The 133976-nt window shown below is 36.8% G+C and overlaps 1 protein-coding gene and 1 non-coding gene across 3 annotated transcripts; one reads left to right on the forward strand and one right to left on the reverse strand.

The window, feature by feature from the left end:
* Positions 1-11329: 11329 nt before the first annotated feature.
* On the reverse strand, positions 11330-95695 carry MOXD1 (monooxygenase DBH like 1). Of its 2 annotated transcripts, XR_012075015.1 has the most exons (13): positions 95283-95695; positions 70795-70941; positions 68983-69150; positions 68764-68847; positions 32563-32742; positions 32177-32279; positions 30528-30694; positions 29253-29444; positions 27647-27706; positions 22708-22850; positions 13496-13664; positions 12794-13019; positions 11330-11470 (listed from the first exon to the last, which is right to left on the reverse strand). XR_012075015.1 is itself a non-coding variant. In XM_015235760.3 (12 exons), exons 1-12 carry the CDS (start codon positions 95544-95546, stop codon positions 12852-12854), a joined length of 1845 nt encoding a protein of 614 aa, XP_015091246.2. In that variant the 5' UTR covers positions 95547-95695; the 3' UTR covers positions 11740-12851. The 2 variants fall into 2 exon arrangements, 1 of the variants encoding a protein (XP_015091246.2); XM_015235760.3 differs by lacking the exon at positions 11330-11470 and having other exon boundaries at positions 11740-13019.
* Positions 95696-104781: 9086 nt separating this feature from the next.
* On the forward strand, positions 104782-104985 carry LOC116281693 (small nucleolar RNA SNORA23). The gene has a single exon (XR_004191149.1). It is a non-coding gene; the product is annotated as a small nucleolar RNA SNORA23 (small nucleolar RNA).
* The last annotated feature ends 28991 nt before the right edge of the window (positions 104986-133976 follow it).

Raw genomic sequence — 133976 nt, forward strand, 5'->3', positions numbered from 1 at the left:
TGTTTTTAAGGTACAAAAGACAAGAGACTGTGAAGGAAACACTGGATTCAAAACCAGTACTTTATAACAAATGTCTTTTAAAAGGCTGTATTAAAATGAACGTTTTTGTCATTCTTACGTAATGCTAGTAGAAAGTGTGAGATCTGTTAGGTTTGCACTGCGGATATCTAGGCACTTCCTCAAAGTCCCACCCACCCTTTTGACAATAGTTGAATCCTTAAATTCTTACATTGGATTCCTTCCAGAGAAATTGACCGCTCTCACTGCAGAGTGACAGATCCACCACAAGAGGGCACTGTGCTTTTAATTCAACCTAAAAGAACCTAAAATTTGAAACAGCACGCGTCCTGGCTTAACTGAGAAGTTTCCAGCTGTTGCAAAAGAAACGTTGCATGTGTCTTTTGTATTTGGAAGGAGATGAAAGAGAGAAGCCATTATTAGCTCAATAGTTCCAAAGGGAAGGAAACACACGGAATGAGAACTATTGGTTTGTCATCACGTCTAGTCATTTTTCGTTCAGGCCGCGAGATGGCAGCACCTCTTCCTCCATCATAGCTGTGCTGCCCACCCTGAGCCAGTTTCTTTTTTAACACTGGGGTGACAATCAGCACTGTCATTCTGAAGGAAAAAAAAAAAAAAAAGAATATTTCTTGTAAATGGAAGCTTTATTAAGAAACAAGAAAGTTTTTTTTATCTACTTATGAAAATTTGCTATTTTTCAAGAATGTGTTTCTGTTAAAGATGATCAAATGTTAGAATAATGAAATGGAGAGTTGTTTTCACTTTCAGGGATGTTCACAGGTCCAGAGCAGAGGCTGGCATGATATAGGTCATGCTGGGTTTCACATGGTCTCTGGTTTCCAGTCCTAGGTTAAAACTCTCTCAATGAAACTGACAGAAATACTTCTTTTAAACAACCAATAACAATTCATCCATGAAAAAGGTAAATTCTTTTTTGAGGAAAGTGATTTCATTGTTCAGTATTACAATTAGGTTTTCAATTCTTCTGCGTGTAGCTGGATACTTTTCTAGCTGGAATGCTTGCCTCCGCTTTGCCTTTTGACTCACCATAAGCCTGAGGCACTTCTGGGCTCTACTGCAGCTTCTGGGACTGTGACTTCTCTTTGTCCCATTGGGGTGATGTCCTCTGCTCTTTAGGAAGAGGAAGGAGGAGAGCAGCACGAGGGGGAGGGGTTCAAGTAAGAAGTACAGGCGATGATACAACAGTAAGAATATTGATGAACATTTTTGAGAAGCCACTCTATTGCTTCAGTTAACCAATTGTGAGTGTTCTCGACCCATCCCTGAGATTATACTTCTGTAGGGGTGACATGGGGACTGAGACAGGGGATCTTTATTTTTACAAAATTCCCCAGGTGATTTCTGACACACATCCAGGTTTTAGAATCACTGACAAGGAAACTATAACAAAGAAAAAGACCAAATGAGAGCTAATAAGAACTTGAGGTAAACTCGTAACAGTGAGGATGGCAGAAAGCATTCAAGGGTCTGCAAGACAAAGGGGCAGACAAGACTGTGAGGGTTGAAGAAATGGGTGAAATCTATGATAAGTTCAAATTCCAGTTTAGGTGAATGAGAGGACTGTGCTGCCATTTCACAGAAAAGGAAATAGATAAGAACATACACTTTTTGGAGCAAGATGAGTTCTTTATGGGAAATAAAAACCTTGAAATTTGAAATAAAAATATATAATTAAGTATGTCATAATATATTGTATGTAAATTATTATATCTGTATAATATATAGATAATATTTGTAATATAACTCTAGTTGTATAATATAAATATATGTATATAATTATATTCATGTTGCTATGACTAGTCCAATATGTTTGAAGCCAGGAATTATGATACAAACAATGGTGAACCCTAGGGAGAAGAGAACCCTAATAGGCACCAGCATTTAAGCCTGAAAAGTGATAAATCACATAAATACATTTTGTAACTCCTGCCCAGCACTTCTTTAATTAAAATAAAATTTTTTAGTTGAGTCTTGTGTTCTCCAATTTGGCCAGAGACTCTTCATTCCAAATTTTCTTATGGAATAAGAAAGTATTCTTTCAAGTATAATGCTTATTTATATTACCTCCTTGGCCACCATAGTTGCGGAATTTGCCTCTTCAAATTCAAGGACAATGTAGGGTTTAAGAGTCCGGGAAAGAACAAAGGAAGAATTGTAACTCATAGCTAAGGAAAGACAGCATGAAGGAGACAGAAAGAGACCATCACGTTAAATGCAGCAGAGAAGTTAGATGACACTGCTCTCAGAAGCAACCTGGCTTTTCATCTGGTACTTTATGAGAAAAGGCATTTATTCAACAGATGGTTATTGAGCATTTTCCCTGTACCTGGTAGTATGTTAGGAACAAGTGAGACGACAGTAATCAAGATAGTTATAATTCTTGTCTTCATGGAATCTATAGGCCAGAGAACGCAGAAAAATATACAGGGAATATAGGGTAATAAACCCTCTGAAAAGGGGGGCACATTATGCTACAGGGTAATAGATGGGGAGTGGCTAATCCAGATGTGGGGGATGAGGAGAGTCAGGAAAATTGCCTGGAGGAAAGAAGGGGCACCTACTGCTGGTCTCTTCTGTCTGGATATCTGGCTTCCCATGGCTTGAACCAATCTGACTTGGATTTTGGCTTTTTGCTCTTCTTTGGCTCTGCACTCTCTCCTGATCTTAGTGTCCCCTTTTAAACTTGGCCCCATGAAATGGGTGGAAATTTCCCATTCCCACCCCACTGACCAGGTAGAGAAGCCTTTCTTTTCCCCTATGGGAAAAGTAAGAACTCAGGCAGAAACCAAGTCATTTCAGATATCCACCCATAATAAGATTTGTTGACTTATAAGCTTGTCGATTTTATGAGCATTTATCTAGGCTGCTGTCTATTGGTATCCAAGAAAAACATCAGTCTCCCTGAGTTGAAGAGACAGAACTTGGATTACAGGAAGGTCAAGGATGCTAAAGTTCACAGGAAGAATATGAGAGAGGAGAGAGATGTGGGGAGAGAAAAATCCAGGAATCTGCAGAGGTCCCTGTTAAGTGTTCATTTGACTACTAATTAACTCCTGCTGAGGCCAGGGGAGAAAAACAACTGAAAGGACAGAAGGAACAGTGCCTGGAAGTCATACAAGGCTGGGAATAATGCTAGAGCCTGTTCCCAATAGCTGGAGTGGAAAACTCATCACTCATGGGGCATGCGTTCCAATACTAAGCGAGCTCTTGCTTCAGCAGTGGGAAAAAATTAACCCTAGACTAAATGCTGCTCTGTTTCCACCAACAAAGCTTAAAAGCAAGATCTGGGGATTAAATTGTTTCCAAGTAATTTAAGAGTGATCCATAACAACTTCAAGAATATTTATAGTCATACAAAAATATCCACAACAAGGTAAATTTCAAAGTAGCTGGCATTCAATTAAAAAAGTCACTTACAAAAAAGTCTTGCAAAAAAGCAGGAAAATACAGTCCATAATGAGGGAAAAAATGGTCAATCAGTTAAAACATATCTAGAGATATGAAGGTGATGAAATTAGTAGACATGAAAATTATTAGTTATTATAACTGTAGTCCATACGTTCAGGAACTAGAGAAAAGACTGGGCATGAGTAGAGACATGGGAAATAGAAAAAAGATTCAGTTCAAATTTCCAGAGATGAAAACAATATCTTTGATGAAAAATACACTGAGTGGTGGCAACAGTGTCCAAAGACATTGCTGAAAAGACACAGCAATAGAAATTATCCTAAATTAAACACAGCATTAAAAAAAAAAAAAAGACTGCACTGAAAAAATAAGTAAATAAATCACCAATTACTATGGGACAACTTCAAGAGGCCAAATATACAAATAACTGGAATTCCTAAAGGAGGAGGTTCTGAGAAAGAAAAAGTATTTGAAGAAATAATAGTCAAAAATTTTTTTCCAAATATAACTATAACCCTCAGATCCAAGAACTTCAACAAACCCCAAGCAGAAGAAACAAGAAGAAAATTACATTAAGGCATATAATCAAATTGCTCAAAACTAGTGAAACATAGAAAGCGGTCAGAGAAAAAAGACCCAGAACATACAGAATAATAAAGACAATGACAGCAGCATATTTTCATCAGAACCAATTGATATAAAAAAGTAACATCTTTATGAAGCACTCAAAGAAAAGCTGTCAGCCTAGAATTCTTCACCCAGCAAGAGTATCTTTCAGATAGCAGGCAAAATAAAGATTTTTTCAGATCCACTGTTTAAAACAAAAGTAACATGTATCACGGAGTTTATATGACAACAATAGCAAAAAGATCTAAAGAGGAGACATGAGAATATACTGTTAGAAGGTTTGCATACTATATGTGAAGTAGGGAGATAGCACTTGAAGGCAGAATGTGGTAAGTCAAAAATGTGTACTCTAAACCCTTCAGCAACACTAAAGTACCACAACTAAGAGTTGTAGCTAGCCAACAAAATGGAGCTGTACGTAACACTCAATCCAAAATAAGGCAGAAAAAGAGGGAAAACGGAACAGAGAACAGGTGGAAAAAATAAAAAAACAACAAGACTGTAGATTTGAACCTAACCATATCAATAATCATATTAAATGTAAGCGGGCTAGATATCCCAGTTAAAACACAGAAATGACCAGATTGGATAAAATACCGAGATCCAACCCTATGCTGCCCTGAAGAAACTCACTTTAAAATACAAAGCTGCACGTCAATTAGAATAATGGACAAATATATATCAAGCCAGCACTAACCAACATTGACTAAATATGTGAAAATTACTTAGCTATGAACAGGTGTCAGCCTTTTGACTAAATTTATTTATGTGAAAAGCAGTATCTAGGGGTAGGGGGCATATGAGAAATCTCTATATCTTCCTCTCAATGTTGTTATAAACACAAAACCGCTTTTTAAAAAATAAGGTTTAAAACAACCAATATCTACAAAATTGTTTAGGTGTCTTCTGTCAGGCACCCTGTTATGTGTTTGCTGCACATTATCTAACTGATGCTTCATTTGTTTCATAACTGTAGGAGAAATGGAAAGATTTACTCTGTAGCATTTACTAATGGAAATCAAGTGTTTAATGGGAGAGCAGACTTCAGCAGCAGTATATGTGTTGTTGCTATCCAGACATCGTCAAGAGGAAATATTATTTTGCCCCAGGACACCCTGACAGTCTTTAAAATAATGATTAAGTTGGCAATGGCCTTTGAATAAGAAAGGCTATTTCTCCAGAAGCTGAGGACGTCTGACCTTTGGAACTCCCGTCAACTGAGTGATGGGAGCAGCCCCGAAGGCGCTGAGCGGCCCTCGCAGCCGCAGATGAGCTGAGTGACCAAGGTAGCACAAGTGACCTCGGCTGAATAAAGGGCACCAGCAAGCCCTGCCCTCGGTGTAACAGCAGCTGCCCCGACGCTGCGGCAGAGCGCACGCTCCTGAAGACGTTTCCTAATCGCATCCTGAAATGAAACCTCCTCACACCCTGCACTTTTCCAAGGACAGATCACAATTCTAATACAGGATTTATTTGTGTTATTGTTTCCAACAAACACATAGTGAATTATTTTCATTATTTAAACATTTTTTTCATTTATACTTTCTATTTTTGAGTAGTTTAAGATGCACAAGAAGTTGAAATATTAGTACAGATAATCTGTGTCCCATTCATCTGGCCTCCGCCAGTGATCTTATGTAATCAGAGTACATTGTCAAAAGCAATAAATCAACATTGGTAAAACACAGCTAACTAAACAACGCACAGTGTTTAGCTTTCCCCCAAATTTATATGTACTCTTTTATTTGAAAGAAAGAGGTACATGGTTCTATGAAATCCCATCATCTGCACACATTTTTGTAACTATCACTATCAGGAGACAGAACTATTCCATCATCACGAAGAAATTTCCTCATTTTTACCCCTATGTTGTCAAATCCTACACCCAGCTCTAGTTTCCAACAGCCACTGGTCTGTCCTCCATCACTATAATTGTGTCATTTTGATACCATATAAATGGAATCATACACTAAGTAATCTTTTGAAATTGTCTTTTTCACTCGGCATAATGACTCTGAGACCTGTTCAAGTCCTTGTATCAACAATTCATTCCCTGTTACTGCAGAAAGGTATTTCATAAGTTGCATGTACTCAGTTTGTTTTTCCATTCACCCACTTAAGAATATTTGGGTTGTCTCCAGTTTTTAGCTGTGATAAATAAAGCTGCTATAAACATTCATGTCAGGCTTTGTGTGAACATGAGGTTTCCTCTCTGTAGTAAAAATACCGAGGAATGTGATGGCTGAGTTGTAGGCTAAATGAATGCTTCACTTTATAAGAAACTGCAAACTTTGATCAAAGTGGCTGTACTGCTTTTATTCCTATCGGCAATATGTAAGAAATTGATACATTTTTGTTTCAGATCCTCATTGGCATTCTTTCAGTATTTTAAATTTTAGCCATTCTAATATATGTGTAGCGATATCTGTGTGATTATTGTTCATGGTGTTGTTTTCCCTTTAGGCTGTCAATTTTGCAAAAGCAGGAAATCTGTTTTGTTTCTGGTCTGGCAAAGTTTGGTGCTCAAGAAATATGTGCTGTCTAGCTGAGGGTCTGCAAGACAGAACAAAGACAGGAAGAGAGAAACGGGAAGTGGAAGGGAGGCGGGGGAGAGAACAAGGAAGGCAGGCAGAGGAAAGATGAGGAATCTGTAAGGCATCAGTGTCTGCTTAAACTCCAGGCTGTTCTGTCTGCAAGAGCGGGCTGCTGGAGCCTCCAGGAAGGAAGGGGGTGGGGAGGGAGAAGAGGAGGAGGAGAAGAAGAAGACACTAACGAACTTATCTACAAAACAGAAACAGATTCACAGACATGAAAACAAACTTGTGGCTACCAGAGGGGAAGGGGGTGGAAAGAGATAAACTGGGAGTACAAGACTTGCAGATACCAACTACTATATATAAAATAGATAAACAAGTTTCTTCTGTATAACACAGGGAACGATATTCAGTATCTCATAGTAACCTATAATGAAAAAGAATATGAAAACTAATATATGTTTATATATATATGACTCAAACACTATGCTGTACACAAGAAATTGACACATTGTAAACTGACTACATTTCAAAAAAAAAAGAAACAAATGAGGATTTTGATGATGTATTACTCCTTCTACTCTTTGGGAAGATCACACCTACCACTAAAAGGGAGAAGGAATACCTCTTACCTTTGACCCTTCACCCCATAACCTTGTTCTTGATTAATAAAGTCATTTCTACTCGCAGAAGACTGAAAGAACATGTAGTTGTTGTATGTGGGGGCCCATGTGAAACTTGACATTAGACTTTTCCTCTTATTAAACCCCGGGCTCCTATTTCACACAGAAATAAGTATCATGCTACTTTTGGCGATGACAGGAGAGAATGCATTAAAGAAAATTATCTTCACAAATCTTGGTTGTGTGGCTTATGCACACATACAGTGCTAACTACAGAAACTGGAGACAAGCTTGCCTTAGACTCTTTCCCATTAACTTTCGCAGGCACTCGTGTTCATTCTTTCACCTGAACACTCCGCCCGGTTCATCTCTGCCAACCCTGTTACCTCACCACATTCCACTAAATTCCTTCTCTCTTAGGAAGGAATAATATTTAATATATTAACTTTCCAATTACCAAGAAATAATCATATTTTTAAAATTTTAGGCAGCAGCCAGTAAGGCAGAGTTATCCATTCTATAAACTTCTGAATTAATGAGATGCCGATCACCAGAACCCTTTTTGTCTGTTTATAACGCAAGCCCCTCCCACAAGACGTGGCCTTAAGCTAGTCTTATAGTCCTGGTTACTGTGTTTTTCTACCAACCATAAGATATCCCATAAAAGAACTTTATATGAAAAAGTTTGATTTACTTAGTCTGACATTACATGCTTTAAATCACTTTGGGTACAAAACAAATTCAGAATTTTTGGAGTTTTCAATACTAAACATACTTAGCCTACTGGAAATTAACAACCTACTTAAAAAAATTTTAAAGCGTAATTAGACCCTAATTATTTCAGAATTATTTAACTAATACCTATAATGAAATTACTACAGGCAAATCACTGTGCTGAACTCTATAGGGGTTACAGAGGAAAATGATGAAAACTGTTCACTTAAACCGCATTGGACAGTCTAATGGACACGAATTTTTTAATACTTTTATTGTGGTATGATTCCTGCACAGTAAACCACATATTTCAGATGTACGATTTGATGAATTTTGACAGAGGTATACACCAGTGAAACCACCACCACGATCAAGATAGCTAACATTTCCATCACTCCTCAAGGGGTGCAAATTTTGAACTCCCAGTTTATCCTTTCCCACCATTTTTAATCCCTGGTAACCATAAGTTTGTTCCTTACGTCTGTGAGTCCGTTTCTGTTTTGTAGATAAGTTCATTTGTGTCCTTTTTTTAGATTCCACATATAAGTGATATTATACGGTATTTTTCTTTCTCTTTCTGACTTACTTCACTTAGTATGATAATCTCTGGGTCCACCCATGTTGCTGCAAATAGCAGTATTTTATTCTTCTTATGGCTGAGTAGCATTCCACTGAATATATATACCACATCTTCTTTATCCAGTCATCTGTCGATGGACATTTGGGTTATTTCCATGTCTTGCTGTTGTAAATAGTGCTGTGGTGAATATTGAGGTGCATGTGTCTTTTCAAATTATATTTTATTCCAGATAAATGCCTAGGAGTGGGATTGCTGGATCATATGGTAAGTCTATTTTTAGTTTTTTGAGAAACCTAATGGACATGAATTTTAAAATGACTATTTAAAGAGGATTTTAAAAATTTTAATATTTTATTCTACCTTCTTCTTTGTACTTGGGTTAACTTTAAATCAGTCTGTATTCATTGTAATGAAGGCAAAGATTTCATGTCAATTCTTTACATCAGAATAAGCACTAAATGCTACTATGACCCGGAGACTAAGCATTGTGTAACAATTCCAAGTAAAAGTGTTTTTCTGTAGATACACAATATTAGCCACAGCGCACAAACCGAGCTCTCCTTGAAGGGCTCTCTGCCCACTCACCCCACCCCTTATGCTCTTGTAAGCAGAGTACACACAAGTATAATTCATATATTAGATGGAGTTGAATGGATCCAATATTATGAAAAATAATGTTCTTGTTGGAGATGCAGGCATACCTTACTTAAAAGAAGCTTTTTTAAACTATTAAATTTAAATAAATTCATCTGTAGATAATACAGAAAATAAGTTAATCATCCTAAAAATATCACTAACACTAACAATTGTACATAATATACATGTCAAATATGATAAGTAAGGATGTCTTCTATAGGTGAAAAAAAACTAAGCCCTCTGGCTATCAGAGTTGATGCTGTATTAGCTATGCACAGAGGGATCAAAAGTAAGAGAGTTGTTTAAAGTCATACCCACAATCTGTTTTTCTTCTGAATTTTAACTTGAGTTTTCTTGCTCATCAATGTATTTCAAGTCTGTAGCAGGGTGTCTGGCACAAGGGTGAATGATGGATGAAAAGTTAAAATTGTTTAAAGGCTGTACGTGGACTTTCTGCAGAACGCATATTTACAACCATATTCAATTAAGCAAAGGACAGACTGCAGGAAATCTCTGTGAATCATAAAACTAGAAGATTTTAAAAGAATATAAAAGAAAATTTCTCTAGCTCATTAGCAATCACAAAAGTGACAGAAGGGAACGGGCAACCCCAGGAGTAGACTTAGTTAGCATATTTGCTCAGTTCTCCTAGTGCACTGCCCATACATGGCTCCTGGCTGGGGGGAGTGAAACCGTAGTTTACTCCAAACACTGTGATTTTATAATTTGAAGACTATGGAGTTTTAAAGAACAGAGTGCTTCATATGAGTACTAAATGGCCTGTGAAAAACAACATCATTCTTGGATTCGCATAAATAAATACTTTCACAGACATTTACTAGAAGCTATACACCAAAAGGTTAACAGTGTAATAGGATCAACAGATCTGGGGAGGTTTTTTTTTGAAGTTACCATATTTTAAAAGTTTTCTTTGATGAATAGGCATTACTACACACTCGATTTATAATCAGGGTGAAAAACACAAAATAAATGATACATATTTTTTAATGCTTTCCAACTCTAAAGCCTCTCATTTTTGTTTTGGGATCTTTCCTAAATCCCTGGATTTTTCAAGTCCTTTGTTCTGGACCTCAAAACTGTCAAACTGCCAGTCATCCCCACCCTCTCCCATGGGCCTCTAAGGAGTAATCACAATCCAACCTTCTCTTTGCCCTCTTCCCCAAAATGGTAGGACCATTGTCTATGGGAGATAACCTGCTGGCTCACTTTACTGTAGGTGAATCTTTCATTATTTTATTTGATTTCATCTGCATTTGTAACTTTTTATTCTGAAGTATTTCAAAATTTTAAAAAGCTGCAAGAATACTATTTAAAAAAAAAACTCCTATATCCTTCACCCATAGTCCTCAATTGTCATCATTTTACTATATTTGAATTATCCTCTCTCTGCAGACAGCAGTGTTTATCATACTGAAAAACTGGAAATGGCCTCTAAGTCCAATAGTAAGAGTTCAGTTAAGCATATTGTACAGTGCAGTTATATCCTGCTTCCATTTATCCTCATTTGTCACTCATCATTGGACTCTGAAGCCATTAGGATAAAGTTCAAAGCTCTTAATAAGTCTGCCCCGTTGACTGCATCCCTCAGCACTGCTAGGATTCCCTTGATTCTGCCTGAGATGACTTCAGAGAAAAAGATCACCCAAGGTACCCTCAACCTCAAATGGCCCTGATGAGTTTTGGTTTCATCATGTATGTCTCTCCCACCCTCCCTACACAGAGGCTCGAACTAGGGACCATCGTACATGAAGACTCTGTTCTCCCCTGGGTCCTTCCTGATAGCTTAGGAAACAGGTGATGGACTCGATACAGGGCAGCAATAAAAAGCTTAGGCTGTTCAGGAAGCTCTGCTCAATATAAAAGCAAACTAACTTAGAATATAATCAGAATCCTACTGAATATTCAACAGATAAACCTCCTTAACTTCAAAACCAGGGTCAATGCCTCAAAATTATATATATTCATGAGAATTCCTATGAGAAGAAGGATGTCAGCTTAATTCTTAGCAACATCAACAGGAAAAATAGGTTCCCTGGGCTCCAAAAATGCGAGCCTCCAAAAGCCATGTATGCTTTTTAAGCCGGTATGTTCACCTTCTTTACCAAGAACAATGAAAACAAATATAATATTACACAATTTCCAAAGGAAATCATTTTACTTTGATGGCTCAGATTCAGAAATTCTGAAGCAAAAATAAACATGAAATTTCAAATAGAGAGTATTTGAGATGATCATATTTCTTGTACAAATATTTGGATGGGAAATCATAGAATCTGATGTAGCACCTATGAAATAAAAAGAAGTCAAGTCAGTGATAAAATATTCCTCATAAATATTATGAACATTTCATTAGATGGACAAATTCTAAGAACCAAGAAGGCAAAACTCCAAAACACAGTATTTATTTAAGACAATACAGTTTGTGTTGAAGACATGTTTTGCTGGGCAGAAAGGGCTTAAAAATGGAAGAGAAAAATTGCAACGTTCTGAATTGATTTGACTGGCAACATCAGTATTGAACTGCTTGCTTCTCTCAAGGAGTATACAAGGTACCACACAGAAATTTAATTTTATTTAGTTTATTAATATGATCCAAACAGGATTTAGCTTAAGAAATGAGCAAAAGACACAAAACAAGATTTGGCTGATCTATACAAAGGGAAACAAAAAAGGTGACAAGATTTTCAAGTGGTGACAATTTTCTTATAGAAAGTTAGTTTATTAACTAATATAAAAATAAATCTACAATAGCAACTGTGACTCAAATTGAGCCAGTATGCAGCACGTGTTACATGCCACGTGGTCAGGGAGGTACCTCACACCCTCCTCAGCTGGTTCACACTATCTGCCCTTTGACCTGGACTCTCATAAAAGACCCCTCACAGCACAGCATCTGCAGCCAGCTACATTTTCTCCTCAGCCTACCATCAGTTAGGTACCATGCCCGTGATTCCCATAGCCTTTCTTTTTAGACAGTGTCAGAGCTCAAGGAAAAAACTCACCTGGCCAGTGCTGAGCAGGGAAGGAAAAAAGAAAAGTACTCTGAGATGGGGTCAGGATAGTTTGGGAGGACCAAGAGACTCAGGAAACAAAGAACGGGCATCATCAGAAAGCGCTGAGGTCAGGGTCCCACAGGTAATTCACAGAAAAGGACAGAACCGGAAAAACGCCGTGAGATGGGAGGGCCCGCCGTTAGACTGGGGAAATCACACCCAGAGAGCAAAAAAGAGGAAGCAAACTGGATGGAGAGTACCTCCTTTTACATCTTTAAGATGAAAACATTTTTAAAGAGGAATATAGAAACCAAGTCAAACATTTTAAAAAATAAAACAGCAACCATGAGTATTTCAATAAAATAAAACACAGAAGGAAATAATTCTTGTACTTTCACTTGACTTGTCCAAATTTTTTTTTTAAAGGTTAAGTCAGGCCAGTTTTGCTTTATTTGGCGATGGATACATTTTATCAGACATTTCTGAGCAAAAGACGAGAAGCCAACGGACATCCCTCAAAGAGCCTGAGAAGGACGGGGAGGGGAGGCAGGGGACGTAGAAAGGAAGGCCTCCACCCCCTTCACGCTCACCCCTCACGCCCAAAGTGTCTCTAACCTGCACATTCAGCGTCAGGTTCAGATCACAGAAAACGTGGTCCCCGAGCACAACAGGATTACGGCCACGAGCGGGAGCTGCTTAGCGCCCCGCCCAGGACCGAGGACCACAGAAGCAGCTTGAGAGAGACACTTCCGTGCAAAGAAGAGGAAGATGCTGCACACACCACAGGCTCCGCTTTATAGGGTCTTTCTATATCTGGAGGTAAGGCTGTCATCCCTTGAATCTGAAAAGCAAAGAGCAGAGGACGCCACTGAGGGGCTGATTTAAAAGCAGGGCTGTGGCCAAACCTGCTCAGCCCCTGTTCTTCTGCAGGGATGAAGGGCTGGGGCGAGGGTGGGGGGATGGTCGCTGAAGTCGCCCAGTGCCGGGGAGTCGGCACCTCAGGGATTTCCGGACACGCCTCTGGGGAAAAAGAGATACAAAACGAGCCCTGTCGGTTTTTGAAGCCCTCATCCCATCTTGTTCCTCCTTCACTCCAACTTTAGCTTTAGAATAAATTTCCTTCTTCAGAAAGAGTGATATCGGGAGTTTGCGGTCAACCTAAGTAATCACGGAACAAATAAATGATCAGCCACATCAAAAGATAACTGGACCGTTGGATTTATGGATATTTGTCTGTTTCTTGGATTTTATCTATTGTGAATTCGGGTAAGATGTAACATCTGGTTTCCCCAGAGATTAAAACCAAGTATGGCTTACCGACCACTCTGCGTTGTCTGTCTTTGAACATCTCACGTTCACCGGTAGGCTGAGGACAAGCTTATTGAAGGCAAGACCTTCCTTCTTAGTCCATTTAAACTTATTCATTGCATCCATGAAAGAAAGGTTTTTATACTGCTTGGGGCTTTTGATAATGAAAGGCCAGGTCCTGAATTTTAAAATAAATAACCATAATTAGTCAAATTTAGAACAAAAGCATTTTTATATGTTTCCGTTACTTTTCAACAGTCTAAAATGGACTTCATATTTGTGCGTTTCTACACAGGTAGTTAATCTAATGCAGGTCACTGATGAGCTCAGCAGCAGTTGCCAGAAGAAATGCAGATAAAATAAGAAATTAAAAAAAAAATCTTTGGTTTAGTATCAGATGGGTATTACTTTTAGCCAAATACTTTTGACTTAGAAAGCTTTCCCAGAGCCTCACACTTCCTCACAAATTTGTTTTGGCTCTATTAACAATACAGCTGGTAAGCATTCAGTTCTGAAGGGTATAAGGCTGATGAAACGTGTAGGTTCTGAAAAGTTACTGAACGAAGATGGAAGTTTCAGTGTCATTACCCTTGAAAAGCCTGACCCCTGCTGGCTGCCCTGTTTGGCTGCCCTGTTTTCAGTCACCTAAGTGACAAAAAATAATAAAAGATTAGAAACTGAGTCGGTGTTTTTAAAATATCACTAAGAAAAAAACATTGTGCAGACAATAAGCTCTGCTTCCACTTGCTGGTCTAAAAAAACCATCCGTGACATGTCCAAGGAAGAAGGACGAAGTCGCAGAAGAATGACTTGACCTGCTTGAAGTGATACACTTCAGGTAACATCTCTCATTAAATATAAATTTTCTATTATTAATTCCTTAAAAAAGGAAAAGTGTTTAAGTGTCAGCATATCTCACATGTTTACACGAACAACTCCATGGACCCTCCAGGAGATTGTCATGGGTCACCAGTAGGAATTTGAGTCCCTTAACACCCCAAGGGGAGTTCCAGCAATTTCCAGTAATGAGCAGCGGCTATTAACCTCCAGCTGAAGAATCTACATTTTTAATATTTGATCTTCACAATTTCTTCATTTATTTATGTCATAACTCTCTCTCTCAACATATAATCTACTCAGGCATGTTGAATATTATCTTTGTAATTAAGTTAAACCTCCTTCATTAATCTTTTAGAGTAATGACAAATTTTTAATGTCTAAAACAAAATCATTTCCTCCATATTCTAATAAGTGAGACAATGAATAATACAATAGATAATATATGAAAAGTCTTCATTCCTAACCTTATTTTTTCCTTTAATTAAGGTCAATTTATCTTTGTTGAGTTTGAAGTGCACTATTTTGTACAGAGACCTTAAAGTTAAGTACCATAAAGACAGAGCAATCACCATCACACTACATTATACATATCTAGCAATGACCTAAAACCTATAGCATTGTTAAATTGCTGTAGCGTTTGAAGACTTGTAGAGAACAATCCAATTCAGAATTAGTCTAAAATAAAAACCTACATACAGTAAAAATGTGTATAAAGTGAAAACTTGATTTGAAAGGGGTCCATTATATTTATATTCAATGTCTTTTTAAATAAACTAAAAGCTATAGCTAGGTTTCACTCAAATGACTTTAAGTCAAATATTAAAAATAAAATTTACTTTTCAGAGAGATAAGGTGTTTTTCTTTAAAAAAAAAAAAAAAAAAGAAAATCAACTTCATAACCAGGGAAATGCTGGGGGAAAATCATCAGCCAGTAATCACCTCAAACACCACAAGGGGGCACTAGAATCTTTGCTAAAGTATTGTGAACTAAATCCCCTGAATTTTCTGCAGCCTTGCTGGTAAGAGTGAATAGTGTATCATATATAAATATGAGTATACATATACACATACATATATATGAAATAAAAAGCTTAACTGCTGGAGCAAATTAACAAGCTAGAATCATTTTGAAATTTCACAGCATAAAGTGACAGAAGAGATAAAAACACATTTGTTTACTTACTATAAATATGTGGGAAAGGATACAGAAAAGGACAAATCCCATGAACCATATATTGGAGTCAGCATGACAGGCTGGGTGAGTGGAGGTGTGGTCACCAATGTCCCTGACGTGGCGTCTATGGCTCATTTTTAATGCTTCCTTTCCCTTCCTACTAAATTAGTTCAGGGTCCTGCTCTTTATAGAGCACCACACTAACACATTTCCTAACCTTTCCAGCCCATCCTATACCACACTTCCAGATAACCACTGGAGAAAAGAGAAAAAAAGACAGAATGAGGAGAAATCTGGAAAAAGTAAATGTTTATCTTGAGTATTACTCGTAAAAGACTAAGCATTAAATCTTGAAACAGGTAGCCTTGAAGTAGCATGTTCTTCTGCTATCACGGAGACTGGGACTTAGAGATATTAGAATGTTCTAGACATTACAGGTTACATTTCTGCTCATCTGGGCAGTGTCCAGATGTGTCCCAGATACACATATAAATAAAAAGGTGTTATTCATAGATCACTGTAGTTGATAAGAATAAATCATTAATTTACTAGAATTTAATATTAATGAGTAATTTTCCTTTGTAAGTTTAATTGACAAGTTGATTTTAAAATATATGAGAAAATGGAATAAACTTAGATTATCCAAAATAATTTGGGGAAAAGAAAAAAATGATGAAGTTTGGGGACTTACTCTTATTTTAAGATGTACTATAAAACTGTAATAATAATTGAGCATGGTATTATATTAAGGCTAATCAGGTACCACAATGAAACAGAACTTAAGAGTCCAGAAATTGTCAATATATGGTGAAATGATTTTCAACAAACATTCCAGGGTAATTAAATAGGAAAATGGTAGTTTTTTTCATCAAATGGTTCTCTTACAACTTGATATCCGTGTGAAATACAATGGACTTCAGCATATACAATGCAAAAAATAAATTATTTAAAATGGATCATCAACCTAAAGCTTAAACTATAAAGTTTGTAGGGGAAAAAAAAACAGGAGAAAATCTTCACAACCTTGGGAGGCAAAATTTTCTTACACAGGAGATCAAAAGCACAAAACAAACCAAAAATGATAAAAAGGACTTCAAAAAATATAGTTAAAAAACTAAAATCAGGCCACAGACTGGGAAAAAAATTATTTGCAAACATGTATCTGACAGATGATTTATATCCAAAGTATAAAGAACTCTTAAAGATTATGAGGAACTCTTACAACTCAATAACAAAAAAAGTAACCCAATTAAATGGACAAAATTGAAACAATTAAAAAGGAACATATATAAATAACTAATAAGTGGGTGAAAAGAGGCTCAGCACCATTTGTCACAAGGGAAATGGAAACTAAAACTGCAATAAGATGCCCCTTCATACACATTAACATAGATTAAAATTTAAAATACTGAAAATACAAAGCTTTGGGAAGAATGTTAAGCCATAGGAGCCCTTATACATTACTGATGAGAATGTAAAAAGACATCATTTTGGAGAACATTCTGAGAGTCTCATGCAGTAAACATAAACTTAGTATACAGTCCAGGGATTCCATCTCTAAGTATTAACCCAGAAATTGAAAACATATGTCCAAACAAAGATGAACACAATCATGTTAATGGCAGCCTTCTTCATAACAGCCACAGGACTGGAAACAATCTGAATGTTTTCCAACTGGAGAACTGATAAATGAATTTGTATATATCCACACATGGGGAATACTACTCAGCAATGAAAAGGAATGAATTGCATACACACACACACACATATATATACACACATAAATACATATACAGTTATATGTATATATGAATGTCCATAAATATTCATCAGTATAGATGAATCTCAGAAACATTTTGAATTAAAGAAGCCAAGCACAAAAGAGTATATACTATATGATCCTACTTTTATAAAATCTAGAAAAGATCAAACTAATAGCAGACATAAGGCAGATTCATAGTTTCTTGGGCTTTGTGTGGGAGGTGGGATGATCTCCAGAGGTGTGAGAGGACTTTTGATGGTGGTGAAAACACTCCATCTCATCTGTGATATGGTTACACAGGGGAACACGTCTGAGAAAATTTTCTAACAGTATACCAAACATAGGGGTATTTTATTGTTCGTAAGTTCTGTCTCAAGCAATTTGACTTTAAAAAAATAAATAACAAACAGTTAAAAATACCAGCAAACCGACCAAAAAGATACAACATAAATTTTACCAATCAAATGGTTAAAGGAGACCAGGATATCTGACTTAACAAGGAACGATTCCTACTCTTCCTGACACTCTCTGAGCACATGAATATCTGAAGTACCTGGGAAAGCTGTAGCTCCCTGTTAAAAGCAAAGACTTGAGAGCTGTAACAGACCTGACGGCATAATATAAGGCCTGGGACATTCTTCTAACGAAAGGTATTCAGCCCCCCACAAACTAGAAAACATCCTCTAATAGATTTTTAATAAAATCTGAGGAGGGAATAACTAATGTGTTGTGAGATAGAGTTTACAGTCCCACCTCTATGCATACAGCCCTTTACCTTCAAAATATAGAAAAGTAAGTGCATAAGACATATCACCCAAATCTCAAACTGTGCTGTGGAGAGAAAGCAAGCTATGGCCAGGTTTGCTTAGAAGGCAGTCCAAAATTCATTTGTATTTTACCAGAGCAAGGATAAGTTTCAGAACTGACTCAGCATAAGCAAGAAATGATGTAATCACCATGCAAACTTAGGAAGAAAGGAAATTATACCATGTTTCATGTAAAGAGACAGAAAACACTGACTCTAGAAGAAGATCTAAACCAATTATACCAGAGAGAATTCTCACCAGTGTTTCATGCGATACAGTTATTTAATAGGAACGTGAATTCAATTGAACAAGGGCTCAAATGCAAGATGATAAAACAACCGAACAATATGAAAGGGGAGATAGCAAACCAAAGGAAATAAATTTAAGACAAAACAAAGTCAGCACTTAATTAAGGGAGAAAAAGTAAGAAGTAGAAAAGCACTTCTGAAAAATTATAAGAAAAAGTTTGCTTGAGAAAAATCTGAAATAGATTAGAAAAAAAACTGTAGATATAAGATAAAATTTCCTTGAAATGAAAAAAGAAGTGAATATACATACTGAAAGAGCACTCCTGTGTTTCAGGAAAATTTGATTCATATGCTCAATATTAAAATATGTAGAATTTAACGTCTGAATTCTACAGGTAGAGGAAGAATTTTCCCATTCATCCAAAGACATTGCTGAACTGGGGGAACAGCTATAACCCCAAAATATTATACCCAGCCAAATGCTGTCCACATTTAAATGCAGAAATTTTTAAACATTAAAAAAACACAGGGCATAAGGCATCTGGAAGCCCTTCTTGATCAAGCAACTTTAGGACAAAATCCTGATAAATCAAATTCAAACAACTCAGAAATGCTAAAATCATATAAAGATTAAAGAATATCATTAAATCTATTTAGAAATAAAAGTTGCATTAGATATTGTGAGAATTATGCTTCAGAGTTAAATGTAAAAACCAAAAATCTCAAAAATTATAATATAAATGATAAATATTTGGAGGTACAATAAAGGAGGATGGGAGAAAATGTGAAAGTATGAATGTCCTCATGTTTTACCATCTAAAATTGAAACATGGCATTAAAGAAGTGAGTGCAATGTGTTCATAACTTTTTTGATCTATTTTGTCAACATTTGAGAGCCCCTTTACACAATATTATTTCTTCTGGTTAAAAATAACAGCAACATTTATTTAAATTTCAACAATTATTCAATTTTAATTTAGTTTCTTTTCTTCTGATAAATTAAAACAAAATTAAACTGCAATACTTTTGCTTATAACAGTGCATAAAGTATAACCTTTATATCACTAATCTGTTCATCTTTACGTGAATACCTCCATAGAGAGATGTCTGTAATGACATTTCAATTAACGTTAGTGTTGTTTGTTTCTAACAGAATTTGAGGTGATTGCCTTTGTCTTTTTTTGAGACCCTTTCCTGCATTATCTAAACTCTTTATAAAAAGCCTGTGTAATTTTTATACCTTATCAACCTAATGTGATTTTTCCTGCAAAGAAAAATAGAAACACTTCTTTTGATTCTTTTTAAGAAAGAACAAATAAGGCAGGAACTTCCCATCACGTAAACCTGACTGGAACTGTGGGGACAGTGGTGAACTGTGGTGCAGCGGAGAATACAAAATTATCCTAACTCATTATCTATTCTGTTATCTGATCTTTGGGAGCTTTTTTGCTTTTCCTTGAGCCTTGCCAGATCTGTAGGAGGCAGAGAAAACCTGCACCCCCACAACAGACAAATCCTGGGACAGGATGTACTGGCCTCTCTTTTCCCACCAATGCATCCTTTCATCCTAGAATTGCTACAGAATGTTTAAAATTAAACCAAGCACCTAACGAATCATTATATTAAAAGTAAAAATATGAGATTCTAGGTCCTATGTTATATGATATTCCTATTTAGTATTGTACCAAATTAGTATCAAACCAAATAAGCAATATTCTTATAAGCAAAACAGAAAAAAAAAAAGCACCCAAATCATTTCTCTCTTTCTGATCATTTAGCCAGTTCCTTGTTGGTTTGGCCTTTAACAATATTTATGTCAGTGTGATGGTGAACTAGACTTGAAAGGCTGATTTAAAGTCCAAACATGGATTTTATAACAGAGGCTCTTTTTCACCCATCTTTTTGAAGAGTAAATATATTTAACCATGTAGTTAAATGGTTTTATGTGGGCAATGACATCTCAAAACTGGCCTTGTTCTGGGAAGCAATTCTCCCTGTCTTTCTAAGTGATGAAAAACCCAACTTCAGTATTTCCTGGAGGAGACCAAACGGGTGGACACTGACAGAGCTCTCGGGACACAGGAGCTGAGCATTTCCAGAGGGTTCACACAAGCTGAACACAAAAGAAAATAGTTGGACCATGGAACATTCATCTTGTAAATACAAAACTTTGAATGTTCATTTGTTTTCAACATTCTCTCAAGCATTCTCTTGATTATGAAAAGTTTCCAGTCAATGTCTTAAAAATATTCTAAAGGTAAAAAAAGGCTACTTATGTCTTAGAAATAATATCTTAAAAACAAGACTACATCCTAGTGTTTTTGGAATGACATTTTATGGGCTGTTTTGATTTTCATTGATATTTTCTTTCTTCATTTGCAATACAGTAATTGATCTCTGTTTCCATTTCCTCCTCTATAACTGGGACTGCAAATACTGCTCTATCTGTTGGACTTATGTGGCAAAAAAACTAAATGAAATCATGTATGTGAAAATGCTTTGTAAACTACAACCTAATTTACGCCAGTGTTTTATTTGTATCTTAATAGACACAGACTTCTGGTCTGGTGGTCATTGGGTAGGAACTCAGTAGAATATATCTATGAATAGTGTTTCATTTAAAAAGAAGAGTGTTTTTAGTTCCTAATTTATAATCCCTATAAAATTTTGGAACAAAAAAGTAGACCATAATTATATTCTCCTTCAGATCTGCATTTAACCACATCCTCAATAGGTGTCTTTTTTAACCTCTCCTTAAATACACCTCCTCAAAAATTTATGTGTATATTTTTGCCTAGTTACATCAGTCACTTTCATTTTGAAAAATTCTAATCATTAGAAAATTCTTCCTTATGTTAAAATAAAATCTACGCTCCAAAATTTCCATCAGCCACCCTAATTCTTCTTTGTGGTATTACTAAAAATGGATAAAATCCTTCTTTCCTACATCAAACTTAATATATGCAAAAGAGAATTTTTAATTTCTTCTTCAAACATGTTTCCCGCACCATTCACACATCATTTTCCCTTTACTTTTCTCTCCCTCACTGGCTCTTCTCTCTGCAGAGTCCACTCGTATATCTTTCCATGGCTGACTCCCCATCACTTAGGTCTCTGCTCAAACATCACCTCCTGCTATGGACTGAATATTTGTGTCTCCCTCGCCCAGATTCATATGTTGAAATCCTAATGCCCAAGGTGGCGTTATTAGGAAGTGGGGATTTTGGGGGGCTCTGCTCTTGTAAATAGGTAAGTGCCCTTATAGAAGCAGCTTGAGAAAACTCCCTGGACCCTCTGCCACATGAGGTCACTGTGACAAGATGGCTATCTATGAGGAAGTAGGTCTTCACCAGACCCTCAATCTGCCAATACCTTGGTCTTGGACTTCCCAGCCTCCAGAACTGTGAGGCAAATCTGTTGTTTATAAGCCACCCTGTCTATGGAAGTTACAGCAGGCGGCATGGGTTAAGACGCCTCCCCATAGAAGCTTTCACCACCCTATTGACAACAGCTACACACTTCCTTCACTGTCTCGATTATGTTCATAACATCTACTAATATCTGAAATTTTATATTTATATTGTTTGCTTTTTAACTGCCCCCCCAACTCTAGCATACAGTCTTGAGGAACGCAAGAATAATTTTATCTTGTTGATTATTTTACCTTCAGTCATTTCTGTGATATGCAATTGTACAGAAAGAGTTCACACAGCAGGCCTGATACAGCCATCCTTAGGAACACCTGCTTAGAAGAGTAACTCTGGCTGGCAGAGGCAACTTAAGTGGGCAACAATTTCCTCCACTGACATAAAACTTTCTCTAAACACTAGGAGTAATTTACTGCACCTAGTTGTTCTGTATAAGCGATGTAGTTTATGTTGAACACTGCTTTCCTTCTGGGAGTCTTGAATTTTGGTACTTGCTAAGCAGAGGGCAGCCCCCAATAAAAACTCCGGGCACTGAGTCTCTAATGAGTCTCTCCAGTTGCCAACACTTCATACATGTTGTCACAATCTGATGCTGGTGGGATTAAGCACATTCTTTGTGACTCCACTGGGAGATGTCTCTTGGAAGCTTGCTCCTGGTTTCCTGTGGATTTTGCCACAAGTGCCTTTTCCTCTTGTTCAGTTTTCTTTCTATTATTTCACTGTCATAAATATTAGTCATGAGTCCAACTATATGCTGAATCCTCTAGGCCTTCCTAGAAAACCACTGAACCTGAGAGTAGTCTTGGGGGCCCTGGACATAGCAAGCAGAAAGCTTACTTGGTCTCCCCAGTTGAAAATAATCAAATAGAAGAGCACATAAAGGAATTCCGCAACATGGTGATGAATCTAGTATGAAAATAAAGCTCAGCCTTACCCCTACCATGAAATCCATTTACCACTTACGTGACTGGCCTGTAGATCTCCTTAACACCAATGAACTGAAGCTGTTCCATAATGTCTGGAATACTTGCACATCGAGTAAGATTAATTCTTGGGTAATAAAGAAGGTATGAGAGACACATTTCATTCCTGGTGCTTAATCCTCCCTGAAAATGGAGATATTTTATTTAGAACAGTGTATGTTCCACCAACTCTGACATACAGCACATGAGCTACAAATGGTGTATACTTTCTTCAGATACTGAAAGGTAATAGATCTTAAGGCTGAAAAATAATCACCTAAATGACAATTTGGTTTTTAAAAATATAGTGGCGCTTATAAAAGTTAATAAAATTATTTCTATTTCTTTAAAAGTTGCCTTTCTTAAATAACCTAATAATCTCCTCAAAGTTCTATATGTATGATGTAAACTTCTCACCACAGTGAACATTTCAGAGGATTAGGGGGATGTTTAGTAACATGATACCAATCAGCCAGTTCAATGGAATCTTTGCCTGATTGCACTGAATTTTCTATAATATTGTTGTCATGTATATAAACATTAGCAGCTGTATACCACGGGGCAGACAGATTTCAAATTTGGAATCTAAGTAGTAAATTATCTACTAAAATTAAAAAAGATCAAAGATCCTCAGAAGAACTAAATCTAGAGTTACTATGACATATATCTACAATGTCCAATTTTCAACCAAAGGTTATTAAATAAGAGAAAAACCAGAAAACTATGATCTGTACTCAGGGAAAAAAAAGTTGTTAGTAGAAATTGATTGTGAGCAGATATAGACGCTGGATTTAGCAAAGACTTAAAAACAGATATACATATGTTTAAAGAGCTAAAGTAAGATGTTCAAATAATTAAAGGTAAATATGTTAAAAATGAGTGAACAAATTAGGAATGACATCAGAGAAAAGAAAACATTAAGCAAGGACTGAATAGAAATTCCAGCATTGAAAGATACTGTAACTAAATTTAAAAATCACAGGATGGGCTCAACAGCAACTTGAAATGACAGAGGAAGAGTGAGTAAACTTGAAGACTGATCAACAGAAATTCTCCAACCCAAAGAATGGAGAGAAAAAAAGACTAAAGAAAGGGAAGACATCTCAGAGGTCTGTAGAACAATATTAAATATTCGAACACACATGTAATTGGAGTTCCAGAATGAGAGGGAAGAGAGAAAAGAGTAGAAAAAAGTTTTTTAAAAAATGGTGGAAATCCTCCCAAATTGAGTGAAAAACATTAACTTACAGACCCAAGAAGAAGCTCAACAAATGCCAAAGATAATTATGAAGAGAGTCATCCCTAGACACATCATAGTCATATTGTTGGAAGCCAAAGACAAAGAGAAAATCTTGAAAGCAGCAAGAGAAAAATGACACATTGTATACAGGGGAACAATAATACAGTGAACAACTGACATTTCATCATAAATGACAGACATAACAAAAAGATATTGGAATTACATATTCAGATGCTCCAAGAAAAAAAAAACTTAACCAAGAATGCTGTACCCAGCAAATCATCTATCCTTGAAAAGTGAAGATGAAAAACTTAGTAGTATCATTCATAGTTATATGTTAGCGTAGTGGCTAGTATGCAATGATTTTACAAACTGTGAAACATAACACCTTGCATTTGCTGTGCAGGGCAGGACTGGGCAAAAGGAGAAGCTGTCTACAAATGAAGCTGCAACTGACACCAAAGTAAATATATTTAATCTACCCTTGAGCCGGGATGGCTCTTTAGAGTTGTACCAAATTGTAGGAAGGGAGTTGGTCTTTTGTATCCTCACATCAATGAGTTATTGGCTGTTGGCTGCTCTACTGGGGAGGGTGTAACTTTAAGTGAGTCATTCCCTGATATGGATAGCAACGCCCAGCAAGAGACACAGATGTGAACATATTACCTAATATTTTCAGTGGCTGAGGTTTAGCTGTATTGGCCCTGAAGAGGGAAGGTATGCAGGCAGAGCACCAAAATATACACTAAAATAATCATTTACTGTGTCTGTAGTAAAATATTTCATGCGAATAAAATTACATACAAGGCATGAGAAAAATAAAGCCAACATCATTGTACTGACCACCCTAATCTGTAATCCCCTTCTCCCTCATGCTAACCAAAGACATGGTTATCTTAATATTTTGTTTACCATTCTATTGCTTTTCATCACACCTTACTTTCAGTTTATTGATGTATGTATCCCTAAACAGTACATTGTTGAATTTTTGTTTGTTCTTGAACTTTAGATACACAACATACTACATATAGTCTGCTGCAAACTTGCTCTTTTCGATCAACATTATGTTCTTCAGATACATTCATATTAATATAGGTGGCTTCAGTTCATCAATTTTCATAACTATATACTATTCATATATCATATGACATATTATAATGTATTTATTTGTTCTCCTTTTGATAAACAGTTGGAGCTATTCCCAATTTTTTGTTCCTGTGGTATTCTATGCTGCTATGAATATTTTATGTTTCTCTCCTGGAACACTTCCTGAAAAAGTAACCTGAAGGTTAAATCTACATAGAAATGGAAATGAGTAGAGCATGTATGAATCTCCAACTTTACTACATAATGTTGTCTTTCCCCAAAGTGATTTTGTAAATTTACATTGAGCAAGTACGAGGGTTCCGGTTTTAATACACTGGAATTGCAACTTTAAATACTGTCAAACTAGTGGATACAAAATAATTCTGGTTTACATTCGCATGACCTTGGTTCAAATGAAACTGAGCATCCTTTCATGTTTATTATCTTTTGGGGCTTTTCTTTCTGTGAAATATTTTTATCTTTTGCTCTTTTTTATTGTATGTTTGTCTTACATTCCTGATTTGTAGAATTTCTTTTATATGCTGGATACTAATGTTTTGTTTATGTATGTCAAATATGTTTTTTCAGTTTAAAACTCATCTTTTCATTTGCTTAACAGTATTTTTTTTAGTAACCAAAAGTGTTAAGGGAGTCAAATTCATCAATCTTCTAATTTATAGTTTGTGCTTTTTATGTTTTAAGAAGTTCTTACCTACCCCAAAGTCATAAAGTTATATTTATATATTTTTCTCCTAACGTTTTTAAGATTTGGTTCTTCACACCTTAATATTTAATCTACCTGAAACTGGAATTTTTTATGTATTATGGGAGATAAAGATGTCATTTTATTTTTGTCATCTGGATACATAATTGTGCCAGTATTCTTTAGTGAAAAGCCCATCCTTTCCCAGTTAGCTGAATACCATGTCTATTCTAAACCAAGTTTGCCTACAGGGGGTTTGTAAGGTCTGTTTCTGGGTTCCCTGTTCTGTTCCACTGTTCTAACTTTGGACCCCAACCACACTATTAATCACCACAGCTTTAAAATACACCTTCATATCTAGTAGCTTATTTCCCATCTGGTTCTTTTTAGTAGTGTCTTGCTTAGACCCTTTGATTTTTTTATGTAGATTTTATAATCAACTTGCTCTGTGTAAAAGCTAAAACTGTAAAATTTTTAGAAAAATTTTGAAAAAAAGAGAAAACCTTTGGCTAGGTGAAAATTTCTTAGTAAGGACACCAAAACCCCAAACCAAAAAATCTCTCTGATTTTTTTTTTTACTGGAATTATATCAAATTTATAAATCAATTTAGAAAGAAGGATTATCTTTCTTTTACTGAGCTTTTCTATCCATAAACACAGTATCTCTTAATTTGTTTAGGTGTTCTTTAATGTCTTGCAATAAAGATTAATAATTTTCTCCATAGAGATCAAACACATCTAATGCTAGGTTTTATTTCTATAGAATTTATAGTCTTAAATTGCATTTTCTTCAGGTAGTTTATTGTATACTAAAAATACAATTAATTTTAGATATTATCAATTTGGGGAAGGCTTTTGATGTGGAAAACCATGATATCTGTGAATAATATGTTTTACTTCTGAGCTTCTCACTTTCTGATCTTTATATCTTATTTTTTCTTTCCTATTACAGTATTGAACAGAAATAGCGATAAAAAATATCCTTGTCTCCTTCCTAATTTTAAAGAAACACTTCTAGTACTTCACTTAGTTTGATATTGGTTATAGATTTTTCACAGCTAATATTTATCTGGTTAAGACAATTCTCTCAAATTCCTGGTTTGCTAAATGTCCTTTACCCCCTCTCATGACTGGCAAATTTTATAAATGCTTTTCCTGCCCCTATTGAGGTAACCGTACATCTTTTTCTTTCAATTTCTTAATGTATAATAGTATTAAAACATTTTCTAATGTAAACCAATTTTACACTCCTTAGCTAAGCCCAAATTGGTCCTAACATTACATTTTTATGTAATGCTGGACTTGGTTTGTCAATACTTCGTTAAAGTTACTTCCATCTGCTGCACGTTGTGGACCTTTCTCATCCTGTCCCTATCAAGTTTGAGTATTAAGATTATGATAACTTCATAAAATGAGTAGGTAGGAGGTGTTTCCCTTTTTCTGCGTTCCATGGAAGAGACTGAGGAAGGCATGAGTGATTTATTTCTTGAATGTTTGGCAGAACTCCCCAGTAAATCTGTTGGGACCAGATTTCTCTTTGGATCAGAAGCCCTAAGGTCATGGAATTCATTCTTCCTTTTGAAGTCTTGATTCATCTAAGTCCAGACTCATGTGCATGGTCATTAGTGACCACCAGTCTTTTATTAGTATTTGGTGAGGAAAAACTAAAAGACTAAGGAGAGCTTTTCACGAAAGAGTCAATAAATCACACTGCAAATATTACCACAGCATCATTAGTTAATCTGATAAAATGCTAAAACAGCTCTGATTTCGCTTTTATGATGTTTCATGTTCAAGACATTCAGAAATTATGCTTCCAAATGGGAATGCTTTTTACTTTTTTCTTCTAAAATCAAAGTTGATTCCTCCCTCTCCACAAATAAATTTTAATAATAATAAAATTCTTCTTACCCAAGTCATCCGGGCTCTATCTTTTGTGTTGTAGCGACACTCAGTAATTAGATTATCTCCCTGAAACATAAAAGTATAAGCTTTCAGATTGGAGTTTCATGCTGTTTTATTTATCTAATACATTTGTAGGCCAACAATTTAATTTGCTACATGAATGGACGCATTAAGTGATTTGATTTACAAGAAGACCTTTCGTCTATTACATTCCAGGATTGCTAGTACAATAAGCAAGTAAACACAAAAATAAGGCTCTCTTTGCTCCAGCCAGTCTCCACCACGTTCTAGCTGCATGGCCTTAGGTAAGGAAATGAATCATCTGGGCACAATGTATTCATCTAAAAAATAATGAGAAAAATAGCACTTATCTTGCACAGCTGTTGTGAGGAGATGAAATGACATTACACACAATTAGTTCTTAGTGCAGATTAAACACTTCATAAATGTTAGCCACAGAGGCTAGTTACTGTGATTATCTCCTCATTTACGTTATTTCTTCAAAGGTCTTTAGTCAGGTCTTTATTTCTTTAAAACAGAATTGTGAAGCAAATTACTAGTAATTTTTTCCTCTGTACTTTCCAACCTCTTAACACATCAGCACCTAAAGGAAATAATTTTTTATGGCTCTCCAGTCAGGTAAATAGCAACTCATGGACCAGAATGAGCACTGGGTAATGGTCACCAGATTTGTCCTCCCTGCCTGGCTATTCAGAGAGCTCAGGGATCCATACTTCAACATATTTATGCCCTGCTCACGGCACACCAGTTGAGGGGCTCTGAGATAACCCAGTATAACTGGCTGGAGAGCCCAAAGACAACACCATAAAATACAGTGTCGCCCTTAAGAATCTTGAGATCACTGTTTCTCAAACTTCATCTTTCTATTCTCAGGATGAATGAGGGAATTTCTGCATGAAGAGAAGATATTGCTGTTATTCTCATTTCATAAATATTGAAGTATCTGATTTTTAAGAAGAGAATAAGAGTAGGAAGTCATATAATTATTGAGCCTGATGATCATGGAATAAAAAATTGGACAAGATGAAGCATCAAAAAAATTTCAGTCCTTCATTATTATAAGGCATAAGATTCTCTTCTGTGTCCTTCTACCATAACGCCAAGTACTGCTGCAAGCTAGATCACACACGATAGTGTAATTAACTATGTCCAAATACCATCATCAAATGAAAGAATTACCTTATATTTATTTTTACTGAAATGAAACCTCCAAAAACTATCCTATGATGAAAGCAAACTTCTGATCTTACCAGAACTGCAACCCAAAGCATTGTTAACTGGGGAATTAAGTGGAAAAAAAAAAAAAAAGAATGATGTTGAGTGCTCAAAACTCAAGTTTTCATTTTCTCTTTAAGTCAACAACTTGAGTTGCCCCTGGGAATAGTAAAAAAAAAAGAAAAAAACGAGTTTCAGTTTTGGAAAACAGATCAAACACATTCCATCTGGGTTGTGCAACAGCCATGGTGGGTGGCTCTGAGGATAAGGATACAAGAAGCGATTCATTTCACCAGGAGAAACCTGGCTCATTCTCAGCAGATAGATGTCTCACGACTTTGGTGACCGTCAGTGAAAAACAACAAAACATTCATACTGGTAAGATTGTTTGCTCTTCCTTTAGATACTGAAACTCCTGGAAATTGAAGTCAAAATTGTCATCATAGGCAAGTAGTCTCATTTCCTCCCCTTTGCGAAAATGACGCAGCCTGATGCCTCTGCCCGCCAGGTGAGCGTGGAGCAGGACAGCAAACACGTGGATGCCACTTGGCTTTTCAGCTTCCAGAGCCTACGGGGGACACACGGGAAGACCTGATCAGCCCACACAAGTGCATGTTCAGACAGTTCACCTTACAACAGACTTGGAGGAGCAACTGAGAAGAAAAGCCAATGCAATTTAAGTGAATGCATGAGCCGCCAGACATTTTGAATTTGGATTTTTCCTGACTTATTCCTAGCAGTGTTATCTTTGTGAAGCAATATTTGCCAGGAAAAAACAAAGGGAATTCATGCTTGCTGAGGACCAACTGGACCACTCTTAAATATTATCTTTCTTTTCCCTTCTTTTAGGAGGGAAGGACGCAGTCAAAGCTCCAGGCAAGAAGATTCCGGTATGTTCATAGCTTGCAAACTGAAACTCTTACAAGGACAATTCATTCCTACTTTTCAAGATACGAAAACTGAAATGGGAAAGTCAAATTAATGAATTGCTCATGATTCCACGTCTAGTAAATGATATGGCAATTTAACTCATGGTCTAAATAACTCAGAAGAGAATAATCTTTCTACTCCACCAGTCTTCCATACTATATACAACCCAATATTCTATTAATTCATGAAGAATATGATCCATGTTGAAATACTTTCATTCAAGAAAAAGGAACTATAAATGGAAGAAGCCATTATTAAAGACTTACATATGGTTTTCTCTTATTCAATATGTATTTTTATATTAGATATTCTTGCTTGTTGGTTAAAGAAGGGAAATAATCTATAAAAGCAGAGGAAAGGAGAAGAAAAATGAAAAGAAATCATGGAAAAAACAAATATGAATAAAAGATAAAGTTAAGAGAGGAAAAGGGACTATACAAACAAAGGCAGAAGTTGTAAAGATGATAAGATGAAGTGTCCAATATGAAACAAACAAAGGAGACAGAATGTAGGAAAGAAAACACCCTGAAAGTTCTTCTTGTTTTCAGATTGCACTCCTGTGACCTTCAAGATTTAAGAAAGCAACAAAGGTCTGGCTAAAATTGTAAATAATTGTTTTACACTATGACAACAACAAAAATTAATGGTAAACAAACATGGAATTTTCCAAACATCGTTTTCTGAGAACATAGATTAATCTGGAAACTTCGAAGCAGCATACCTCTTCCAGGCATTCCAGCGTGCAGTGACCCTCAGACCGGAACTCAGGCAGGCCTGGAGGGATGGTATGGAAGAGGCTCACCCAGAGGCCAGCCTCAATCACCCCAGCATCGTATTTCCTTATATCTGTCGTGTGAAATAACCTCAGTCCAGAATTATCTATTAAGCCTGGAACAAGACCATTTAAACAAGAACAATTAAAAGTGAGTCTGAGTTCCTAAAAAAGAAAACTTTTTTTCCATATTCAGTTGAAATGGGTTCATTAATTTTCCTTAAAAATCTCACAAGAGAAAGGAATACAAGCAAAGGTTAATGGAAGGCAATGCTCAGCTTCACAACGAGGAATTGAAAGATGAGGCACCGTACGGTCTGCAGCCCTTTCTGACTAACATGGCACACCATGGGAGAAATGTTTGTGTGGCCTAGCTGACATATTCCATAATTATTTAACAGAATGGAAATTCTAAAGTCATTCATTGGAATACAGAGGACTTCAACAAAAGTTTATTTTATATTGTTTTGTGATAAAGTCTAGTAACATTTATGTAAAGGTGAAAAGCCCTTGGTCTAAAAACCATCTGCTGATGGAGAAAAGTACTAATGATTAACTTTCTTTATAGTTTATCACCATTCTTTTAATAACTCAACAGTCATTTAATCAACAGACAATTACTAAGAGTCTATTATGTGAACAGCATTGCAGTAGGCACTGTGGGAATGAACAATGAATAAGACACATTTCTTGTTGTGACACAGTTATCATAAGGAAGGAGGGTATGGGCCTCAAACACTTCATAAATCCAGACTATCCACTTTGAGTTAATTGGCTTCTTTCTGCAGTGGTGACTTACCCATATGTGACCACCGAATTGGCCCTTTGGATCAATTAGCATATATGTTGTAATTCTGTATTGTTGTGATTATTTTATTGTTTCTCTTTCCCACTATACTACAGTGTCCACGAGGGTGGGGACAGTATCTGCTTTTCACTCACATTATATTGCTAAGCACAGATCCAGCACATCATTGGTGCTCAGTATTTGTTGAATAATTACACAAATTTGTGTAAAATAATAACTTGAGTTGCTTCTGTTGATAATTGCATATTGTATCTTTGAATTTTTTGGCTTTGGAATATTACCTAAGTAAATTCAGGAACCAAATGTAAATACCCCTCTTCAATTCAGTATCATATTACACAGTGTCATCGCATAAGTGTTTTTGAATATATTTATGGTTTACGTATCACATGACAAAGGCTTAATATTTGCTGTGTGATGAATGGTAGTTTTTCATATATGAATTTAGAAAGATGTTTCATAAGCACAGTGTATTAGGAATTAATTTACATCATAAAGGGAAAAGTCTATTATTCTACCTCCTAGTAAGCAGTATGCAAATGACTTTTGAAAATTAGTGACCACATGTGCCCATCTGCCTGGCTTAGCATTGGTTAGTGACTGCTGTCCCAGTGTAATTATTAACAGTGCCCTCTTCACTCTAAAAAGAAGCCTAATTTGGATGACAAATGTATAGGTAAACTCTAACATTGTATGCTATTTTATTTTAAGTCTAACTCTGTTAAAATCAAGGAAAGAGTTACAAAACTTTTAAGAAATCATAGGCAGAATATATGGAGAACACACTCACCTTCCTTATATGTCGGATTGTCATAATGGACTTCCAGAAGCACATAATGAGGATCTAACGGAGTGCCGAGGGATAATCCAACATGAGGTGGATAGGAAAAACCCTAAACAAGCAAAATTCCATGACACAGTGTCCCATGCAAGTCCCTGAGAGCTGTATTCCACTCAAAAGCTAACCATTCTTAATGATATTTCAACATTCTGCAACTCCATTAATCTATAGATGATCAAATAAGATGGCTTAAGGAAAGAATTATTTCCTAGGGAAAGAAAAATAAGTCATCCTTATCTCAAAAATAATGTATAGAGCTTTACTTATAAGTATCAGAATCGTAGGGTGAAAATGCTCAATTAACTTTGTTACATCTCTGTAGTCACTGGCCCCACCTCTCCACCAATGGCCCAGGCAAAAATGACGGTCTCGCAGGTAAGGAAGGCGTCGGGCATGTTAGGGTGGTAGCACTCGTGGCCGAAGTCCAGAACGCTGTCGCTGAAGTTGCTGCTGCACTGATAGAGCAGGATGTGATGGACCAGACTCTCGTGGCCTCTCTGGATCACAGGCTCAACCTAGACCGGCATAGGGAGAATGTGGTCAACGGAATCACCCTACAGCATGGAACTAGCATATGTGGTTATCACTTTCTCAAAGGAATAATCTTCTCAATTATGTAAAGGTTATGCATTTTAAGCATAATTTGTTCTGGAGATGATGACAATGATGCTGATGGTGCCGAGGACAATGGCAACAGCAAAGATGAGATTACCATTTGCTCCCCCGAGAATCACAGGACTTTACTAATCTGCTGTTTACTTCTTAAACTCACTGTTGTTTCCCTTCCTGTTCTGCATAGCCACTGTTTCAAAACTTGCTTGCTCTCTTCCAAGCTTTACTTTGCCCTGGGGCTTACTCGCTTTCCTTCTTTCACGTAGGAAAAAAAAAAAATCACACAGGCTAAATGCATTCAGTCTCACTCTCTTCCACCTCAAAATGTTATCTTTACCCATCCCTACTGGAGGTGATAGATGATGCATCATTCATCTATATCTACTTACCTACCTATCATCTATCCATATGGTGCTGAGCATAGTATTAGGCACAAAGAAGGGCTCAATAAAGTATATTTTTATTTTGGTGATTAAAATTAAATTATCATAAAAATTTTACCATTAGAATTTGGGAGAGGAAAAATACTGTAGTGATGTGCTCCTGTGCCACTGTTCAAATGAGAAGGAAACCTAGAAACCAGTGAAAATAGAATGAGTGGTGAAGTTGGTCCTAATATTGAAAGTGTGATCCAGGTGATTATGTGATTATGTTCCTTCCACTGTTCCTTCTGTAAGTTCCCTTCCGAACACTTGCTCACTTTGGTCCAGGAACTCAGAATGAGCTAAGCACATCCTAACATCCCAAAGAGCCTTATAATTCGTTCAGATAGGCTACAGGTGTTGCCACTGGTTACAAGGTTCGAACCTTCTGTTCCTCTGACAACGAAGCTCTGGTGTGTCCCTAAATTTCCAAGAGTTTAGCTGTCTTAGTGGGAGGTCATCCACTCTTTGGCTTTTAGCCCTCAGATGCAAACAATGCATTTTAAAAGACCTTGCTTTAAACAGGCATGGAAAAGATAAAGTGTTTTCAGCTATTTTCTCCTAAGTCTTTCCATTTTGATTTTCTATATAGTTTGCCTTTTTTTTCAAAATAGGAAAATCTAAGCAGCCACCGAGGGAAGAGGTAGCTAGTGGGTAGAGGTCTGAATGGGCAGCCAGGGGTTGGAGTTTTTAAATCCAGCTTTCTCTTGTGTTGCATAGTGAGTCATGCCACACCTAACCCACGTGTGCATTTTTAACATCACATTCACAGAAGACAACATCGCACATGGCTCTGTTTGCACTTGTCTCGCCTCTGAAGAATTGTATGCCCTGAAGACACAAACTATTTTCTATTTTGCTTGAAAATGACAGTTATTGTTCAAGCTTGGCTGCATAATACATAACAACTACACAAAAGGGCAGTCTAAGATTTCTGTGAAATTTTAGTTTCCACATCTAGTTTGAGCTTTATTGCGAGACTTTACTAATTTGGGCACCAAAGTACGCCAAGGCGGGCAGGAGACTGCTCTATGCCCACAGTGAACCATTCAGACACATGTGAGATTTTTGCTAATTGCCTTCTAAGTTCAGGGAGAACATACAGGCTGTACTGAGCTCTTCAAGGTAGATCCTGGACAGGAGGCGTCACGCAGCTACAGAAACTAGAGCTCTTCATCCAGGCACAGCAAGAGGGCGTTAAGAGAGGGTGGATGTGGAGTTAAGTGATGCTGGGTAGTGTCTCTCTTAAAGGAGCTTCAAATAAACGTCTTAAAAAAAAAAACTTTAAGAACAAGTGCTTTTTTCTCCTACTTTTTTAGCATTTTTCAAGTATAGTTGATTTACAATGCTGTGTTAGTTTCCAGTATACAGCACAGTGATTCAGTTATACATATATATATATTCTTTTTCATACTCCTTTGCATTTTAGGTTACTACAAGCCATTGAATATAGTTCCCTGTGCTATACAGTAGGACCTTGTTGTTCACCTGTTCTGTACATGGGTTTGTATCTGCCAATTCCAAACTCCCAATTTATTCCTCCCTCCCTTCCACTCCCCCGTAACCAGAAGTTTGTTTTCCAAGTCTGTGAGTCTCCTTCTGTCCTGCAGATAAGTTCGTGTCATTTTTTAAGATTCCACATCTGAGTGATATCACATGACATTTGTCCTTCCCTGTAGGACAAATTTTTTACGTCTAAAGGAAGTGCTAAAATCAATGCCAAGTCGCCAAGCTGACAACGCACTCTAGGTACAATAATAGTAACATCTTTCACTTAGCACCTACTATCTGCCAGCCACTCTTGAGTCATTAGACATCTTTCATTTAATATTTACAACAGTTCTGTAAGGGAAATGTTATTGTCTCCATTTTACAGATGAGACAACTGACACTCAGAGGATTAGACAGCGAGTCCTAAGTACCGTGGCTAGGAGGTGGTAGATGGAGATTTAAAACTAGGCTGGTCTGTCCGGCAAGGTCAGGACTCTTCTGACTGCAACACATTCTCGTAGGAAGATATGTTGGAGACGCACCAATGACCTTGGAAGTTGCTGCCAGTGTGCGGGAGGATGAAAGTTTTCACACAAGGCAAGTTGCCAATGGCTGTCAGCAATGAGGCTGATGACAGCACGGAGCCAATGCCAGGAGGCACTTTTGGAGCCACTACCAAGAATCTCCGTGAAGCACTGCCATCCAGGGAGCAGTGCCAGACAGGGAGTGGTACACCTGGGGAGTCTCCTGCCCTCCTGGCCACCCAGATCATGTGCCCTTGGCCACTGGGGAGAAGAGAGACCCGTGGCCTGTAACTATGCTCTCTCTTAAGGAAGGCAAATACCAAGGTCGCTCCTCAAAACTTAAATGAAGGCTTCAAGGAGAATTAAATTGTAACCCAATCTCCAGACTACAGATTGATAGTACAGCCTAGAAAATGAGGATTTCTGGACAAAAATCCACTCCTAAAATGACATGGAAACTTTCCACATTCAAACCTAGGTACTGACCATAGGAAAATATAAGAAGCTTTGGAAGAAGTGAATCCCTTAGAAAAGTAATTGTTTTTGCTATTGTGAGATGAAAGAGACAAAGTAAGAAAGAGAAGGGCCTGAGAATTTTATAAAGAGATTACAGTAAGAGGACGTAGCTGCGGGAGAAGAAATGGGTTATCAGACTCCTGAAAATAGGTGAATTTCTTGATACAGAATTTTATGATGACCAAGGAGGTTGATTGAGACACTAAGAATGTTCCTGTGGATGGGAATAACCAGTTTAGAGCAGGGCACAAGTTCCAGGGAATGGGAGCACCTTGATTAGAGCAGGACAGGGCCACTGGCTCCCAGTACCCAACATAGAGAAGAATTTCCCACAAAGCTTCCTGGCATGCTCGTGGAGCTGAGTGATGCCAGCGCCCTGCTACCTATCCCCAAATGACAGCCACACGTTCTCTTCTGCTACTATGACCAGCGCCACAAACACTGAAGCAGTCCCAGGGTGCATGGCTTCCCCTCTGTTGTGACATTTTTCTTCACCCCGAGTAAGGCTGAGGAAGAGTCTGGCAAGCACCATCTGAGGAAGGAGAGAGGCGCACAAGGGCTCCATGACCCACACTGCTTGGTGACTGAATGCAAGCATTAATCACTTGACTTTCTTGTGCACTTGGTAACGGTCCACAGGAAAGACCTTCCCTTTTGCATCGCTGCCTTCTTTGAAACAATGGTGGAGTTAATACATTTTTGTATTCAAATATTTCTGAGACAAGTAAGGCTGTAATGAATCTGAGCTATAAGGGGCAGCATTTAAAAAGGATTTCCTATCTTGATTACTACTTCAGAGATGTCACATTATTATCACAATCAAAACAAGAATGCCAAAAGTTGCCTCTATTCAGAAAAATATTAAAATAATAGGAATTGTCAAAGAGGGTCATGGCATTATAAAGTATACAGATATAGATAAGTTGATATTCCTGAGACTGCAATGAACATTTTATTAAATTTTGCTTTAGGTTGACTATCCGGTGGCAAAAGAAATAAATACAAAGAAATATTTTTTTTTTAAATGCCTGTCGTGGGGAAGTGCAGTGGTAGAGCGCATGCTTAGCATGCACAAGTCATGGGTTCGAACCCCAGTACCTCTAGTAAATAAATAAATAAATAATAATAAATAAACCTAATTACCGCCCCCCCCAGAAAAACAAAGCAAAACAAAAATGCCTATGAAAGTGGGTGGCAATGATACACACACCTGATGCCATATCAAACTGTGTTACTGATCACAGTGTTCATGTACAGAGGTTGGATTTATAGATCTAGGCAGATGACAGGTCTGTACGCCCACTTTCATACATAACAGAGGCCGGGCAAGGATGGTCTGGCAGCTGTGGGTTATCTGTTAGCCTGGTGCATAGTAAGGGAACAGCCCAGGAACCAAAACACAGATAAAAAGAGAGGGAGACTTCAACTTGAAGGATGGAGAAGAAAAAAGTCCCCCCACTTAGTTCAAGAAACTGGAACTTTAGGGGTACTCTCGAGAGGACTTAGCATTAAAAAAGAGAAGAAAAAAAAAAGAGCTTCTAAATAAGCATAGCCAAGACCAAGGTGGAAATGAACAGCGACCATAAAACTGAAACTGGACATTGAAAAGCCCCAAATATTTATACTGTTCCTTGTGACTCCATCTTCTCTTACCCTCTTTAACCAGGTCAAAGCACAGTCCCTGCCACACAGACTGCTAGTAACTACTTGCTGAGTGGAAACGAAGTGAATACTACCTTTTCCGTGAAGACAACATCGAGGAGGCTGAGTCATCAAACGCACTGCCTCCGAATTTCCTGATTGTCTCAACTCCAGTGACCCATACTGCACCACACTTCACCATCCCAATCCTCAATCACCCAGGACTGCTCTCCATTTGAAACTCTCTCGCCCTCTTTCCTGCTCTTTAAGTGCCTTCACATCTTTCCAGTCACTCAACCCATCATTTTTCCCCAGGAGGCCACTTGAACCACTTACTCACGAGCCCCTCACAATTGACTCGGATACTTAAAACTGGGTCAATCCCACATCCAGCTCCTTCTGATCCACCACACGGGATACCAAAGATACTTTCACAACGTTCATAAAAGATCTCAAAATTCATGATTTGCACTATTGCCTCCATGCATCAATCTTTCTTTATTTTGCTGTGTGTTCTGTTCCTTGGCTATGGATGGGCATCACATGTTCAGTGCCTGGCATAAGTTCCAGGGGACGGGAGCACTTTGTTCCCATTGAAAACCTTTAAAAATCTATGGATACCTCCTAAGCAGCACTCAGTCAGTGGCTCAATTACTTTAGTAACAATTATTTGGGTAAGAATTCCTATCTACTCTGTAGTTGCAAGAGGGCAGAGCTAGGGAAGAAATTTGATGCAAAGGACACAATATGATTAAAAAGTCTAAAATACCAGCAACCCATTCTATGTATTCAAAAATGTATAAAAATTATGTAAAGTAATAAAATGATCCAAAGAATCTCACTTGGTGTCATCTTAGTCTATTGGACAGAATAAGATGGGGGATAAGACACACACACACAATAAAACCTTCTAAGCATCTCAGAATTCCATAGAACTTTGAATCAAGCCCCTACATCTGAACAAGAAGTAACATCTTAGAGGAAATGTATGCTATCTTTCCGCCACTGAAGGTGGTGGGTCCTTGAGACACCTGTCCCTGCCTGAGGGTCTTCTTTTAGCGACACCTGTTGTGGAACAGATTCAGTTCCAGAAGGACTTCACCAGAAAGCCATTGAGTATTGGCAAACTTAAGAATGCACATGTTTTCACAACTTTTAAATACCAATCACCTCAACAATAGCACTGGCAGAAAGATAGATATATTGCTTAATTCCCCTATTGTGGGTTGAGCAGTGCTCCTCCAAAATGTCCTCCTGGAACCTCAGCATACAACTTTATTTGGAAATAGGGTTTTTGCAGATGTAATTAGTTAAGATGAGTTTACACTGGCTTAGGGTGGGTCCTAAATTCAATGACTCAATGACTAGTGTCTTTACAGAAGAGAGAGGAGGAGATTGTGGCGCACACACACACACACACACAAAGATGGTCATGCGAAGACAGGTAGAGATAGGAATCAAGTTGCCACACCAAGCAGTGCCAGAAACCATCAGAAGCAGAGCGTGCCAAGGAAGCATTCTCCCCTCGAGCCTTCTGAGAAAGCATGTCCCTGTCAACACCTTGATTTTGGACTTCTGGTTGCCAGAGCTCTGAGAGAACAAATTTCTGCTGTTTCAAGGTACCCAACCTGTGGTCATTTACTATGGCAGCTCTAGGAATCTAATACATCCTCTAATCTCAATTTTGTAATCAAAAACGAACAATTTGCAGATTTGTTTATACCCAGGTCATGGTTGTTTCAGTATTTGTGACATAAACTTGTCACGAATATACCTTGTTTCCTCTTATTTGAATATAGTCTGTAGATTAGTTAATAACATTGTATTAAGGTTAATTTCCTGGTTTTGACAATCCAACTAAGGAAATACAGGGTGTTAGCATTTAGGGAACTCTACTATTTTTACAACTCTTCCTGTAAGTCTGAAATTATTTCAAAATACAAAGTGCAAAAAAAAAAACCCTCATTATCTATACTAAATATATGTGTTATCTTGTTTCACTTTTAATTTGTAGAGGGTGAAAAAATGGTAGAAGAAATGCCCCTCTTGACTTGTCTGAGTATACTGCGCTCAGTCAGAAAAACAGGAAGTTATTACAGCTCTTAGGAGCAATTTTCCTATACTTACTCTTCCAAGTCTACCCATTTAAGATGTGGCTTGTTGAAACATGAGTGGAACACAGCTCTCCAAAACCAACTTGTAATTCAATAAATTGAAAATTAAAACAAAAGGAAAGAGGTGATGGGTGGAATCTGTAATGAGCTGGAAATTCTGTAAATCCCCATCACTTTTCTCCCTGCCCATTCTTGTTCCTGGCATCCTGCTTTACATACCTACCCGAGGCACAGGTTGCTGTCCATTAACAGCCGGCAAACCATCTCTGACAAAGGTTATCCAAAGGGCAGCAGGCTCAAAAAGCAATGCTGCCTAAGAGGACATTTCACCAGAAGCAATGTAGGTAGATGATTATGTGGTCACGTGACTGTGGTAGCACAGGGGTATCTGCTCTCCCTTCCCCTTTCTCCCTCTATCTTCACCCTAATGAGGAGAGCTCTTTTAGAATGACAATGCATCCCACTTTTAAAAGGCAACCAAATTAAGGAAAAGAATGCTAATCACTGTCCCACAGGTCAACTATGAGAAAGGTCAGGGTTCAAAGCAAAATCTGACTTGCTGATAGTGTCAAGGGGACACAGCTTGAATGGACTTGGCAGCTAAAGCTCAGGAAGTCATGGTCAATTGGATGAAAATAAATAAAAGAAATGAAGAAAAGGGAAAAACTGAGGGAGAAGAGACTTCTGGGAAATAATTCACCCTCTACTGCAATCCTGAATTCTCATAGGAACAATCGTCTTCATGCATGCCCAGGGACAGATACCCAATCCATCCATCTTTTCTTGGGGTTTTCAAACCATGAAAAAGAACCCATTGCCCTCTAGAAGGTGGAGACTGTAGAAGAAGCCAGCATGTAGTGAGATACAATAAAATCAGCACACAGAAAATTACCAAAGACAAGACCGTCCTGGCAGAGTTTCAATACCTAACTTAAGCTGTTCCTGAAACCAGCTGCATCTCTGCCATTCTGTGCCTTCTTTATTCAGATTTTCCTCTTATTTCATAAGTCAGTACATTCCTTTCTATTTCCTAAGCTAGTTCAGGTTGGGTTTCTGTTACTTGCAACCAACAGTCCTGATTAATAATCACATAAGTAACTATATATCATCAATTCATCAATATGTGTGTGCATTTATGTATGTGCTATCTGAAAATATCTCTTTTTTTCTCTTAGGTAACTGGCCACATGAAATTACTTTGCTTTTGTTTTACTCTTTCATTTTATTTATTATTCTTAATTGGATCTGGATAAGCTAATAAGAAAATTACTTCAATGAAATGCCCTTGAAAGGCAATATTGGGTAAAAAGTCATCCCCTCTAAGATACATAAATGTCTCTCTCCCTTGCTTACTGATTCCTGAAATTCCACACAGACATTTACTATTAAGGCTGTTTTACTTGGTGAATATGGAAGTGCCCTTGAGAGAGGTAAAATATGACCTCCAGTTACTTATTTATGAATGTGAATTAATTATGTACTTTTGCCAAACACTTCAAGAATATTAAAAAAAAAACCCAGAAAATTACCTTTAAGAAGGTTTATAACACAGCATGCTTATTGTACATATTGTTCTTTGAATTTTTAATAGATTATTCATGAACTCTAAGGTAGCTTCTGGTCCTATATTTATATGTTAATTTTTGGTTAACTGAGATATTTAATCAACTAGAGACCAACTAGCTACTCTAAGAAAATTTAAAGTAACACATATATGGTCAGCAAGGAGAGGTGGAAAGACGTGGAGGTCTGGAGACCAAGTTCACCTCCTCACTGTGAAGGTCACCAACCAGCTATGTGACACGACCTTGAGCAAGTCACATCACACTAGCTCTGACTTTCCATCAGGCTCTAAGGCTTTAGTTTATATAGAGACTAGACAAATAAATATAAATATTACATTCATTTAATCCTCAAAACAATCTAATGTGCTTAGGTAGTAGAATTATCACACATTTTATAGAAATGGAAAATAAAATGCATATAAATTAAGAAACTTGCCCAAGTGTCAGAGTCCTGATCTGACCTCTGGTGGCCTGGATTGGGATTCGATTCAGTGTTCCTAGCCACCACACTGATGTACTGGCTTTTTTATTGGCAGGGCAGTAGATGGGATAGTGTGTGTGCTCCACCAAGGTCATTTTAGGTCCCTGTAGCCTTCTCTGTGTACCCATCATCCAGGTTCTGGTGCCTAATTTCTAATTACTTGCACCTGAGACTTTCCTCAGTGGTACCATCTCAGGCTCACTTCGTAAAGAGCAGGAAGTGCCAGAAAATGCACATTCCTCTAGGATAGGTGACAAGCAAAAGTGTATCAATATCCAACCATCTTGTGTCAAATGGGACAACTCAAAACATGCTTTATGTTATCCATGGGTGCCATGGACTGAATATTTGCATCCCCCCCCAAATTCATATATTAAAATCCTAACCTGCAAGGTGATAGTTATTAGAGGTGAGGCTTTGGGGAGGTGATAGGTCATGAGGGTGGATCCTCATGAATGGGATTAGTGCCCTTATAAGAGACCCAGGGAGATGCCTTGCTCCTTCCTTCATGTGAGGTCACAGTGAGAAGATGGCCATCTCTAAGCAAGAGGCTCACACCAGACACCAAAGATGCTGGCACCTTGATGTTGGACTTACCAGCCTCCAGAACTGTGAGAAACAAATTTATAAGCCATCCAGTGTATGGTATTCTGTTAGAGGAGATTCAGCGGGCTAAAATAATGGGATTAGATTAAACCTGGAACTACAAAGCAGTCACATCCTTGCTTGGCTTCTTCCCCTTCCCCAGCCTTACTCTGCTCCCTACTGTTTTCTCCTGGTACTTCCTTAATCAATCCTTTCTACATAAATCCTGGTCTCAGAGGACTGCCCCTGGGAACCCAACCTAAGACAAGAAGCATAATGGAAGAGCATTTTTCAGACCACATTTTCTTGGGTTTGAATCTTACTCCATCACTTTCTTATCTGTTTTTATTTAAATGTATTTGACATATAACATTCTGTGCATTTAAGGTGTACAACATGTTGATGTGATACATTTATATATTGTAATATGATCACATCAAACTTGCTGAAAGACTAGATCTTAATTATTCCCACCACAACGAAGAATTAATAATTTTGTGACTTTCTATCTCTGTTTGCTAGTGGCTTAATGTCTCTATCAGAAAATCAGTGATAATGAGGTTTACTTTTAAGGTCACTTGAGAATCAAATGACTTGCACACATAAAGCAACAGACACCTTGTAAATGCTCAGAAAGTGAGGTATTATTATGAGTTGGATTCCAGGCTTTTTCAAATATTTTTAACATTTAACATAGATAACTAGCAAACTATACAAGTAGTCCACTTACAAATTCCAGTATTTCAAAATCTAATTTTAAGGCTTATATATTACAAATATTCAAGTAGAAAATATTGCCATGGTCAAATGTTTTATTGCAAAATATATAATCATATGAAATACAAATTTAGGTACAACATGTCAATTTACTTAAGATTTGAGTTTCAAATTTGTATGTATAAGACTGAGATGTATATTCTCTACAGAGATTTTTTCCTGAAATACCACCTCCCTCCTTTCTCCAAAAGAAACTTAGCTACATTGACACATATTTTGTGTACAGTTTTGGATATAAACTGTCCTTACCATGTTGCTCTGAAAATCTTTTCTCTCAAAGAGATGGCCTCTATTCATTCATGTATGCATGCACTCAACTAATCAAATAAATTTAAAAAAAAAACACCTATATCTACCCTTCTGTGTGCTCTTTGTTAGGAGCCAAGGGAGGAAACAAAGATGCACTGTACATGAATTTGACAGTCATATGTTTCATATTCTAGAATAGTAGAGAAGCTAAGGCCAGAGAATGATACTTGTTGGTTACCTTCCAGCGTCAATTCCCCCAGAAGACCTTCCTACCAGAATCCTGAATTGCTTAGCTACACCATTGGGCTAAAAATGATTCCTACTGCCCCTGAGTGGCCTAAACCCATTCACGTGACCCCATCCTTGACATGAAGTTAAATTAGTCAAATCACAGGGACTTGTACATCGTGGCTGATGGAAGAGCCATCCTCTCCTTTCCCCAAGATGTGAAAACTAAAGTTTATATGAGGAGTTGAGGCTGCCATTTTCCTACCATTAGGGAAAACAGACGAAAGATCAGGACAACACAATGGTAATGGCCAAGCTCAAAATGAAGCCGCGGCTCTTGAAATGTCATAAATTTCTGGACTAAGGGATTTGCTTGAAATAAACCCAAGCAACACTCAGCTGAAATAAAAATGGGTTTGATGCTGACAGTAATTGTCAATGATGATTATAGTCTTCAGTCACCCTTCATTTGTTTCTTTCCTCTCTTTAGACAATGAAAACTGAGATGACTACTCAAATCTGGATTAAGTTAGACACTTGGTTAAGACTTCGGTCTACTTCTGAAAAAAGCAAATAAAAAGAGCTCCCAAAATAACTAATAGCTGAGTCTCTGGTTCTACAACATATCTGAAAATCTTTTTTTTTTCATGAGAACACTGAATATTTAGAATATGCCAAAGCAGTATGGCTCATCCAGTTTCATATTTCTCATCCTCAAAATATCCTTCAAGCTCCTTTCCAGTCATAGCATTCATCCTAGTCCACACCTCCTGTACATCCTATCTTAATTATACCAGTAGCCACCTGCTTTTCTTCTTGAATGTTTAGGAACTTGCTTTCTGGACCATACTCCATATCCCAGCCAAACAATCTTAACAAGTCAGCACTTTTCACCTTGTTAATCTGAATAATATTTGATGGCTCCACACAACCCAACCTGCATCTGATCAAGTCCACGCTTTTTTCTCTGACATTTAGGGCCCACTTTCATTGGCTGCGTGTTACCCACACAGTCCCATAAGCATGAATTCTCAGCCATAGGAATCACTTCCCTTTATGCACCATGTTTGTTCTTACCTTCTTATTTCATTAGTACTGTCTTCTCCACCTAGTACATTCTCCTTACTCAACTTTGCTTATTAAAATCCTACTTGTTCCTGAAAGCCCATGTTTTGTTTTCCCTGGATGCTTCATCTGATTATTTTGGCTTGCATTTTCCTTGTTTCTCTGAACTTCTTCTGGGAGGCAGTACCATGTGGTAGCTTGAAGCCAAAGATGTGGTTTGGAATCCAACGTCTTGCACTTACCAGCTGTGTGACCTGAGGCAAATTACTTAACCTTACTGAAACTCAGTCTTCTTATTCATGAAATGGAAACACAAATCAACTTTTAATCCATGATAAAAGGTAAAGGAGAATATGTATATAGCACATAATAATTTACAGTAAGCAATTAAAAACTATACTCAGTGCTGTACAACTTAGCAAATCTATCATTTTTTTTAAATTAGATGCACTTATTTCTTACCTGAGTTTTTTCTCCCTACTCGGAGTAGCAACTCATTGTTTACCACTTGTTGACAATTCATTACATGGAACAGACTTCTTCAAAGCCTTTATTATTTCTGTGCATTGCAATTAAGAAAACAGTACATCAAGACTAGATACTGCTAGTTGTTCTTTGGCATGAGATTGCTTACTTACATCCTTATAAGCATGAGCTGTTTTTTAACAATAAACTGATTTTTTTCAGATTAAACCTGTATTTCAGATTCTGGCAATTCATGGAATCCAAACTACATACAGTTTATATAAAGTAGACATGATTTGCTACTTCATACTACAGAAAAATGGTTTACAGAACTTATCCAATTGTGCTGTTGGTCAGTGCGTGCTATTCAGTGCAGCAAAACATTCATCAAAGGTGTGAGTGTATCTGGATTTCTGCCAGTCCTATGCAAGGTAAAGAGACACACATGGACCAACATGTTCTACAGAGGATATAAACTTCAAAATGGGGGGTATCTGATAGGAACATAGTTTCACATCACAGAGTGACAGGGAGACAGAACCTCATGGACACTCCAACTTTATCTTCAGGGACCCATCCTTCTATGGTGGACAAGTGGACCAAAGGTTGACAGAGGGAAACATTATAGAGCTGAGTATTGGAAGCAATACTCATCTGAGCAAAGATAAGTAAACATTAAATTACCACAACAATGAGGAAAGTATTTGCAACATTTATATCAAGCAAAAAGCTAATCCCCTTGAAAATAAAAAAGCTCTGATAAGACAAACAAGCAAAAACTCAATAGTAAAAAAGGGCAGAATTACATGAAAAGTTCACAGCAAAGAGGTACAAGCAGTTACAAACAAAGAAAAAGATGTTAAAAGTCACTCATAATTAAATCAATAAAGATGAAAACATACTCTTTCACCTATCAGACTGGCAACACACTAGAAGTTTAATAGGCAATATCAGAGAGTGTTATGGACTGAATTAACGTATCCCCCCAAATTCATCCACTGATGTCACAATCCCCAAAGTGACTGTATTTGGAGACAGGGCCTTAATGGAAGTAATTAAGGTTAAATGAGGGTATTATACACTAGGGCCCTGATCCAATAGGAATAGCGTCTTTATAAGAAGAGACAAGAGAGTGCTCTCTCTCTCGTTTTCCTCTTTCTCTCTCTGCCATGTAAGGACACAGTGAGAAGCAGTCACAAGCCAAGAGACGAGGCTTCAGAATGAAACCACCCTTGCTGGCACCCTGATCTTGGACCTTCCAGCCTCCAGAACTGTGAGAAATTTCTGTTGTTTAAGCCACCCAATCTATGGTATTTCGTTATGGCAGGCCTAGTAGATGAATACAGAAAGAATGTAACAACATAACACTGGAAATATTTAATGTTATCAATTAAATGATATTAAATTTAGGCAGTGGACTACCCACACAGTCATTAAAGGGTAAGATAGATCTATACATGCTGAAGTGAAACATCTTCCGAGAGACAGTGTTAAATGCAAAAAGCAAGTGTCAAAATTTTTAGTTTGATTCTTACTGAAGTCTAAAAATACAAACAAGGAAAAAATATATGTAAAGAGAGAGGAAAGAAAATATAAACAGAAATAGACATAAAGGTATATGGCTGTATATGTATAGAAAATTTCAGAAAAATAAAAGAAAATATTAATGATGGCTGATGAAACGTGGAACTTGAATGGTAGAAGTTAGAGCTTTTTGCTTTTCACTTTAGGGACTTTTGCATTTGAATTGTTTACAGTGAACAAATATTCATTTTATGATATATTTTCAAAATTCTGTTGTCATCACTTATTTGCTGAATGGCCCCTGACAAGGTAATTAACTTATGAGTCCTCTTTTCCGACCTCACAAGGTGATCATGAGAATCATCTGAGATACTGGAAATCTATGGTATGTACAAACATTCATCAAATGTTAGTTCTCATATTTCCCATCCATAACCTATCTATGACAGTTCCTTGAACAGTACACACATATTGCATTTATGCTATGCTATTATACATATATATGTAATTTATATTTGAATTACATATATATGTTTATTTATATTTATATATATATTTAAATGGAGTCCCCCCAAATCTTCAAACATGTTTATTTCCCTAATCTTGAGTGAGGGCAACATAGTCTATTTCTTCTCATAATTTTTTAATTTAAAATTTATTCAGAGTAATAATTGATCAGGATGGATTTGGGACTAAGTATCCAGAACAACCACTGTTTCTCTGAAAACCGAAGTATAGTCTCTGAATTTGTAGGCCCTTAGAATAAGAGTTGTCTTCCCCAAACCTGCCATCAGGACTTTCCAGCTCACTGGCCGATGTCACTGTGTTGGCTTCACCTCTGAACAGACGCAGTTCCTGCTGGGAGGGTCCCACAAAGATACCCAGGCCTGGCTTTGGTTCTGCATCAGACATTTTCTGTCTCCCTGGATTGTTTTTGCTTTTTGGTTCTTCTTTGAAGTTACAGTTGTTAGTTCGCTTTTGTTGTTGTTGTCGTTGTGTGTGTGTGTGTGTGTGTTAATGGTTTAAAGGCCTAATAATTCCATCCATGAAAGGACAGGACTCAAATACTAACAGATGATCCTTGTGATAAAAAGCCACAGCCCCAAATTAGGGGAAAGGAAAAAAAACTTAGCTTTTCATTTAGTCCAATACAACTTACATAGAAAAATAACAGATTTAATTCTGCATATTTTAAAACTAACTCTTCAAAACTTGTTTTCACATCCTGAAACTTCTAGTACCTGTGTTTATATATTATTTATCATAACAATTTTGGCAGATTTAAATAAACTGTATTATTTTAGCATTTATTCATCATAATTTAAGGATTGTGCTTCCTGGAGAAACTTAATAAATGGGCCATCATTTTTTTCCTCTTCTAGGATTAAGGAAATAATCATTGCATGACATTTTTTATTCCTTTAGGCATAGTTTAAAGATTCGATGTAATTGTAAGCAATACTAATGAGTAACACTGCCTCATGCAGAGTTTTATGCTGGCTTTGATTTAGAGATCTAGAATTCATCACTCTTTAAATTTAAATTAAATCTAAAGTACAGTCTATCTTGTAATGAAAGCAGGAGAAACCGATGTTAAGTGTTTTTCTCTAAGATATAAAATAATGTTGCTTTAGAGCTGGTAATAAATGCAGGTTTCCACATCATAATTCATTTCACTGAATGTTGGCCCTTTCTATGAAGCGTTTACAAGTAGCACAGCAGAACTGTTCAGTTCAGTCCTTAAATTAGATACATAAACCACAGTGCCACACATTCAAAGTTCATTTGCTTCAAGGATAAGAGAGATTTTCTGAACACTGTTTGTAATTCACCATCATTGACATGCCTCTAGATCTGAGTCACTCATCCAACAAACTCATGAAGCACAAACTGCCCAGAACTGAAGTTTTAAGGATGAGCATAGCACAACTGTCCGGGGCTTAAGTTCTAAGGTCAACTAAAAAGATGAGTTCTGTGGGAAACATAAGTGCTATGGCATCAGTAATAGCTGTTTTTTGTATATAAATGTACCAAGCACATTATATATACTATCACATTTAATTTCATTTCATCCTCATACAATCCAGAGACAGGTATTATGCCTTCACTTTACAGACAAGGAAACTGAGACATAGTTAAGTCAACTGAACAAACTCACACAGCTGCTGAGTAGCAAGACTGAATTTGCATGCAGGGCTGCCTGGCTTCAGCCCCCGCTCTCTGGGAGACTAGGCCTGCCTCGCTGTCTTACCCGCACAGGCTGCAATGGGGGTCTGGAGGGGGAGCTATGGTTAGAAAAGGAATTGGAATAAAGCTCAACATAATTTTGTACTTTTAATATTATAGTCCTGCTTCAAAGACTCATTTGATTTTATTTATGGAGTTTGGCCCTCTGGTTGGAAAGGGGATAACAATAATGAAAAAGATGATGGCCTCACAGAATTTGTGATTAGCCATTACCACAAGTAAGAAATACATATAGTCTTTTACATTTCAGGAAAGTTCAACAAATGAACGAATACCAGTGGATGGCTTCTGTAATTCTGTCTCCTCTCTTTATTTCTTTCTTATTCTCTACGTGTTTAAACATGAGGCCTCCATAAAAAGAAGTCCTCCTTTATAGGGCAATTCCATGAAAAGGCGAAAACAACAAACAGGAGTGTCTCACTCCCGCCGTGGCTGAGTTAACACTGGTCTTCTGCGGGTGAGTCCCCACTCTAAGTGGATAACCCCTACTCCACGAAGCCTTTGCTTAGCATATAAACAGCATCACACTGAATTCACCTTTTCAAAGCCCTCAAGTTTCCTGCTGCCTTCCAGCTATTTGAATAAGTATGTCTTCTTCTCTGGATGTAGGTTTCTGGAAAGCAAAGCAAGTGTCTTATCAATCTTTGAGGTTATTTGCTTGCTCTTGATTTTGAAAAGTTTATATATAGAGAAAATAACAGAACATCATTCATATAACAACTACTCAGGATTAATGAACATATTGTCATTTTTACTTTGTTGTTCATCTTTGCCCCTACTAAATCCAGCACATTTCTCTGTTCTCACTCTTCTCTCAGTGGTGACCTGAATGGCAAACTCCAGCATTCAGAGTCTCAGTGAAAACCTCAGGGGTCAGATTAGTCTTAACAGGTCTGACCTTCCTTTTTTCCTAAACACGGCAGCCATCTCCTTTCAATTCAACCTCAAATAACTCTTGCAATCAAAACTTTTTATCAGAGTTTAAATATTCTAAAGTCTGCCATCATAGTAATTACACTAAAAATGGATCTACTTCTGAGAGAAACTTATAAAAAGCCTAGGTTATTTATTCCATATTCTTCTCCATCAGATAAAAGCCACTTTCAATCTAATCTTAATAATTTACAACCTGCATAGGTATTCATATTCAAAGAGAAATGTGCAGTTTCAGAAATGTGGCCCATTCTGACCTCAAACTTCTTCAAGACAACATTTTTTTTCACTTTCATAAAGGTATACTTGACATACACTAAACTGCACATATAGCAGTATAAAATTTGATAAATTTTAACATATGCACACATTCATAAAGCACAACTGAGATAATGAATACACCCATAATCCCCAAGGGTTTCCTCACGCCCTTTGGCAATCTCATTGTCTTGTTTCCTTGCTTCATTGTAATCCCCAGGAAACCACTAAATAGCTTTGTGTCACTAGAGATTATTTGCATTTTCTAGATATTATATCTACTACATTTTGCCTTGCTTCTGTCATTCAGCATAATTATTTATCAGATTAATCCATGTTGTTTTTATCTATCAGTAGTTCATTTTTATTTTTCATTGCTGAGTAGCATTCCATTGTATGGATATATCATAATTTGTTTATCCACTCACCTATTAACAGACATTTGAGTTGTTTCCATTTTTCTAGCTATTACAAATAAAGCTGCTATGAATAGTTATTTATAAGTCTTTGATGGACATATGTTTTTATTACTTGAATACACATCCAGTAGTGGAATAGCTGGACTATATGGCATGTTTTTTAATTATTTGAGAAACCGCCAAATAGTTTTTCAAAGTAGTGATACTATTTTATATCCTAATCAGCAGTGTATTAGAGTTCCAGTTACTTGACATCTTGCCAATCTTTTAAATTTTAGCTATTCATATAGGTGTGTGGTAGTATCCCAGTGTGGTTTTAATGTGAACTTCCTTAATGAGTAATGATGTTGAGCAATCTCTCAAGGCATTGGACATTACACAAAAGCAGAGAGTGATCTCTGAAAAATGAGAAACAAATGAGATCAGGCCTAGCATTTCCTCAGTTTACTGCCTAGAGAGTTTCCAGGCTGTTTCACAGAAAGGGGAAACCCAGGCAAACAAGGTACTCTCTGAGTTGAGGAGACAGAGTTGGGAGTCCAGGGAGGCTAAGTAGGTTACAGTTCACAGAATAAAATATGGAAGAGGAGAGAGACAAACAAAGAGCGAACTGAGGACATCTGCAGAGTACACCTCAAGTATTTTACTGGGTACTGATTCTTTCATGCAGGTAAAGATTACTCTAAAAACATAACCCAAGACCATATAAGAATTACTCTGAAGGATAAGCAGAAACAGTGAAAGAAATATCATAATGCAGAAAATACAGCCTTTTCCCAACAGTGTGAAATCTTATAAACCACAAGGCATTAGGTAAAATACTAAAGAGGGTTTTCCCTTGCAGTGAGTAAAATCAGCATTAAAAAATAAGACCCAAAAGGTCTGATTCCAAGTAACTTAACTATATTCCAGAAGAAATCTCAAGACTATTTATAAGAATACGAACATATCCAGCATTCAGTAAGGTAAATTAAAAATGTCTAGCATCCAACTAAAAATGACTAGTCATACAAAAAAATTAGAAAAACAAAACCCACAATGACAAAACTCAAATCAAACTAACCCAGAAATCATGCAAACAATTGACAAAGACATTATAATGGATATTATAATTGTATTTCAATGTTCTAAAAGATAAAGCAAAGATTGAATATGTTGCTTAGAGACATGGAAGATATTTTTAAATGCTCAAATCTAACTTTTAGAGATTAAAACTATAATACCTGAGATGAGAAACACAGTGCATAGTTTTAAGAGCAGAGTAGACAATGAAGAAGAAAGACTGAGGAACTTAAAGATAGAGCAATAAAACTGTTCAAAACTTTTTAAAAAGAGAGAAAAAAATAGTTTCAGTCATCTATGGAACAACTAGAAGCAGCCTAACATACATATAATTGGAGTCAGCATAAGAGGAGAGTAAAGGAAAAATCCAGAACTAACTTAATGATACCTAATGATAAAAGACTGAATATTTTCCCCCTAAGGTAAAGACCAAACAAGAGTTCACTCTCACCATTTCTACTCATCATTATACTGGAGGTTCTGCACATTGAAATAAAGAAAACATTTTTTGAAAAGAAATAAAAGGCATCAGATCAGTAAGGAGGCAATAAAACTATCTTTACTCTCAAATTATATGATGATCCAGGTAGAAAATCCAACTGAATCTGTAACAGTGCTGTTAGAACCAACAGGTGAATTTAGCACATTTGAGGGATACAAGATCCATATACAAGGACCATATTAGTAACAAAATAACAGAAAATGAAATTTAGAGGTAAATAACATTTAATACCATCAAAAATATTAAATTCAAAAAATAAATCTGACAAAAGTCATGCAAAACTTCTACACTGAAAGCTGAAAACATTGCTTAGAGAAATTAAATAAGAAAATATTCATGATCCTGGATTAGCCAAAAATTTCTTAGTTACAACACCAAAAACAATGCATAGAAGGAGAAACATAGACTAGATTTTACAAAACTTAAGAAATTCTGTTCTTCAGAAACACTCAAGTGAGTGAAGACAGACTGCAGACTAAGATAAAATATTAGCAAATCACAGATGTAATAAACAAAATGTGTCCAAAATATTAAAGAATACTCAAGACTCAAAAAAACAAACATCTGATTTAAAAAAATGGACCAAGATTTGGAGAAGCACTTCACCATAGAAGATAAACAAATGGCAGAAGCACCTGAAAAGATGTTCAACAAGCTCGGTCATTAGGAAATACAAATTAAAACCACAGGGAAATACAACTATTAGAATGGTTAACATTGTAAAAGAATGACTATTTAAAGTGTTGGTGAGGACATGAAACACCTGAAACACTCATACGTTGTTCTGGTAATGTAAAATGGTACAACTACTTTGGAAAACAGTTTAGCAGCTTTTTAAAATGTTAAACATATTGCATACATGTTGCACATGACTCACCATTCCACTCTTAGGTACACATCCAAGAGAAAAGAAAGCATATGCTCACACAAAGACTTGTACACAAATATTCATAGCAGCTTTATTTATAATAACTCCAAAATGGAAACAACACAAATATTCATCAAGTGAATGGAAAACAAATTTGTCTTGTAGAATGGAATGCTACTCAACATTAAAAAGAATGAACTATGAAAATATACAAACAAACAAACAAAAATTTAATCATACTGAGTAAAAGAAAGCAGACCAAAAAAAAAGTACATATACTATGATTCCATTATACAAAATTCTAAAAAGCTAATCTAGTGACCAAAAGCAGATATATATTGCCCAGGAATAGGAGGGGAGGTGGTAGGAGGAAAAGATCACAAGGAGCCATGATGAAATCTGGGGTATATGCTTATTATTTTCAGTGTGATGATGATTTCACAGCTGTACACACAGATCAGAATTCATCAAATAATACACTTTAAATATGTGCAAATTATAATCAGTTATACCTCAGCAAACTTGTTAAAAAATAACACCATGCACTACCACTGTAATCCCTCTAGGATGGCTAAGATGGAAAGCACTGATAATAGCAAGTATTTACAAGAATACAGAGCAACCAGAACTGGTATACACTGTGAAAAACTGTATCTAGATTGAAATTGTTTGCTTGGGGCAAAAGTAATGGTGTGCCAATCCCAAGATCAGGCACCAAATGGCCTTGCAGTTTCTGCTTGCTGGTTTGGAACCTTGCCACACTTCTGGAGAACATGATACTATACAGGAGAGCCCACTTTCCAGCTGAGGACTCCTCGATCAGCCTGTCAAGAGCTGATTCCCAACCATATGAGGGAGCTGAGGCACCATTAAAGAATCACTCACGTAGCCCAAGCTGGTAACAGACCTATGAGTAAGCAAAACAATAAACAGTAGAACCCCCTGACCCCAGCTGATCTGTAAACTATGATAAATGTGTATTTATTTAAAGCCTTTGAATTTTGGGGTGGTTTTGGACACAGCAATAGCTAACTGATACAAACAAATAAAAAAAATTCTGCTGTATATAGACAGTGAAACACTATATCACACAAAGATGAAAATGAACACATGATCTCCGATACCCCACAGCACAGCTGACTCACACATCATGTTGAGCAAAAGAAGGCAGATGCAAAAGAGTGCTCCTGTCTGACTCTAGTTACACAAAGTTCATGTAAATAGTGATTAAAATCAGAGCAGTGGTTATGTCTGGAGCAAAACAGTACCCGGAAGGGGTCTTGAGGGCCACTTCTGGAGGAGTGGTCATGCTCTAATTTCTTGATTATGATAATGCTTCCGTGAGTCAGTTCACCTTATGAAAATCCAGTGAGTCATATACTAGTGTCCATGCACTTTTATGTATGTAATTCAGTAAAAGGATTTTTTAAAAAAGGAATTGGTAAAGAATTGAACAGCAAATTCACTGTAGAGGTAATATAAATAAAAGGAGCATCAGTCTCTCACTGGTGAATCAAAGCAATGATAAATACTAGGTTTCACCCACTGGTCGGCAATAAATTTAAAAGACTGAAATATTCATTACTTGAGAGGGAATGCAGAAATAATGCACATTACTAGTGTGTGAACTTTAGAAAGTAATCTAATGAATATATTAAAATTTGGAATGCATATAACTTTTACTCAGTGCCTTTATGAACCTATCCTACAGAAATGTAACCACTAATACATAAGGATATACTTACAAGAATATTTATGGAAGCATTATTCACAGCAGCAAAGCAATTAAATCACCTTGAGTGTGCACCAACTGGGGATCGTTTCAAAAACTGGTTTATACCTAACAGGAGACTTAAGTAAATATTAAAATGTATGTGTTATTTTATTTTGACCTGCAGTAATAAGGGTGGTAATTTGAAAAAGCAAATTTCAAAGTAATATATATATAGCAATGCTAGTTTTGTTTTTAAAAAGAAGGATTAACTCAAAATCCAATACAATTTTGTAATTTTTTTCTTGAGCATAAGGTTGTAGAAGGATACAAAGAAATCTGTTAATATTGGTTACCTAAGAGAAGTGGAATTTGGAGGAAGGGGGACACCACCTTATTTTTCTACAGACTTCACTATTTTTCTTGTTGTAACAAGTATATATTACATTGAAAATGAAACAAATACATGTTAGAAAATACTTATTTTAAAATTCCTGGCATTTAAATTAAAATAAAAATAAGAGCACCAAGTCACTTAATTAAATGCAGTTTTCAAATCTTATGTCCAATCAGCACAAGTAGACACAGACATCATATAAAACAGACCAAAAAAAAAAAAAAGGAGAAAAATACTAAAGTTCTCTTGAGAAACAGAGCACAGAACGAACTCCTTAATCTTTCAAAGGATGAAGGATAAACTTTTACCAGTTGTGATCTCTTTTCAAGATTGGTAAAGGCCAGTCCAGGAGCACATCATATCACATATGAATTTCATACAATTATTAATTCAAGCTGAAGAAGAATTAAATTCTGCCATAAAATATCTTTTAGCACTTGGACAAGATAGACTTTGAAATAATGTGACCAATCCAAAAATCTGTTGGAAAATTTATTTGCTAAATGAGTGGAAAATATTACTCAGAGTACTGACATTTCCTATTTACCATTAAAAAAAAAAAGAACTTAGTTCTCTAACCTTGTAAATTTAATTCAATTGAGAATCTTATAACTTCTTGCAATGAGAGCTTGCCTTACATAGCAAATGAGATACATTTGGCAGCCTAGTTCTTAAAAGAATTAAGCTTTATCTTAAAAGTGAATATAGAAATAAAAAGAAAGACAGAAGCAATAAACATGGCAAGTTATAAGGAACTAATACCATTTGAAATCCAGCTGGATATAAATAAATATATTTCAACATTTCCTTTTTAATGTCTCAGAAAAGTTAATGAAAGCAAAGTGAGTTTCACAACTGCTCTAAATTACTGGATAATTACATCTAAGTAATTCAGACCTTTTTCAAAAGGCTCTAAAAATTCTTTCATTATAGATTATTAAAAGATGACAGAGTAGGAAGGGATATAAATCTTGGGTATATTTTTTACCTTGAGTTTGTTTTGTATTTCACAGGTTGAAAGGGAGATACAGACAAATAACAGCAATTTGGGATTTATGATCTAAATCACAGTTTCAATTAATTAACTGGATGAGAAGGGCAGTTTTTTTTTCACTAGACTTCATTTTCTGCAACCACGAAATAAAATGTTGACAAAAGCAAACAGAAAGTTTAGCATGTCAGAGTAAAAAATAAGTACAGAGTGACAGTATTTCACATATATCATGCCGTTGTATCAGATGCTTTATAAACATTGTCAAATAATTTTCATCGTAATCTGTGAATAGGTCACACCTTCATTTTGCCAATGAGGAAAGTGACATTCAGAGAAGTTCTGTTTAAGTCACTGAAGATCATATAAGTAGTTAATGGGAGAGCCAGGATTTGAAACAAGTTCCAAGTGACCAGAAAGACAGCACCCTTTATCCTTAATTTCATTAAAGTTAAACAAATTGTGTAAGTTCCCACTGCTGCACCAAGTAAATGACGTTTTATAATGCTAAATCCTCTGTGACTTTAAGAAAGATAGCCAATTTTTCTGAGCCTCAGTTTCTTCAAATTCAACAAGGCATAAGAAGTAAGTAAAAAGCACAGCGCCTGGTACACAGGGAGTAATCGACAAAGACTTGTTTTCTGAAATTCAATATTTTTCAAGCACTTTCAGAGTAGCCTTGAGAAGGCAGGAACTGTTATTGCCATTTTGCATATGGGTATATACTGACAACGAGAGCATAAAAGGCAAGAGAGACATATTCAATAACAGCTCATGGTCTTTATCATCATGATGAAGAACTGTGTTCAGTTTCTATTCAGAAGGACTAATTTTGCATTGAAGTCATGAAGTTTAAATCGGCTCTTATGGAGAAAATAACCAATTTCATTGGTAAAGATAAATTTGGAAAGCCCACAGAAATTTTTAATAATTATGAGAAACATTCATCTCTGGAGGGTGGTTTTAAAGCTATAGTTATTCAAATCTCAAGCAATAAATATATAAACTATCTCTTGAGATCTGTATTAGGACCACAGCTCAATAAAATGAACAGCTTATTGATACAAACCTCTTGTATAAAGAAGCCCACATACATTACATACTTTTAAACTACTGAGTAAAGGTGACTGACGTGGACAATGGGAATGGGCGTCCAATTAACTCAGCAGTCAAGTCACCCTAAGGGGCGAGAGCTCTAGGGAAGACCTCTCACTTCTGCAGGAACTGAATGGCATTTGCTTTCTTCTGAGGAACTGCCTGTAGCTTTTCTTTCAAGAACTACATGGTTATATGCATATGTGTGCAATGAAGAGGTAGCCTTGATTTCTATTTTGGAGCGCCTGATGCCACTTGCCAGAGTTTTACCATGAAGTAAAACTGTAAGTTCATGGCTGGGGCTAAAGCTACACAATGGTGTCATTCAGGATAAAATCAGTGACCCCATTTAGATAGCGGAGGCCACAGTCTACAGCCCCTTTCAACATTTCACACTAGGGACTTTGGTGTGGCTAAGGCATTCTCTAATCAAAAAATGAGGTTACCCTGACAACAAGGGATTCTGCATTCTAATCTGACATAACTAGACGATGGTTTTGAAGTTTAGCCAGCAGCTGCTGGTTGGCTTTAGCACAGGCAGATGCTGGTTGCAGCAGCAAGGATGCCTGGAACATGTGGGACCAGAAGGAGCTTCTACATAGATCAATTTCAGAACTTTAATGTTGAAGCAAGAGGCCTTTTTTCCAGTCCATGAATGCTTTCCTCCACAGACCTGAACAGTCATATTTTGAGGCAAACTGCAAAAGTGCTCATCACTGTTTATTTTTTAAATATCCTTTCATCCTCAGGGCAAAATATACAAACAGGAAAATGATCAGCAATGAACAAGTCACTTAACCTCTCTGGGCTTCAGTTTCCTCATCTGTAAAATAACAATAATAATACTACCTACTTCTTAGGGCTTTTATGAAGGTCGATGACTCACAAAATGTACAGTATTCTCAATAAATACTGCCTTTCGTCTAATTTTATTTTGCCCGTAAGCATATAAACAGAGGGGTAGCACCTCAGTCATCCTCACCACACTTCCCTCCCTCCCTAAGATCTATTCAGTTGTACTTTCCCCCAGTGCGTCTTCCCATAGGGCACGGAACCCAAATCTTCACTGCTCTCCTTTCGTGTTGCCTTTACTGCCTCTACTGTGAGTTTGATGCCAATGTCCACTTGCCGGCTTTGGGGTTTCTCTGTTATCCATGTGTGCAACTCTTCTCCTCATCTAGACTAGAATGTCACTGCAGTGAAAGGCCATGTCTTCTATTGTCTTAAATCTGACAAAAGACATAGTACTGAGCACTGTCCCAAGCAGGCACTCACTAGACATTCAATTCTTCTTTGCAATTTAGGCAACAGTAGGAAGGGATGTTTCCAGCTGATTAAGCATATAGTGTATTAAGTACACAGTTGATTTCTGAAACATGTCACAAACAAAGTGCCTCTCCTGTGTTCTCAGGACTTCCTCACGCCAAGCTAAAGACTGAGAGGCTCTGGGTAGCATTTACATACTTATTAACAGTTCTTTGCATGGTCTGGCCTTTAGTTAATATGAGATTCCACACAGAGCAATTCAGTGAAATTTCAGTGGTGAAAAGATCTCTCTTTGTTGGTAATGGAATGCATTCAAAAGTCAGCAAGGTGGCTTCCATACATAGTTTCTAAAATGGATCCATTACAATATAAACATTAATGTACGGTGTTCACGTCGATGTATATATTTCACTAGAACATAAATCTTTTCCCTTCATGGAAGAAACTATCCCTTTATCTGAATTAGTTCATGTTGAAATTTTATAATGAAAGTCAGCTGTGGTTCCAGGAAACAGCTGGTGTTTTTGCCTCGTCCACTTCCACAAAGAAATGTGCAATGCATCCAGAATAAACTATCTCAAAACCATAAATTGCTTAAATCTTCTTCATGTGAAGACAACTAACAGTGCATTTCAACAGTTGGTGTTTGATGTGTGCTCAATTTTTATAATATTTGTTGAGCAAAATAGTGTTACTATAAAGAATGCACCAATGCTATTTAATATGAAGAGCATTTTACAAGGTGCTATAAACTATAACTTAAATACAGTCTCCTGGGAAATTTTAGTAACTATAAAACAGTGATTCTCAACCACAGAGTTCATGTCATGAATACTTGGGAAACTTTTCCAAATGACAGTAACAACTATCACTAATAAAAGGGCCTGGACTCCATCCATAAAGATTATATTCAGATGATTCTAGTGTGTAACTAGGTTATGAATCAAGAAAAATATAATTATTAAATGAAGCAAAACTCAACCATAACTTTTATTGGATATGTGAGTATAATATTCTTCTTCATAAAATAGATATCTTATTAAACTCTTAGACATAATCTGAATTTTTGATGTGGAAATACATTCATTTTAAATGCACCGAGAGGCTTGATATTTTAAAGAATACAACTGTGTAGCCTTTTATAGCTTGATTAGAATTGTATAAAACTGTTCTTTGATTTATGAGTTTTATAAACTTGACTAGTAAAGAACTCATTTATTTAAACTGAGTTTCTACTACACATATAATTTTTTCTACTAATTACTGAAAGCTCCATTCATAAAAACTATTAAAAAATTACAGTGTTGCATCAAAAAGGAAATAATGGACATCATCCTGTTTTGATAAGTATACAATTTTTTACATTGAAAATAGACATCAAAATAAAATTGGTATGTTATATCCCATGGGAACACACGCACACATGCACGCACATGCACACACACACACACATTACCTTCACTCTTTTTATAATTTTTCAGGATATCTTTTTACTACAATCTATCTTATACATTGTATGAATGTATCAGATGTATCCATTTATTTTATACATTTCCAGTTTTGTCAATTTTAATATTTAACTACAATCATAGAATTTTAAGGGCTAAATATCACTTAGAACCACCGCTCAGTTGTATAGATTTATAGTCTTTGAATTGTGTTATTAACACGAATTCAAGCTCTTGAGAGCATTGTGGTGCAGCCATGCTAATTTTCCACTGACCAGTGGTTACTGCAGGATTAGAACCCATGCTCTGAATCTGGTTCTTAGGCCGCTCTGAGATACCAACATTCCTAGATCTCTCCAACAACATGGCTCTTCTTGTTTCTGGGGTACTTTTCTCTAGGCATTTTGCCATAAATTTAACTTCCAAATGAAAATGTTAATATATTTTTCTCACAAGTCTAGGCCATTACAGTGAAGGGGAATAAAATCGATCATTTTCATTATTTTCACTTAACTCAAAAGAGGATTGTGGCTCAGCTCATAAAGAGGGCTACAGGCTTGCTTCCAGTGATCCTTATGCTCCAAGACATGTCCAATAATATCAGCAGGCTACCTTCTTTCCACTGAAATTATTTCCAGTCCCTTCTCTCCGACACCATCTCTGAGATTTAACATTCTGTGTCCTTTTGTAGCCACGTGCATAATCTTTCGCCTAATCATCCTAACTCAAATCGTTTTTAAATGACTTCCTAAATCACAAATGAAACTTTACATGTCATCTCTTGTTTGTGAGCATTTCTGATCCCCAAGAGTGAAAACAGTAGGCCTCTGTGAAATCAAATGCCATTTGGCCAGGTCTATGTCAGTTCCTAGGATCTTAAAGCTGATATTTCTGGAAGGTTCTGGTGGAATCTGTTTGTGTAGCCCTTGGTCTACACTGATCCTATAGGACACAGAAGTAGCCTGGGTCCTGAGAAGCTTATTCACATTATGTTTTGTTGTACGACATATCACCTAGAAAAATCATAAGGCCTGGGCTAGTAGAATTGTAGAGAGAAAGATCCACTAGTTTTGCTATAAAGATCCGTGTACAATCTTGCCTCTGCTTCACAGAATTTGTGTCATGTTAAGCAAATCATTTATGCATGCCATGCCTCATTTGTTTGTCTGGAAAGTGGTGGTAATTTAACCTACCTGGAAGGAGGCTATGAAAATCTAACAAGATAATGTATTTAAAGTCAAAAAAAATAAGTATTTTACTCACATACTTCCCTGTACATGAGTAAAAGTCATTCATATCTTAATATTACCAACCTTTTTAACCTATTGTACCATCAACATGTAGAATCCAGCATAAATATCTTAGTACTCTTTCAACAGAAGTGCTGTTAATTAAACTATTTACCAATTTTCATGACCGATAATTATCAATAAATGTGCTAATGCTTTCCAATTTTGTCATCCAACCTTTTGGACTATTTTTTAAAAAAAGATGTACTAGATTGGGGATAGAGTTGGGTGGTAGAAGAACAACAAAGAAAATAATTATCTTTTTATGTCTGTTGAAAATTATGTAAGGCCATAGAATGGAAGGCTAATGGGTGATCTAAGAATGTGAAAGAATATTTCCCAGAGGATAGACACCAGCTGGTTTTTATCCTTACTTAGACAAGAACAGGAGGAAATCAGCTTAAATTTCATTTGGTTTAGAATAATGGAAGCAAGCTATGAAATCTAATTCCCAAGGAATCTTTTCGTCAAAATAACATAGAGACTTACTGCCTACTGTGGTTTCAGTGCGGTCCTGACTCTGAAGTATGAGAAAATACTAGATGAATTTATAGTCATCCATCTCTGTAATCCCCACCAAGAGAAAAAAACCAGCAATTACAAGCTGATTATGCAACAGGTGTTTTCACTTGTGTTCATTTCATCTTCACTAGAAGTTATTCTTCCTACTTCATAAGTAAAGATGCAAACTGAGAGCTGGGTTTGCCCAGGGTCACTGAGCTAATGGAAAGCAGGGTTAGAACACAACCCTCACCTCTCTCCAGGGTCCACCCTGTGCGTTGTACCAAACTATAAGCCTTCCTCACCCCGGCACCCTTAATTTCTATCCTTTTTATTAAAGGACATATTCCCAATATTTAGATTTATTTAGTTGTTTATTTACTTAGGTTCATTTTATTTAGATCATTTCCAAGATTTAGAGGTACCTGTAAACGAAAGTCAACTGGGAATTGAGCTAGTACTTACTGAGCTATCTAATATATCCCAACGTGTAAGAACTCCACAGATACTATTTCATTTGGTAATGACAGTTACCATTTGAGACAAGTACCATTATTATCCCCATTTACAGATGGAAACCTAAGCCTCGGAAGATCTGCAAAGAGAATCCAGGACCAAGGGACTAAACAGGAGGACTTTTAACTCCAAGGGAGGCAGTGGGGTCCTAAGCGTTTTCCCCCTGACACGCCCAGGGATAGTGAGAAGCAAGTATCTCAGGAAGTCACACCACAGGGCATCCAAACCCGAGCACAGATTTCACTTTTAGTTTTCAGCAACTCATAGATATTCAGAAGTAAAAAAAAAAAGAGCCAATTGAAATCATCTGGTCCAATCCCTTTATCTTACAGACAAGGAATTTGAGGATCAGGGCGAGGTTAAGTACTTTCTCTAGGGTCAGAAAGCTAATTAGTGACAGAGTTAGCAATAAATCACTTCTATGAAAAGACATGCTTTCAAAGTGAATTCAATTACCTCGTGCTCTCAAGTGGCTTTTAAGAACACCCAAGTTGCTAGGCAGTCTGCAATGCTTCTGTGAAGTCGAGGTAATCCAAGAGGATCTAGAAAGAACTTGGTAACACTAAGCAATCTAAGTGAGCAATCTTTAAAATGTGCTAATTTCAGTCAACTCATTATTGTTAGGGACAGAGCTGTTGTCAACTTTCCCTCTTTTCAAAGTTATAGTTTCAGCCACAGTAAGTGTGTATTTTCATCGCTCCTCTGGTAGATAAAAGATACATGATATTTCAGATATACTTGGATATAAGCATAAATTACTTTGGTATTTTGGTCTTTATGAATTTTTGGGTGATGAATTCCCAGAGAAGAGGATCCTTATAATTTTATAGCATGATATTTTCTTCCTAGAAGATCAAAAATCATCCTGTCGTCAATTGGTGATAAAATCCACAGGCACCAGGGGTAATGCATTGGTAGTAAGAATTTAATAACCAAATAGGGTGCAGCAAAGTATTTTAAAGGAATGGAAAGTATTTTTTACATGAAACATACTTTAAAAGTTAATTTCTTTCAACATGCTAAATACATCTATCTAAAGAGCCGAAGTCTGCCATTAGGAAATATGGTTGAATTAAAGATAAAAAGGAAACATCAGGAAATCAAAGAAGTACTACAAAACGGGAATGAAAATGGATGGAAATACAAACAACCGTTCAATCAATAACAAACACCTATTACTCGGCCAGAGATAAAGTGAAACAGAAGGTAAATACAGGATAAAACAGTGAGAACTCAAGTGTGGAGTCTGTGAAAATGCATCCTGCTGACAAACCAAGATGCTATTTCCATCAGGGGAAAAAAATCACATCAATTAAAATATATCCTGAAATATCATTTCAGGGGAAAAAAGGAAGAAGATATACTGACTGAGAAGAGAGAACTCTATTAGTTGTCAAATCATGTAGTTTGGCACTGAGAATTCTCACAATTTACTAAATTTAACCCTGAAGTCTTACACATTTTCAGAAACAGAAACCTTCTAACACACTTGACATTTCAGAATGTGTTAATGCTGAATTTCTCCATTTGACGGTGTCCTTTTACTTAAGAAGAAGAAAGAATGAACACAACAGGGAAACTGGACAGCAATGTTCCTTTAACATAAAATAAACATAAAGTCAAAGGTCTGTGCTATGTGTCTAGCAGAGGAAAATCAATTTTTGAGTGACTATTTCATGGCTATCCAATCCTCTGGCTTCAAGGACATTTCATGGTTATTCAATGTCAATTGTGCTTAGGTTTTCTTATCCCAGGAAACATTTCCCAAATTAAATCGCTCAGATTTATGAACACCACCAATGGAAAAGAACAGCAGTGTCTAATTTCATGGCAAGAAAGATGTTCTGTTTAGTAGCAAGTATAAAGCATAGCACTTCCCTTCCTGTGTCCTTTGCTGAAGAGGAGAATAAAGACAGTGTTTTGTTCCCTCAATGTCACATTTCTTCAGAGCAGAAAGTTCTCAGGTGGCCTCCCTGAGTGAAATGAGTGGCAACCTAGGTTTTATTTGGAACTCTGACTGCCTAGAAAGGGTGTCTGGTTCGGACTCCCTCAGCAACCCAGAAACCTAACAGGATGCTCCACAGATTAGCACTTGCGTATTGCTAGCAATCAACATAATCTTATTTAGTTACTCAATTTAACAAACATTATGTGCCAGGCACTGTTCTAAATACTTTACAAATACTAAACTCCTTTGACTCACTTAATAGTCATAACAACCCTCCTGGTGAGAACTATTACGCCCATTTTTCCAGATGAGGAAACTGAGGAACAGGACAGTAAATAATGGGCCCGTGATCACACGACTAGTAAAAATACCCTTTCTTAAAACTCAGCAATAGTCAACCTTTCAGCATGATGCTCTTCCTTTTCTGGGCCTCCACACAAAATAGTAGTTTTCAATAAAAAGTCATTCAGAAAGCAAAACTGAAAATAAATGGCCAGAGTGGGGAGGGTAGAGCTCAGTGGTAGTGTGGTTAGCATGCATGAGGTCCTGGGTTCAGTCCCCATATAAGTAAGTAAATAAATAAAAACCTAACTACCTCCCCTCGAAAGAAAAGAAAAAGAAAAAAATAAAATGAATGGCCTGACAATAATAGTTGAATTTATGAAGTTTTCTGTGTTAGATTCAGCGCTAAGGGCTAATAAATTTTTTTCAAACATGCTATTTAATCTTCGGTCTAAAAACCCCATCAGGAAAGTATCATTCCCATTTAAATGGTAAAATTGAGATGTAGGTGATTAATAACTTTCCCACAGTTCAGTGACTAATGGAAAGATGGGTTTCAAACCTGGTCCATCAAAGCACAGAGCTCACCTACTGCCTCCCTAACAGAAGTCATCTCCTTTAAGGGGAGAGGACTAAGGATGATGATTCGACCTGAATGTTTTTTTTCTTCTCCTCTTTAACATAATAAGTCATCAACAACTGTGTATTAAATTGATTAAGACACATCAGATTTAAACAGATGAGTTAGGAGTTTATAAATAAGGAGAATCCCCTGACAAAAAAAGCTCCTCCAAAAAAAAAGTGTGTTAAACCAATTGATAACCCCAGCTTCTAGCAGAGTATATCCAATCATTAGTATAAGTTGTGATAATGATATTACTATTGACTAAAGAGAGTGGAAAGAATCATTTTCTCTAAAAAAAAACCAACCCTTTAAATTTGGGGTAAAGTCACATATTTGGCTTTATAAAGCTTGAATAGGGTCATATTAAGTATGAAGAGATAAGCTGGGTAGTGGCTCTCGAGAGGAAATCAAGAGATGATCTCATATGAGGAGTGTAGTTTTAAGATAATTTACCAAGAATTTTCTTTTTAAAAATCTCCATATGTCATCTGATTGTGCATACATTTTCAAGTCATAATTTTAAGCACTTTTTGCAAGCATCAAAATATAAATCAATAAACTGGAACCACAAGTGAATTGAAACCATCAATAATTTATATCATAATCCCATCTTTCCTGCAGATGAAATTATTTATCTTTGTTATTTTACTGTTTTAAAAATGACTTACCTTATTATTTCATACGTTTAATAGTAAATCATTTTTATCATTATATGATTGAAATTTAAATTGAAGTATACTTAATATTTTGAATATTAATCATTTCAATTAAATGTATTCATTGATCAAACCACTGATTTATTTATCTGCTTAGTTTTATAGTTATTAAAACTAGTAAATATTATCAACATTAAAACTTGTAAAGCACAGGGAAATATACGTAAGATCTTATGGTAGCTCACAGAGAAAAAAATGTGACAATGAATATATATATGTTCAAGTATAACTAAAAACTTTTGCTCTACACTGGAATTTGACACAACATTGTAAAATGATTATAAATCAATAAAAAATGTTAAAAAATAAAAATTTCAAAAAAACCCCAAAAAAATCTTCAATTACAAACTTTTGCTTTGAAATAAAGTCCAGAGAACAAAACTGATTAATTGTAATACTACTGTAATCAATATGTTCTTAAAACTCACTGCAAATGACACACAAGATAATACAATACAAAAGCAATGTTATTTTTTCTGAGAAAGCACTTTTAGTTTGTGTCAGAGAAGGACTGAGGCTTTTTGATGCAGTAATTTGTGGGACATAAAATAAGGTAAAGGAGAAGCACCTAGCTCATGGATTTTCAAAACTAAGAGTCTTTGGTTCTATGAAAAGAAGATACACTTTTCTTAAATTATTAGAAATCATCTGTGCTAAGAAAAAGAGACTGGGAAATCAGTTAATTTCTTAAGGTAAAATAGAAATCTATGAATTCTACTTTAGAAATTTATTAAAATTTTATTGTAAACTGGCAAAAGCTGCCAATTGAAACTGTTTTCAAAAGACTATCTCAAAATCTATACAACCTAAATATTTAAAATTTGTTTTCCCAATAGAACTTTCTTTTGTTTTTTTGTTTGTTGTTTTTTGTATATTATCCTATTTGAGTTCATTTGCAAGTTAAATGATTCATAATACTGACTTTTAAAATAGTTTAGATTACCAATGAGCTCAGAAATCTATTCTCTAAGTGGTATTCATAAGTAATAACAGAATTTTAAAGCTAGCCACCAACCCTCTGTCCCACAACAACAAAGTTTGTATAAGCCTTGCCCTCCAACCAGCCACCCCTCCCTCAAATCGCCTCTTATTCAGGGAAAAGAATTTTTGGCTTTTATAGACCTCCAAACGTGGCAAAAAAAAAAAAAGCTTCAAAGCCTTTCAAGTAACAGAGATCCCTCTTGAAACCTAGTGAAGACAGCAGTGTGAACCCCAAAGTGCATAATTCTAGGCACATTCTTAGTTAATAGATACCCACATATCTGAGTATTCCTATCATATGCTTGTGATGGGAAAGCTAGCTAAGAATTCTTAGATGAGGTACTAAGCAAATACCCTACATAGAGGGTCAGAACCTATTCTGCCCTCCCTTAGGTGCAAACAATTGTTTTTATTTCATTCAAATTCTTAGCATTAATAAAAATAAGAATAAAAATGCATTCATGTAAGTGGTTAAGGACTTCACATCTAACCAATTAACTTTTGCTGAAATATGAATCCAGGACCTATTTTGTGAAACATTTGCTTTCATTTCTGAGCCTATATGTTTTACCTTTGACCCTTAAGCCAGGTTCCAGTTAAATTTACTGCAAATGACACACAATAATATATAACACGCAGTGTGTATAAATATAACATTCTCTTTCTGAGAAAGACTTTTCGTTGGTTTTTAGGAAAGGATTCAGTACTGCATTAAGTACCTGAGACTAGAATTGGCATTCCCCTTTCACATGCAAGAAGCAGAACCGAACGTTGCACAGAGGTGAATGACTCATCCACAGTCACACTAATTGTTCCACTAAGTCTTCTGATTGTTAAAATATCCTGCAAGTATTTAAGACTACTTATTAATTCAATAAACATTCCCTCAACCTACTCCTCTTGCCTCTCTAAGTGGTTATGAATCATTTCATAATCAAAAGGCAGATCTGTGCCACTGGACACATATATTAGAAATGAACAAATTTAAATCACTTTGTAGAATGTGCTCAGTGTTTTCATCTCTGCCAACATGCTTTGAGGTTGGTGGGGAAAGTGTGATGACTGATCCCCTTTTACAGATGAGGAAACTGGGGCCTGCAGTGTTACCCCGGAGCCTCTTGCCGGGGTGCACATAAAGAAGTCAACTCGCAATATGAATCTGGCTATTTCCCTCCAGATTTAGAATCTAGAAGTTTGTTCCTTTTCCACATTCACACTGCTTCATTATGCAGTCTGGGGGTGACAAAAATTTGGCAATGTCTGGCCTTCTGAATGTCTGCCCTATTTTTTTTAACTTTATTATTGTTTTTTGTTTGTTTTTGGAGGGGGAGGCAATTAGGTTTATTTATTTATTTTATTATTATTATTTTGATAGAGGTGCTGGGGATTGAACCCAGAATCTTGTGCATGCAAAGCATGCACTCTACCACTGAGCTATACCCTACCCCGCTGTTTGCAATATTTTGCGTGCGCTATTGAATTATATCTTATTCTTTCCAGCGTCTTGGTCACATCTCCTACAATCTCAGTGTAGGTTCTTTGAGAGCATGGATCATAAATGGAGCCTCTGTGGAACTGTCCAGAAATTCCTAGCACAGAGACAAGGACCTGTAATTTTTTTAAAGACTTGGTCATTCACTAACTAGATGCAAAAGTTCCAGGAGACCTATCTATTCCTGGAGGAGGTGGGAGAGAATTAGATATTACAGGTAAATTAGGCTTATTTATTACCTCTGTGTTTTTCAGTTCTGCAGAAATTCACTACAATATTCTTGTTTTCCTATTTTCAGAAAACATGCTGTAACAATTAGTTTTGTGACAATACCCAGTATTTTCAACGAAGCAGATATTCTCAAACTATTGGTGGGGAAGGTAAACTTCCTGGATATAATTTACTGATATGTTAAGTATATTATTTTAAATAGCAATCCCAATTGTTGAAGTGAATAAGAAACAACCAGAGGTGTGCAAATGCATCCCGAAACTTTAACATGTAAAATAAGGAGACAAAACACAAAATACTAGCTAAAGTCCAATTTTCTCACTAAGTTCTGTGACTTTAAGGATAGTGTGTGTGGGTCAGGTCAGCCCCTTCCTCGTTCCCTAGTAACTTTTAAATCACTGAACATCATTTCTATACATTTTTTTTATTATTTTCATTTTAAGAGCAGCAATTTTTCCTCCATTCATACAAATGAAGTTTAGCCTATGAGTGAGTCACATACCTTGATAACATGATGCTTTTCTTGGAGCACAGGAATCTTAAACATTTGGCACCAGTAAGTTGTACCTTTGTTTGGGATGGGGACCTGTCTTAAAAAAAAGGGGGGAAGGGGACAAAAGTCACATTCTCTTGACAGTCTATTAAACACAACAATTTAAGTAAACACTCATACACTTTAAATAAACCACCCCTAGAACCATGTAACTTGAAAAAAACTTACGTCCTGATTTACCAGGTCAAAGTATGGTACGGCTGTAGACAACACATTGGTTTTCTCCGGATTCAATAACCGCAGACTCTTGGTGCCGCGATTGGAGTTGTGGTACTTGGGACCCGCTGCTCCCACGTCTTCGTGGTGGTAGGCCCAGATCACCCTCATCGTGCTCTCCTGGCGATCAGACACGACGAGCACAATTATGTCTCATGAGAGCACTTTCCTTACCACTGATTGCTTTAAAGAATTCCATTTAAAGCAGGAGATAGACACGGAGAAAAGAGAATAATGACATTTGGAGTTCTCAATACAGTCTCTAACATGAATTGTGTAAATCTGACTAAGTCATGAAGAAATAGATGAGTTCCTTTTTGGAAGAAAACTTCTCTCAGCACGCAAGGTTATGTGTTCCAAACAGAATGAAGGACAATGGACTTAGTAGTTATGCTTCCATGCTTAAGACAACAGGAAATCATTGTCATGCTAAAACTCCAAACTAGCAAACCAGTAGTTATCAAGCAACTATGCCTGTGAAGCAGCAGGGATTTGGGAAAATTAAAACCTGTTTTAATGCCATGGAATATTTTAGGGAAAATAAACAAATAGAATGAAAACTGAAATGACTTTCCAGGTCAGGATTTTTATTTTCACAATAAATTTTTCCCAGGCACTATTTCGGTCACAAGCATGGACTTAACAGAAAGTGCAAATACAGCAGGAACTTCTGATTCTGGGTTTGTTTATTATCCTGGACTCTATCTACAGTTATTTTATGACTCCTGGGAATTTCCAAGGGACTGGATATCCCAACTAGGGAAAGTACTGTCGGGTGAAATTGGTTTCCATTTGGCAAATGAGAGATTGCCCAAGGATGGTGGGGCAGTGGGAAGGGTTTGCTCGGGTATAAAGAAATAATTCAGTGCCCCCATACATAAAGATGTCTTTGCCAGATCTTTGTAATAAGAACTTTGAAAATAAATAATAAAGCAAAAGCTATTCATTTTAAAAGCTATATTCCTTCTTAATAAGTCAAATGACTATAATTATTATTCCAATTAAAGTATAATTGCACTGTATATCACATAAAAAGTGATCCATGTCTTTGCATGTTTTTTTCTTCCTCTTTTTACTCTTTATGCTGAATGTTAACCAAAACTGCTTCAGATTTTTACATTCCCATTTTCAAGGCTCTGATTTACCAAATAAAAAAGACAATTTTATTGGTCTACACAAAATGAAATTGACTCAAGACATTCATGGAAACTTTCAAAGTACCAGATGAATTATATATCCTCTAAACACTTAATTTGCATAAGCACAAAGATGTTAATTTTTGCATAATGTCTGACAGTAAGAAATCTTCTATAATATGTCGACAGGCAATTTTCATCAGTCTACTATTCATCTACACTTTAGAAATTTACAAAAATGAGTCAGTTACAAATCAGACAAATTATATCCTAATAGTCAGTATCATAATTCTCTCTTGTGTAATACAATTTCTTCCAACCTTTATCTATTGTCTGTTTTCAAGCTTTACAGAGAAGAAGCTAAAACCTTCTACAGGTAAAATCACACACCCTTTAAACAGCTCTTCAAAATTTTAATTCACACAAAAACTACTTTTCTTGAAATTTATAGTCTTAGATTTTTTTTTTTTGTGGCTACTAAAGAGAAATTCAAAAATGTTCCAGAAAAGACTAGGTGACTTTGTTGTCAAAGGTTAATTTTATATATTTGTTCCTTTTCATTCCATAAAGGGTTTCACAACTGTAAATGTACAATTTGCTCACACATGCCTTCACTAAGACTCCTTACCGTTATACTCTTGTCATTTCCATCACATGTATGCAGTTCTCTGGTAAATTCAATTATTGTGTGTGTACTATTTTCCATGGCATATTCTAGGTGGTAATCTTGCTGAGCATCTTTTTTCAATTCTCTGTTTGCATTTGTAAAATAATCCTGTAGAAAATATGGAAAAGAAAAATGAGGATATCCTAGATTCAAAGTGAAAAGAATTTAGATTAAGAGAAGATATATATATATATATATATATATATATCCTTAAAAAATATATTCTGGATTTATTTATTACAGCATTTTGTATTTATAGTCATTTTTTTAATACTTCCCGAGAATTTCCAGGAGGCTAGAGTATCCCAATGAGGGACAGTTCCCTAGAAAACTGGTCCATATTCGAACTTCTGGCTCCTCGGGAAAAAGCAGTATGGATTTAGAATATCACAGAGCATCAAAAGAGATGGAATGAATGAACATTTGCAATCACTGTGTATTTTCCCCTCATTCCACAAATGAAAAGAAGAACTTCAACACTGTGAAATAGCTTGCTTCAAAATGAAATAACTAGTTAATGGCAAAACAAGGACCATCTGCAGGGTTGGCACTTTTTCTACTGTTATGCCTTGTGGTGCTTCCCTTCTGTACACCTAAAAGCAAGGAGACTCATCCTGAGACTATAGGCTATTTTAGTATGAGCTTTAACGGCATATGTTTATGGAAATGAAATGCAATGGGAAAATATGGAAAGAAATGAAACTAGTTGAATTATAAGGTACTGAAAAACTAGAGATGATTTGTTTTGGTGATTCAGCTATAATTTTTATATAAAATTTGTTCAGTGGTGTCAGATAGCTTCTGGGAGGCAGACAGATGCAATGGAGAGGGCGCAGGCTTTGAAATAAAATGACTAGGATCTGACACCCAGCACCACTCCTAAATGCCTTGAAGAATTGTTGAAGTCAAACTCTGAGTTTTTGTTCTAACATTAATAAAACTGAGATAATACATATTTATTTTATGGATTTTGAAAGATAAATAAATGAAATAGTATATGAAGGAAAAAACTGCCAAACAGGATAAGAGCTCATTCAATGCCAAACTCCTTCCCGCTTTTGCAATTATAGTTTGGTTTTTCCACAGAATATTTCTCTGTGCCTTTTACTATTAGCTTTCCATGTTGAGAATTATAAAAATCACCTTGTTAATTTTCATCACTTATAGAAGACACAAAATTTGCCATAATTATACTGGGTTTTCAGTACATAGTGACATTTTATTTTTCATAAATCATAAAGAGTTGATTTAGAATGTACATGCTGAAACATAATTATAATTACTTTGACTAACACTAAAATTACATTTGAAGAAATGATTGCACACTTGGCAGAAAAAATACAGTATACAAGGAAGAAAACCTTAAATTGTCTATAATTGTCATACTCAAGTGGATGGCATTTGGCATTTTTATTCCTAGCACCTTTTTAAGGTAGTTATCAAGCATGTGTAAATTTGACATCCAGGGTACCTGATCTAGATGTTGTTCAAACCCAGCATCATCGGTGATGCAGAGAGCCTCACTAACCTCTTTCACTCTGGTAACAGCTACACCTGATTGACCACATTCTATGCACCAGTTTAAGCATGTTACATGTATTAACTAATTTAATCTTCATATCAAGTTTCTGAGATAAAACAATTTTCCTATTTCACTGAAGCCCAAAGAGGTTAAGCCTCTCACCCAGGATCACACAGTTGGTAAGTGGAAAAGCCAGTATTGAAACCCCAGACAGTCTGACCTGAGTCTGTGTCTTTCATTGTTCTACATCCCAGTGGTCACTGCTGGAAAAGTATGGGTTAGTTTGCATCTTTCTGTCTACAAAAAAATACCTATATTAAGTTTTTTTCACATAAAATGTTACTTTTTCTCCTGCTAAAGTTGAGGCTTACCCAAAAAGGTATTCTGAGAACCAGCTGTAATGGTGAAAGCAACCCAAATGAAATATTTGTAGGGTCCTGTGATCGTCCCACTTTTGATCACATGGATTTTCAATATGTAAATGAAGTAACAATGCCCGTGGACAACGAGGGATTTAGATTAACTGTGCCTTTACACTAAGCTCACGTTTCATTACATGATTCAAGCAATCACAGTTTTTGCAAACAAAAGGAATACAAAACAAAATGTAATCAGTTCAACGAGTAGAATAATTATCCTAGTCTTGCAAATATGTTTCCAAAACCATTAGTCCTACAAAATATCCAGCTGGCTTGCCAATTTTCCATTCATTCTGTTTCCACTCAACCAAAACCAATTCCTTTCAGCTATTTCACATTTTTCTGGCCTTTCAGATAATTTAACTATGAAAAAAAGGGGAGAAACTTCATTCAGGTATTACTGAAAATCCCTTAAGCTCAACTGCCCTGTGTAAACCACTGAGTGTTCAACATTTAGAAAAGACAGCTGCCAATTCTGTCCAAGTTTTGGACTCCTGGAAAAATGTGATTGTCCAAAAGAAGCTAATATCCTCAACTTTCTTGAGGAAAAACATGAATGAGTTTGAATAAAACTAAAATTGAAATGTGAAGTAGCCTGATACCACTGTAATTCCATTATATTTTTTTCATATTTTCCCACTTTTAGGGCTTATTTAGAGACATATCTTCAGATTTGATCATAGTACATCTTCACCCTCCAAATAGGGTTACTAGTTACATATTTACTTAGCTGGGCCCTTACTAATGCTTGGAAATCCACATGTTAATCTCTTCCTTTCCCCAGGAAACTTCCCAAGACAAATATTCTAAACCTTCTCTTGTAGTGTCTTTGATTTTGGTGTCAGGGTAATACCAACATTTTTCTACACTCAACTTATGACCTTATTTCTCCTTTCATTGAGAGAATTTCAGTTATGATACATGAGAGCTCATGTCTTGCTTTCTTTCTATTCTAAATAATATTACTTAGTAAAATCAAAACAATGTTCAATCTAAAATAAAGAAGGAAAAGAGAAACATAAAACAAGGAGCAGATGGGACAAGCAGAAAACAGATGTAATTGAAATGAAAGAGGAATATTACAATAGATCTTACAGACATTAAAAGGTTAATAAATTTTTTGCACACCTTGATATAAATATTGAATAACTTAGATGAGAAAGAGGCAAAGTACTTGAAGGACACCAATCAACAAAATTTAATCAGGAAAACAGATACTCTGAATAGTCCTATAGTCTACCTATGGGTAAAAACCTTCCTACAAAGAAAAGTCAAAGCCAAGGTATTTTTCACTTGGAATTTCACTAAATAGTTAAGGAAGAGGTAATATCAATCCCTCACAAACTCTTCAAGAAGATAAAAGAGGAGAGAACACTTCCTAACTCATTTTTTGATGCCAGCATTCCCCTGACACCAAAATCAAAGACACTATAAAAAAATTTATAGATCAATATCTCTCATGGGCCTAGATGCAAATTTTCTTTAAAAAACATATAAGCAAATAGAGCCCAGTGATGTTTAAAAAGAGTAGTATATTATGACCTTGCAGAGTTGGTTTGATATCAGAAAATCAATCAGTGCAATTCCCTATACCAAAGACTAAAAAAGAAAAACCATGCAATCATCTCAATGAATGCAGACAAGCCATTTCAAACTTTCATTCATGGTAAAATATCTCAGGAAACTAGCAATAGAGGTACTTCTTTTATAAAGGGAGTCTATAAAAACTTAGGGCTAACATCACACTTAATGATGAAAGACTGAATTCTTCCCCACTAAGACTGGGAACAACTAAGCTCTGGGAGAAATGTAAGGATGCCCACACACCCCACTCCCAGAGGGATCCATTGTTGGGTGTCCACTCTGACAGTTTGTCTGTTATTCCAATCCTCCAACTATAGTCATCAAAGTTCTGTCTTTGATATCATACTACCCTGCCTTCATATTGTATCCTTTGGTAATCTCATCTATTCCAAGAGTTTCCAATCATCACCTTTATTCAGTATTATATATCCAAATGTCCATTGGATACCTTCACTTGGAAGTCCTACTGTCATTTCAAATGCAACATATCCAAAATTGTATTCACCCTTTATCTATAAGGATTTACATTTCATTATATTGACATTTTCCGAGGCACCCAAATTCAAAACGGCAGTCTCCTTTAATTACTCACACCCCCACAGATAGTCCCTGCCTCTATCCATTCCTCCTTTGAAAAGATAACCCACATTTTACTTCTGATCCATTGTAACTTCTCCTGTCTCAGTTAGTTCAGATTCTATCACTTCATAATTCTGTCATGGTCTTCCTTGAAAATCACTCTCAATGTGTCACTACATTTTATTCAGCAGTATAGAGTACAAAGTTCTATAATTTAGATTCAAGTTTCTCTAAAATGTAGCCTAACCTGGTTTACCAGGGTGTCTTAATTTCACCACATGATCTCTACTGTTGCTGTTGATTTAACTTTTCCCTTAAATACTCTGCTTTTGTTGAGCCCTTTGCTTTTGTTCACATTCTTCCCATCTCCCCTGCTCCCTTCACCCCACTGAGAAATCCACTCCACTAACTCCACCCATTGAAACCACTCCATGGAAATGCTTCCTTCTCTTCAAGACTTATGATCCTATCCCTTTGATCATTCCAACTAGAAATGATCGTTCTTTCTCTGAATCCTTATTCCTTTATTTCCATTCCCAGGTAGCATGTAATACATTCTAGACACAGTGTTATCTTCTCAACTGTGTGGTGATTGCCTAGAAATAAACACCTAATTTAGTTACACCTTTAGAAAACCTGTTTACATTATAAATGAAGCAAAAAGAGGGGAACAATAGGTTATTTTCCCACATGTCTCAGTTATATGTACATATGGTAAAGATCTGGCGCAGAATGTGTTTAACCAGATGCTAGAATGAGTTTGGGTCTGCATGATCTGCCATGCAGACACATCTGGCACTGAAATCTGGGAACGTTGTCATGACCTTTTAGCCCCAAAATGGACATGAATCTTATGAAACTGACATGAGCATTTAGGAAAAAGAGTTTATGTATGAAACAGCCCTTTGAAATCCTTTTAGACTAGGAGGGCATCCCCTACCTATTTTAAAGAAATTAAAAAAAAAAAACAAATCTGAGATAGAGAAATGATGTTTTAGAATTTTTCTAATGTTAATTTATATCTTCAGTGTCTAACAGAGGGGTTTACATATTGCAGAGGTTCATTAACTAAGTGCAATTTTAAAAGAAGCATCCTGTCATTTCTTTTCCTAAATCTAAAGAAGGGGATAATTTTGAAAATAAAAGGTAAGAATCCATGAACCATCCTCCAATAGTCACATCTTCATGATATAGGAAGAGTTTAACTTGGTGGGAGCAAAATATTCCCAAGTAACATCTTGCTTCTTCCTTCAGCCCATATTAAGAAAATACATGGACTATAATCAAGCACAGGCTTGATGGTATCAATATTTTATAGTAAAAAAATGGCATATTGGCAAATCTTAAAAGCACAATTAAGTGAGGTAAGAGAGAAAAAGGAAAAAAAATCTGGGTCTCAAATTACTTGTCATTCAATTATTCCTGCTGGGAAGAAGAAGAGATGGGAAGGAGGGAAAAAAGGAAGAAGGAAGGAGAAAAAGAGAGTCACACAACTACCAACAGAGATAAAGGGGGAAACTGATGGGAACACAATCATTGTCAGAGATTTCAACACCACATTAACATCATTAGACAGATCTTCCAGACAGAAAATAAATAAGGCAACAGAGAAATTAAATGATAGAATAGAAAAATTAGGCTTGGTGGATATTTTCAGAGCATTACACTCCCCAAAAATAGGATATACATTCTTTTCAAGAGCTGATGATGGAACATTTTCTAGGATTGATCATGTACTTGGGCACAAAAGAAGCCTCAACAATTTTAAGAAGATAGAAGTTATCTCAAGCATCTTTACTGACCATAATGCCATGAAACTAGAAATCAACTACAGAGAAACAAAGGAGACAAAAAAGAAAGCATGGAGATTAAACAACATGCTATTAAAAAACCAATGGGTCAATGATGAAATCAAAGTTGAAATTAAAAAATACCTTGAGACAAATGAAAATGAAAACACAACCACACAAAATTTATGGGACACAGCAAAGGCAGTGCTAAGAGGGAAGTTTATAGCAATACAGGCCTTCCTCAAAGAAGAAGAACAACCTCAAATAAACAATCTAACCCACCAGCTAAAAGAACTAGAAAAAGAAGAGTAAAAACACCCAAAAGTCAGCAGAAGGGAGGAAATAATAAAGATCAGGGAGGAAATAAATAAAATAGAGATTAAAAAAAAACAATAGAAAAAATCAATCAAACCAAAAGCTGGTGTTTTGAAAGAGTAAATAAAATCAACAAACCTCTGGCCAAACTCACAAAAAAGAAAAAAGAGAGAGCACAAATAAGCAAAATAAGAAAGGAAAATGGAGAAATTACAACAAATAACATAGACATACAGAATATCATACAAGAATATTATGAAAAACTATATGGAACCAAAATGGATAACCTAGAGGAGATGGACAAGTTTCTGGAAACATACAGTCTACAAAGACTGAATCAAGAAGAAACTGACCACTTGAACAAACCGATCACTAGAAATGAAATCAAATTAGCAATAAAAAACCTCCCTACAAATAAAAGTCCAGGATCAGACGGCTTCATCGGGGAATTCTACTAAACATACAAAGAAGAACTCATACCAGTCCTTCTCAAACTCTTCCAGAAGATTGAAAAGGAGGGAATACTCCCAAACTCATTCTATGAAGCCACCATCACCCTGCTACCAAAACCAGGCAAAGACACCACCAAAAAACAGAATTACAGACCAATATCACTGATGAACATGGATGCAAAAATCCTTACCAAAATACTAGCAAATAGAATCCAACAGCACATAAAAAAGATTATACATCATGATCAAGTGGGGTTAATCCCAGGGACACAAGGATGGTTCAACATACACAAATCAATCAATACAATATATCACATCAAAAAGAGAAAGGACAAAAACTACACGATCATCTCAATAGATGCAGAAAAAGCTTTTGATAAAATTCAACATCCATTTATGATAAAAACTCTCACCAAAGTGGGTATAGAGGGAACAAATCTCAACATAATAAAAGCTAAATATGACAAACCTACAGTTAGCATAGTACTCAAAGTTGAAAAACTCAAAAGCTTCCCACTAAAATCTGGGACAAAACAAGGCTGCCCACTATCACTACTCCTATTCAACATAGTCTTGGAAGTCCTAGCCACAGCAATCAGGCAAGAGAGAGAAATAAAACAGATCCAAATTGGAAAAGAAGAGGCAAAAGTGTCACTATGTGCAGATGACATGATACTACATATAGAAAAGCCTAAAAGGTCCACACAAAAACTACTAGAAATAATCAAAGAATTCAGCAAGGTAGCAGGTTACAAGATTAACGTTCAAAAATCAATTGCATTTCTTTATGTTAATGATGAATCAACAGAAAAAGAAAGTAAAGAAACAATCCCCTTTAAAATAGCACCCAAAGTAGTAAAATACCTAGGAATAAATCTAACCAAGGAGGTGAAAGACTTATACACGGAAAACTATAAAGCACTGATTAAGGAAATTAAAGAAGACTTTAAAAAATGGAAAGATATCCCATGCTCCTGGATTGGAAGAATCAATATTGTTAAAATGGACATACTGCTCAAGGCAATCTACAGATTTAATGCAATCCCTATCAAATTACCCAGGACATATTTCACAGAACTAGAACAAATCATAATAAAATTTATATGGAACCACAAAAGACCTAGAATTGCCAAAGCATTACTGAAGAAAAAGAAAGAGGCTGGATGAATAACTCTCCCAGACTTCAGACAATACTACAGAGCTACAGTAATCAAGACAGTATGGTATTGGTACAAAAACAAACATATGGACCAATGGAACAGAACCGAGAGCCCAGAAATGAACCCACAAACTTTCGGTCAACAAATTTTTGACAAAGGAGGCAAGAATATACAATGTAATAAAGACAGTCTCTTCAGCAAATGGTGTTGTGAAAACTGGACAGCAGCATGTAGAGCAATGAAGCTCAAAAACTCCCTCACACCAGACACAAAAATAAACTCAAAATGTATCAAAGACTTAACATAAGACAGGATACAATAAACCTAGAAGAAAATAAAGGCAAAACATTATCTGACATACATCTCAAAAATGTTCTCCTAGAACAGTCTACTCAAGCAATAGAAATAAAAGCAAGAATAAACAAATGGGACCTAATGAAACTTACAAGCTTCTGCACAGCAAAGGAAACCATAAGTAAGACAAAAAGACAACCTATGGAATGGGAGAAAATTTTTGCAAATGAAACTGACAAAGGCTTGATCTCCAGAATATATAAGCAGCTCATATGACTTAACAAGAGAAAAACAAACAACCCAATCCAAAAATGGGCAGAAGACTTAAACAAGCAATTCTCCAAAGAAGAAATACAAATGATCAATAGGCACAAGAAAAAATGCTCAATATCACTAATTATCAGAGAAATGCAAATCAAAACTACAATGAGGTATCACCTCACACCAGTCAGAATGGCCATCATTCAAAAGTCCACAAATGACAAATGCTGGACAGGCTGTGGAGAAAAGGGAACCCTCCTACACTGCTGGTGGGAATGCAGTTTGGTGCAGCCACTGTGGAAAACAGTATGGAGATTCCTCAAAAGACTAGGAATAGACTTACCATATGACCCAGGAAACCTGTTCCTGGGCATATATCCAGAATGAACCCTACTTCAAAAAGACACCTGCACCCCAATATTCATAGCAGCACTATCTACAATAGCTAAGACATGGAAACAGCCTTAATGTCCATCAACAGATGACTGGATAAAGAAGAGGTGGTATATTTATACAATGGAATACTATTCAGCCATAAAACAACAACATAACACCATTTGCAGCAACATGGATGTTCCTGGAGAATGTCATTCTAAGTGAAGTAAGCCAGAAAGAGAAAAAATACCTTATGAGATTGTTCATATGTGGAATCTAAATAAAAAAATTAAAAATACAAAACAGAAACAGACTCATAGACATAGAATACAAACTTGTGGTTGCCAGGGGGACGGGGGGGTGGGAAGGGACAGACTAGGATTTCAAAATGTAGAATAGATAAACAAGATTGTACTGTGTAGCACAGGGAAATATATACAGGATCTTGTGGTGGCTCACAACGAAAGAGAATGTGACAATGAATATATGTATGTTCATGTATAACTGAAAAATTGTACTCTACACTGGAATTTGACACAACATTGTAAAATGACTATAACTCAATAAAAAAAATGTTAAAAAAAGAAAAAAAGAGAGTCACTCAGAACAATCTTGAGAACCCATCATTCAGCCTGGTTAAGCCTAAAAAATTACACCTGATTAGTTTTAGGGTTTCTGACAGTTTGACAAAGGGATACATGTTATTCAAATGGATACTTAAATGGAATATTTATTTTGTCATTATCATCCAATAGGGGAAAAAATGGAGAATGATACTGACAGTAAAACAGTTAAGAATTTGAATACTGATAACAACATTGAGAAATTTATTTCCCAAGACCACACTGTATCGTCCTTACTAGATATTTAAGGAAATTTTCCAGATCATTTTTAGTATCTGATTTGCACCTTTAGCATTAGAACCAAATGGTACCCCTCACTCCCACTCCCCATCCCATTTAGCCATGGAGCCAGACGGAGCTTCACTGGACATCCATGGTGAAGGCCCTTCCTCAGCCGCCTTGCTATAGTGCTTGATATTCCAGGACTTATAAAATAAAAATAGGAATATTGATCACAATTCATTCTCACTGTCATGGCCTGATTATAAAAATAACAGCCATTATAAAAATCCAATACTATGATGCATCTTATAAATATATTGTATAAATTATAACATGAAATATTGATAAATAAAAGTAGGCTCCAATTAAGTATCATTAAAAACAGACCTTATGAAGGCAAGGGGGTTGAGGAGCATTCAGAGAATCATGATTCTGTAGAGATTCTGTAAGAGTTTAAGGATAAAAATACGTACCCCCCCTAAATATATATACCTCCCACCCAGATGAACCTCATTCAACATGACCTCAATGAACATGGCTGGGTAAAAATTTAAGAAAATAGGCTGCATCTTGGTCACTGATAGTCCACTGCCTCTCTTGGCATGCCCAAGATGAATTCTACTGGTCTAAAGTCAAAAGCAAAATGCCACCAATGGCATCAAAACATCAGATTAAATAAAAATTTTAAAAGAATAAAAATATGTAGATGTTTTAATTATGTAAATATAAAAGCCGATATGCTGAAATCACTCTTCTCTGTGCTTATTCATTTTTAATGTTCTGTAAAGTAAAATGTGCAATATTTCCCAAGATAAATGGCTTTATGTGGACATCGATCATATTCTAACTCAGATAACTGCATCAAGACTATCAGTGACCAAGATGCGGTCTTCAATAAGAATTATCACTGAGGTCTTATTTTTTGTTTCTGTTGTGATTTACTATATTAATCATGTATTAACTTTGTTTGTATCTTTTAAAGATAAAATATTAGCCATTAGCCTTGACAATTTGAGTTGATCATTAGACTCTGGCAATAAAATTAATCTGCAGTTGTGTCATAAAAACATTACTTCTGAAACATATTTTTCCTTTGGAACAAGTTATGCTTTGAAAAAAAATGATGAAGTATATTACTGAGGTTTCGAAATGCTGTGTGGTAAGTCAGCACTGGCAGAAGTTGGCATTAGCATTTAGCATGACAGCCAGAGTACTTAACTGCCACCTTCAAACTAAGATAACATACCAAAAACACTAGCTTTGATAATAGACAGGATTGCTACGACCTCTTGTTAAAAAACATAAGTACACAGATGGTAAACTGGTTCTCACTCGTTGTCAGTCTTTTTCTCTCTTGAATAAAATCTCTGCAACAGAGAAGCGCTCTTACTGGTGCTGTGTTAAACAGGATGAAGTGAAAACTCTTCTGGGTGTAATAAAAAATGTGAATAACCTCCGGTCCTGCCTGAGAACTGAGTGTAAGCACAGCTGCATGGGGGACCTTGAGAAAAATGTTACCATCTGTCATCATTTTCTTCAACAGGTGCTTGTAGTTTTCTTCTTTTTCTAAATCTCAAAAGCCTTGTTACTTCAAACATTTCTGTTTGTCATATCAATTTCTATAAGCGTTATGATGGTCTAATAATATTGATAGTATAAAAATAGATTTTTTGTGTGTCTAAGAGAATCTTTGATCCCCAAAAACCATAAAACTGTATAAGCAAACTATATAATCTTCAGATTTCAGTATAAGCTGATTTTAACAAGTTATTTCTTCACTAAACTTAGAAATTTGAGAGGAATGTCAAAACAGAAGGGGTATGTCTCTAGAAACCACTTCAGATAAAACTGAAACTCCCTAGGTCTAATAAGGGATCTGTCAAATAGCTACCAGAATGCCAAAGTATGAGCCCTGTTAGCTTGCATTCCAGTGTGGGGTCCCCCTGAACAATCTGTTTGCCCTTTAAGTGGCACCTTCTGAAAATACACATCCCAAATCTTCTCCCACAGCCAATCATCTCATTTTGGTTTTCGTGTAGAGTAATTTAATAATTTGCTATAATTATAGAATTATCAGATACAGTGCAAGATTAAAATTTTGACTGGATCTCTAACAATAAACTTCAATGGAAAAAAAAACAATTTCAGATCTTACCATTGAAATAAGATGCTATTTTACTTCATCCTATTCCATCATTGTAATTTTTCCAAAATTTTAGATGACTTCTCTTAACTCTCCATGACCAGCTTATGCAAGGAATAAATTTGGGGGAGAAAGCTCCTTCCTGCCTTCCTCCTTCCTTTCTTCCTCTCCTTTCTTCCAAAACATATTTTATTGTATGGCTACTATTTCTCTCAGCCCCTGTTGTAGGGCTGAGAACACGTGATTATAAGTATAGTAGACAAAATCCTTATTATAATGAAACTGATAGTTTAGTTGCAGGATAAGCAAAGAATTTTTAAAATTTAAATAATAATATAACCAAAACTATTTCAATCATAAGTGCTTATAGAAGAACAAAACAGAGATCTAGAGAGGGATTAGAAAGCCTTTAGATTGAGGGATCAGAAAAGTCACCACTTACTTTGAGAAATAAACTACAATTTGGAGCCAGCTGTGAAAAGCATGCAGGAAGTAGATCCAGGGGCTGCAGCTATTAGAAAGGACCTAAAGGAGGTGGACTGGGTCGGGGGAGGTTTATCCAGTTTGGTGAGGCAAATAAAAGCCAGTATGACTGAACTGTAGTGCCCCGAACAGATACATAAGGTCAACAGGGATCAGATGAGGCCTCAGATGTTTTGATACCTCATAGGTCAGTGTAGGGAGTTCAAATTCAACACTAAGCATGTAGAGAAGTCATTTGAGTTTTAGGCAGAAAGTGCCATATTCTGGTCGACATGACGTGTGTGTGTGTGTGTGTGTGAGTGTGTGTGTGTGTGTTACTGTGGCCACCGTGTACAGAATAAGGAGAAGAAAGAAGAAAAGCCATGATCAGAAGACAGGAGTCACGCTTGAGTGGTGGCAGTAAAAGTGAAGGGATGTGGGTGGGGTTCAGATTTAGTTTGAAGGAAGAATCAACAGAACCTGAAATGGGTTTTATAGAGAGAGAAAAAGGAGAAGAAATAAGGACGACCTGTCACCTCACATCAGTCAGAATGGCCATCATTCAAAAGTCCACAAATGACAAATGCTGGACAGGCTGTGGAGAAAAGGGAACCCTCCTACACTGCTGGTGGGAATGCAGTTTGGTGCAGCCACTGTGGAAAACAGTATGGAGATTCCTCAAAAGACTAGGAATAGACTTACCATATGACCCAGTCATCCCACTCCTGGGCATATATCCAGAAGGAACCCTACTTCAAAAAGACACCTGCACCCCAATGTTCATAGCAGCACTATTTACAATAGCTAAGACATGGAAACAGCCTTAATGTCCATCAACAGATGACTGGATAAAGAAGAGGCGGTATATTTATACAATGGAATACTACTCAGTCATAAAAACCGACAACACCATTTGCAGCAACATGGATGTTCCTAGAGAATGTCATTCTAAGTAAAGTAAGCCAGAAAGAGAAAGAAAAATACCACACGAGATTGCTCATATGTGGAATCTAAAAAAAAAAAAAAAAAACATAAGTACAAAATGGAAAAAGACTCATGGACATAGAATGCAAACTTGTGGTTGCCAAGGGGGCAGGGAGGTGGGAAGGGACAGACTGGGATTTCAAAATGTAGAATAGATAACAAGATTATACTGTATAGCACAGGGAAATATATACAGGATCTTGTGGTAGCTCACAGTGAAAAAAAATGTGACAATGAATATATGGATGTTCATGTATAACTGAAAAATTGTACTCTACACTGGAATTTGACACAACATTGTAAAATGACTGTAACTCAATAAAAAAATGTTAGGAAAAAAGACAGATGAAAACATAAAAAAAAAAAAAATAAGGATGACCTACAATTTTTGACTGGAGCTCCCGGGAGGTGCCATTGCCTGAGACGGGGAAGGCTGGGGAAGAAGAGGTTAAGGGCAAATGAGGTTCAGTTTGAGATGCCCACCTGGACCTCCAGGTGGGAAGGTCAGGAAGCAGAGGATATGCAGACCATTCTTTGATCAAAATAATGCATCAGCCAAGTTTCAGGAACTCATCGACTCTACCTTCAGCCTTAATCCTGAAGCCCTCTAAATTCGAGTATCTACAAGCACAAAATATTTTGTTCTTTTTTCCTTATACTTCTAGGTTTCAAAACTAACATGTTTTCACTATGTATCGTTAATATATGTTCACTAATATAATTAAAATATACTGAAATATATCATAGGGAAAGAAATGAAATACCCTCATAACAATTGTAATGACTCAGTGGACATCCACAGAGACCAGAGAACTTCTTGAGGTAGGTTAAAAAAAAAAACACAGCTTCACAGTTGCTAATGTCCTCCCTCCTATTAATTTCCTGAGTAACCTTAAAGCCAGAATGTGGAGTAAATTTATTTTCAGCATCACACTCAAGGGTACCTAATCCTAGCTCCTACCAAAGGAGGATTTCTCTCAAAAATATTTTTAAGACAGTATTCAGTATCTCCAGTGACAAAGTTCATGAGCTGAAAATCTCACAAGGCAGTTCATTCAATTTTAATACTGTTGATGGTCAGAAATGTATTTCTTACACTAACCTAAAATCTTCTACCTTAAATGTATATTAATTGGGTCTTTTTTCTTCCTTCAGGAGTCTAGTAGGTAGCATCTAATCCGTATTTCTTGAGGAAGATGGTCCACTATTTCAAAGACAATAAGCATGTATTTTCTAATTGTTTTTCCTCCAACCAAACATTGCCAGCAGTTTCCCATTACTTAGGTACTCCAATTTCCAGAGATTTCAACCTTCTTTAGAGTGTTCCAGTTCAATCACACATTCTTTGAAAATGTTATTCTAGAAGGTATCTCCTGGTATGGTTAGCCTGGTACAGAATATAATGTCAGGATTCCTTCACTTGATGTAGGCCTAGAGTTCATAGCTAATACTGCATCTATGTGCTCAGCAAGCACTACTTTTGAGCTTAAAATGAACTAAAATTTAGATCTTTTTCTTCTAAGTCAGTCCAATTTCACACATTTTTGGACAGATGCAACTAATTTTTTAACCAAGTGTCTAACTTTATTTGTATTCTCAGTGAATTTTTAACCCTTAGTTTCCTTTATTTCAATATATCACTATCTTTTGAGTCTTCATTCCATAGCCAAATGTAGTCAGTCTGTCATCAGCCTGTTTTGGGTATGGATGTTTAAATATTTATGATACCCAATTCAACTTTATTAGTCCATCTTCTACAAGGACATCATAAGAAACCTGCTAGTTACCTTAGGATCATTCAGGTACACCTTTATTTATTTATTACCCCAGCCACAGGTCCAGCAAAATCAAATGCAAAAGAAAATGCAGTCTTGACAAGATAATCTGTGTCTATTGAAACCATGCTGATCTCTAGTCACAAGCCAATTGGTCAAAGCGAAGCATTTACAGAACAATTGCTTAAAGTTTGTCCTTGAATGTTCTCAAAAACTGCTATCAATCTCCCCATCTATTCCTTTAGTAGATATTTCTCCCCCAAGTTGAAAATCTGGGACATTTGTCTCAATGTAATCTTCTGACAGTTCTGATATTTTACTAAGTGATTGACTAATAATAATAATATCTTGGATTTATTGAGTACTTTCAATGTGCCACATTCTCTACTAAGAGCTTTGCATGCCTGTTTCATTTAATCCTCACAAAACCCCGTGCATTAGATATCCCAGTTCCCTTCTTCGTAAAGGGAACTATCACTTTAGTGAGGTTAAGGAGATTGCCAAGGGCCACACAGTGAATGAGTAGCAACCAGTGCTGGATTCACACCAGCACTTCTTGCTTTAGCTGCCCAGCAGTTATTCAGCAGGTGTTTCTTGAGGACCCACCAGGCACATGGACTCTTTCCTGGTCCCTCAGGAAGATGAGGCAGCTCTGGCATAGTCATCAGCTTGTAGGTGTTCCATCCCTACCCTATTAAAACACGAATTATCCACCATGCTTGCTACTTGTCCTCCTCTTCCCTGCTGTAACGAGAGCTTTAGGTCATTTCACTGCTTATTAGTAACCTCGGAAAACAAAGGAGGGAAGGGAAAGAATATCTATTTACATAACTGGAAAGATGCTTTGGAATTTTTCCAAATACAAAGGGAGTCCATTTTGTTATTATTAATTCTAATAAAAGATTTTAGAGCAGAACATGCCTCTTGGCTTAAATGCAGGCTGAGAATTATCTGGGACTTTCATTTTTTAGTATTCCTTTAGTGCCCTGTGGCCATATATAATCTATGAATTTCAGACTCCGTGTGGGCAGACATTTCTGTTTCTTAGAAATACAGCAGGTAATGCCAACTGACAAAAGGTGTATAGGAATGGCAGAGGGCTGTGAGGAGGAGGGAGATCTCTGGCTCAGCATGTTTTAAAATCCACCACGACCCATGGTTCTTCCGCTGCCACTCCCGTGTCAGCATGTAACTTTGAGAAGATACTTAGAATTATCATCAAATGTGTTAAACCTATCACAGAAGTGTTTCAATTCTAGAAAACCCACTTTTTCTATTTTACAAAATAACTTTAAATATCTAAGCATATGCTAGCCCTGGCTTCAGACATCACTCCGAATTGCTTTGTCAGGAATCCTGCTTTGCATCCCCATGCTCAGGACCTAGAATCTTTCAAACTTCTAGAGGTGGACAACAAAGGAGTCACCTGATTTCTATCAAAGGCCTGACCACAAAAGGTGAGTCGTCCCTGAACTTGTCTGCACATTAGAATCAATTAAGAAACTTTAACATACATTAATGCCTGTGTCCACCCCTCAGAGACTGTGATTTGATTGATACGGGGAAGGGAGAGGATTTGCCTGGACTGGAATTTTTAAAGATGCCCAAGTGATTCTAAATGCACAGACAAATTTGGGAAATTCCAATGTAGGGAGTCTCTTTCTCACTTCTCAGTCCGCTGCCAGCACCACCTGTTCACCCCTGGACTACAGTCTGCCTCAGCGTGGATCATCCTGGCCCTGTCCAAAGGGATGTGGATGGCCAAAGTACCAGGAGGCCTTGCTTCTGTGTGGTTTCATCTGCCATGAGTTTTCTTGTATGAGTGAGTGTCTGTGCATGAAGTTTTGCAGGGGGGAAAAATGGTAGCAATTTAGTTATATCTAAGAAACTGAGATTTCAAAGTTTTCATTTAAAAAGGGCCTGAAAGATGGAAATCTTCCCCTGATGCATGTGGTTTTGTTGATCTGGCTTCTCAAAGTCCTTTAGCTCTCTCATATTATTGAAGATGAGAAAGAACACAGCGTATGAGGAAAACAATCACACCTAATATTAAGAAAGAAACTTCACCAAGTCTCTAGATCAAAGCTAGAAGGACTCTGGTTAAAAAAAAGAAAAATAGAAGGACTCTGGTTGAGCTCACTAAACATCTGTGTAACAATGCCACAGAAGTAGCAGAGAGAGCTCCTGTGGTTCAGACACATTTGAAAAAACATTAATTATATTTCCTCCAGGTAGGCAGTCTCCTATACTCAAGGTCTACTGAGTCCTTTGATGCCCATGCCAGATAATCTTTTTCATAGTATATAATATTTTGAATTAAACACTATGGTTAATCTTAAAAGACAATCTTTAAAACTTGGGACACTTGTTTTACTTCATACTTTGGTTATAAGCATCCTAATCTGAAATAGCCAGCACAGTTGTTCCTTATCACATCAACGTATTTTAATTCTCTGCACAGCACTTAACACACTTTCTGATATTTTTCTCATTTAATTATTTGTTTATCCTCTCTCAGCATAATGTGAGCTCCATGGTACCACTGATTTCTTCTCACTCAGTGCCACACCCTCAGCATCTAGAACTAGTCAACAAACAGTCCATAAATATTGGCTGAGAGAATAAGTGAACATTCCAACATTCCCTGCCTATCAGTGAGCCCTGCAATAGTCATATGAAAGTCACAAAGAGGTCCCAGGCTGTGTGGCCTGAAGCCTCGAGTTTATACGTCTACAAAACGGGAGAAAGAAGATACTGACTTCATAGGGCTATTGTGAGAACAACATGAGATTACACACTTTTAGGACTTACCATAATGTGTGGCATATAGTAAGAACTCGGGGAATGAAAAACCACACCACAGAAACGTATGCCTACGACATTAACAGTGCAACAAAATTAGTAAAGGAAATCATACGATTTTATTGTATTAATCTGTTTAAAAATGTATTTCATTAGTGCAGTCTCTCACTACGGAGGAAGAAAACTGAATGTTTTTATGTAAGCTACCAGTTGCTTGAAAGAGAAGAAAGAATACCAAACCAGGACTGAGATGAAATGAATCCAGGCTATGATCTGTATGGCCTCCAACAAGCCATTCAATAGGTATCTAAGGCTCAGTTTCTTAACTGTAAAGTTGGGGTGGGGGTGGTTTAGGAAACTGAGAGGAATCGGCTCAAGTCTGAGCTCTTAACAGCAGCAAGAAAATACACAAAACATCAATATTTAATTTGTAAAAGCAAAAAATGTTTAAAAAAGATTTTCTCCTAATTTTTTTTTTTTGGCTACATAGGATGAATATGAAAGACCTCAATAGTAAATCAGGTTTACTCCACACATTATTTGCATAGCACTCAGATATATAATCCCATTTTTACAGTTAACAAAAAAATGATACATTTGAAATTATTTTCATTTTTTCTGAATTCTCTGCTTACGTGCTGTGCTGTATGCTATCCTTACTGCCCTTATGAGAAAGCTTTTTCTTTTCTTTTTTTTTTTTCGATCAATCCTTGAATTTAACAAGTTAAAAAGATGTAGATTGAGAAGAAGTTTCCTGGAGAAATAATTCTATTCAAACGTTCTGTACTAATTATTTTTTAAAAGTTAACAATAAACAGCACCATGAGGCATCCATATGCAGGGTTTTTTTTTTTTACATATGGATCAAACATTTCCAGAAACATGATGCTGTATAATGAATTCATTCCTTTTGCCAGCAACTTTATTTCAATAGGGCTCTATTACAAATGATGAATCAATAAACCATCATTAACTTTGAAGTGGACTCTTGCCTCTCCATGCAAGAATCCAGAAATACAGCGTTGGTTGCCTGAAGCCTTGAACTTTGATGGTCAGTTCAGGTGTGTTGTTCTCTTGGCTCTTAGGTCTGCCTGTTTCCTCAGGCTGGCTTTTTACAAAACCATCTGCTCTGCTAGGGAGAACACACAGCTGAAGAGTAGCGTGGTGCCTTCATGTTCATGGTCAAGCTTAGCCTAGTGCATGTGTATTTATTACTAATGCACAAAGCATGAAGCTTGGAGAGGTCCCCTCGTCATCTGGAAATTGCCAGGGGGGAGGGGAGCATAATTTGAAGATTTATAAATATCTCTTAACAAAGCCCCAGCTGAGCCATGTCAGGGTTGCACACTCTCTTTGCCTTTCCTTTACAGCTTTTCAATTTGCTTTCCAAACATTTCTTTGTTGCCGTTGGCTGGGGTGCACTTAAAAGAAGCACATCCTTAACCACAAAGAATGCTCACTGTTTTCTGTGATTTCACATCACAGCACAATTTCCAAGCACTTCCTCAGCAAGCAGCCCAGCAGCAATTACCCTGCTGCTGAGGACTTACTTCTCATCACAGAAAGGTTTCACTTGTAGAGACTGCCAACAAGCAAGGCAGTAACAAACGATGACATATGTTTCAGCCTCCATTCACCAGTGATTTACACCCCCAAAGGAAGAGGGAATCAATTTTTGTGCAAATTCAACAGGCATATCTGACAATGCCGCCCTCTTCTCTAACTTGCACAAACTGGGCATTCATCAAGCCAGATTACTTCCTTCAAATGGGGACTCACAGTTGCTAAGTGGCTTGGTGGGGGTGGGATTGCTCTGTGTCAAAAAGGGGCAAAGTACAAGGAAAGGACACGAATCCATCAGGGAAGTGAGACTTGAGTTAACCCATTGAGGCAAAATAGTTAGGTTCTCAAAAGCCAAGGCAAAAGGCAAGACTGCTTCTCACCCCGACCCCTGGCAATTTGGTGTAAGGCAGAATCAAAACTAACCTCGGCAGCATCCCAGGGGTAATGTGTCCCCAGTCGTGAGCCACTGCAGAGCAAAGCATCCAATAGATGACACTGAGACTGGCTTCACTTAGCAACCACAATATTTTTTCCCCCATTTTGATCACACCTGGTTATAGACCATCTGAAGACATATCTCTATACAGGGTCAGAGGGTTACTAAACGAGCAGGGCAAATTTCCATAATATCTCACCTCTGTGTCTAGTTTTAAGGGTGTCCAAGCAAGGAAACTGCAATCCAATTTTACACTCCACAAGCCTACAAGCAAATGTCTCACTGCCCCCTGGAGGTAGTCTCATCAGGTCCAACCCTGAGTTAGTGATTAGGGAACCACTGAAAAATATGAGGTTGTGGAGGTTTAAAACTCCTTTTCTGGGGAGAGGGGTGGACGGAGTGTGGAATAGGGGGACTAGCTGTTCACTAACTCCTTGTGAGTGATGTGTGTGTGTGTGTGTGTGTGTGTTTGTGTGTGTGAGAGAGAGAGAGAGAGGAAAAGGAAAGACGATGAATAAGTAAACACTTGCCTCCCAATCTTAGCAGTGTCGAGAGAGTGGATACATGTAGACAGGTGCTCAAAGTGGTGGCAGAAGGGAGACTGGCAAGTCAGTGAGGATGGGTGTTGTAGCATGGCTTTTCCAAAGATGGTCATGAGACAGGAGGAAAGGGGGCAGGGGATGACAACCATTAAAGGAATGACACAGCAGATTCAACTCCTAACAGAGCTTGAGGCCCAAGACGGTGGGAGATTTGAACTTCAGTAGACCTTGAGTTCATTATACGCTCATTGTAATATATTAGCATGCTAAGTGGCACTCCCACAGGTGCCACAACAGTTCTGAGGATAACCATAAAAGGTCAAAAAGAGGGCAGTGGACCAATTCCTGGGAATCCCAGACCCTTCCCCAAAGTAGATGGAATAATTCCCCTACTTGTCAGCATATGAAGTTACCAGGCCCATAAAAACTAAAAATCCCCCACCTCATGGTCACTCTCTGGCCTTCTGAGATGACCTACATTCTGCCTATGGAGTGGGCATCTCTCTGAATAAATCTGCTTTTACTCAACTATGGCTTGCTCTTGAATTGTTTCCTGCACAAAGCCAAGGACCCTCACTGGGCAGGGCACATCCCAGGGACATACCTAAGACCTGGGACATGACCATCTTCTCACATCCCATTTTCCTGTGTTGGCCACACTGATGTATTCTATTTCCATGTGACCTTCTCACACCATGAAGTTGAAGTGGAGTCTGTGTTCCCTCTCGAATCCAGTGGGGCTGGGACTGCAGCAGGAGACACAGCCCATGACACCGAGGCTAAATTCTAAAGGGTTGTACAGTTCCCACCTGGGCCCCTTGGGATGTTCCCTCTTGGGACCCAGCTACTGTGCTGCGAGGAAGCCGAGCCGCTACATGGAGAGGGCTCGTTCCAACCGCAGTACCAGCGGAGGTCCAGCCAACAGCCAATAGCCAACATCAACTGCTGGTCAGGCAAACGAGCGAAGAGAGCCTCCAGATGACTCCAACCACTCACCTTGGAGCAGAGACCTAGCACCACTAAGCCTGCTCAGCTGCAGCTTTGTGAGCAACATAAGTGTTGTCACTGTGTTAAGCCACTAAGTTTTGGGGTGGTTCATTACACAAGGATAGATAACTAGAAGAAGGGGTGAGGTTCCCTCTGACACTGGACATTTCCAGGCACAGAATAAACCTGGCCTGAAGAGAAATGGGAACTGCCTCTCTGCTTTTCATGGGTTTTCATAATTCTTTATTAACTTTAACTTTTTCCCTCTTGGTCCCAGATTAAGCTGCCCATGGGATATACCTCAGCTGAAATCGTCTGTGTCTATGTGCGCTACATGGTGCTTTGTACCAATGCCAACTGGGGCTGCTATTTAGTAATCAGGAGATTTTATTTACATACACACACGCAATCTAAAAATTGGTCTACTTTCCAAAAAACAAACAGAAGATCTGGCAATACTTGATTTGCATCCCCACGGAACAGTAATTCACATGCAGAAACTCTGGTTTCCTCAATCCCCTCAGCTCTGCGGCTTGACATCCTGCCTGACCCACTCAAGCCTTGCCACTATTCTACATCTGCTGCCTGACCCCTTCGGGCATTTGGGTTTGTGACATCTATTTAGCCAACAATTCTCTACCTGGCTGGTTGGGATTTACTCTTATATAGTTATCCAGGTGTTAACATCATATTGAAAACCAGAGTTTAAGATCATCAGAAAAATAATAGAATGTAAAAAAAATCTAAAGGTCAATTTTTTAAAATTAAATAAGGATGAAATAAAATATATGGAAAATAGCCACGAGGGGAGGTAACCAGGATGTCAACTTAGATTGTTGTCACACAGCCTGATGCTATCCAATATGGTGTCCCAGAAGCCAGCGTTTTTGCTGGATTGTTTCATGCACAGTTTGTTCTCACTGGGAGTAAATTACACAAAATTCAATGTCTACTAATGGAATCACATACACTGTGTTTAAGAACACTCTCTACTTTTTGATAGAGTTGCTAAGGATGAAGTTACTGTATAAAGAATCTCAGATTTATACTTTTCAGGGAGAAGATTCAATTTCAAGTGTTGGAAAATTGAATCACCCAGACTGGATGATCCAGCTGGAACTGATTTATTTCTTTTTATTTTCAGTGTTTGGGGTCTTTCATTTTATTAAAGAGTTCTTTAATAAAATTTCTTTCTACTTAACTGATAAGCATAATTTTTTATTGTCTACTGTATGTCCTAAAATGAGTGGGATGTCTAAGGAAATGGAATAGTAAAAGATGTCAGTCAACTAGGAAAATGATTATCCTTTATCTATGAAAATAAGGATTTTATTTCTTTAGAAATAAAAATAGAATTGAAAGTCCTAATTCACGCTGATTAAATATATTGGTAGTGTCCATTTCTAAGGTTTATCTCATAGTGATAAGTGTTTACTAATTAAGAAATGTTCTGTGGCTGGAAACCAATCTAAAGAGCACTTAATTGATTTGTATACGATCTTTATGAAGAACCACCAGCAGCACGAAAACACTGCAGTTTAACAACTCTGTGCTTGTGGTGTGCCCATTATAGCATGTTGAAACAGATTTCTACTCTTAGCCTTTCATTTGATATCAAATTGGATGGGCTTTCTAGAAATGCTATTCTTTCAGTGAAAACAATATCAAATATACATGCTCTGTTTTATGGTATCACCAGAGTAAGCTTTTCCATGCTCCCTTCAATAAAATATGGAAGGATATTTAAGGGGCATATGACCCTCCCCATTCTGAACAAACCAACAACAACAACAACAAAAGACTTGTCTCAAATAGGTATTTAAATAATTCAAGTTCTTGGTTTATAAATTTAATGTCTGATATGCTGCAACAGAAAAAAAATTTCTACATCAATGATTTCAAAAGAGTATAATCCTCATAAAACTTAATTTTATTGGAGTTGCAGCATTCTTATCTTGGGAGGAAAGGATTCGTTTATGAAAAATTAGACAATGGAATGGCTTTAAAGTTTTTATTGCTGTCATTTTGTTTATTTCTAGCCAGAGTTAATAGCTCAATGCCAGAATTAGGGTCCAAAATTAATGGCATCTCAGTCAGAATGCTGTGGAAATCAAACTTAGAAGAGGAAAATAAAATGACTAAGAAATGCTCTTCGAAATCCACCGAATACCTCGATTTTAATATCGTCAAAGCCTTAAGACAATGCCAACGCAACTAATTTGTATCTGGATCAAGAGACTTTTGGCAAAGGGCAGTATTTTGGGATGAACTGTGATAAGTAACAGTGTATTCACCACGATGTTATGAAATGGTGGAGAAGTGTCCAAATGTTGATCAAGATCAAATACGCAAAGATGTCCAGAAAACATAACTACATAATCCCTCTAGTTATCTCACAATTTTTTTTTATTTTTTCCTATTCACAAAACGTCTATGAACAGACAATGTCTGTACTCGGGCTCTTTCAAAGTAAATCGGCAGCTGTCAAATTAATTTTGCTAGCTATTAAAGTAAGTGAAAAGTTTTGCCACTTAATAGGGGGTTTTGCCTGCGGACTGAGGAAACCAGAGTTTTTGCGGCTTTCTAATGGCTCTGGGAATAGCAAAGTTCCTAAGGATTCTTGGGGACGTTTCCATTCATTCCTCGGACGAGTTAACTGACCCAGCCGGAGGCTCCAGAGTAGCCGCCATGTGGGGACTTCCGAGATCCCGGACCCCAGACAGCAAGACAGCAGATGCTAAAGCTCTCTGGTCCCCTGAACCTTGAGCGCTGACTCGTTAGGTCCCCAAAGCCGGTCCTTCTCCTTTCCCATCAGGGAAAAAGTAGGGGTACTCCCAGGTGTGTACATGGGGGATGTATTAAGTGGGGCGCTGGGGACGGGACAGGGCTCGGAGACGGAGCGCTGTCTGGGGTCACCGTGCTCAGCTTCCCCGGGCGAAGCCTTGGAGCCGGGAGGCGAGCTGGGGAGCCCAGGCGCGGGCGCCTTAGGCTCTGGGGGTGCAGGACCTGACGGCGAAGGGGGTGCCTGGCTGGGGCTGCCGGGTGTGGCGCTGCGGGGGGCGGCAGCGTGCAGCCTCACCCGGAGAGGAAACGGGGTGGCCTGACCGGGATCGGGACGGGCGGGGCCCTGAGCGGAGGCTCCGGAGGGGACGCGCTTACCTGGAGGTAGGGCCGCCCGTGGGCCACCCCGCCCACGACGACGTCGGCCGCAGCCATGGCCCCGGTGGGCGAGAAGCCGAAGCCCACGTAGCCGGCCGTGTGCACCTCGAGGCGGAAGGCGAGCCGGCCGCCCCGCTGGCCCCAGCTCAGCCAGTACTTGCCCTCCGAGTCCAGGAGGGTGCGGTGGGGGAAAGGCTGCCCCGAGCCCGCCTCCGCCGCGCTGGGGAGCAGCCCCCAGAGCAGGAGCAGCTGCCAGCCGCACATCCTCGGGTGCGTCCTGCCCGCCGGCACCTGGGCTCCCGCCGACTGGAGCGCTGAGGGCGCACGCGGAGCCGCGGCCGCAAGCGGGAGGCCTGGGCCCGCCCCCCGGCCCGCCCGCCGGGAGGGGCTGGACCCGCTCTCCCTCCCGCCCCGAGAGACCCGCCAGCGGTGCGGCCGGGGTCCCGCTGACTCCAGCCGCGTTCCCCCTTCCCGCCCATCCACCTGCCGCCACGAGTCCCCGACTAGATCCCCAGGTTAGTTTCAGTGCGGAGCGAAGTGAGGGACGTCTGGAAAGGAGAGGGGGGAGGAGGCAAAAGCCTAGGAAGGGGGGGGGGGGCAGAGGAAAAAGGAGGAGGGAGAGAGTTAATGCTGGGAGAGTGTGGCCACGTCTTGGGGAACAGGGGGTGGTGATCCCAGGGAAAAGAGTGAGAAATTGATGAGAGGGCAAGTTTAGCCTAGACGAGGAGGGGAGGACCTGAGTAATCAAAAGGGATAAACTTGGGTTTGCTCGAGGGCAAGTGAAGTCTCGTCCAGCGTAACTGTTGAACATCTCAGTATCCATTGCCGTTGACTTTCTGGAAACCATTGTACCCAGCGATGCCCCTACCCCGCGAGGGACTCGGTTCTCCTCCTTCAGTGAACCTCTCTCACCCTTTCACCCTGCGGGACCTCAGGTCTGGGGAGGTCAGTTTCCTGACCCTGACCGCAGGAGTCAGCGCCCCATGCTTGCCTCCTTCCGCCTGGTTTTTGTTTGGTCTGGTTTTGAAGGGATAAATTCTGCCAAGCTACTCTGCCATCAACAGAGTAGGTCAGGGTCGAAGCATCTTTGGGGAGTTAGATTTTAATTTGAAATTCTCTTTTCCTGTTATTTCAAGTTCTGGCCATAGTCATGTTTATCAAAAAGTGCTTTTGCCTCTACCTTTGACCACATCACTCCTGTCTTCAGAATGTGGCAACTGCAAATTACCTGCTTTATTTACTCATTTATTTATATTCCACCATGCTTCAACAAAAACAAAGTTGTAAGGTGGCTTACAAGATACAAATGATACAAAATAGAAAAATAAGAGAGGATAGCAAATGAAAAAATACAGGTAGGAAGAATACTACTAATCTGTATTATTTACTCGATTTGGAAGCTCCACACAAGCTGCTTATTATTTATTCTCTCTTCAAGTCATGTTCCAGCCTGTTTTTCCTTGCCCCTGTTTTCTCTTCCCTTTCCTTTTCCCATAACTTTTCCAAAGTTACCAGCATGCATCAAAACCGTGCTCTCCCAAAAGCCAGGCATATTTGACTGTTTGGAAGGCAACCTTACAGTGGACCTGATTACCAGGGAGCTGCCTGAGAAGGGACTCATCCCAAGGGAGAGAGGGGACCGAGGTCTACAGGTTTAGCCAATGATAGTAGACCAGCATCAGAAAACAGTGACGTTGAAACCCTGGGACAAGGCAAGAAATAAAAGAGCCTGTGAAGCTTTAAAAGAACTGAGGCATTGAGAGTATGAACTCCCGCAGCCACGGGCCCCCGGGGGCAGAAGTCAGCGGCAGCGGCATCAACCGGAACCAGCTGAGAGCTGCAACCTCAGAACTGAGTTTCTACAGGTGCAGGAGCTTGGCTCCTGCTGTTGCTTGAGCCATGAAGACAAGAGGACTATAAAGAGGAACAAAATGGTGGACACGGAGGCCAAAAGCTGTGGGTCTCAGCACCATGTGAAGCACACTCACCACATTGCACAGGGATTTCAGGGAAGTTAAAGCACTCCAGACTGATCAAATACAAACTTCCTGTTTTGTGACCCTACTTTTATTCCTAGCATAAAGGAGCCTGATTCCAGCTGCTTCCTGGAGTTCATTAAATAAACCCCAAATTCACATCTAGAATCTGACCCCTGTTTACTGTTCTAGCTTTACCTTCCATCGCTCTCATGTCACTCACCCATTTCCCACTGGACACATGAAAACTGCCTTTGGAATCCTCAAAAGAGTGCCCTGCAGTTTCCCATCAGTGTGCCTCTTCAGGTTGCTCGCACTCTGCCACTTTTGCCCTTTCTCCCTGCCATCTCACTCCCATACTTCAGTCACGTTGCACTGACCCCTCCACAGCGGTTCTGATGCCCATGGAATGTTCTGTCCAGACCTCACGATGACATCCCTAACATTTCAGTGTCTGCTATATGCTCGTTTCCTCCAGTAACCTCTTTAGGTCAAGAACAGCTTCTGATTCCTTGTTCTTACCTCATTGCCTAGAATATGGACCAGCATGTAACAGATTCTTAATAAATATTTGTAGCAAGAATGAATAGATGAATTTCCGGATCCTCCTGGAAGCATCCTGTTAACAAAGTTGAACTGTGGAGGGAAAACTTGGCCCTCAGGTATAACTGAATGTTCTGCTCTGCCCTGGTATTGAAGCAAAAATAGAAAAGAAGACCACACATGAATACACAAAAGAGAAAGTCTTAAATGGTTTTCATTCTTTAATTAAGTAAGATTGTTGAGTGTGACATTATTGCCTTTTGCTTGTCTCTAACTGGCATTGCATCAAAAACCCCTGAGTGCTCAAACTATTAAAACTAATGTGGTTGCCTTGAGATTAGGTCAACAAACAGAACATCATTAGCATAATTCACCCTCAAGAGACTCATTCTGCCTTCGCTTGAATTACCCCAGCAGATGAAGACAAAAGAGACAATTTTATCTAAGTGTGCTTCACAAGCTGCCTGAGTTCCTTGCATCGAAACCATCTCCCCACTCAACTGCGTAAAGGTCTCCGTTTCCCAATATGGAAATTAATTACTGTACAACCATTTGTCTTAAATCTGTAAATAAAGCATGAAGAAAGCATATGCCCATTTAAAAACTCAGGATATATGGCCAAGAGGAGAATGAAATCAGTGGCAAGGGGTTTCAAATTTATCTTTTTAACTATTGTTTTTGTAAAAAACAAAAAGTGATACTTGCTCCTTATTTAAAGAAAAAGGTCAGGAAGTGCAGAAAAATATGAATCAGAAAGTAAACTAAAAAAAAAAAAATCACCTGAAATTCCACCATCCAAAAATAACCCTTGTATGCATTCCAAGGACATCATTCCAGAACCTAGTGCCATTAAAACCTTGAAGGATGTGTCTGTTGAACTAGGATTTGCAAAGAGACAGGTGAATTAATTTTGTAAAACACCACCGGAAATAACAGAGTGACTCTCAACATGTCAGTTACCATCCCAATTTTTAGGTTTTGTCTCTACACATATATCTAAAAAAGAAAGAGAATGGACAAAACTAGAGATTCAGTGAGGTCTTACTTCAGTTCAGAACATTCAACCAAATGAGTCATTCTTAACATGAATCATTTTCTCACACTTTTCAATCAGGAGTTTTAAATGTAATGTTTATTTTGAATCCTCACCCATTCTGATACACAGCTTGCCATCAGCCAGCGTGACTGTAGCCCATGCTGGGCTGCCTTACCTTGGAACCATCGCTGCTGTGGAAGGTTTATTTATATTTCCAAATTTGTCAACGGCAAGGGGGGAGTAGGATGGAAAAAAGAAAGCCCCAAAATTGTAGCAAACCAATGCAAAGTCCTTGGTATGAACTAGGATTGTCCGAAATGGGTTATTTCTTACTTAAATATAGGAGTATCATAATTTTCTGTCTACTTGTACCTAAGGTGCAACAATAAAACTAAATGTTTACAAAGTTCCTGTCTTCTAGGGAGCTCAAAGAAAAATATTTATATAAGTGAGCTCAGCAGTTTTCCAGCATTAAAATAGGGAAACTGAAGCATTTTCTCATTTTTGTCTATTAACTAAGCCTCTTGTGTGGATAGGCTTAGTTAACAGACGAAAGTTGGTCACTGGTTCAAGTTAATACTGTGAGTCAGTGGCAGAAAAGCCAAAAATAGAACTTTGGTTTCTTTCTTTCTTTCTTTCTTTCTTTCTTTCTTTCTTTCTTTCTTTCTTTCTTTCTTTCTTTCTTTCTTTCTTTGTTTCTTTCTTTCTTTCTTTCCTTCCTTTCTTTCTTTCTTTCTTTCTTTCTTTCTTTCTTTCTTTCTTTCTTTCTTTCTTTCTTTCTTTCCTTTCTTTTTCTTTTTTTTTAACCTACATACTTTCCCTAGCTCTCACCTCATATCCAATAAAAAAAAAAGAATAATAATTTTTAAAGCCACTAAGTCATCATCATGAAACTTTCAGCTGAGCTGGTATTTTTCATAGGAGCAAGATGCCATGATCCACCATTATTAGCCCAACATTTAATTTCTTATTTTAATAATGGATGATACTAATGCTGACAAGGGTGTGGATGAAGGAGGGGCCACAGTACTTTTACTTTTATTATCAAGAAACAGAAATGAGTTTAACTGAGTTCTTGAGGTTACTTTGAAAATAAGTGCCAGTTAGTATGGAAAATCACTTTTAGGCTCTTCCATATGAAACTAACAATAAGGAGACCACTGCCTCTGTGTAAAACCTGCATGCTGGTATTATCTATAAACTGTGCACTGAAGTAAAACTGTTTCAACTTAAAAAAGTACTAAAAAATACTCCTAGAAGAAAAAAATAATAATACTCTTTTTTTTTTTATCACTATTGACCATTGTTAGAATTTCCCTTTACAGGTAACCATGCTGTGTATCAATAATGTGGTAGGGAAGAAATGGATTTATACCAATACCCAGCCTATATAATTGTAAAGCCATGTGTAAAAGTGATCTGAGTATTGCTGAGAGGAACAGAGCCCAGAACTGTGCTCTTTATCAGAGTGATCTTTAGATTAAGAAAAATAACCATGTCCTCACATTTCAGTAAATTGCATTTCTTTGGAAATGAAGCAAATGAAGTGGTTGGTGATTACAGGAAATGAGGGATGACAAAACATTCTGAGTTAGTCCTAGGAAGGTCAGCCTTGGAGGGAAATTTAGGGACCCTCCAGTCCATACTCTCATCTTGCAGGTGAAGCAAGTCCTAGAGAGAAGTGAACTGTACAAGGTTATAATTTTTAAATAGATACAAGCAGGAAGGGTGGTCACCTGACACAATGAACAACAATGTTTGGCTCTTTTTCACATCCTCCTCTTTACAGGTATCTTTTGGATGTCTCATGTTCACCATTGGCATTGTTTTTTTCAAGTTTTAACTTCTATAGGCATATTGAGAGAAAGAGTAGAGAGAAAGAAGGCATTGTGAATACAGTAATATTCTCCCTAAACATTACCCTTCTGAATATGCAGTAGATTTGGCGTTTAAATACTTGTGCTTCCATGTCCTTATGCTTCTGTGACCATCAATTTAAAGAAAAGTCTAAGTGCTTAGTCGAAATGAGCAACCAGCATCTATTCCAAACTGAATATGCATTTAGCTCCACACTGAGGATGATGAGATGATTCAATACTACTTGGTTCCAAAATTCCATATGTGGTTTTGGAAAAATTTAAAGAAATCTGTACTATAATGAAAAAACATAAAGACTAGAAATCTAAATATAAAAATGTAATTATTCAAAAACAATGGAAGTCACTATAGTTATTACTAAGCAAATAGATGATGAAAAGAGGTCCTGTTAAACAAAAAACTGGAATACTTAGCAATTACCTTTCCATATGGAAACTGGTAAAAAAAAGTATAAGACATAGTCTGGGAATGAGTGTTAAACAAGATTTTGAAGCTCTCTAAACAATACTTGGATAAAAAAGAGAAATATGTGTGTTTATTTCCTATGCTGCAGGATTTTATTTCCTTTCATTTCTGAGTCTCAAATTTTTGGAACTTTCCCCATTTAGAGATCTAAATTAGACAATAAAGAAATTTAAGATTAATTAACTTAGAAATGAAAGATTAATTGATTTAGCCTTATTAAATGCAATTTGGTCTTCAAAAGGCATCTCTTTTTTTAATTTTTTAAGATAATTTACAGAAGTGTGTACATTTTAAACCAAATAATCAGGTTGATGGTCACTGCTATAATTTGTCAGATAATTGCTGTCACCTCACTAACAGCAGAGTTTGCCCAAACAAAGTCTATATAAAACCTCGGGCCATTACAAAATTAGCCTTAGGAGTAAACTATTGATGATAATGAGAACATAGGAGCATGACCAGAGGGTAACTTCTAGGGAGTCCTATGCTTGAGGAGAATTTCACTGTATTCATAATGCCTTCTTCCCTCTCTACTCTTCTCCTTCCAATGTGTTTATGGAAGTTATTATTTGGTAACAGTAATTCCAACAGTGAGCTTGAGACATCAAAAGAATAAAGAATAACTGTTAAGATGAGAATATGGACAGAGCCAGGTAATGTCAGACTTAGGAGTAAAATCATTAATAATGATAATGATCATCACAATAATATTAATACATTTATTAAGTGCTGTAGGCAATGTTATATGAAGTGTCCAATTTAATCGTTACAGTAACTTTATGAAGTCAGTGGTGTTTTCTCCTTATTTGTGGGAAACTGAGTGGAAAAAAATGCCTTTTGATTTATATAAAAGCAAACACAAGATCTTCTCTATTCTGTAAAGGGAGACATTTCTTGTAATATTAAATATGTATTAATAACCATAAACTGTTACACATCTTAGAAACTTTTCCACATCTCTTATCAAACAACTCTATTGGTAGTATTTCTATTGAATATAAATAAAATAAACAAAAACCCAGGGAAAACCAATTTGCTACAAATGTTTGGAGCTTTTCTTTTTTTGTTGTTTTTGTTTACTTTGCTTTTTTTTTTTAACTGAAGTATAGTCAGTTTATAATGTTGTGTCAATTTCTGGTATATAGCATAATAGTTCAGTCATCCATATACATATATGTATTTGTTTTCATATTCTTTTTCTTATAGGTTACCACAAGATATTGAACATAGTTCCCTGTGCTATACAGTAGAAACTTGTTTATCTTGGAGCTTTTGTTGACACAGGTTTCTAAAACTGTATGTAGTTACTGAGTTCCTAGAAGAGTCGCTATATACTGATTATATGCCAATGGAATATATACAATATACATAAAAAATTAATGCTAGAAAGTTATGGAGAGGGTGAAAAGGGAAAGTGAGTTTGAGTGAAATTGAAGAAAGTGAATCATCTTTTTTTTATTGTATTTCTCTTTTATTCTCTCTCCTCTTTCTCCATACATATACACACAACTTAAAGAAACAATTATTCTTTTCAGACAGAATAGCAATTATCAATCTATTTTTCTCCTCTTTTCAGATGTTAGGAAAAGGAGAACTAAACATGCTGAAAATTTAAGCTTCAAAGCAATATAAAATGAGAGTTGGTGTCTTGTAAGGAAGAACTTAGAAAAAAAAAAAGAGCAACCTAGCTCTCTTTCTCGAGTATATAATCAGTGCTTAGAATTCACAGCAGCAAAAAGTTATAGAGAAAATTGCCATGATCACATTTTTTTCAAATTGTAGGTTTATTTTTTGACTTCTAGGGACATTAGAGAGTGAAGGTATTTAGGTAATTCAGACCATGACTACAAGCATTAACCAGTTAGTGGGTACAAAATAGTTTGCAAATCTAATTTTAAAAAGAAAACTTACTTTCTTAAAAATAAAAACTGGCAAATAATATTATATTATTGCTATTTATACTGCAGGATTGTTAAGTCAGAAAAAAAATCTAAGGGAATTTTAAAAATCATGATTTGGGATATAAACTGGAGAAATTAAAGTATCATTTCTGTATCTCCAATATTGTTAAAAAGCTTTTTTGACTAGCATAACCAATGTTTTGATTTGAAAATACTTTTACAAATCTACCTTTGTGAGGTAGGTTTATCCAGGTAAATAGTTAGTAAACCTAAATATTCCAGGAAAGGGAATGACCTGACCTGTGGGATCAGTTTGACCTGCTCCCCATGAAGAGGAAGCCAAGTATGAGACAGAAAAGACCATCTCTTGCTCTGTTCTTCCTTTCTGTTTAAAAGTGATGTTTCCATTCAATTTTTCAGAAATTCCTGTATCAATATATTTAATATATTTCCCAAGGAAATATAAGTACTACCAAGTAAAGAGCATTAATTTTAATTCTTTGATTCACTGTGATCAAGAGCAAACACCACATGATAAAACGTACGTTGAGTGTGGCAAAGTTAGGCAAACTGGTAAACTATAGGGTAGTCATTTCTTAAAACATGTTTATTGTCAATTCTGAATTACCTAATGAAGCAATTAAGCCCTTTTATATGAGGAAATTACCTGAAAATTGTGTCTAAGGTAATGTGAATGCTGTATAATTCTTTGGTGGCCAAGAATGAAAAAAAAGAACTAGAAAAACCAACAAACTGAATCCCACTAAATGAGTCAGAAGAGAGAGAGGTGTGTAAAGATAAAAAGGACAAGGGTCTCGGACATACCAGAGTCCTGCCAATGTCAATCACATGGCCTCAGTCCACATTGTCTCTACCTCCATTGGATCCTCTATTTCAAGGTAACTCCATCGATTACGGCCAGCGGCTAGTTTGTGGTATTTCACAACAGAGTTTCTAAACCCGGAGATCAGAAGCTTGAGATGTTTCAACAGAAAACAGAAACTTAATTAGATTATCCAAGACAGTTCTGCACAATTAACAGGGAAATTGATGAGAGGAAAGACAGATGGTGCAGAGAGATGACAGTAGGGTTACAGTGTATCTAAGATTCAGTTTGAAACAGGAAGTTACAGATTAAAATAAAAATGTAAGGTATATATGAGATATGAAGACAGATTCGTGAGGAATCTTCTATGCAGTTTTGTTTAGAAGAAAGGGCCTCCAACTTTAGGAGAAACTTTAGGTGTCGAGCACCAGAACTTTAAAATCAGGAAGTTTAAGAAAATTGCGGTTTTTACAGAAAGAACATTTTAAAATTAAGAAATGCTACTCAAATATTTAATAGAAAGAAGTGTTCATAGAATACATTAACGGAGAACTTTGTTTGCCTTATTCAACCTTTTGTGAATAGCTACCAGAATTTACAAGCATGTGTATTTTTACCAATGATTAAAAATTATCAGAGCAGCTGATGTTCTTGAGAACTTCTAAACAAACAAACATTAAAAAAAAAAGTTTTCACATGTCATGTGAAGCAAAACCTTTCTAAGAAATCATCATGGCTACACAACCCTATAAAAGAACACTTCATTAATTTGTTGGGATTCATTATTTTAAATATTTTTTATTTGAAATATGTGAGTTTTTCATTTAGATTGCATTCTAAGAGATTATTTTATTCATTTATTCACAAATACTTTTGAGAAGTGATTGTGTGCCTATACTTTTAGATGCTGGAGATATATTGCTGAACAAGACTGATTAAAAAAAAATCTGTTCTGCATTCAGGTCTCACTATCCACACAAACACGCAGCCAAAGAGTAAGTTGGGGTCATAGTACTGGTCTAGTGTTGTCTCTTTGGACATGTCCACCACTGGCCAGCCTCCAGACTCCCACACACAGAACTGTGGGAATAGAGATGCTGTCGCTTGAGGGGATTTAATGTAAGATACCTATAGTAAATCGATCACTATTTTTTTTTAAAGAGAAAAAAAAGCAAAAAAAAAAAATCTGTCCCCTCATGGAGCTTGTATTTTCATGATTTAAGTAACTCAGGAAGCATTAGAAGAGGAATCAAATTACTGATAGTCAAAAACCTGACAAGTTTTTTTCCTCTTTTGGAGTGGATACAAAATACATATTTCTTTAATATAAAACCATTTTTGAAATATTGTCACTTTCTTATTTTGAGCTCCATCAAAAGAAAACAGAATAAGGGCCTCCATTCTCCTGAATAAATAGTGTTGCAATGTTTTGCTCCATGTGGTAAGAATTATCTGAACATGGAGAGTAACTAAAACAAAGCAAAAATTTGGGGGAAGAGTATTTATATGAAACAACTGCATCAAGATACTCTTAGTGGAGCCAAGACACAAAGTTTAAACCACCATAAAGAAATAATGTGTCCAGGCTCTTAAAAAAACAAACAGAGAAGTGCCGAGCAGGGCTAGAATATCATGAGGATGAAATGCCAGTGCATTTCGGTATGTGATACCCCAAAGCAGAGCTGTTTAAACTAATCAAATTAATTCATTAGGAAGCAAATTCAGCCAACCAAATGAATGTTTAGGTATGTCATTTTGACTCATTAGCTGTGTAATGTAAATATTTTTGTCTCCTCCTGTCTTATATTTACTCAAATCGCTTAATACACAATCACTCTTTAAGTCCCACTGTTCCAGCATCACTTCCAAAGTCTTATGTCCTCTGCATCCTGCCTCACGGTTAAAATACATCTCCAATTTCATCATATATTTCATAACCACATGTTTAGGAACATCTACATGTTGTGGGATAGCTGTATTTGCCTAGAAGACATAACATCTCTCTAATATCTGTTTAATCCATTTTTGCAAGAGTGAAAACTCATTTACCGAGTCTACATTTGAAAACAGAATACAATTTTTAGGAGCACAGTAGAAATGGAAAACTTTTATCTGATGTGCATGTTTCCTTTAGCCAGGTTTAGAAGCTTCTGAATACCCTGAAAAATACGATAAAATAATCTCTTTATTCCCCTACAATCATAGTCTACTCAGCAAATTGAAGTGGTTGCTTTAAAGCAAATGCAAATTTTAATTCACTATGTCAGTGCTTTCAAGTACAGGTACACTTGGCTTTCCAGGATTTAGAAGATTACATTGGAAGCATTTTCAAATGGCATGTACTTCAAATGTATGGTACTGAATTAAAGAAACCCAGCTTGTGATGATAGTGATGAAAATGACTAATTATTGTCATTTATGATTCTTTCTTACTCTGTCCATCTTCCTTCTCCTCATCTTTTATCTCTCTCTTTCTCTCCCTTCCTTTCTTCTAACCTTGTTTAATTTCTACAGGCAGATTATACCTATAAGTAACAAAGTATGCGTTCAATTTTTTAGAAAAAGAAGAGCATGGACTTTGGAGCAGGGGACTACCTGGAGCTGAATCTCAGCCCTGCCACTTGCCAGCTGTGCATCCTTAAGGTAGTTAATTAACCTCTCTGTGCCTCATTTTTTATCCCTTATAAAATGTGGGTAAAATTAATAGTTATCTCATAGGATCATTAGGATTAAATGAGTTCATACTTATAAAGTCCTTAAAGTCTGGCACTAGAAAGTGATATTTAAGTCCATAATAAATAAAATAAATAAACAAGTCTAAAGGCAAAACTGTTTTTCACTTAGAAATAATTTTTTTCTAGAACAAAACAATGGAAATCTAGGCCACCTAGTTTTGTTTACCTCCCACACCACGCCAACCTTGCACAACAAAAATATGTTCTAGTTCAAGAAATGGAAATTGATCCCTTCTTAACCATTTAATTCACATTGGTAAGTAAAAATTCCAGAAGTTGTTGTTTCCATTCTGTTGGTCATTAATGTAAGGCAGGATTCCTCATGAAATTAGATGACGTTGGAGAAGTCGAGTGGAAAGGGAGAAAAGTTCAGCAGAAGTGACTGAAAGTGAAATATAGGAAAGCAGAGGAAAACGTTTAAAAACCCTATAATTAAAAGCATGCAAAGAGTCCTGCTGACCTTGGCTGACTCCAAAAACACGGTTACAAGAGAGGTGGTCTCCTTTTAACTGTAAATACAGAGGTGAAGCTCTCCAGGGCAAATAACATCAAAGGCAAAGGGAAAGAAATGGTGCGACGGGGCCCCACCCAACCTCCCCGGATGGGCTGGGTTTGACATCATTTTCCAGCAGACTAACCAAACCAGCAGCTTTCACCCTCAGTGCAAATTTTCACCAGCTCTGGCAGGTGAGCCTGCAAGTGGAGTTACAGATGCTTACTCTTGGAAATCAAGGAGCACACTGAAGTTAGAGACAGAGCTTTCATTCCCTTGTCTCTTGAAGTGGCTGCTTGGGACCCCTGAGTCTGACTTGGATGAATAAAGCCCCACTGAGGCGGGCAGACGCCCCCTGAGGCTTTGATATCACTCACAAAGCACTCGCTTTCTCTGAGCTGCATCATGTTGCCCTTTGACCTAATGGAAAGATCTAGTTCCTGAATGTTTTCTGAGATGGCTATTCATTTGTAGGAAAATACAAATCTATGGGCCTATGAAATCATTCTGAACTAGTCATTCATTCTGGAAATTTACAATGTGAATTTTGGGGGTTATCTTTGGTTGCTCCTGAATTCCCAATTTACTAAAATATTATTCAATCTCTATGCGGAAAAAAAGAGTAAAATGTGTAGCAATAAAGAATCCCAAGAAGTATTTTTTAATTTACATTTAGCAAGAAAGGGATAGCAATTTTCTTTGAGATCAGGAGAAATGTAATTTACCTGTGTGATAGAGAAAGGGGTTCCATAGGGCTCTGCTGACAATACTGGGTTTGTCATTCTTGGAATAAATACCCTTACCTGTAATCAACCACCAGAGCACAAAATTTTTTAATTAATTTAAATTATGAAAATTTTCTGGCATAAAAAGATGAATGATATAACATACTTCTAAGTAAAAATGGTCAACTCAACACGTGATTTGCCTGGCCTCCCTGACCTGAAATGCATTACTATGATTTTTTGAAGCCCTAAACCCACAAAGAAAAAGAGAATGTAAAGGGAGAAAAGAGCAGCAGATTTAGGGAAACCATAAAGCATATGGATCAATGGTAACCAACTTAGCAAATCTGAGGAAACTAAATCCTTACCTGGCAATAGAGAAAGTCTAGGGGAAAGGGGATTTAAATCCCAGAATCTCCAAATGACCAAGCACTGTGGATTCCTTATACCCTTGCAAGTAAAGGCGGTGGGGTGGGAAGGACAGTGAAAATAGGAAGATTTTTTGGAAACTTAGGAAGCAGGTAACCAAATCCCCTCTATTCCATTCATCTGGGCCAATGACCCTCATCTGTTGCAGCGCTAAACTTAGTTTATTCTCCAGCAAGGATAACAGAGCAACTTTAATTGGGGAAGGAATGGAGGGGACCCAGACAGCACTGAGAGCAAGAGTCCCGGAAGGGTAGAAGGGAACTAAGAGAAGTACAGAATGTCAGATTACAGTTCTTTCTCCACTAGCTTCTAGAACCCTGAGAGCTGACTTAAACTCAACAGACGGACAGAAGATCATTCACTGGAGAATTTAGTCAGCCTAAAGATGTTGACGTTGGGCACTTCCCAATAAAATTGCCAAGTCAGATCACCCAACAGCTTACATGTCTCACTAGACCCTAGAACTTCCCGTTCAATTTCCCAAGTTTCAGTATGAGTGACTGCGAAAGATCACAAGGTATTAGAGGAAATCCTCTACTGTTCTGAATGAAAGTGAGAGAGGGGGAAAGAAAAAGAAAACAAATCATCAAAAAATGCAACTTGAGGAAATGGAAACTATTCTGAGGAAACAAATACAAAAAAAATCTATCACTAACATTCTCAGAGAGCTATGAAGTAATACAGCATCTGTGAAATACTGGCAGGATGCTATAAGAAAGATACAGATAATAAAAGGAATCTGAGAGATTAAAAATAAAATATCATAAGTGAAAAAGATGGCTTAGAAAAAAATGTTGGAAAAAAACACACAAGACAGCAAAGAAAAAAAAAAGAAAAAGAGATGAAAATAAGATGCAAAATAGCTATTTTAATAACACCAAACAGTAAAGAAGCTTCTATTCAAATAGCAGAAGTTCCAGAAAAAGAAAGCAGAGTAACTTGACAAGGGAAGTTGGGGGTGACAATCAAATAATTCAAGAAAATCTCCCAGAACTGTAGAAATGTATTCACTGGGCCCAGGATGAAAATAAAATTATATCAAAGATCATCATCATGAAATCACTAAAACATGGGATGAGAAAATCTGAAAATTTCCAGAGAAGGGAAAAATTGTATATAAACAAGTGAGAATTGGGTTGGCTCAAACTTCCTAATTGCTCACTGGCAGCCTGAAGTCATTAGAGCAAAGCCATTGAATTTCTTAAGGAAAGTTATTTCCAACCAAAAAAATTTAGACCCAGCCAAATGACCAATTAAGGATGAGGCGACCAATAAGAATTTCCAGACTTGCAAAATCTCAAAAACTTATCACCTATGCATCCTTTCTCAAAAGTATTCTGGAAGGAATAAAGCAAGAAAAAGGATAATTGTGGAGCCATGAATCAGTGTCTAAAACATGGGAGAGACAAAGGGAGAGCCCCCACCCCAAGAGGTGGATGGAGACCCACAGGTGATGACTCTGGCTTGGAAATGAATCAGACCACACTGGCACAGAGCAGAAGGCTCCAGGAGAACTTCTGGAACTCTGAAATTGACAGTGTACCTGATGTGTTTGAAGCATTGAGAGATTTATACTTCTGGGAGAGTTTAAGGATAGATATGTGCCAAATATATAGAAAATAAACAAACAACATCCATAGGGCAAAAATTGAGAATTTTAGCTTTTACATTTAGGTCTATAATAGATTTAAATTAATGTTTGTGTATAGTGTGAGATAAAGATGTAAATTCCTCTCTTTGCATGTAGATACTCAATTGACCCAGCATTATTTTTTGAAAGACCTATCCTTTCTCCCCAAGGAATTGCTTTCGGACTATTGTTGAAAATCAATTCACCATAAATGGAAAGGTTTATCTTAGGACTCTGAATTATGTTTCATTGGTCTATAGGCCTTATTCTTATGCCAGACCTATGTTGTATTGATTCCTGTAATTTTATACTACCTTTTGAAATCAGGAGTACTAAGTTGTCCAACTTTTTTCTTCTTTTTCAAAATTGTTCTAGCTATTCTGGTCTTTCGCTTTTCCATGTGTGTTTTAGGATCTGTTTATCAGTTTTTGTAATTCTTCTCCTAGGGATCATTGGGAGGGAATCACCATCTTAATACTGAGTCTTTCAATCTATAAACATCAAATGTCTTTCCATCTATTTAGATATTATGTAGATTTTTTTCAGCCAAGTTTTATAGTTTTTCTTATACCTATCTTATACTTCTTTTGTTGTATTTATTCCTTTTTAATGAAATTGTGAATGAAATTGTTTTCTTAATTTTATTGTCAGATTGTTGGTAGTATATAGAAATAAAATTGATTTTTAATATTGATCTTGTATTCAGCCTTTCTGAACTTGTTTATTCTAATGAAATCCTTGAGTTTTCTGAGCACAGGATCATGTCATCTGAACAAGTACAATTTTACTTCTTTCTTTTCAAACTGGATGCCTTTTATTTCTTGCTAGAATCTCCAATGAAATGTTGAATAGAAGTAATAAGAGTGGGTATCCTTGCTTTGTTCCTGATCTTAGGGAAAAAAACATTCAGTCTTTAATCATTAAATATAATGTTAGCTACAGGTTTTTCACAGATGTCTTTGACCAACTTGAGGAAGTTTCCTTCTATTTCTAATCTGTTGAGATTTTTTTTAATCATAAATGGTATTGATTTTACCAAATATTTTTTCTGTATCTATTGAAATAATCGTATGTTGTTTTGTCTAGCCTTATGGTTGCTTTTTAGAGAGAGGATTTTTTAACTCCTCATCCTGACATGCTACAAGTAGGAAGTCTCAACAAGACTGTAATTTTGATCATGATATTATTTATTCCTAGTTTGTGGTTGTTATTGTTCTGATTTTCAGATCTGACTGATTGTTTCTGTGTGTTTACAATTTATTTTACTATTTAATTAGACTTTTATTTTCATAATCCTTTCATCGGAAATCCTGGGTGTTTAATTCTGTAGTTTACTGATTCTTTCAACTTTTTTTCCTAATTCTTTTTTCCCTTGTGTGCTGTATAATTTTGTAATATATACTCATATTCATTAAGCATATACTACATGATAAGCATGAAAGCCATGGTTTGAAGATTTCTTTCTGCAGAGAGGATTTATAATTGATTCTATCAGACACTTCAAGGCTATCAACTCAGGACCACCTTCTGTGAATTTTTTTCATTTAGGACTTTTGGTTCCAAGAAGTGTAAACCCAAGCCTGAATCCAGGGAGGGTCCAATGGTTACAAATACTTAAGAGTTTTTTTTCCACCAGAACTCAGGCCAATTGAGATGACACATTATTTTCCTTTCTTGGCAGGCAGATTTTCTAGTCCCCCTTTTGCTAAGGGTGTACCACTTTCAGGGCTCCAGTTACACGATTAGTTTTTCTTTACAAATTCCCATTTTTCTGGGTCTAAGACTTAGTTATTAATAACTGCTGTGCTTAGAAGATTATGCCTCAGACCCAGGAAGATGGAGACTGACAAACCCCTTAGGGGTAACTGTTAAATTCAGTGCTTCTTAGCACTAGGGTTTTTAGCTTCTTCTGCCTGCTTTTCCTTATTTCTTGAGTGTACCCTTGTGTATATGCAGTGGTGCTGTATCCAGTTTCCAAGATGACCTTCAATGATCTTTGCTTCTTTGTATAGTTCCCTCCTACTCTGAATCATGATTGACCCATGCTCCCTTTAGGATAATGTGGAAATGACAATGTGTGTCTTCCAAAGATAAGTCATAAAAACATTGCAGCTTCCATCCTGGCCTCTCTCATGGATTGGTTGCTCTAGGGGAAACCAGTGTAATGTTGCAGAGACATTCAGTCAGACTGTAGAGAGACCTCATGGGGATGTACTGAGGCTTCCCACCAACAAACAGCATCCACTGTCCGACTATGTGAGGGAGCCACCTTGGAAGCTGATCCCACCTAGGCTGCTTCCAAATTCTTGACCTAAAAAGTATGACAGATAATGAGTATTTACTGTTGTTTCAAGCCATTAAGTAATTTGTTACACAGCTATAGAAATCCATTATTATATTACATCCAGCATTTAAAGATATTTCTAAAGGGAGTGTTCACATTTTTCAGTCCACTATATGCCCAGAAACAGAGTATTGGTCATAAAATAAACATAAAAATACCCTCTTGTCTCAAGGTTTTTTCACTTGCTCATCCCTTCCCTGGTCATCTGACCTAAAATTTCATCCCTGCATACTTTCTATCCTCCTTCCCTGCTTTTCCCCCTCTTTAGCACGTATCACTGTTGAACATACTACTAATTTTATTTATTTATTTCAATTGTCTATATTCCAAGTGGCCAAGATGATGATGATTACTATAAACAATTATATGCCAATAAAATGGAAAATCTAGAAGAAATGGATAAATTCCAAGAAACATACAATTATCCTAAGACTGAATCAAAAAGAAATAGAAAATGTGAACAGACTAATTACTAGTGAGGAAATTTAATCAGTAATTTTTTAAAAACTCCCCTAAAACAAAAATGTAGGACCAGACAGCTTCACAGGTGACTTCTACCAAGTATTTAAAAAAAGAGTTAACAACTCTTCCCAAACTATTCCAAAAAAAAAAAAATTGAAGAGGAAAGATTGCTTTTGAACTCATTCTATGAGGCCAGCATCACCCTGATACCAAACTAGACAAAGATATCACAAAAAAAGAAAAGTATAGGTCAATATCACTGATGAACATAGGTGCAAAAATCCTCAATAAAATATTAGCAAACCAAATTTAACAATACATTAAAAGGATAATACACTATGGTCAAGTGGAATTTATTCCAGGGATGCAAGGATGGTTCAATATCTACAAATTGATTAATGTGATAAACCACATTAACAAACTGAAGAATAAAAACTATATAATTATCTCAATAAATGCAGAAAACACTTTTGATAAAATTCAACATCCTTTTATGATTAAAAAAACTACACAAAGTGGATATAGAGGGAACACACCTTAATATAATAAAGGCCATATATGTCAAGCCCACAGCTAACATTATTCTTTAATATCAAGAATAAGACAATGATGCCCACTCTTGCCACAGCAATCAGATAAGAAAATGAAATCCAAATTGGAAAGGACAAAGTACAACTGTCACTGTTTGCAGATGATAAGATACTATATACAGAAAGTACTAAAGACACCACCAAAAAACTATTAGAACTTATCAATGAATTCAGTGAAGTGGCAGGATACAAAATTAATAGGTATGCTATCAATGAACTATCAGAAAGGGAAATTAAGAAAACAATCCATTTATGATTGCTTCAAGAAGAATAAAATGCCTAGGAATAAACTTAACCAAGGAGGTAAAAAAATCTGTTTTTTTTAATAAAAAACTATATGCCATTTATGAAAGAAATTGAAGATGACACAAATAAATGGGAAGACATACTGTGTCCATGGATAGGAAGAATTAATACTGTTAAAACAACCATACTATTCAAGGAAATCTATAGATTCAATGCAATTTCCATCAAAATATCAATGAGATTTTTCAAAGAATTAGAAAAATATTCTAAAATTTGTATGGAAACACAAAAGACCTTGAATAGCCAAAACAATCTTGAGAAAGAATAAAGCTGCAGGTTTCAATTCCCTGATTCCAAACTCTACTACAAAGCTATAGTGATTAAAGCACTGGCAAAAAACAGACACGTAGATCAAAATACAGAGCCTAGAAATAAACTCATGCTTATATGATCTATTAATCTATGGCAAATGAAGCAAGAATATACAGTGGGGAAAAGACAGCCTCTTCAATAAATGTTGTTGAGAAAACTGGGTAGCTACATACAAAAGAATCAAACTGGACTACTTTCTCACACCACGTACAAAAATAAACTCAAAATGGATTAAAGACTTAAATGTAAGACCTGAAATCATAAAACTCCTAGAAGAAAACATAGTCAGTGTGGTCTTTGACATTGGTCTTAGCATTATTTTGGGGGGTATGTCTCCTCAGGAAAGGGAAACAATATTAAAAAATAAACAAATGGCACTACATCAAAAATAAAAAGCTTTACAGAGTAAAGGAAACTCAACAAAACAAAAAGGCCATATACTGAATGGGAGAAGATATTTGCAAACAACATATCTGATAAGGAGTTAATATACAAAATATACCAAAAAACCCATACAACTCAACATAAAAACAAAAATAAAAAACAAACCACCTGATTATAAAATGGACAAAGAATCTGAATAGATATATTTCCAAAGAATGGCCAACATACACATTGAAAGATGCTTAATATCACTAATCATTAGGGAAATGCAAATCCACAATGAGATATCACTTCATACCTGTCAGAATGGCTATTATCCAAAAAAAAAAAATGTTGGCAAGGATGTGGAGAAAAGGGAATGCACTGTTGGCAGGAATGTAAATTGGTATAACCATGATGGAAAACATGGAGGTTCCTCAAAAATATCAAAAATAGAACTATCGTACAATCCAGTAATCCCACTTTTGGATATTTTTCCAAAGAAAACAAAAACACTCATTTGAAAAGATGTATGTCCACTGCATCATTGTTTAGAATACCCAAGATATGGAAGCAACCTGTGTCCACTGATAAGTGAATGGATAAAGAAGAAGCAATAGATATAGATATAGATATAGATATATAATGGAATATTACTTGACCATAAAAAAGAATGAAACATTGCTATCTGCAAAAACATGCATGGACCTAGAGGGTATTATGTTAAGTGAAATAAGTCAGACATAGAAAGACAAATACTGTATAAGTTCACTTATACATAGAATCTAAAAAAACAAAACACATGAACAAACATAACAAAATGGAGACAGACTCATAGATACAGAGAACAAACAGGTGGTTGCCAGAGGGCAGAGGATTGGAGGAATGAGTGAAGTAGGTGAGGGAGATTAAGAGGTACAAACTTCCAGTTACAAAATAAATGATTCACAGGAATGAAATGTACAGCATGGAGAATACAGTCAACAATATTGTAGTAACTTTGTATGGTGACAGATGGTAACTAGACTTACTGTGGTGATTACTTTGTAATGTATATAAATATTGAATGACTATGTTATGCTCCTGAAACTAACATAGTGTTGTAGGTCAGTTATACTTCAATAAAAAAAATTGTTTATATTCCAACTAGAACATATACTCTATTAAAAGCAAGGATTTTTGTTCTGACTAGTCCACAGTTGTGTCCTGTGACCCAATAACAGCTCCTGGCAAATAGTAAGTGTCCAAAAAAATATTTGTAGAATTAGTAAAGGAGTAGATAAAATTTTAGCCTGAGCTTCAGCCGCATTATCTTGATAAAACCTTCCTCTGTTTTACTCTGCTCTCTCTCCAAAGCTTTCATAATCCCCAACAGTAGTATGAAGTTCCAGTTCTCCAGATTTGGAGGTGCAGTGGGCCATGCTCTCCCTGCCATTCATTTCTATTCTTTTTAACATCTACAGCATTCCTCTAGCTCTTCACCATTGAAATTTTTGGCTAGTTAAAATCCTTGAGTTTCCTATTTTTCTAGAAATGGTTTGTTTTGGCTCAAGTTTGATATCACTTATCTAATGCTTAAATCTTACTCTGATAAAACAAGCCCTCCATATTGGAGGTAACGCTTTCAGATCTCTGAAATGGGAAAAGCTGTGTAAATTCAAACCTGCACCCATTTATCTGATCTCAGCATTCCCTCCCTTACTGCACCTAATTTTTAAACTTAGGCATTGTGAACCCCGTTCTTCATAACGTTCAATTTTCAAAACCAGACTCCTACAAATAGTAACATCGGAAAACTCCAAAATGAAAACAGAATACAAAGGCTTTTAACACTTACTCCTCTTTGCATAATTAGTCAAAATGGTCTTTTAATGTTACTTTAAGTTCCACAAAAATATTATGTTTATTTGGTTATTCTTCACTAAAAGAAAACAAAACGACAACAACAAAAAACATTGCGTTTGTTATTATAAGTATTAGGGAAGAATGCTCACTTCCAAAAATCAAGAAAATGGCCTAATTAGACTTATTCCTTGCTTTCCTCTGACAGATTTTTGTTGTGCCAGAGACCACCAGTCAAAGCATGTGCATTTATTGTATTAAAAAGAACATAAGGAACAGTTGGTTTTTAACTTAAGCAATATTGTCCTTAGAAATGCCACCAGGAAATATTTACCTCACTAGACTATAGAGAAGCAGCTTATTTCTGTCACTAGAACACATGGATGTTTTAAATATGTCATGAGACTGTTATTTGGCTGACTAAAGTCAAATCTCCACATGGCAAATGAACCAAGCCAATTACACTAGAAAATGCTTGTTGGTTTTAGATTAATTCAGCTGTCGGTGTGGTGGAGTGATACAACAGAACCAAATATCACATGGAATCAACACTATGCCTACCGAAATAGAGTAAGTTTTAGATCTCAAGGGATTTTTTTTCATAATAATAGAGAAAATTTAAAAAGAAAATGTGGTCCAGTTGTCCACAGAGGATGCTATTAATGAGGATACTACTGTTATTGTCAATTTCAGTGGAACATTTAATACGATTCATAATTACATATAAAACATCTAAAATTCTCCTTTCCTTGAGATAGTCATGTGTTGTTTCATTGAAACCAACTTACCCCATCAGAAACGAGTTTAGACTGTTTCGAGTTCATTAGAGAGAAGTTTTTCAGTGTAGACAGGGGCAAATGGAATCACGTGTGTGTTCATCCACTGACGGAGGAGAGAGGAAGTGAGCGCAGATCAGCACATCTTTCGTCCCTCAGTCTACCTGCAGCCCTGAGATTAAGGTGTCATGCTTGTATCTTTTCGGCACACAGAGCAACTTTCACTGAGTTGGTACAAAAACTAAGTGTGTGTGAATTTTCCCTGGAGGAAAGTCTTCCTGTGCACCTGTGACTGTGGAGGCCATTCCAGTAGGTACTCAAGCTATTGCCTTCTAGGAAAACTGAGCTAAATTAATTTTAGATGAGCTAATGCAAGACTTATACAGAAACTAGACCAATCAGCAATGTTTTGGGGGCAGTAGGGTCAGCAGCCACGGAGAAGACAGAGACTCAGCTCTCAGAGGAAGCTGAGAAGGGAAAGGCGGTGTTTGTCTTTAGAGAATCCCTAAACTTGAATGAGAAAGATGACCTTGGGTTGGTTCTCTCTACTTACTCATTTCATATATACACTTATGTATATTATATAATTAGAAATAGCAAGTTTATTAAAGGAGTGGAATATTGCAGCTGAAAAGGGAAAAGGCTATAAGGCAAGGGCAGAGACACAATAGGATTGTAAGCCCTTCCATTGAGATATCTGAGCATTTACATCTCTGGGCTCCTGCCTCCACTAAGAATAAGCCAGAGAGGAGCTCAAGATGTTTCTTCTTAGGGCATCTCCTGAAATACAAGAGAAAGGAGTTGATTTCCTGATCCAAAGGGTATAGTTCCTTACTCCTACTTACATTTGCATCCAATCTTACTCCCAGCCCTGTCTCCTCTTCTAAACTGGGAGTCCTGAAACATGAGTGCCTAATACACTTCATTAATTACTCTCCCTCAGCTGCTACCTCCAAACTGAAAATGATAAATATGTATCAACTGACTACTTACTAATCACTCAATAAATGTTTTAGGGGTGAACAGTAAAGGGTGAAGGATAGAAATACAAACATGAAGCTCAATCCCTAACTGAGCAACCTCACTGTGTTTTTAATTTTTTTTTTAATAGCCAAGGTCAACTGGTGAAATACTTGTATCCATAATGTATTCTGTTGTGCACAGAATTTAATACTATATTCTGTATTAGAAAGCCAATAGATCAACTGGGTGAAATTTTTTATGTGTTTCTTTTCTTTGTATGTTCTGGAGACAAATTCACAATCATTAGTTTCTCTGCTGATAACTTGTTTCTCAGTTACGAACCTACCAACACTTTCATCTCTTGTTAGCTTTTTAAATCATTGGTAAGTGGGGAAATGTTTTGAACTGAAGTATAATGTAAAAGAATTATGATTGTTGGCTGTTCTGGACATATGACTTCATTTAGAAGTTTAATAGTTATTAAACTTTATAAAAAATATAATTGAAGGGAAGTAATACAAACACAGAATAAAGTTTACATAAGTGATTGTAAATCTCCTTAAATTTATTAAAAACAAACTACAGTGAATTTTCTCAATGTAAACAGTGTTGATTTTCAAATGTTAAAAGCTGTTTATTCAGACATGTTCTTTCTTCACGTGGAACCAAATGGTATAGTAACCATCACTCTGCAATAACATTTTAGACAAAATCTGAGTCTGCAAACAGAAAATGTCTTATTTCTATTCTTTTTTAAAAGTTAAATGTTAAGAGGTTTAGAAAGCAAATTTGAAATTTTCTGTTTTATCCTTTGTGCTTTTTATTTTAGATATTCTGATGTCTCTAACTTTGTTATTTATTGGTTTAAAATATGCTTTTCAATATTTAGATATATTATTTCCTGGACTAGTTAACTGAATTGATTTTTGTTTCTGTGAAATCTCTTCTTTACATATCATCAACTGAATCAAGTTAAGAATCAGATAACGTGACTACAAAATTTAAAAAGACATTTAAGTCTGAAGTTATTTTAAAAAACTAGGAAAAAACAAATAAGCACGCCATTCAATGTTCCCAGTTCTGCTTTAGAGAAAAAACATATTATTACATTTGAAACTAAAATATGTATTCATTTTGTCAGGCTTACTCCATCCATCCTGCAGGAGCTTGATTCTTTAGACATAAATATATTTAAGAACATAATACCAACAAATATCCTCAAAGCTATAAACCACTTAAAACAAGTGGACCCACAAACTTCTCACTTTTCTCAACCACCAACTCTAAAATTATAAATGAGTCTCTATAAGCATGGCCAAGTGTACCCACAGTCACACACCTACAGGAGCCAAAAAGCATACCTCAGAGGGATTAAAATGAAGGGGGCCATCATGACACGTAGGCTGTTGAACTGACATCATCAGGCAGGTCTTTGGATTGAAAGATGAGTCACTGTACTCACTGAAGTAAGTAACCCGTTAATTCCTGCGAGAGCGTCTACTGAAGCTGAAAAAAGTAACCCTTTTCGTTGCTGAACACACTGGGGAAAGCATGGTCCACAGAAGAAATTCCTGTTTTGAAGTTCTGAAGCGAAGTTCTCCATTCAAGTCAGTGTTTGACTGAATCTGTAAAGCAGTCACTTGTTGTTGTTGTTGTTGTTCTTATTCATCATTATCATTATTTGGGAGCTGATGGACTTTTGCACTCCATGAAGATTCAAACACAATCAAGCACCAATAAACAAAGAAGATGTCATAAGACAACATCTGCATTTGAATGTTCAAAGAGTGTGCAAGGGGCAAAGAGCTCAGGGCATGGCCTCCAGGGTGAATCACCTCCCTCCCTAGGGCAGAGGCATGGAGACCGCGAGGGACCCCGAGGAATATATTCAGGGGAAAAACAAATTTCAATTCGTCCAATCTTGTTTGCAAGGTAAGTGCTTTTCTGAATGTATTAATAGAAGAAGATAAGGAAATCTAATCTCTAATTAGTCACTTAGTTCCTTGGGTCATAGATGCCTTTTAGAGAAGCGGGCACATACCATGCCCATGATGTGAACCAAAGCCTGCATTTGGACTGGGAAGCAGCGTGTGTTAGAACATCCTGACAAACGAATACGTACTTCCATGCTCAGACACATGGAGTTATCTTGCTTTCTCGTGCTTTTATTTTTATCTTCCCCAAATTCAGAAGATAAATATAGAAAAATCAATATGTAGAGTTTCTCTTTCTTTTTTAATAGAAAATATGACTGATGATAGTTTTTCTAGGGCTTTATAAGTAAGACCAATTTGCAATTTGTGAAACATAATTAGAATTCTCTTTTAAATAAATACAGTGTTGGATGGATGATTCCAGAGAGACAGGAAAGACTTTCTTTTCGGGAAGTTAGACAAATCTTCCTAATTATTTTGTAAAACTAAAATAAAACAAAAGATATAATTTATTTCTTATTTCTATAAAAAGAAATATTTATATAATTTATTTCTAGTTCTATAATTCATTCTTAATTCTATAACATAACATATAATTACTTGTTTGCTTGTTTTTGCTTTTCTATGCCTGAAAGGGGCTGGTGAGAGGTGGCATAGAACCAGTCATGTCAGGAGAGGAAGGTGACATAGACAATGGTGATATTTGGGCAAGGAAAGCATTGGTAAATGCTACTGATCCTCCCCCCAATTCCTTATGCCTCTTCCAGTGGTGAGTGAGCTGAGGACGAGAGTAGGAGTGTTAGAGGCGGGGGCCTGGTTGTTGGACGTCAGAGCTGCAGAGCTATAGCACAGCACTTAGCAAATTTCTTCCTCCCAGCCCACCAAACAAAGACAAGCAGTGATGATAAAACATGTGAACAAGCAGAAGTATAAAACCCAGAAGTATTAGAGTTCCTAATGATCATGGGCCTCAGATGGCAAAGCTGGGGGATATGACCACGGAACAAAGGCCAGGGAGCAAGAGGCAGCCAGACTGCCAGTCATACGGGAGTAATAGACGAGGTGAACAGACAGCAACAAGACGATGGTCTAGCACAGTGCAGTCCTGGGGCATTTCCGGGGGAGTTTGTTAAAATACAGATTCCCAGGCCACACACACAGAGATTTCTGATGCTATAGGCTTTGCACGGGCTCAGAAAGCTACATTTTACCAAGTACCAAAGGTTATTCCAATTCAAAGCTATCAACTAACTTCATGAAACACTGTCCTAGGGGATCAGAGGCTAAGTACCTTGGTCTTCTAGCAGTAAGGCAAGGGCTTGAAATTTTTACAAAGAGTAGGAATAAGTTTCTGTCCTAGTCCTTCTATGTAGTCAACTTCTATACCTTTTGAGACGTGTGTGGGTCCACATACTCCAGAAGATGTGAAGCTGATGCCATGAACACTTAATCATAGCTTTAACCATTCTTCACTATCTGAGATAATAACCCCTGACTCAAGGCAGCGCAGCAATGTTGTTGTGAAGATTAAATAAGGTCATGCTTGAAAAGGTCTTAGCACAATGCTTGGCCCCTAGTAAGTACACTGTTAGCCATTAATAGTCATGTGTATTGCAGTGATAATTATTAAGCCAATAATTACAATAGCCAAGACATGGACGCAACCTAAATGTTCATTAATAGATGAATGGATAAAGAAGCTCATATATATATATATATTTATATTTATATGTATACATACACACACGTATGTACATATATACATGTATACATATATATACACACACACACACAATGGAATACTACTCAGCCATAAAAAGAATAAAGTAATGCCATTAGCAACAACATGGATGGACCTGAAGGTCATCATACTAAGTGAAGTGAGCCAGGACGAGAAAGAAAAATACCACATAATATCACTTATATGTGGAATCTAAAAACAAAAAACAAAAAACTGAACTTACTTACAAAATAGAAACAGACTCACAGACATAGAAAACAAGCTTATGGTTACCAGGGGAGAAGAGGGTGGGGAGGGATAAACTGAAAGTGCAGGATTTGTAGATACACACTACTATATATAAGACTGATAAACAACAAGATCCTACTATATAGCACAGGGAACTATATTCAATACCTTGTAATTGCCTATAATGAAAAAAATATGAAAAGGAATATTTGTATTTAACTGAATCATTATGCTGTACACCAGAAATTAACACAAAATTGTAATCTGACTAGACTTTAATTTAAAAAAAAGAAAAAGAAAAAGACTTGCCATAAATAGTGCAGGACCATGAATTATGACCAAGCAGAAGTTAAATGTAAAGCATAACATGAGCAGAGGTTAACTTCTGTATCTTCTCCAATACCCCAAATCTTCAGTAAAATTTGGTGTCACACGACAGTATCAAGTAGGGCCTTGGAAAACAAGGAGATGAGACTGTTTTCGGATTTTGAAGAAAAGAAAACTGGAGAAAAGCTGGAGCTGTCAGCAGGAGAAGAGAGGGGGCAACAGAAACCAATAAGCAACTGAATTTGGAATAGAATTCAGAGTTAAGAGGAATAAATAACCAGTATGTTAGCATCTTCCTCAAGAAGATGAAACAACTGGAGAAAATGCTAGATGCCCCAAACTACCTAGGTTGGGGACTCAAACTATTTTCTTTAGAAAAAAATCTAGAAGGATGTAAACTAAACTGTTAAACAATATTTATTGGGAAGGTGGATAACCGAAAATCTTAAGTTTTTTACCTTCTATATTTTTACATCACTTAAAAATATGCATGAACTATCTTTATAAACATGAACGTCAGTAAAATATATTTTCATGATCACTATTTTTAGGTGTTAGTATAAAATCATAATCTAGTGTTAATTCAGCTGATGGTGTTATTTTGAAGGTATAAACTTTGTAATTCTCACTCCCTCTGCTGGTTGGCCAACAAGAACAATGGAGTAACCTTCATCCCTGCCACGTGTTCTAGGAGACTCTGATGGGGAACAGACAATGGCACCTCTTCATTAGAGACTGCAGATTGCAGAGTCAGGACCATATTGCTGGTCCTTTCCTGGTCTGGAGGGAACTAAGTGAGTCTCAGTAAAGGTGGTTCTTCCTGGTGCATTCTTAGCATGAAGGAAACTCAGAATATGTCACTTGATGTTCCCCTAAGGCCCACCAATGGTATCTCACGTATGGTTATTTTTAACCAAGTGACAAAGTCTCCAGCCTTTCCTTTCCTTCTTGCGTCTGTCTGGAATTTTCCAGGAAACAGAAAGAGTGTGTTGCATTGCAGGCAGAGCCAGCTCATTGGTCACTTGGCAGCAGCAAATGCTCTGCCTTCAGGAAAGCCATCTGCTCCTTAAACACACGCCCACAGCCATGCTGGGAGACACACGGGGTGATCATGACTCCAGTGTGATCTCCTGGGGCCCACTTTGCTTTCTCTGCCAATTGGAAAGCATCATCCTCTCTCCCTGTGTCCAGCTCTTTCAAAGAGAAGTTCTCACAGTAGAGAAATAGCTCCAGTGGCAATTCATTCAGTTCTTCTCTTTCCTCCCTACTGCACGCAGCCTCACGTTGCAGCATAAACCACTCATCACTTTGCTGAGTCCCACTGTCAGGCAGTTTACTACTGGGTATTTTCCCCCAAAGGCTCCCCTTGGCCTTTCCTGCTATGTCTTCACCTCTACATTCACCACCCCTCTCACCCTACTCTGTCTGTCCATTGGCATATCTCCACTCGACTACACCCAAACTCTGAACTGATTTCAAGGTCTTTTGTAGGGATTTTATACTAATGAAAGCATGAGGGTAATTGCCTTCCAACATTCTGTGACAGAGAAGCTTTGAGGATCTGCTTAGCAACGTACATACACATCTTCCAGAAAGATGCCATCTGTGGTCAGAAGTAGATTTACAGATTTACCATGTTGTTAATGAATCTTAATCTTTAGGACCTCTCACTTGGACCCGTTCTACAGCTTGCTGTATTCTCTGGATAACTAGAGAAGGAGTGGCTCTAGCTGGGCACAGGAAGCAGGAAGTACTGCCCAGCCTGGTGGTCACCCTCTACAACCTGACGGTGGTGCTGGGACTGCAGTGGGACTACAGGCTGCCAGGAATAATTCCAGATCACCCTGGCCCCCAGATATAACCTCAGGCCTCCAGAGCCTATCTTTGATCCCAAGGAGAGGGGCCAAGGAGATATCTCCCTGCTTATGGGCCACTGTGACCCAGGATTCAGGAATATTTCTGACCATCATCTTAGGTACTATCCACTTGGAAGAGGGATCAGCAAAGACCCAACCAAAGCGGACCCTCTGCTGTAGCAGAGGTTATCAGGGTCCATACTCAGTAATATCAACAGGCTGGAGATTTCTTAAAATTTCCCTGACCATCGCCTAAGAAAAAAACTCAGATGTGGCATTACCAGTAATGAATGAAGAAATTGGAAAAAAAAAGTTTTCTGTTCACTCAATTTCCATTATTCATTGATAGAGGAAAGAATGAATTATATTTCTAGTCTTTCTAGAAAAAATATTATTTAAAATTTCATTTGAAGAAATAAGATGCCCAGCCCAAAAATGTAGGAAAAAATTGCTGTAGAAGTATTTGGCAGATCATTATCATCATCATCAACACCTTTTCTTTTTTTTAGACTTTGTGATATTTGTGCTATTTGTCTGCTTTTTTAAAAATAGTAATTTTTTATAATTTTGTCAAAGAACTCACTTTCATAGCTAATTTTGTATTCATAACTTTGTGTTCTTTTTGTTAAAGAAGGCCCACCCACCTGGCTCTAATCTGTCCAACATAAGCTGTTGTCTGTTTCCTATTCAAGCTGTGACTTAGCAAAGGCTGGTCCTGTGGGGACAGATGCAGAAGACAGGAACGTTTTTAATTTTGATGAAGTTTAAAGTAATTCAATCAGTTGACTACAAATGTAAGGATTTATATCCGGACTCTCAAGTCTCCTCCACTGATCTATATGCCCATTCTTGTGCCAATATCACACTGCCTTGATTATTGTGCTTTATAGTCAGCTTTGAAATCAGGTAGAAGTCCACCAATGTTATTTCTCTCTTTCAAAATATTTTGGCTACTTCATGTCTTTTGTATTTTCATGTAAATTTTAGAATCCATTTGTCAATTTCTACAAAAATTCCTGTTGGTATTTTGACAGAGATTGCACTGTATTTATAGATACATTTAGAGATAACTGCCATCTTGCAATTTTGAGCTTCCAGTCAATAAATGCAAAATATATTTTCATTTACTTAGATATCTTTCTCTCAGCAATATTTTATAGTTTTGAGCGTACAAGTCTTATACTACTTTTGTTAAATTTATTCCCAAGTATTTTACTCTTTTTGATGCTAATGTGAATGAAATTATTTTCTTAATTATATTTGTAGAATTTTCATTGCTAGTATATAGAAATTGGTTTTGTATATTGACCTTGTATCCTTCAGCTTTGCAAGACTCACTTACTAGTTGTAGTAGCTTTTTTGTCGTGTCCAACTAACTTTCTACATAGTCATGTCATCTGCAAGTAATGACAGTTTCACTGCCTCCTTTCCCATCTAGATGCTTTTTTTTCCTTGCCTGATTACAAAGACTATAAACACCAGTACAATGTTAAATAGAAGTGATAAGCAAGGGCATCTTTGTCTTACTCTCAACTTCAGCAGCAAAGCATTTAGTCTTTCACCATTGTGGATGGTGCTGGCTTTGAGTATTTTGAAGATGCCTTTATCAGGTTGAAGAAGTTTCTTTCTCTTCCTAGTTTACTGAGAATTTCATCATGAATGAGTATTGGGTTGTGTCAAATGAAGTTCTGACTCTATTTATTAAAGTAATCATGTGGGTTTTTTCTTTATTCAATTAATATGGTATGCTATATCAATTGCTTTTTAGATGTTAAACCAACCTTGCCTTTAATGTTGTGTTTTTAATGTCTATCTTGTTGCATCTAGCCTTTCCTAATATTTTTCATTAGGATTACTATTTTGAGCAATATAGACCTAGAACAATTGAGGTTCCTCCAAAATTGAGACCAAGAGGCATATGCTATGGCATTTGCAGGCATATCTGAGGGTCCAAATAGGTAAATAGTGTGTTGCCATAGTGATACAGGACAGTCATTCTTCCCAGGATGTGTTGATATTAGCAAATATTTTATAAACATCTTCTCTAGAAGTATTTAGCAATGATCCTATCACCATCCCACTGAAGATTTAATAGAAATACAGTAGAAATACTGTCTTCTAAGTAGTATTGTCATTATGTAAAATAGAATCATATCATTAAATTTAGTTAATTTGGAAATAGTCATAAGCAGAGAAACAAAAGTCAAATAAAAAGTGTTGAAGAATAAGGTAAAGAACTGAGGTTTTTTTGTTTCCCTTAGTGAAGGCAATATTTATTCTTGCTTTAAGATCTTAATATGACAAATGTTTTCCAGTTAGTGATTCACACAACAAAAAGGAGTCACTTTCTCTTTGCTCTGTTCCATAGAGCTTGAGGAGGTTTTTTAGGAGGTGAAAAAAAGAAAAAAAAAAAAAGAATGCAAATATCATATTGGAATCATTAAGTGAGAGATTTTAGTCTTTTAATTTTCTCTTAATACAATGATTTTTTTTTAAAGGTTAAGTCATACCACTTTACAAATCATTAAGAGCTTTGGGGATTAGGAAAAAGGAGACCTCTCAGCATTCTTTATTTAGTCAAAAATGACTGGCTAAGCTCAGCTGAGTTCTCTGAGGCACATTTCTACCAAGTCTTGGAAAAGCAAGTCAGCAAAAGTCCTGACTCATGAATTTCAGTGATCCTTACACACCGAAGTGTCCCCTCCAATTATGCTGAATCTAAACCAAACATAGGATAGTACCAAAATAAGACCTGCTTTGTTTTTCTAAAACCCGTATCCCTTTGTCATTGTGTTAGTACATTTGCTCCTTATTAGAACTACTCACGAAAAAAACTAAGTCTAGAAGACCCCAAATCAAAGCATACTGTTTGCTGTGAGTGATCAAATCCCTCTCTGAAATAGCACTCTTCCCCTCCATCTATATTTTGGAAATAACAGAAAAATTAATAGGCATTTGTAATGCATCTGATGCTGAAGTATTATCCAGTAGGCTAAGATACCAGCAAAGCAGATGAACCAGAAATTATCAAAAAAGTTTAACTGTGATTAACGTATGCGGCATTTCAAAATAAGAAATTTAGAAAAAGTAATTTTAATTTAAAAGTAATTTTAATTTTAATTTAGGTGAGTTTTAAGACCTTTTGAAAAAGTAAGTTTTCTTCTGAATTACATATGGGGTTGTCATTACAATCTTTTTAGTATTTGGAGCTTCTAAAAGTTTCAATCCAGCCCTGGATACAAAAACACTAAACACAGAGGGTTAAGGCACCAAAGATGAAAGCTAGTACACTTACAACTATTTATATTGCAAAAGCTTTGCCCTTCTGCAAGAACATGCAGTTTCCCAAACACTAACCTCTCTTTACAAGGTTATGCTTATTAGCTGGGATTTGAAGCTCAATAGCAACACTGTTCATCCTTGGTTCAATTCAGATTGTAATTTCCTTTTAAACTACCTGACCCTTATAATCATATGGTGTGTAGGTCTGATCATTCATCTTCGTGAAGCCAACCAAGTACTTGGTCTGAACACAGAGTCACTTGTGTTTCTGAAGCCTCTCAGCATCATGACGATGGGGGTAAAAACTGTTGATTGAGAAACGTTTGAAAGAAATCTTTCATACAACGTTTTCATTGTCTTGCTCTTTTTCTGGAAGTAAAGTTCCTGACTGGAAAAAACAAAAGTCTTCCTGGATACAAGCATGAAGTTTTAAGAGATGATCTTTGTTTCTAATTAATTGTAGCAGCCATTAACTATTTCATTGTTCCCAATTTCAGAATTTGCTGAATAAGATTTCACTTTTACTCAGGGCCCAGTATTTATTAAGCACTCAGCAAATTCTTACTGAATAAATAAATGAATAACTCCACCCAACTTTATGTCTTTATCTGGAAGCTGTATCATTCCTCACAGAATTAAAAAGCTGCATCAGTGTCTGGCTTCACATCTCGCACACCACATTCCACATGTTGCCCAAGTTGGATTACAGTTTGGAGGAGAGCAATCCTTGAGCTGAATGTTTAGACTGGGTTTCTGCCCATCCTTGAACCAATCACTAAAGCAAAAGGAATGAGATAGGCTGACTGATTTATCTAAAGTAGTGCCCACTATCTCTGGAATTAGGCTGGAGTCGATTCTACCCAAAGTACATGGCTGCTATACAATATTCCAAAGAAAAGTTTGAGGCCATCAAGAATTGGCAAGAGCGGCATGGATTCTAGGTAGGCAACTATGCCGTAGTGACAATGTAATTTCTATTTTCAGTATGACTCAGTGAAAAGCTGATGAATATAACTTACACGTTAGGAATAATTCCTTACCTCTTAATATTTAAAGAAACGCTTCTTTAAATTGTTTTTTTTTTTTAATTGAGTTACATTTGACACTATGCTCTTGTTTTAAGGGACCCTAAGACAGGATTACAATTATGTAGTGGAAAGTTTTAGATTTTAAATAGACATTGATTAGTTGACTGGTGTTGAATGTTTCTTACACTTATTTCCAGAGAGGTTTTAAATAAAAAGTGGTTGACTATACGTAGATTATGGTTAGTACCTTTTATATATTTTCTAAGAACATTTTCACTAATTAGAGGTCATAAAAACATTCTTTTAACATTTTCCTTCTTAGCTCATCATTTCTTTGGGTATCTCAGACCTCCCTTCTAGCCATGTCTCTCTACTATAAATTCATCCTTATTCTTTAAATGAAAGTTTATTGGTCATAACTTCTCCTTTTGAAAATAAAAGCTGAATATGTCTTTATTTTGCCCCTGTTCTTGAAAAATCATTTCATTGATTACTCATCCTAGATCGACAGTTATTTTCACTTAGCACGTTGAAGATGTTAGCCTACTGTTTTGGCTTCAATTTTTGGCACTGAAAGGTCACCTGTGAATTTGTCATTCCTTTGTAGGTGGATGTTTAGTTGTTCTGGCTACTTTTAAGATCTCTTTGTCTTTGCTGTTCTTAAGTTTCCTTATAAGGAGACTACATTGGTTTCCTTTTACTTATGCTGCTCGATATGCATTTTGCTTCTTATATATGTAGATTTGTTTTTGATTCATTTTGGAAATTTCTCAGCAATCATCTCTTCCATTTTTTTCCTATTCTCTATCTTTGAGATTCTGATTAGACACATACTAGATATTCTCTTCCAGTCCTGCAGGTCTCTTCATCTGTCATTCATATGTTCTATCTCCTTGTCGTCCTTGCTGCAATGTTATTTTCTCAGTTAACTAATTACTCCTTTAGTTGTGACTAATTTGCTCTTATTCATTGAGTTATATATATATCAATAATTATATTTCATACTTAAGTTGTTTGGTTCTTTTTAATATATGCCTTTTCTTTTTTATGCCTTGTTGCATATTTAATTTAGTTATTTCTTTAAGCATTTCATAATAGTTCTTCCATTTCTGCTAATTCTAATACCTGAACTCCTTGAGTATACAGATTTTTTTTCTCAATTAAAATGTCTTGTTTACCTGTGTGTGTGATTAATTAATCTAGAAGTATTAATTAAGGAGGCATTTCTTAAGTGAGGATTTTTATTCATTTCTTAGAGTAACCACCAAAGTCCACTGGCCCAGGACTTCTTTCTTACATTAACAAATTCCTGCTTTTATGCAGGAGTCTTAGGTTTAGCCTCTTTACTTTGCTTGGAATTCATAACTTAGTTTCAGAATCACAGCCTTTTCCTATTTCCCAGCTACTTTGGGTTTAACTCACTTTCATTTGTAAATAGCCATTAGTAGTCATCTTGCTTTCTAAGAGGCCAGGAAATGAACTTACTATGTGTGTTGAACTTTATCAAATAACTGATTTTATTTTAGCAGGAGCATTGAGCATACCTAGTCAATCATATCACCAGAAGCAGAAATTATCTACTTTCTTAGTTGATTTTGGTAATTTGCATTTTTCATATAAATTATTCATTTTAACTGTTTTTATGGTACCCACCTATATTTTTAAATTTCTGCAATGTTTATTTCTTGATCCCCATTTTCATTTCTAATATTTTTATCTCTCCTATTTTTTCTTAATCAGTTTCACCAAAGTTACATTTTTTTAAGAAGTTAACTTTTAACTATATCACAGCTTTAAACTCCAGAGCTTAGAAAACTATTTTTTCTGTAAAGAGCCAGAAATTTTAGAACTGCAAAATATAGTAACCAAAATGAAACATTTAGTTGATGGGCTCAGTAACAGAATGGAAGAGACAGAGGAAAGAATCAATGAACTTGAAGACAAAAAAGGGAGACAGACATGAAGACACACATCCACGATGAAGAAACATGGGTGCCAAATAAATACAGATTATGATTGCCAAGGGTGAAGGAGGGGTGGGGATGGGGAGCAAAGAGGGTATGGCTATATATAGAAGGGCAATGAGAGGGTTTTTTCTGGAATGTTCTGTATGAAAACGTTCTGCATCTTGACTGTATCAATGTCAATATCCTAGTTGTGATCTTATACTAGTATAGTTTTGCAAGGTGTAACCATTGGGGCACACTGGGTGAAAGGTACATGAGAGAGAACTCTGTATTATTCCTTGCAACTGCATGTGAATCTAGTTACCTCAAAATAAGTTTAATTTAAAATATTAGCATTAAACATATTTTACACTTTATAGATAACAGACTCTTCATATGTCCATGCCATCCCAAAGGAGAGTACTGGTGAGTTGCCTCCATTCCAGGCTTGAGAAAAGTTTCTACAACTTAGAAAATTCTAAATTTCTAAGAAAATGTTTGCTCATAGATCAGGAAAAGACACAGAGACAACAGGGTAGCTCTAATTTAGACCAGTAATATCTATTGCACCCAAGAAAGAACTAGTTTTAATGATATATGATGGTTATCTTACTGAATTTTGGTATATACCCCACAACAAAATAATAATTAAATGTTAAAATCATTGTAACCTTTAGGGAGAGTAACATTAAATTTGGCACTGGAAAGAAGTTGGACATGGTCGGGTATACCTTTAAATGAACTTAAAATGACCATAGAATCTGGGTTTGGAAAAACAATGAATTAAAATATATAATCTTTTACACTAAATTATAGTCTGGCTTTTTGTTCTTAGAATCATTACTGACAAAAGGATCAGTTTTGACCTGAAAGATTTTCAAAGTCAGGTCTTCAGTTACACAGTTACTAAAAACTTGTATCCTACTCTTGGGTCAAATCTCTTGTTTCCAGACATGTAAATTTGGTTCCTTTTATCTTGTTCTGACTTCAGTATTTCAGATGTACTATTATGAAGCTTTCCAGAAGGCACTAGAAACTGAAACTAGTATCAGTAAATCTTTGTTGAAGCTAAATAACTGCATTTCTAAGTTTCCACCAATGCTAGTAGATTTTGGAGTTAGTAACTACTGTCTAACAGTACTTACAGTAAACACTTAAAAATTTGTACTTTGGGTTTGCCAAAGTGGGAATTAATGCCCTTTCAAGTTTATTTAAAGACTCAGTTCATTTCTAGCAGACTCCCTCTAAAACAAGGAAGGGTGTTATGCATGTAACGACTGCACAGGAAATCTGGTTTTGCCTTCCACCACTTACATTTTAAGCAGAAATGCCATCACTACACAAAACCTACAGGAATCCCACTCTGAGTAATTAAGTGACCAACCTCTTAAAAACCTGCCAGAAGCAACAGTGTCTATAAAAATCTATTTAGTCTGTCAGTTATTTAGTTCTATTTCTGCTTTTAAAATTAGAATTATTTGGAGAAAAATAAGACTTCATACTATTCATAATTTCATGTTAACCAAATGATTGCTAAAACAAAGGATTAAAATGGACATATTGAAATAGTATTTATGAGAAAATGAGTTAACATGAGCCATTGAGGGTGTTCTTTATTCCCTGTTGACATCAAGAAAAACAGATTTGCTAAGGGTAAATTAAAAACTTTTTTTAAACATTTTTTATTGAGTTATAGTTATTTTACAATGTTGTGTCAAATTCCAGTGTAGAGTACAATTTTTCAGTTATACATGAACATACATATATTCATTGTCACTGTTTTTTTTAGCTGTGAGCTACCACAATATCTTGTATATATTTCCCTGTGCTATACAGTATAATCTTGTTATCTGTTCTACATTTTGAACTCCCATTCTGTCCCTTCCCACCTCCCTGCCCCCTTGGCAACCACAAGTTTGTATTCTATGTCTATGAGTCTGTTTCCATTTTGTATTTATGTTCTTTTTTTTTTAGATTCTACATATGAGCAATCTCATATAGTATTTTTCTTTCTCTTTCTGGCTTACTTCACTTAGAATGACATTCTCCAGGGACATCCATGTTGCTGGAAATGGTGTTATGTTGTTGGTTTTTATGGCTGAGTAGTATTCCATTGTGTAAATATACCACATCTTCTTTATCCAGTCATCTGTTGATGGACATTCAAGCTGTTTTCATGTCTTGGCTATTGTAAATAGTGCTGCTATGGACATTGGGGTGCAGGTGTCTTTTTGAAGTAGGGTTCCTTCTGGATATATGCCCAGGAGCGGGATTCCTGGGTCATACGGCAAGTCTATTCCTAGTCTTTTAAGGAATCTCCATACTGTTTTCCACAGTGGCTGCACCAAACAGCATTCCCATCAGCAGTGTAGGAGGGTTCCCTTTTCTCCACAGCCTCTCCAGCATTCGTTTTTTAAGGAGCATTTTACTAAGAGCATGCATAATGCATAGGCTTTAAGTGCATTCTGAAGAAACATAGATTCCAAAATCCCCTTAGCGCTTTCCTTTCTTTCTGATGCTCTGCCCTCTATCAGGAGTAGTAATTTTGCCAAAGTCCTATAAATGTCAGTTCTGATGATCAGGATGCCCTAGCTCTGAACACAGATGCTGCCAACAAAAAGATGGAAGGTTCTTTTTTGGAGATAGTACATACAGATCAACTTTCAAATTAGTGTTACTCTTTAGAAAACTATCACTTTTCTAGTAGTCTGTTAACTGAGAAAAGAAAATGAAATTCAGCTACTTGGTGCTGGGGCCGGTGGGGAGGCTAAACAGAAAGTCCTTAAGAGTGAATGGTCCCCAATTCTAAGGTGCTAGGTGGTCCAAAAATGACGACTCCATCCTCATACCTTCTGTTTTTCCCTTTCCTCCTTCCTCTTCCATCCACTGCTTTCTTTCTCACATCAAGTGCCTTATACATGCCTAATGCCAAAATGTAAGCTCCCTGAGGGGAGGGATCACATTCTTTTGGTTCACTCCTACACCCTCTGTGTCTAGGCATGTAGCAGCCTGGCACAAAATAAATGCCAAAATAAGTATATAAATATTTATTGAGCACCACAAGAGGGAGAGAGCAAACTGCTAGGTGCTGGGGCCCCAGAGGATGTCTAACATAGAGACTTCGTTCTGATTGGGAAAATGTACTTGTGTACCATTTAGAAGCAGTTCTAAACAAACAAACAAAAACAGGTTTCTTATATGTCTTAACTTAGTGACTAAGAGAAGCTGTTTCACCTAGTCTACTGATTTTGAAAAATCCACATGAAATGAAGAAAGATGAACCCCCAGGTTTACATCCAAGCAATTTACTTCCCGTGTGACACTATTTTGAGGCCACACATTCTTAAAGAAAAAGGAGGAGGGGAGGGAGGAATGGTTTTATCTTCGCTGACTGATGAGCTTCTCTGGATAATCGTTAAACAGAGACGTCATGCCTTCTGCCAAGGAAGTGGTTCAGTGTAACATGCTTAGGTTCGCTGTGTCTTGTTACATGTATTTCCTCGCTGAGAAATACAAGGTCAAGCTGCTCAGATCTTATGGTAAACTGAAGGGGTCTGGGAGCCAGACGTCAATTTTTTGTTTTCTTAAGTGTATCACAAGCATTGCAAACAACTTCCGCACCCAGTAGCCCCAGGAAAGGATGCTGGATGATGTTCCTTACCACTGATGAGTAATTTTCATCATATTTAAATGAACTATAAATGACATTTAATTCATAACTTCCCCAAACAACTCTCTTCATCCCCTTCTGAAATTT

Source organism: Vicugna pacos, chromosome 8 (genome assembly GCF_048564905.1).
Source record: "Vicugna pacos chromosome 8, VicPac4, whole genome shotgun sequence".
NCBI classification, from domain to species: Eukaryota; Metazoa; Chordata; class Mammalia; order Artiodactyla; family Camelidae; genus Vicugna; species Vicugna pacos.

What these genes read in the sequence shown, in the direction of transcription:
- MOXD1 (XM_015235760.3), bottom strand. Translation starts at nt 95,546, where the DNA reads ATGTGCGGCTGGCAGCTGCTCCTGCTCTGGGGGCTGCTCCCCAGCGCG. An exon ending in CCTGGGCCATTGGTGGAGAG is followed by an intron (nt 32,280 to 32,562) that starts GTGGGGCCAGTG and finishes TTGCTTGTTTAG; the next exon opens with GGTTTTTCCTATCCACCTCA. An exon ending in CAGACAACGCAGAGTGGTCG is followed by an intron (nt 13,020 to 13,495) that starts GTAAGCCATACT and finishes TTTGCTTTTCAG; the next exon opens with ATTCAAGGGATGACAGCCTT.